This window comes from Dromiciops gliroides, chromosome 5 (genome assembly GCF_019393635.1).
Source record: "Dromiciops gliroides isolate mDroGli1 chromosome 5, mDroGli1.pri, whole genome shotgun sequence".
NCBI lineage: Eukaryota > Metazoa > Chordata > Mammalia > Microbiotheria > Microbiotheriidae > Dromiciops > Dromiciops gliroides.
The window spans coordinates 199477745-199611009 of NC_057865.1; the positions used below are offsets into that span (position 1 = coordinate 199477745).

Genomic DNA, 133265 nt, shown 5'->3' on the forward strand with positions numbered 1-133265 from the left:
TCTCTGAACCTCAGTTTCCTTTTCTATTACAATGGTGATAATAATTGCACTATCTATTTCATAGGGCAATGGTAAGGTTTAAATAACTGATAAGAAAGCAGATTATAAAGTTATATATAAATGTATGTAAGATATTATTCTTATTATTCACCAACAACTAGGTAGGTGCTAAATAGTCTGGGGAAGATGCAGCTGTTTAACTTCCAAGGAATAATAAAGCGACCCACAGGTTCTTTCAGGGCATCTAGCAAGTGGCAGAGGAGGAGGAGAGTAGTGGTGGTCCATGACTGGATATGGGGCAGTTATTTGTTGACAAATAATGACAGTAATCTGCTGTTTCCTTGAACATGGATACAGAGATGCTCTCAAGTGGGAGACAGACTCCCAAGACTTGTCAGACTGGTTGTTTACTAAACTACTTTGGGTGATTCAAGTGGACACAAATGAAACTAATGGATGGAAATTAGAAAGGGTCAAAATGGAAGAATCTTGGGCATGAAACTGAAGATGTTAGGGGCACATGTGTTAGTTTTACCCATTGAAGGAAAGGAACTCTGAAGAGAAAAGTAGATTTGGGAAGTGAAGGGTTGGTTTAGAAGATGCTGTATGAGAATGGAATCTGGATTTCTGGATCACCATTCAAAATACAAGACAAATACTTGCATAGGGATGGAGCGCCTATAATAAGACTTGGCAGCAATATATTTGTCTGGAGTCTTGCAAATCTAATCAAAAGGAATTTAAGCTAACATGAAGGGGATGTGTATATGTGTGTATGTATGTGTGTTAGAAAACTGCCTATATATTTTGTTTGGCAAACAAAATAATGAGACATTGGCTACAAAGTAGGAAGAATAGTGGTTGAAATACCCAGAAGTTAATAGGAAAAAATTAAGAAAGGAGCTAATAATAGAACTCATGACTTCAGGTATCTATATATAAATGTACAAGTATGTCTCGTAAGCAAGATCAACAAGACATACTAATGCAAGGAAACATTTGTCCATTTAAAGTTAGTTAAATGACACCTATGGCTGGAATATAGCTATGAAAGGGTATACCTTATGATTTTTTCACTTAATAGCATCTTATTTTTTCCTGATTACATGTAAAGATAGTTTTCAACATTCATTTTTGTAAGATTTTTAATTCCAAATTTTTCTCCCTCTCTCATCCCCAAGAAATCAAGCAATCTGATAGAGGTTATACAGTACAATCATGTTAAACATATTTCCACATTAGTCATGTTGTGACAGAAAAATAAGAACAAAAGGGAAAAACCATGAGAAAGAAAAAACAAAAAGCAAAGTGAAAATAATATACCTCAATCTGCATTTGAACACTATAGTTCTTTCTCTGGATGTGGATAGCATTTTCCATCATGAGTCATTTGGGATTGTTTTAGATCATTGTCTATCATAACTGATCATTGCACAATGTTGCTGTTACTGTGTACAATGTTCTCCTGCTTCTGTTCACTTTATTCAGCATCAATTCACATAAATCTTTCCAGGTTTTTCTGACATCTTCCTGCTATAGCACAGTAGTATTCTATTACATTCATGTACCACAACTTGTTCAGCCATTCCCCATTTGATGGGCATCCCCTCAATTTACAATTCTTTGCCAAAGGGTATACCTTACTAAAAAGGTTACAGTAACAGCAATATTGTTTTAAGAACAACTCTGAGTAAATAAATAATCTTGACTATTATAAATAACCAAATTAACTACAAAAGATATATGAAGGAAGACTCTATCCAGAGAAAGAACTGAGAAATAGAAGTATGTATAGAATGATTTTATATATATGTGTGTATATATATATACATATACATACATACATATATATATATATATATATATATATATATATATATATATATATGCATACCTAATGGTAGTCATCTCTAAGGTGGAGGTAGGGACAGAAGAAAAGAAGGGAAAAATTTTTACATGATAACTTTACTATATATTTAAAAGGAATAGCAAGTTGTATATAATAAGTATGCAGTTTCATGTGCATTCATCTTTTAAAAATTATACTATGAGGGGCAGCTAGGTGGCGCAGTGGATAAAGCACTAGCCTTGGATTTAGGAGGACCTGAGTTCAAATCCAGCCTCGGACACTTGACGCTTAACTAGCTGTGCGACCCTGAGCAAATCACTTAACCCTCATTGCCCTGCAAAAAAAAAAAAATTATACTATTGGGGCATCTAGGTGGTGCAGTGCATAGAGCACCGGCCCTGGAGTCAGGAGTACCTGAGTTCAAATCTGGCCTCAGACACTTAACACTTACTAGCTATGTGATTCTGGGCAAGTCACTTAACCCCAATTGCCTCACTAAAAAAAAAATTAAAAATTATACTATGTTATGGAGATTCTTGTTTTATTCCATAAATTAAAAATAAAATAACCCAAAATTTAAAAAATAGGACAGATAAAAGGGAACAAGCAGCATTGATTATCACTATAGAAACTTTCTAGAGTCAACATTTTTTTCTGTCTGCTCATTTTCCTAGCCTATTTCTTGACTTTTAACTCCTTCTTAAAGTGGGGCACTGCTTCTAGGATGCACTGTCCTAAGCTTCAGGGGGTCCAAGGTGATATGATTTAAGGAGAGTCATGTTTACCACTCCCCTGACCTGTGCTCTGATCTGCAAGCAACCACAGGCCTGCTTCTCTGCCCTCCAACCTGGAATGGAGTCCTGCTGCACTGTGGCTGCAAGCTCTGGTATACCTGCACCCCTTCCCAACCTAAGCTGCCACTCAAGACTGCAACCCAGACCTCAGCATGGGCAACACAACAGAGTTCTGTCTCAGTGCCAGCAGAGACCACTGCAATCTCCCCCTGGACAACCGCTCGACCCCCTCACCAGTCTGTGGGCTGAGTTCCAGAAGTAGCCACTGCCACATCTGATCCCTGGGCTCCTGAGGCTTGTTTCTCTGGGGCGGCCTGCCTGGGGCTGGATCTCTGCTGGCATGACCTGTACAGGTCTGGGCTCTACTCTCACCCCAGTACAACAGACCTTTCCTGCTGACCTTCTAAGCCATCTTTGGCTAGAAAATGATCTCACCCCATCCTTTTGTGGGTCCTGCTGCTCCAGGAATTGTCTTCTGGCATTATGTGAAGGTATTTGGAGGGGTCCTGGGGAGATCTCACAGAAGTCACTGCCTTTCCTCCACCATCTTGGCTCCACCCCAGCAGCATTGATTATTAAGAAAATAAGTTCACATGAGGGAAGCTAGGCCCCACAGGCCCAGGAAGAGCATTTGGATCAATGGAGGAGGAACTGGAAGCTTTATTGTCAACAGTGTATGTATATAAAACACCACCTAGACAGAAAGAGGAAATAGATTTATTTGGGAAATAGGGTCATAAGATTGGCATAGAAGCACATAAATGAGGTGGTTTTTTTTTTTTACTTTATTGAAAATATTCTTCACAGGGTGAGAGAATCAATGGAAAACTAGATTCTGGATCCAGTTTTCACCAACTGAGCACTGGTTTCTCAGTCAATCAAACAGTCAGTAAGCATTTATTAAGTTCTTTATGTGCCAGGCATTGTGGCAAAACTCTGGGAATACAAAGAAAGGCACAAGATAGTCCTCATTCTCAAGAGTCTAATGCGGGGGATGATAAAAAATAAATATGTACAAACAAGCTATATGAATGATAAATAGGAAATAATTAAGGGAAAGGCACTGGAATTCAAAGGAATTGGGGGGGGCAGCTAGGTGGCACAGTGGATAGAGCACCGGCCCTGGAGTCAGGAGGACCTGAGTTCAAATCCGGCCTCAGACACTTGACACTTACTAGCTGTGTGACCTTGGGCAAGTCACTTAACCCCAATTGCCTCACCAAAAACCAAAAAACAACAACCAAAAAAAACAAAACAAAGGAATTAGGAAAAGGCTTCCTGTACAATCTGGGACTTGAAGAAAGCCAAGAGACACAGAGGAGAGGGAAAGCATTCCAGGCATAGAGGACAGTCAGAGACAATCCCTGGACCCATGAGATGGAGTGCCTTGTTCAGGATCAAAGAGTAGGGGATGAGGAGGAGAGGTAAGGTTGAAGAATAAGACTAGAAAAGAAGGAGAGAACTAGATTATGAAGGACTTTGTGTTGTTTTTTTTTTTTTTTAGTGAGGCAATTGGGGTTAAGTGACTTGCCCAGGGTCACACAGCTAGTAAGTGTTAAGTGTCTGAGGCCGGATTTGAACTCAGGTACTCCTGACTCCAGGGCCGGTGCTCTATCCACTGCGCCTATGAAGGACTTTGAATGCCAAGTGGAAGATTTTGTATTTGATCCTAGAAATGATAGAGTTACCTGAGTTTATTGGTTGCTGGGATCAAAATGATGAAAACCTTTTGAGGATGTGACCACTCTATTTTAGAATTTGTGACAGATGAGAAGAAAGCAGGGTATAGGTTGATATTTTCCCTAGATTTTGAGAGAGCATATTTTCAAAGGTTCGGATGAATGACAGCCAGATCCTATGGACTAAAATTCTATGGAAAAAGCAAAGTCAGAAGACCTGGGAAACACTTATGAAATTCTAAAGACTAAAGAAAAATTCCATTAAGAAGGGAGAAAGGGAGTTATTTAAAGAAATGCACAACACACAGAGACACAGATACACAGTGTCTCCCAATTTTTAGTTCAGTTTTAAGTGATTTAAACTTAATATGGAAAAAAATGATAAGTAACGGAGGAGGAATACAAAAGCTCCTGGTTCAACATCCATCCATCTCCTGGTTCTTAACTGTGGGTATGATTTGAAGTGTAGACTTGGAACCATCTTGACTTTCTCTACACCCTTTCTCCTGGTGATCTTAGCTTCTGGGGATTCAATTATCATCTCTATGCAGATGATTCCCAAATATACATCATTATAAACACATATGTCCAGACCTAATTTCTCTGATATCTAATCCCAGAGTACCAACTGCCCGCTGGACATCTCTGCCTGGATGTCTCATAGGCATCCAAAATAGAACAACTTATTATCTCCTCCCTGAGCCTACTCCTCCAAACTTATTTCTGTTAAGAGGGCTACCATTCTTCCTTTTTGCAACTTCAGAGTCATTTTTGATCATACCTCTCCTTCTACCCTCATAGCTGATCTGTTGCCGAGTCTTGTTGGTTTGATTACACATCTGCCTCCTTTTTTCAACTCACACTATTTCAGTCCCTTATCTCTAATCACAGAAACAATTGTCATAGCCTCTTCATTGGTCTCTGCTTCCAGTGTCCCCTCCCCTCACAATCCTCCCTCTGCACTGCTGCCAAAATCATCTTCTTAAAGCATTGATGTCCCTCTCCTGCTCTAAAATCTCCAGGGGCTTCTGGTCACTTCTAGTATAAAATACAAATTCTTCAATTTGGTATTTTTACAATGTGGCTTCAGACTTTATTTTTCCAGACTTTAAAAAAAAATTATTCTCTTTTATGCATCCTAAGTACAAGCCAAATTGGCCTCCTGAACTTAGTCTTCCCTAAACTTATCATTTTCTCTTGCATAGACCATCCCCTTGACTAACATGTACTTTCTCTTTTGTACAACCACAGAAGCTTCTTAAAAACCCTTAGCTCCCTTCAAGGCTCAGTTCAGGTGCCATGTCTTTTTTTTTTTTTTTTTAGTGAGGCAATTGGGGTTAAGTGACTTGCCCAGGGTCACACAGCTAGTAAGTGTTAAGTGTCTGAGGCCGGATTTGAACTCAGGTACTCCTGACTCCAGGGCCAGTGCTCTATCCACTGCGCCACCTAGCTGCCCCCAGGTGCCATGTCTTGTTGGAACCCTTTCCCATTCTACCTCATTATGAGTGTTCTCTCCCTCTCCAAATTATTTTGTATTTACTTATCTATATACATAAGTGCATCTCATAGAATATGAGCCCTTGAAGACTGATTCATTGTAGTTTTGATCTTTATATCCTTATTGCCTTGAACTTTGCGAGGTGAGGGGGGTCGTGATTCTGATCTATGATTTCATTACTATATAGAGTTCCTTGTTGAAAAAAAAAAAACTCCTACCCTTATCTGTAAGATTTCTGGGGACCCTGAAAGATTACACAACATGCCCAGCGTCAAAAGCATGTGTCAAATGTAGAACTTGAACCCAGGTAGCCTTGATACCTGAGCCTCTACAACCTAATGTGGAAATGTTTTGCATGACCACTCATGTATAACTTATATTGAATTGCTTGAGTTCTTGGGTAGGAGGAGGAAGAGAATTTGGGAACACAAAGTTTTAAAAAAAATTTGATGTCAAAATTTGTATTTACATGTAATTTGGGAAAAAGATACCTGGGCCTGGCTCTTTATTCACTAAACTATCCACTCATCTGTCTTGAACATCCTGATCAACATCTTGCCACTAGACCCAGTTCTGGAGGAGAGAGTGAGGCTGGTGACTTTGCAGAGCTTTGCCTCACTTAAATCCAATTCACTGTAAGTCATGACATCACCCTGATGTCATGGTCCTCTTCAAGAACGAAGGACAAACAACCACAGTCCATTCACTTGCCTTAACCATAGTAAGTGCTTAATAAATTTGTGTAGCACCATTGTTGAATTAAAACTATACTATACTGTACTGTTATGGTGGAAGAGATATGGTGTGCAGCAGAGGCTATGAGTAAGGAATGTGATAATGATGGTGGAGAAGGGTTAATTGACTACTTGTGCCCATTTAGAAGATAAGGTAGAATTTCAGAGAGTATTGGAAAACTGTAGATCTTTTGAATTTTAAATTTTTTTTTTTTTAGTGAGGCAATTGGGGTTAAGTGACTTGCCCAGGGTCACACAGCTAGTAAGTGTTAAGTGTCTGAGGCCGGATTTGAACTCAGGTACTCCTGACTCCAGGGCCGGTGCTCTATCCACTGTGCCACCTAGCTGCCCCCTTTAAAAAAAATTTTTTTTAACTGTAGGTCTTTTGAAAAAAAAATCAATGATATTTTTTACATCAAAATAATTTCCCTATGTAGCCTCTATGTACCCATGCTTCCCCAAATCTCTTTTATAACAAAGAAAAACAGTAAAGCAAAATGCAATAATTCATCAATGGTACATCAGTCCACATTTCCCACACTGAGCACCCATATTCATCTGACCTCTGGATTAAATGTTTGTCATTTAATTTACTTTGTCATTTTTATTTATATTATTGTGGTCATTATGCATATTATTAATCTTCTTTTGCTTATTTCTTTCAAGTCTTCCCATATTTTTTCTGTACTCCTTATGTTCATTGTTTCTTAACATCACAAAAATATTCTATTACATTCATATACCACAATTTCAACCAATCTCCAATTGATGGGCATCCTATTGTTTTCAGATTTTTTTTTTACTATTGTATAAGAAAAAATACAAATACTGTACTCTGTTTTAGGTGCAAGTTTGCCAGAAATAATTTTATTTAATATTAATATCCAAACATTTCTAGCTTAGAAATGTCCAAGCTGGCATAGTTCCCCCTCTCTCCTTCCTACCACCATGTTCTCAGATATCTCTCTACACCAGGGCTTCTTAAACTTTTTTTTACTTGCGACCCCTTTTCACCTGAGAATTTTTTTTACACAACCCCGGGTATAGAGGTACATAAAATAGATATACAAATCAAACATTTACTACCAAATTTTTTGTGACCCCCCCCCCCACATTCAGTTATATGATCCCATATGTGGTCATGACCCACAGTTTAAAAAGTCAGGCTCTATACGAAAGCAATTTTTAGTAACATTTATAGGAATATTGAAGAAGAAAAATCATAATACATTAAAATAAAAGGTTAGCCCCACAAGTTTTAGGTTAACATTCTGTTGTTGGTTTTTTTTGAGGGGCAATGAGGGTTATGTGATCTGCCCAAGGTCACACAGCCCATAAGTGTCAAGTATCTGAGGCTGGATCTGAACTCAGGTCCTCTTGAATCCAGGGCCGGTGCTTTATCCATTGCGCCACCTAGCTGCCTCCTAGGTTAACATTCTAGAACAAAAGTCTCATAATAGTCACTAAACCTTCAACTAGAACTACTGGGTTCTTTCCTTGACTACAGCTCTTAAGGATTGAAAGTGTCTCCTCTCTATTATCAATATTATAATACTTTCTGAATAAAAAAGAAGGCACACTTTCTTGGAATGGAAAAGAGAGCACTTTCCTTGGGTAGGTTACAGGCTGCTTGCTTCATGAGCTGGGGAAGGCAATGATTTTAGACCTTAATGCATTTCCAAGACTTTAGCCTTTGTTCTTGGCCTTCTATATCCTTTCCTAAAGGGAAGAGTCTAGAAGCTTTTAGGTTGGAGAAAATATAATTTAATATTTTCAGTTGAACTAAAAAGGAGGTTTTTAATATGCTTTCACACTAACACAAAAATGCTGTTATGAATATTTTGGTATATATGCGACTTTTTTTTGTCTTCGACTTCATCTTGGTACATGGCTATAACACATGGTCCACATAAAGCCAATTTTCCCTATGTATGTTTATGAGGGCAGACAGTACCCAAAAAAGATGCAAGCAATCAAACTTTAGTGATTATCCATCAGCTTTTTTAGGAACAAAGCACCAACTTGATTTCTAAAGATCTTAGGTAAGCATGTCATATACTTATACTCACAACAAGGTTCCTTCTTTGCCTAGCTGGAAGTTATGTGTCTCCCTCCAAGATGATCTAATAAGTCTCTGTCGATCAGCACTATATAGACTTTGATTTTCTGAGTTGTGGCAATGTCCTAGTTGTGACAGAAGAGCAGGCTGAAAGCTGCTGAAAACCTCCAGTGGGTTTTTGTTGTTCTGGCTAAGGATGTTTAAAAGTTACACCTAAATTCTGATTGGTGATCCTTCATCATTTTTTTTGTTTGTTTTTTTCCTTCATCATTTTTTAAGCACAATAGTATTCCATTATATTCATATACCATAATTTGTTCAGCTTATACCTAGTTGATAGACACCCCTTTGGTTTCCAATTCTTTGCCACCACAAAAGGAGCTGCTACAAATATTTTTGTACATATGGGTCCTTTTCATCTTTCTTTGAGCTCTTTGGGATGTAGATGTAGTGGGGTACTGGGTCAAAGGGTATTCAGTTTAATGTGTTGTTTGTTTGTTTTGCAGGGCAATGAGGGTTAAGTGACTTGCCCAGGGTTACACAGCTAGTTAAGTGTCAAGTGTCTGAGGCTGGATTTGAACTCAGGTTCTCCTAAATCCAAGGCCAGTGCTTTATCCACTGTGCCACCTAGCTGCCCCCCAGTTTAATGGTTTTTAAAGATAGCTTCAGATTGCTTTCTAGAATTACAGGACCAATGAACAGTTCCACTAGCAGTGTATTAATGTACCTGTTATCCCACAGTGCATACAACATTTGTCATTTTCCTTTTTTGTCAACTTTGCCAATCTGATGGGTATGAAGTAGTACCTCAGAGTTGTTTTAATTTGTATTTAATTACTAATGATCAAAGCATTGTTTCACATAGCTATTGATGGGTTGGATTTATTCCTCTGAAGCTGTTTATTCATATTCCTTGACCATTTATCAATTGGGAAATGGCTCTTATCCTTATATATGATCAGTTACCTATATATCTTGGAAATGATAACTTTATCAGAGAAACACAGCAAAGATTTTTTTCTCCTGTTTACTTGCTTCTCTTCTAATTTTAACTGAATTGGTTTTGTTTGTGCAAAAATATTTAATTTTATGTAACCAAAATTGTCCATTTTTATTTTCTACGATTCCCCTTTAGCTCTTGTTTGGTCATGAACTCTTCACTTATCCATAGATCTGACAGATAATTTCTTCTATACTTTTGTAATTTGTTTACAATGTCACTCTTAATGTCTAAATCATGTACCTATTTGGAGCTTGTCTTGGTGTATGATGTGAAATGTTGGTCTATACCTTGTTTCTAATGGACTGCTTTCCCCAATATCTTTTTTTACATAGTGAATTCTTGCCCTAAATAAATGGGATCTTTGGGCTTATCAAACACTAGGCTACTGTGCTCATTTCCTTCTGTGTGTTGTGTGCCTAACTTATTCCATTGATCAACTTCTCTATTTCCTACCCAGGACACAATTGTTTTATCTTTGTAGGACAGTTGAGATCTGGTTTTGACCTCCTTCCTTCCCACAGGAGGGGACCCTGTTGGCAATGGGGAACCACTGAAGGTTTTTGGGCCCCAGGAATGATATAATTAATGTCATTATAGAAGTAAAGGATATAGAGTTGTTAGGGGCTTTAGAAATCATGTACCCTAACTCCCTCATCTTACAGATAGGGAAACTGAGACCCATAGTGACTTGCTCAAAGTTACATAGCTAGCATTTACATACACGAATCTATACATATATGTATACATACATACATATCTTATCTATTTAAATGCTAGTATTATTATATAGGTAGTAAGTAGCAGTTGGAATTTGAATCCAGATCTTCTGACTTTGATGAAGTACTCTATCAGTTTGACCTGGGTTATATGCATTTCTCCTTCAAGATATATGGATGGGAAAGGGGGCAGGGACAAGATAAGAAAGCCTCTGCAAGAATCTAATCTTTGAAGACCAAGTTTCTCAATATGGAATTTTGTTGCTGTCCTGTCTCCCTGGACAATGAAAGAAGGGAAGAAGCTGACTACTACCTTGATTCTGATCTTTCCTTTAGTGCCCCAGACCATGGAACTAAAGGACGAGGTGATGCAGACCATTATAAATTTAATTAAGGAGGACTCCAAAACAGTGAGTGTTGAAGTGATGAATGGGGTTAGGAAGGTAGCTACTTTCTTTAGAGTCTAAGAGAGTGTCAAGAGGGTGATTCAAGGCTAGGGTTGAGAGAGGAATCTATCAGGTTTGGTGTGACTGTTGGGGAGGGGTATGGGGCATACTAGTTAAGTCAACCTTAGCCTTAAAGTTCTGCTCTTGGTTTGGATTTGTACATTTCCCACCATCTAAAGCAGGTTCAAGAAGTTGTACTCCAAGGGGGGCAGGAAGATGATGACTGAAGAATCAGTATCTACTATACTCAAAGCATTGTGCCGGGTTCTTTATAGGATACAGGAGCTAACAGTCTAATTGGAACAATAAGACACGCACTCATGAAAAGATAGGAATATAAGAACAAGTCCACAGATACCACAGCAGTTTAGAGATCACTTTAGACTTGGATGATCAGGAAAGAAGCTTCCCCTTCGATATTTCCCTTTGTGTCTCCCATTAGTCTCTCACTATGTTCTGCATCATTTTCTGCCTACAAACATTCTCAGATCTCCCCATCATCAAAAAAACTTTTGTTTGACCCTGCTAACTCCTCAAACTCTCTCTCTCTCTCTCTCTCTCTCTCTCTCTCTCTCTCTCTCTCTCTCCTAAAATTATCCTATGTTTACTTATCTGTTTACATGTTGCATCATTGCTCAGGATAATGGGAGCCCCTTGAAGATATGGAGTTTTTTATGCTTCATCTTTATATGCCCAGAACTGAGAATTTAATGAAAAGAGGAGGATAGATTTGAAAGGCTTTGAAGGATAAAGTAGAATGTTGACAATAGGATTTGGAGGGGGGGCGTTGGGTTGGACAGCTAGTGGAAATTCTAGACAAAATGAATAGTAAAAACATGGTAGTACAGAAGCAGTGAATAGGCCATTTTGGCTAGAGTGGGGTGCACATAGGAAGACAGTGGGTAAGTAGGTTGTAATCAGAACTGAGGAGACCTTAGATTAGTTAGTATTAGGTTAAAGAGTCTGGCCATTGTTCCAAAGAATCAAGTCCTACTTGACTTTTTTTTTTTTTAAGTGAGGCAATTGAGGTTAAGTGACTTGCCCAGGGTCACACAGCTAGTAAGTGTTAAGTGTCTGAGGCCAGATTTGAACTCAGGTACTCCTGACTCCAGGGCCGGTGCTTTATCCACTGCGCCACCTAGCTTCCCTGCCTACTTGACTTTTAAGGGAGAAGCTGAGGTCCCAAGAACCTATTTTTAGCTCTCCATTAAAGTTGTGAATGGGTGTATTTTTTTTTTGATCCATCCTCCTCTCCCCATGTCCCCTCTCCCCCAATACTTAGAGTCATTGAGATTATGAGGAGAAGCCCTCTTTACAGGAGGAGGGTTTGTAGAAGGGCCAGGCTTAGGTATATGGCAGGTGCAAGAAGGGATGACCGAAGACCTCCAGACAGTGATCAGAAGCAGCCAGGACCATTGGCCAAGCAAGGCGAAAAATGTATTGGATGAGGATTTAGGAGATTGGGTTCTGATCCTAGCTTTGATGACCCGCAGTTTCCTCATCTTTAAAATCCTCAAAGGTACCTCGCCATTTGAATGTTCCATAAGTATGTGTCCTTACAGGTACGATTGCCTCTACTACAATTTATTGAAAAACTGGGCGCCTGTAACTACCTCAGCCTGCAACAAGGGGGTGTGATTATTAAACATCTCATCAAGCTCAGTGAGATTGGATCCACAGTGAGTAGGGGAAGTATGGAGACTAGGCTATAAGGGGGCCACCTAGCAGGGAAAGGGCAAGAGTAGGGCTTTCTCAAGGGAGATAAGAAGGGTAGACATGGGAATGTAAGGGATGAATGGGAGGAGAGGGAAGGCTCACATGAGTCTGGCTCAGATTATGGGGTGGAGCCTAAAATGTCATCTATAGCCCCTGGGCTCAGAAATATGAGCACTTAGCTCAGACCCAGACAGAGGGAGGGAAAAGTTGTTTTGGTAGAGCAATAAGGGTTAAGTGACTTGTCCAGGGTCACACAGCTAGTGTGTCAAGTGTCTGAGGCTGGATTTGAACTCAGATTCTCCTGAATCCAGGGCAGGTGCTATATCTACTATACCACCTAGATGCCCTTGGGAGGGAAAAGTATTGACCCAGGAGGCTTTGATAGGCTTGGGTTGACTTTTCCTTTTTCTCATTTATTTCAGAGTGATGAGGAAATCCGGGATTTGTCAGTCAATATCCTGCATCTGGTATAGATTCCTGGAGACAAAGATGACTGCCCCCTCTTTCTCCAAATTCCTTTCAACTTACCCCCTCAAGTTGCTTCTTCCCCATAGCATCTGGGCTAAGAGGCTTCCTTGAGAATTTCACTTACTTTTGGAATCTCTCCCCATCCCCACCCCCGCTGGCTTTTCTGCCAGTTAGACCTTGGAGTTGTGGCCCCTGGGGCAGATAAAAAAATAGCCTTTGGTTTTCATGTTTCATTACCCTGAGTGTTGGGGAGGTTTTTGTTTCCCCCCTCTCTGTGTATAATATCATTCCTGCTGAAGTTTCAGCAGGAAATTCCTCTGTGGCCTCTTGTCCTCAATCAGAGATGTCCAGATATAGTACGGGAGGAATCGATGCATGGGCTTGCCCTCATCTCCACTTCTCATCATTCCATAAGGGTGCAAGATGATGGTGCCGAGCATGATAATCTAGTCCCTTGTAGAGGTGGTGGTGGGAAGGATTGGATGGTGGGACGGGGCAATTGAAACTGTTGTTGGAACCTGCATTTCGTGTTACCTCCTAGGTGTCCCTGCCCAGGCTGATAAGCTTACTGTGTCAGCCTATGAACCCTATGGCATTTGTGCCCCTCTGCAAGACTGCCACTGACATTGCATTGAAGGCTCAGGCCTTGGGCCATGCCCCCTACCTTAGCAGCTACCATCTTAACCGTGAGCTGGAGGGGTTGGGTTTCCCTTAGAAAAGGGAAGGGGAGAGAGAGAAAGAGTGTGTGTGTGTGTGTGTGTGTGTGTGAGTGCACTTGGAAATGTGAGTGTGGGGCTGGAGAAAACATGAGGTGGGAACCTTGGTTGGCAGAACTTTATACTCTGGGAAGGAGGGCAGTGAGAACACAAGACCAGAGCCTGGGGGGCAGAGTTGGACAAAGCAAAGACATGGCCCAAACTAGAGAATAAGGGAAATAGGGCACTGAGTGGTAGATAGAGCCCAAGGATGTTAGGGGTGGAACAAAGAAGGAGGGAGACTAAGAAACCTTAAGGTAGGACCTTAGGATGATGCCTGCCCCAGATACGCCATCTCTCTAGGGTTCCTGGCCCTAATTCTCTTGTATCATAGACACCTCTTGTCTATCCTTTATTTACGGGCTTAGTCTTGATGGGTGGTGTGTGTGTGTGTGTGTGTGTGACTGTGTTAGGGACCACGCGATTTGACCTGGATGTCCCCACGTCTTTTCTTTCTCTCCTCTTTTCTGCAGCCACAGAATACCCCTCCCCACAGGTGCTCTTTATCAGCCTTCTAGTAAGTGATGCTATAAGTGACTAGGATGAGTAAGTACATTTGGGTCTGGGTGAGGAATTTAGAGGCATGGCCAAGGAGCATGGGACATGATTGGGGTCAGGGAATTTAAGGGAGGGGCCAAGCAGCCTGAAGGGCAGTGACCAAAATGTGGGAAAGGGTCTGGAATTTGGGAGCCTAAGGTTGGCCTCTCTTGCTACATCACCCCCTTACCTGTATCATCTCTTGCTGCTCCTCCCACCCATCTCTTCCTTCCCAGCTGTCTTCTCTGAGGCCATATAAAGCAAAGGAATTTGGTGCAGTCTCCCTTTGGCTGTTGTATGCTCTCCATCCTCTCAACTCGCTGCATCCTGTGATGCACTCCAAACTGGGCCAAGTGTGGACAAGGGAGATTCCTAAAATGATTCAGATTTTGGAGAGTGAGGACAGGGCCAGGGGAAGAAAAAGGGGTGGGAGAGGGGATTCTGGAGCAGGAGGAAGCCAGGGTGGGAGATAGGAACCCCTCCCCAGCCCACCCCCTCCACCCCCCTGAGTTGGAGGGACCTTGGGGGCATTCCCTTCTCCGGGAGACTCCTTTGTTCAGAGATAATGGTCCACGTGCAGTAGTCTACCCCTAGAGTAGGTCAAAGCAGAGCCCATTTTTCTATACCTTAGGCAAGGATTCAGTGTCAAACCTCTCCCTGCCAAATTCAAATATAAGGATAATTTTATCGCTTAATGGAGTAATTGTAACTTAGGGGTGTCATAGGAACAGCCCCAATACATGCATAGTAGCTTATGGATAAGGTACCATTACAAATTAAAAAGTGGTTCCCCAAGACACATTTTCTCCTCACCTAATGGCACCATCAGAATTAAGTGTACTATGTACCAATCCAATAATCACTGCACTCTGATGAAGTCTGCATTTCTATTTGTGTGAAAACACATTTTATATCACAAAGAAATTGAATTTGCAGAAACATTTGTCATTTCATTTTTATGGGGGGTAGATTGAATAGAGAATCTTCACTAAAGCTTGTTTTTGTTCATGGTCATATGGAGATAAGTGCCTTGGGAGGCATTGACTCCTGGCTTTGGTCTTTTGCTTTATGCTGAGAAAGCTGGTTCACAGACCCCTACTGTGGTAAGAGCGTTGTATTTAGCACCATAATACAAGCAAATGATATATCCTGAACACATTCCCGACATATAACAAACAGACTTTGCAGACGTGAAAAAGTGTTACATTGATTAAAAGTTAAATCTTAAAGTGCCCCCTGCATATTGTACCCTAGGCCACTGCCTACTAGATAGATGGGTGGGAGTCCAAGGTCTTTGAAAACTGACCTTAATGAGATAAACGCTCTTTTCTTTTCTTTAAATCTAGAACATACTGAAGAGGACTTTATTCAGAAGGAGTGGGAGAAAAGGCTGCTTCTAGTGAGAAATCCCCAAGGAGACACCAGTCCCCTGTTCACATGTCTCTATCCTTTCTGAAGGATGCTCCCAAGCCTATACCCTCATCTTGGCTTTTCTTTGAAGATGGCTTCCTGGTAGAATGAGGCTGGACTATACTGGCTGGTCCTTGTCCCCAAATCTTAATCAACTCACTATTTTATTATTACTGTTATTTTTGTCAATGGGATTAAGTGATTTGCCCAGGGTCACACAGCTAGTAAGTGTCTGAGGCTGGATTTGAACTCAGATCTTGCTGACTCCATGGCTGGTGCTCTAACCACTGTTCCACCTACCTGCCCCATGTTATTTTATTTAATGGTTTAGTCTCATCCCTATGTTTTCAAGTCCTATCTGATCTATCCTTCCAAGTTTTACCTTTAGGCTGTGCCTCAGTCTCCAGGTTCTATCTCCATACTTTTAGGTTCAGCCCTTAGACTTGTAACCATCTTTCTCTCCCCACTCTGTGAATGACCTCTCCCTGCCTGTGTTTTGTGCTCCACTTTCCATTCCCCAAGTTTTCAAGTAATACTTTGCTGGCCATCAATGATGACTTTTGGCTGAAGGATCTCATAAGAGTGATATTTGAGAAGATCCAAAGCTTCACGTGGTTGCAACAGGAGAAGGAGAAGGTGCACATACCTGTCTTATGGGGTTTGGAGGGGGGGCATAAAGACAGTAGAGGCATCCAGGAAGGAGTTAAGTGACTCTTCTTGAGTCCCAAAGATCTAAGAGAAAGAAGAAACAAGCAGCAGACCATTGACAGTAGTGGTGATAGCAGCAGCAGCAGTAGTAGTAGTAGCAGTAGCAGTAGTAGTAGCAGTAGCAGTAGTAAGTAGTAGTAGTAGTAGTAGCACCTTGCATAAGTTTAACACTATGCTTCTTAAAGTTCATTCATATCCACTATCTCAGTGGAGGCTTACAACACTGTGAGGCAGTCTGGACAAATGCTATGTCCATTTTATTTGTGAGAAAACTAAAGTCACTAACTTAAAGCCCCAAAACAAATTGGGAGTAGGATAGACCAGAACCAATTCTTTCTTTCTAGTAGGGACCCCAGACTTGGGGCCCTGGTAGGAAGAATTGCTCTTTTAAGCTTTTTCACTGGCTGTTCCCCCTGTGCCTGGAATTCACTCCATCCTCATCTTTGCTTCTTACTTTGCCTGGTTTCCTTCAAGTCTAAGCTAAAATCTCACCTTCTGTAAGAAACCTTTCCTGGTCCTCAATGCTGGTTTCTTCCCTCTGTTGATCATCTCCGTTTCATCCTGTTTAGAGCTGGTTTGTACATAGGTGCTTGTGTGTTGTCTCCCCTATTAGACAGAGAGCTCCTTGAGAATAAGACTTTTTTTTGCCTTTCTTTGTATCCCCAGAACTTAGCACAGGGTCTGGTGCATAGTAGGTACTTGTTGACTGACACATTCCTCAGCAGCTGAAGAGTAGGCTATAAAGCTCTTCTCTGCCACCCACTTTCTGTGCCAGACACTGTCACACAGATCTATTTTCCTGAAGTGTGGTAAATTGAAAAGAACACTAAATTTGGAGTTAGGAGGCCTGGGTCATTAATCCCTAAGTCAACCTCAACTCTCACATCTTTAAGATATTTGTACTATAATCATGTGTATGCTGCCTGCCTGATAGGGTTGTGAGGAAGGTGCTTTGTAAACTTTAAAAGGCCCCTATACTCATGTGAGTTATTATTACTTTTCTCTGGGCCTTTCAGAACCAGAGACATCTGGTGTGGTGATTGATAGAAGATGTGTGTGTGTGTGTGTGTGTGTGTGTGAGTGGAGTTTGATAGCCAGAGAGAGGAGGGATACATACATATAGCCTAGGACAAAGCTTCTTAAATGGTGGGTCATGACCCCATATGGGGTCACATATCTGAATGTGTGTGTGTGGGGGGGTCACAAAAATTTGGCAACAGTAAAATGTTATGTATACCTATTTTATATACCTATATACCCAGGGTTGTATAAAATTTTCTCAGGTGTAAAGGGGTCACCAATGGAAAAAGTTTAAGAAGCCCTCACCTAGAATACCATTTTTGCTAAGATCCTAACCATTCCTTCCTCTTCTCCTTCCAGTCATTTTTATATAGACTCATTGGCTATACCCTGAGGGTCTCTGATGACCACACCTTCGTGTACCTGATGTTGGTTGATGTCCTAAATAGCACTCAAGAGGAAGAGTTGGAGAGAAAGGTGAGGCCAGAGGCCCCAGGAAGGAGACACATGTAGAGAGTATTGGAGAGTATTAGAGGATAGAATTTTTGAGCTAGGTCTTCTGACTCTCCAGTCAGGAGTCTTAAGAAAAAAAAATGATTGGTATCTTTTATTTCTACATCACCTTCATTTCCAAGTATACTCTTCCCCCTCCTCTACCCTTCCCAGTGAACCATCCCTTGTAATAATGAATAAGTAAGAAACAAAAAGCAGTTCAGCAAAACCAACCAGGACATCAATTAAATCTGGCAAAGGTCCGCATCCATAGTCCCCCAACTCTGCAAAGAAGGGAGGAAGGTGACCCTTCTCTCTTCTTTGTGACTAAATTTAATCATTATACTTATACAATCTTCTGTTTCTTTTTGGTGGCGATGCTGTTCTTCCCATCTACATCGGCCATTGTAGATGTTGGCTTCCTAGTTCTGCTGACTTCCGTTTGCATCAGTTCACATGTGTCTCCCCATGCTTCTCTGAATCCTTAGTATTTATCATTTCTGTTGGCCCAGTAACATTCCATTATATTTACATATCACAGTTGGTCTAACCATTCCCCAATCGATGCAGCCAATGGTTTTCTACATCTCTGCTATGGGTGAAGTGTTTGACTTTTTTTGGGGGGGACTCTAATAACTCTCCTCTGATGCAATATTTTCCTTCTCCAGAGTTTCCCTCCCAGATAGCCAAGGCCCCATCATCAACAAACATGGTTTAAGCACCCACCAAGGCAGTGTGGAGTAATAGGAAAAGCATTCCGATCCTGACCCTGATACTTAGAGGGTGTATGAACATAAGCCAATCATTTAAACTTAATGAGCCTTGGGTAGCTAGGTGGCGCAGTGGATAAGCACTGGCCCTGGATTCAGGAGTACCAGAGTTCAAATCCGGCCTCAGACACTTACTAGCTGTGTGACCCTGGGCAAGTCACTTAACTCCAATTGCCTCACCCCCAAAAAATAAAATAAAAAAATAAACTTAATGAGCCTTGATTTTCTCACTTGTAAAATGGAAATAACATATGCGCTACTTAATCTCACGGAGGTGTTGTGAGGAAAACTATGTTGGACACTGTGCTAGGGTACAAAAGCAGTATAAGCCACTACCCTAGGGAAACTGAAAGTCTAGTTGGAGAGACAGGCCATAGATGTGACATGCACAATGTCTATAACACGGTTGCTTAGTAAATGCTAATTAGATTGAACAGAAAGATACCTCAATTTACAAGGCAGTGATAGGTGTCCACTGAAGCCACTGTGTACTATGAGGAAGGAGAAAACCTTTATAGAGTGAGAAATGTTGGGAAGGATGGATAAGACTTACATAAGCAGAGAAGAGGGAGGAGGGCCCTGAGTCCTGAAGAATAGTTCGAGCAAAAGTTCAGAGGTTGGAATGCCTGGGGTGTGTCAGGAAGTGTAATGAATGTATCGGTTTGACTAGGGTGCAAAATTCTTAGGAAAGCAGGAGGGAAATTAAGTTGAAGAAGTAAACTGGGACCAGGCTATTGCTGTTCAGTCATGTCTGACTCTCTGTAATGCTAGTTGGGGTTTTCTTAGTAAAGATACAAGAATGGTTTGTCATTTCCTTCTCTAGATTATTTTACAGACGAAGAAACTCAGGCAAACTGGGCTAAGTGACTTGCCCAGGGTCACACAGCTAGTAAGTGTCTGAGGCCAGATTTGAACTCAGAAAGATGAGTCTTCCTGATTGCAGGCTTGACGCCATATTCATTGTGCCATTTAGCTATTCAGGACTAGGACCAGATTGTGGGGAGCTTTTAAAATTACTCTAAAAACCATTAGGCTCTTCACTCTTCCTCCTCCTTTCCTTATAAAAACCCAGTTTGGCTTGTATCCCAATGCTCACCTTCATAGCCTGGGATTTCACTTGGTGTCAGGTGATATCTAGCTAATGTGATAACCTAATCTGTGTTAATACATCAATGCCTACTGATGGATATTGATCCAGTGAACCAATTGCTGAGGGTTATAAGGTAGGTGTGGGTTCTATAGCCCTGGACTTGGAGCCCAGAAGACCTGGGTTCAAGTCCTCCCACTGACATTTATTAGCTGTGTGACCATCTGATCTCTATAAGCCTTAGTTTCCTCATCTGTAAAATTGAGTAGAGGGCTCCTGAGGGCTTTTCCAGCTTTAGATCTATGAGCCTATCATTCTCTGAAAACAAGTAGATGGAGTCATTTTACCTTCTGGACAATAGGGCATTTGTAGGACTTTGAGACTATGTGATGCATATTTATCTTCCTCAGTTTAGGAGATCCCAGCCAGTCCTCCCTCTTCCCATAAATTCTAGGTACTCCAAATTCAGGGAAGCAGTGCAGTGTAGCAGGAAGAGCTCAGAACAAGGGGTCAAGAGAATTGGGTTCCACCTTTTCACCTCACCTTGCTAAGCTTAATTTCCCCATTAGAATAATGAGGTATTTGGATTAGAGGAGATCACTAAGGTCTAGTCCAGTTCTGAAAATCCCTTGCGTCTAGAGCCAGTCTTTACAATTGTATGGGCTCTTCTGAAGATAGAGTTATCCAAGCTCCCAACCTAGGAACTATCTTCTGCTCTTCCCCTTCCCACATATAAGTTCTTATACATAAGATTTGCTTCCTGACTTGAGCAAAACCCCAAATAAATACAAAAGGATTTATTTTTGGTTGGAGGGAACCATCACAACTAGGGGAATCAGGAAAGACCCACCAAACTAGATGGCGGCCATTGAACTGAACTGGAAGCTTCAAGAAGTCTGGAAGCGAAGAAGAACATTTCAGACATAGGGGAGAACGTGGGTAAAGGCATGAGATTGGGGGATGGAATGTTGTGTATAGGGAATGGAGCAGATCAAAAAACAAATGAACAGAGAATAACATTGCTTACAGGAAACACATTTAATACTTAAGATCATAGCTGGTTTGAATTAGCTATAAATAATTTCTCTCAAATGTTGATGTCAAAAATCATATGGCCAGGTGTTGTCTATTATACCTACACAACATCTCTCACATCTATCTCCTTCTCTCCATTCATATGTTCCTAGTTCAGGCTCTCAGCAGCTCCCTTCTGGATTATTGCCACATCTGCCCAATTGGTCTCCCTACATCTCATGTGTCTCCTCTCCAGTCCATCCACCAAAAAAGCTGTCAAATGCAGATTCCTTAAGGGCCGGTCTAACTGTGTCACCCCCCAGCTTAAAACTCCCTATTTCCTTTAGGATCAGATGTAAAATCTTCTAGTATCATTTAAAACCCTTGAGAATCCAGCTCTAGATGATCTTTCTAGGCTGATAATACATATTCTCAAATAAAATATATACATATATATGTATACACACACACACACACACACACACACACATATATATATGGAGAGAGAGAGACAGAGACAGAGGTAATTTCATTGCTAAAGGTAACTTCTGGGTGAGGAAATTCACTCTCACAATGTAGACTGACTCTACTGTTTAGAACATAAAAAGCTTGAATAACTTGCCTTGGATCACAGAGTCAATGTGGTTAGTGGCAGGACTTGTACCTAGGTCTTTTTGGTTGACCCCTTTATACACTATGCCACTATGACTCTCTAAAGACTAGACAAACTTTTTTTAAAAAGTAAATTAATATCCAACTTAAAAGGGCAGCTAGGTGGTACAGTGGATAGAGCACCGGCCCTGGAGTCAGGAAGACCTGAGTTCAAATCTGGCCTCAGACACTTGACACTTACTAGCTGTGTGACCCTGGGCAAGTCACTTAGTCCCAATTGCCTTACCTAATAATAATAATAATAATAAATTAAAAAATATCCAACTTAGAAATGCATGTAGTACTCCATGGAATATAAGAAAATTCTAATGGAAACATACTAAAGGAGGCTCTATATTAATGGGGCCAGCTAATTGGCTCAGTGGATTGAGTGGAGTCAGGAGGACTTGAGTTCAAATCTGGCCTTAGACACTAACTGTGTGACCCTGGGCAAGTCACAATCCTTTTTGCCTCAGTTTTCTTATCTATAAAATGGTAAACCACTCCAGTATCTTTTCCAAGAAAATCCCAAATGAGATCACAAAGAGTTGGACATGACTAATTGACTAAATAGCAAAAACAACAATCTTAATTAGAATCACTGAATATTTTTTTCTGAATTCAGTAAATTCTAACATATGCATATGTCCAAAAACTAGCAATTATCCTGGAGAACTATGTTAGTTCTTTTTTTAAAATTATATTAGTTCTAACACACACTTCGTGTATGCAGTTTTCCCTTATTATAAAAGTAACTTTCAAGACATTACAAGGAGTTGGCTCCATAATCATTGAGGCATAACACATGATAAACTTCAGGCACATTGGTCCATGTGAAGAAGGAGCAGAGCTCCCTAAAGGAGAGATAGGAGATGATTGTGTGTTACAGACAAATCTTGACCGCCTCCTCCCCTTAGACTCCCCAGGATAGTCCAGGCCACTGTCAGGAGGTGGTGGTGGTGACCGACTACCACCAGCAGACAGGTGAGCCCCAAGGCCCTGAGAATGATAATTCCCTCTCAGAGTCCAGCCCTCAACAGTTATCATTCCTAGAAACCACCTGATGGAACCTGTTAACTATGGGTACTATAACCACAGCTACTGAAGACCTAGAAAAGAAAATTCTCACTATTGGATCCTTGGCATGGTCATGCAGTTCATCAGAAACTCATGGTTTTATCAGTAGAGATGACCTAAGAAAAGAGACATTACCATCTACATTGCTACTATACCCCAAGGACCATGGGACTCTTCCATCTGATTTGAGGCTGAAACCTCCCATATATGTTGCCTTTCTCTTTATAAGAATGTGCCCTCCTTGAGAGCAGAGATTGTCTTACTATCCTATTTGTATTGGCTTGTATTTTGCATCTATTTATATTAAGTTGGGACTCAATAAATACGTTTTTCCCTGTATCCTGAATGGATGATACACACAGAAGGATATATTTTTTTCCATTGAATGACAAATATGTTGTATTTATTTGCAAAAAATTTGTATCCCCCAAGTCGAATGTAAATTCTTTGAGGGCATTGGCTAACTGACTTTTGCTTCTCCAATGCCCAGCACAGTACTTGGTACATTGTAGGCACTTAATAAATTCCTATTGATTGATTATACAATGTCTTATCCCAAAGGGAAACTAATGGTGGAATTTCAGACACTGAAGTGGGAGAGTTGAAGGATCCTTTGAGGCAGCAAATTACATATATATATATATATATACCTGAAATATATGTGTATATATATGTGTGTGTATATACACATATTGATATACATATATACTTTTATATATATATATATATATATATATATATATATATACACACACACAACACACACACATATATCAAGCTGGGAATACAAATACAAAAGAAATTTAAAAACCCAATCAAATTCTACCCTCAAGGAACTTATATTCTATTAAGACTGGAAAAGAATAAAGAGAATTTTTTTTCTATCTAGGAGCACTAATCTACACACCACACACACAAACTATCAAGGACAAAAGCCACAAATAATAAAAGGCAACTTATAATAATTTTATATTTTATAAAATATTTATTGATATCTTTTGTTTTAACATCACCTTCATGCCCAAATATGTCACTCCCAACAGCAGGGAGCCTGCATCCAGAGCAGCCTTGAATCCCTATGAGGATGCTGCTGCCAGTTGTTGCAGGGATCCTGCTAGGATGCTGATGAGAAGATGGAAAGTCTTCTGGAACTCTGAAATTCTCAAGGTCCTCCTGCAGCCAAGGCAAGGGGGAGGGAGAATGGCACAGGGAGGCAGAGGCCAAAGCCTGAGGCACTCACCGCTCCCCACAAAGAGTGATTCTTCCTTATAGTCAGATTCCATTAGATGCTTGCTAGACTCCGTATCTTCTTCAGGCCTCAGCTGACTTGATATTTTATAGATAACTTCTTCTTTTTTTTGGTGAGGCAATTGGGGTTAAGTGACTTTCCCAGAGTCACACAGCTAGTAAGTGTTAAGTGTTTGAGGCTGGATTTGAACTCAGGTCCTCCTGAATCCAGGGCCACTGCTTTATCCACTATGGCACCTAGCTGCCCCCCAACAATTCTTTTTTAAAAAAATTTATTCATTTTAAACTTAAATACAAAATGGGGAAAAAGAACGTTTCCTTTTTTTCTTTTCTTTTTTTGTAGGGCAATGAGTGTTAAGTGACTTGCCCAGGGTCACACAGCTAGTAAATGTCAAGTGTCTGAGGCTGGATTTGAACTCATGTCCTTCTGAATTCAGGGCCGCTGCTTTACCCACTGCGGCACCTAGCTGCCCCGCCAAAAGAACATTTCTATGTACACAGCAGAACATAAAGGATTCAATATAAAACAATAAATTTTCTTTTCAAGCTGTTTAATTTTTTTGAAGAACTATGTAATAAATACAATGTTTTCAGAGCTACCCTTTTTTCTGTGCTTCCTTCTAAGTTTTCTTTTGTTCTCTGCTATGCATTTTTCCCTCCCCAACCTGCCCTAGAGAAGATTACAATTAAACATGAATATATATGTATGTGTATATGTACCTACATGTAAGATCATACTATACATATTTTTGTGTAGTAAATATACAGCTACAGAGAAAAAAGGTCTCATTGTAGAAGTCATCTTTAATGTATCAAGGCAGCTGAGGCCTGATGAAGATATGTAATCTAGCAAGCATCTAATGGATGAGAGAAGAGACATCTGACTCTAAGGAGTCACTCTTTGAGGGGAGAGGTGAGTGCCTCAGGCTTTGGGCTCTGCCTCCTTGCACTACTCCCTTTATTTTTTGCAGTTTTTTCTCTGAAGGTAGACAGTATCTTTTTTCAGAGGTTCAAGTCTTTTCATGTTTTTTCTAAAATCAAGCAGCTCATCATTGCTAATATCACAGTAGTATTCCATCACAATCATATACCATAACTTATTTAGCCATTCTGCAATTGACGAGCATCTATCACTTTAGCCAATCTGATAGGAGTAAGATGATATCTCAAAGTTGTTTTAATTTGCATTTTCCTAATTAATAACAACTTAGAGCATTTTTTCATAAGATTATATATAGCAAAATTCTTGACCTCAACTTGTGTGCTTTTTATCTGGAGAAATGACATGTACATTTATAAGTATATAAAGAATATTTTGTTGTTCAGTTGTGTCCAACTCTTCATGACCCCATTTGGGGTTTTCTTGGCAAAGATACTAGAGTGGTTTGCCATTTCCTTCTCCAGCTCATTTTGCAGATGAGGAAACTAAGGCAAACTGGATTAAGTGACTTGTGAAGGAACCCACAGCTAGTAAGTGGCTGAGGTAAAATGTAAACTCAGGAAGATGAGTTTTCCTGACTCTAGATTTGATGCTCTATCTACTGGACCACATAAATACAGAATACTATCCAAGGGACAGTATGGTGGTGATGGTGGTGGCAGTATAGAAAACCTTCATAAAGAGAAGGTTATATTTTAGTAGAAATTCGAAGAAAGCTAAGGATTCTAAGAGACAAAGGTAAGGAAGGATCATGTTCCAAATGTGGACAAGTCAAAGGATATGAACAGGCAGCTTTCAGACAAACAAATTAAAGCTAGCTATACTCTTATGAAAAATGCTCTAAATCAATATTGATTAGAGAAATGCAAATTAAAACAACACTGAGGTTCCACCCTACATCTATCAGATTGGCTAATATGACAGAAAAGGAAAATGACAAATTTGGAGGGGATGTGGGAAAATTGACAATGCACTGTTGGTGGAGTTTTTAATTGATCCAACTAATCTGGAGAGCAATTTAAAACTATTCCTGAAGGCTATAAAACCCTTTGACCCAGAAATACTAATACTAGGTCTGTATCCCAAAGAGATAAAAAAGACAAAGAAGGAAATTACCTATATGCAAAAATATATTTATTGCAGCTCTTTTTCTGGCAAAGAATTGGAAATTGAGGGAATGCCCATCAATTGGAGAATGACTGAACAAGCTGTGATATCTGATTGTGATGGAATACTATTGTACTATAAGAAATGATGAGCAAGATGGTTTCAGAAAGCCTGAAAAGGCTTACACGAACTAATGCAGAGTGAAGTGAGCAGAACTAGAATAACATTATACACAGTAACAGCAATATTGTATAATGATCACCAATGAAAGACTTAGATATTCTCAGAAATACAATGATCCAAAAAAATTCTGAAGGACTTATGATGAAAATGCTATCCACCTCCAGAGAAAAAATGATAGAGTCTGAATGCGGATCAAAGCCCACTTTCTTAAACGTACTTTACTTTTCTTGTTTTTTTTTTTTCCCCACAACATGACTGATATGGAAATGTTTTGAATGGCTACACATGTATAACCTATATGAAATTTCTTGACTTCTCAATGAGGGAAGAATGGAGGGAAGGAAGGAGGGAAAGAATTTGGAACTCAAAAATTTTTTTTTTAATGAATGTAAAACTATTTTTCAAATGTAATTGGGGAGGGGCAGCTAGGTGGCGCAGTGGCTAAAGCACTGGCCCTGGATTCAGGAGTACCTGAGTTCAAATCCGGCCTCAGACACTTGACACTTACTAGCTGTGTGACCCTGGGCAAGTCACTTAACCCCCATTGCCCCGCAAAAAAAAAAAAAAAAAAAGAAACAACAAAAAAAGAAAAAATGTAATTGGGGGAAAAAGATAAAATGCCAAATGTGGACAAGTCCTTATAGTTTCTAGACCTTAGAGATCAACTAGTCAATACTTTATTTTATAGAAAATGAAGCCAGAAGGGAATTGACTTGTTCAAGCTCACACAAATAGGAAGCTACTGAATTACTTTTGAAGTAAGGTGCTTTTGACACTTAGCAAGGAAGTAAGGTACATATATCTCTTGGTAAGGGGCTAGTGCCCATGTCTAGCTTCATAGGAAATGCTGTAATTCAGCAAATTAATTAGTAGTTGTCCTTATCACACCTGCTGCATAAACAAATGTGGAAAAACTTGCACAAAACAATGTAAATCAAAGAAAGAAGACCCTAAACAGCCACAAATATGCTGACTACCAGTATATCAAGCAATGAGAGCTATGAAAAAGATAAGAAGATCAGGAGACTATGAAGAGATTAAATGTCATTATTATTCAATTATTTTTTTTAAAGTTTGAATAGTAGGCAGCTCAGCATAGTCCATTTTTGTTTTTGTTTTTTGTGAGGCAATTTGGGTTAAGTGACTTGCCCAAGGGTCACACAGCCAGTAAGCGGTAAGTGTCTGAGGTCAGATTTGAACTCAGGTCCTCCTGAATCCAGGGCCTGTGCTTTATCCACTGCGCCACCTAGCTGCCTCAGCACAGTCCACTTTCAAGATAGGAAAACCTACTGTCAAATGTTGTCTCTAATACATACTGGCTGTGTGATCCCAGGCAAATCACTTAACCTCTTAATCCTTCAGACCAAAGCTTTTTTCCCTTCCCTGGGACAGTGAGGGTTAAGTGACTTGCCCAGGGTCACACAGCTAGTAAGTGTCAAGTGTGTAAGGCTGTATTTGAACTCAGGTCCTCCTGAATCCAGGGCCAGTGCTTTATCTACTGCACCACCTAGCTGCCACCTAGACCAAAGCTTCATTTTTTTTTTTTTTGGGTGAGGCAATTGGGGTTAAGTGACTTGCCCAGAGTCACACAGCTAATAAGTGTTGTGTCTGAGGCCAGATTTGAACTCAGGTCCTCCTGAATCCAGTAGGCCAAAGCTTCTTAAACTATCTACTTCTCTTGTGTCTGCCCTCCCTCCTCCCTTGTACTTTTTTGCCATACTAGGCAGGGGTAAATATCTGATAGGGCCTTGTTGACTTGCCTGGACTTAGGGGGATATTGGGGGATGTTTTTGTTGTTACAGGGCATCGGCAATGCTGTTAGTATTGTGGCTACTGCACACCTTAAGACAGTGCTCAACGTGCTTCAAGATTACAGCAGCATACTCACCAATGAGGATACATCCCCTGTCCTCAATCTCAGCAAAGTAATCATCTCGAGGGTTTCCTCATCTATGTACCCTAGGCTTCCCAAGACTTCCCAATCTCCACCCCATGGCTCCATTACGACATCTTCCCTACTTTCTTGAGGCTCCAACACTCTGCTTTTGGGTCTTCCACCTTGGGGACTTCTGTCACTAACTTTGCTCCTCTTGCTGGCACCACCAACCCTATGAGGGGTGCCTCCATGGATACATTTTCAGCCTCCTTCATCCTCCAGAGATACATTTTCTCCTCCTCTGTCCTCTGAGTAGATTCTCTTCCTTCCCCGGACACCAGTTTTCCTATTAGGGAGTGGGAAAAAAGGGATTTGATGTTTGGATGGATGAAAGTACTAGGGGACACAGTAGTGATGGCAGGAGGAAGCTACAAAGAAGATGAGTGGAAAGTAATTTAGCCACATCTCTTTCTTCCACAGGAACTTCAGCAGAAGGAGTGGGTAAAAATCTGCAACACCATCTACATTACCTATAGTAGGATTTTTCAAGAGATCAAATCCGACATTGGTGCCCATGCAGACTTCATCTTGTCTTTAATCATATATCACTATGAAAATTGCATCATAGAAAAGGTGCAGTCCCATCTAACTCTAATTTTCCGGGAGGACCTAGGTGAAGGCTAGGTGGATAAGGGTAGTACTCTAGTGCCTAAAGTTACCCCACAATATGTGCTTAGAGTCTCCATTTTGGGTCTTAATGCCTAGGCAGGCCTTTGGAGTAAGTAGTAAATTTGTAGAATTTGGGGGCAGGAAGGACTGCCTTTCCTGGACTTTGGTTTGCTCATCAGACAGTGAGATGAAGTTCTACAAAGATGCTCTGTCCTCCCCTTCCCCTCCATTTTTTCCATTACGGCTTGGTGGCTGAAATTTTGTCCACGGTTCTTTCCTGTGAATGGGACTGGGTGGTATAGTGGGAAAAGTAGTAGTCAGGAAGACCTGAATTCAAACCTTGTCTCTGACACTTGACACTTACCAGCTGTGTGACTTTAGTTGAAGCACTTAAAACCTTTCTGAACCTCAGTTTCCTTATCTGTAAAGTGGGAATAATAATATTCATACTACCTACCTCAAGGAAGCTTTGAGGAAAGTGCTTTTTGGGGGTGGGGCGGGGCAATGAGGGTTAAGTGACTTGCCCAGGGTCACACAGCTAGTAAGTGTCAAGTGGCTGAGGCTGGATTTGAACTCAGGTCCTCCTGAATCCAGGGCCAGTGCTTTATCCATTGCACCACCTAGCTGCCCCTGGAAAGTGATTTTTAAACTCTTAAAGAATTAAACAAATGTGATCTGTTAATGTGATGACAAGAATTAAGCAGAGTTTGCAGGGAGTGGAACACCTTGACTTAGCTTCTAGGGCTGGGGCTTTGTAAGGGTTGATAAGGTCCCATATGTGATCAGTGGGTGGGTGACATTTGGGAAGGGGCTAGAGGTTCCCTGCCTTTCATTTCTCCCCACCCAAAGCTTGAGAGATATAGGCTACCCAGAGCCCTAGGACCATCACTTCCCAGGAGGCACTTGGGAGGAATCTGACTCTGATGGTTGGTTTAGGATAAGAACCTGAAGTTGAATTATCTGAATTCCGTGGTCAAATTAACCAGCAACTTGGCAAGTCTGAGTCAGCCAGACTTCTATTTCTCCTACAAAGTAAAGATGGTGTACTTCATGATGGTGAGTCAGTCCTAACATGTTGAGGGGCAGGGGCATCTTGGGGCAAAAAGGGGTCATCATGGAAAGGAACCACAGCTACTGGGCTAAGTCTAAGAAACTGATGTCTGAACCTCCTATCCCTTTCGGTTCTTGATTGCTGAGCCCTTAAGCCCTATGAAATAGGTCACAGCAGCCTTTGTTACTGCTACAGTTTTCCCTTTGCAAAATAACTGTGCTATCTGTCCCCCTCCCCTATCTCCTGCTGGTGAGGGGTGGTCTCTAGAGTCTAGTCCTGGGAATGCTGGGTAGAGTATGAGCCATTGGGTACCCTGGCTTTTCTTTCTTTGGGAATTGGAGGCTGAGCTGCAGAGAATTGGCAGGAGAAGGGGCAACTAGGTGGCGCAGTGGTTCGAGCACCGGCCCTGGACTCAGGAGGACCTGAGTTCAAATCCGACCTCAGACACTTAACACTTACTAGCTGTGTGACCCTGGGCAAGTAACTTAACCCCAAATGCCTCACACAAAAAAAATTGGCAGGAGAGAGAAGGGGAGTGGAAGGGTAATGATGCATGTTGTCTTTACTTTTACTCCCTGGGGGAGTCACAGGAACTGGTAAAACAGGAGCCAACAACCTCTATCTCCAGCCCTATTAGACAGAAGGCAATGATGATTATCACAAATTTCAGGTAGTTTCATGGGAGACAGTACCTATGCCCTCCAATGCTCCTTGTTTCCTTCTTCCTTTCTAGTATCTATTCTATCTTTCAATCTCCCTTGGATAAATAGATAACCAAGCCTTGACAGATAGTCTTCCAAGCTGGTACCTGTCAGCACAATCTTTGCTTCATTTGTTGAGATTCAAATAAGTGAGAGGGAGAGAAGCTGGAAGCAATTTCTTGTCCTCTATATCCATTACACATTCCTCTCTTAGACTCTGAAAAGCTGATGGATCTGGGATTTCATAAATGTAGGCTTTCCATCTCCTGGTGTAGATTCCAACCCGTTCATGCCCTTCCATTCTGTCAATAGATCTTTCCACAAATCTTCAGTAGAAGAACTATCCAGTGGGTTGAAGGACTTCCTCTCATTCTTATATTTTGAGATGCTATTCTACCACGTGGGCTGTCCATCAATGTACTGAACCTTGTTTCAACAGTTAATTGTGATGGAGCTTTTATGTCTGTTATAAAGGTGGGGCTTACTATGGAATATTGTTTGCCAAAGCCTATTACCCCATATATTTTCATCAAGGATGATATATATGTATATATACATGCATACAAATATGAATCTACATCTACATAAATACATATATACATATATATATATCCACAAAGATATGAATATTTACATTTCTATAAGTTATTTACATGAAGATCTTGTTAAGATAAGAAAATAGCATATGAGTCAGTAATTAATGATATCTTTTCAATTATCTCTTTTTGGTAGCAAAAAATACCTGTGATTTCTGTCCCCCTCTTCCCTGCTACCACACACACTCACACACACACATACACACACACACACACGTTAAATGACTTCTTTTTCAGATATAATGAGAGTTGGTGGCTCAATGACCTTGAAATTATGTTACCTCCAAAAAAGGGTTAACTGACTTGCCCAGGGTCACACAGCTAGTAAGTGTCAAATGTCTGAGGCTAGATTTGAACTCAGGTCCTCCTGAATCCAGGGCTGGTGCTTTATCCACTGCGCCACCTAACTGCCCCCCTGTCACCTACAAATCTGACAAACATACCATCTATACCTTTACATAAGGTCCTTGAGAAAACCCAAACAGCATAAGAACAAGCACACATCCTTGGGGCACTCCACTGGAGACCCCCTTCCCAGCTGACTGAGCTATTTACAACTACACTTTGAATCCTTTCATTCAAATGGTTCCAACTTCAGTTTTTCAATATAATTGTGTTGCCATCTAAATTTACATCTCTGTCACTAGGATAAAATATTAACACCTTAGCTTTATTATTTAAAGCCCTCCACAGTCTTATTCAACCTACCTTTCCCTTATTTCACATTAATCCCTTTCACACATTCTACATTGCTGCTAAACTGGATTACTAGCTGGTCCCTGAACTCCATATGTTCTCTGAATTGGACACGATGCTCCTTACTTCTGTTCATATGAGCAGGCTCTCTTCTTTGCCTAGAATACACTCTTTCCTGACCCCTATTTTCTAGCATCCTTATCTTCAAGGATGACCTCACATGCTGTTTACCTTTCCTTTATTCCTTCACAGCTGAATGTGATCTCTCTCTGTCCTCAAAATTTATTAAAGTACTTTGTCCAGATATTTCTTTTGCCCTTATCCTACCCTCCCTGTGTATAAGCTATTCCCCTGAAGGCTCCCGTTTCCCCACTGTGCCATGCGCCACCCACCCATCCCCAGGAAGTTCCTTGAGAGGGGCTTTGTTCTACTGTATTTGGAGGAGAGTGAAACACCTGCATTCCTTCAATAGTGTAGAGACAATTTCACATCTAGTTATTTTCTGGCTTCCGGTAGGGTGTGTTTGTGTGTCTGTCTATCTCTCTGTGTGATACTTGAGAAGTTGTGACTCGTCCAGGTCATACAGTTAGTATGTGTTAGGACCCAAGGCCAGTCCTCTATTATACTAAACTGCCTCTGGAGCACCTAGTTAGCAATATAATACATCAAAATACTAGGTGGTATACTTCCTCCCCTTGGTGAATTCCTCTCTGGCATGCTTTCCCTATCCCCAAAATGAATTTGTCTTGAAAAGTTGGTCTGAGGGTGGCTTTTGTGGTTCTTGCCCCGGGGGCCAAAATGATTAGTCATGGCTCTATTGATTGTGGTTTCTAGACAATCTAATCACTTTGCCATGTGCTCAGTAATCTCTGCTCCCTTTTGTGTCACTGTGGAAGTGGAAGGAAGAGAACAGACCTGAACCCCATTTTGTGTTTTTGCCTATTTCGTGGGTTACTATGGTTTTAAAAAATCATCATGTGGTGGCCAACCTGCTGGTGAAGAAAACTTCCTGAAGGAAACCTGCGAGGAAATCAGAGCTACTCCTCTGTTTCTCCCCTGACGGTGATCTCAAGGCAGCGGAAAAAGTAGCTTCTCACCATTGGTTAGGGACCCCCATTCTGTAGTATTTTTCTCCTTATAGCTTCCTAACCTCTATCTTTGCTCATCTCTTCTTTTCTTTTTCCCTCTTCATTCCTTCTCTCTTCCCTTCCCTTCCCTTCCCTTCCCTTCCCTTCCCTTCCCTTCCCTTCCCTTCCCTTCCCTTCCCTTCCCTTCCCTTCCCTTCCCTTCCCTTCCCTTCCCTTCCCTTCCCTTCCCTTCCCTTCCCTTCCCTTCCCTTCCCTTCCCTTCCCTTCCCTTCCCTTCCCTTCCCTTCCCTTCCTCCTCTCTTCATTCCTTTTTGTATAACCTTTGGCCCATTTATTACCTATTCCTTGTACCCTCTTGTCCCTGATCTTTTTCTGCTGTCTGTCTGTCTGTATCTCTTTAGAAAACTGAATCCTGCCTTGCAACCAGAAGAGAGGAAGGAACTTCTCAGAGCCTGCTTTAAAAACATTATCAGCCTACCTCCCTTAGAGGTCATGCAGACAGATTTGTCGCCCAAGGAGTCCCAGGCCATTGCGGTAATGGACTCTTTCTTGGATAACTTTCTTGTGTAGACACAGATTCCACTGTAGTTAATAATAATGCTTGGAGGCCTCTGTCAATGTCACCTTAGATATGATAAAGAGGGACAAATAGCTATGAGTGTGCCTTCTTCAGGCTTAGAATCTCAAGTTAAACAATAGTTGAACAGATTTGAGGGGGAATTATGAATTGAAGAGTACAAACTTTCTTCCTGTATTAAACCTGGAACAAGACTCTCAGATAGAATAGAGGGCAGAAGATTATATCTTTATGGTTGTCGTTGTTATTGATATTATGTTTATTGTTAATAATAGTAGTAATAGTAACCATTAGTGATAAAAACCAGCATTTACAATGGGACAGCTGGGTGGCGAAGTGGAGAGAATGCTAGGCCTGAAGTAAGAAAGACTAATCTGTGAATTCAGATTTGGTCTCAGACACCTTTGCAGTCATGAAGAGTTGGACACCACTGAAAATGATTGAACAGACACACACATTTACATAGCACTTTAAGATTTTCAAAGAGCTTTACAAACAGCATCATTATGATCCTTACAACAACCTAGGAGGTAGGTGCTATTATCATCCCCATTTTCCTGATGAAACTGAAGCAAACGGGTCAAGTGACTTGTCCAATATCCTACAATGATTAAGTGACCTGCCCAGGGTCATGCAGCTAGTATGTCAGAGGAGGGACTTGAATCCAGGTCTTTTTGATGCCAAGTTATCAACTATGCCACCCTGCCTTCTCAACAAAGAGGATATTCATGGACGATACTGTTGTTGTTTAGTTGGTTAGTTATGTCCATCTCTTTGTGCCCCCATTTGGGGTTTTCTTGGCAAAGATACTGGAGGGGTTTGCCATTTCCTTCTTCAGCTCATTTTACAGATGAGGAAACTGAGAGGAAACTGAGGCAAACAGGAGTAAGTGACTTGTCCAGGGCCACACACCTAGTAAGTATCTGTGGCTGGATTTGATCGCAGGTTTTCCTGACTTCAGGGCTGGCACTCTAATCCACTGAGCCATCTAGATGCCCATGGAATGTACACTGAGCACCAAAGTGAGGAGGAGATATAAATTATTGGCATAGACCTAGCTAGGTAGGGTTTCTCAAAGAAGGATTCCCAATGATTTTGAGGGGAGTGATTGACTCCTTTCTGAAAAACCTTTCTTCCTTCACATCTAGAATCTTTTCAGGGACACATTGCAGGCTCTGCGGAAGATGCTGGAGGGGTTGGTCATGGAAATGCCAGACTGGATTGAGAACTACTTGGAGGTCAGTGAGAAAATTCTGGTAGTTTACTACTAAATCTTTTTAGTGACTCTTTATTGCCTGTATGAACTCAGCCAGGCTTTTGGTCTTCCACAAACTGACTCCAATTTATCATTTATTTATATCTCCACATCTAGTTTTATTTAATTTATTTCTCTTCATACCCTCTATGTTCCAAGCAAAATGGGCTTCTAGGTATGTCCCGATTGCACCCTGTCTTCTACCTCTGGGCATCAATGCAATCTGTTCCCCATTCTTGGGATGTTTTTCCTCCTTCTGCCTGATGAAATCCTCCTCTCCAGGTTTCCCAGACAAGTGCTACATCTTTTATCAAACCATTTCTGAGCCACCTAGCTGAAGAAAAATCTCTCCAGATTTTTAAAGCATTTTTTCCTCTTCTCTTTGCCCCTTTCTCATTCTATATGCTCATTTATAACTAAGTTAGATGGAAAGCTCCCTGAGGGCTAGGACTGTGTTTTTTTTTTAAATTAATGTCTTTTCTTTCTTTCCTTCCTTCCTTCCTTCTTTCTTTCTTTCTTTCTTTCTTTCTTTCTTTCTTTCTTTCTTTCTTTCTCTCTCTCTCTCTCTCTCTCTCTCTCTCTCTCTCTCTCTCTCTCTCTCTTTTGCAGGGCAATGCAGGTTAAGTGACTTGCCCAGGGTCACACAGCTAGTGTCAAGTGTCTGAAGCCAAATTTGAACTCAGGTCCTCCTGAATCCAGGGCTAGTGCTTTATCAACTGCGCCACCTAGCTGCCCCCTATTTGTTTGTTTTTAATCTGTGTATCCTAGCATAGTGACTTATACTTAGTACACACTAATTAAATATTTGTTGAATTAACAGTAACTAGAAGTAGGGAACAGGACTAAAGAGTCAACGGAAAGAGTACAGTGAGGCTGAAGAATGGGGATATAGAACCCAAAAAATGGCATTTAGGATTAAAGGACATGGGTTTGATTCCTACTTCTGTAATTTACAACCTTTGTGACCTTGGGGAAATCTCTTCACCTCTGTGAACCTGTTTTCTCATCTATAAAATGGGGGTTAATCTAGATGATCTCTCAAGTCCCTTCCAGCTCTATAAATATAGTATACGTTAGCATGGGACTAAGTCAGGACACTGGTTTCCAAAAAAAAAAAAAATGGTTCCTTCTCCAAGACCCTTTTCCTCTCCTTCCTTCTCTGCCACCTCCATCTCCATTCCCAAACTTCTCCACTGTGTTTAAAAAGAAGGGCAATCGGGGCAGCTAGATGGCACAGTGGTTAAAGCACTGGCCCTGGATTCAGGAGTACCTGAGTTCAAAGCAGGCTTCAGACACTTGACACTTACTAGCTGTGTGACCCTGGGCAAGTCACTTAACCCCCATTGCCCCGCAAAAAAAAAAAAAAAAGAAGGGCAATCTCAATAGTTGACATGATGGGGTATAGGGACATGGTGGCTCCCACACAGAGCTGACCCTGAGTACAGCTCTGAAGCTGGCCACATTTGCTTTCTGCCTTTTGTGTTCTCCATCAATATTTTCAATGACACCTCCCCCCTCCATCCTCTGTTCTCTCTTTGTCCATTTCTGTCTATCTCTGTTTCTTTATATCTTTCTATTTCTCTCTTCCCCTTGTCACCACATTAAACTCTGCTCTCAAGAATGGATATGATTGATTAATTTATAATTCATTTTTGTGCCTGACAAGTATAATGGGGGCAAACAGGGGAATTACAGCTGGAAGATAAAGTGGGGGATACATCAAAACTTTGTCAGAGAAGATTGGCCACTGAGCCAGGAAGACTTACCCATGCAAGGATGCATTACTACTCCTAAGGGTACTTGAACCTCTCATTGTGGAATTTTAGAAACTTCTGTACCCAGTAAGACCCTTTAAGTCATACCACTTATCTTTGTGTAAAGTCAGTTCTACAACATAGGGAGATGTCCCTCCGTTTTTCAGAGGCCAAGGTTGGGGCTGAGGTATCCTTTTTCCTCCTTGGGAGTGTAGCTGAGTGGGGTCTTCCTTTCCTTTCTCTTTCTCATCAGTTTCTGGACAGCTGGCTTAATTCCCAGAAGGACCACGAGAGGGAACGTGCCTTGTGGTGTGGCGTTCGCATCCTCAGTTTCACAGCTAGAAAGCACAATTTTTATGTGAGTGTGACCGTTGTGACAGACAGTCCAGGGCAGGCTGGCCAGGGGTCTCTCCAAGATGCAAGCAAGAGACCCAGCTCGTCTCTTCCCTCCCCGCACATACCTAGCCCAGCCTCACAACAAACACATACCAAGAACATTTCTATAAGGTTTTAACGTTTGCAAACCCTATACAACTTTGTAAGGAAAGATGAAGAAAATGAATCTCAGAGAAATTATTCAAGGCCATACACAGAAATGTCAGAGCCGGTGTCCTAACCTAGGCTCCTGACTTCCAAAATGAAAGCACTTTCCCATGCGTTAGGATATTTCTCTAAAGTCTTTTCCACCCAGGCATTGGCTTTACCTTCTCAGCGTTCCTCCTGCCCCTGATTCTTCAGCACTTTGTTCTCCCCTCTACCTCCCCATTATGTCCTCTGCCCAGTCTCACCTTTGTTCTCACCAAGCGTTTCCCCAGTTACATCAGTACTGTCTCTTTGTCCTACCAGTTTATCTCAGCTTCCATTAACGTCACCAAATACTGTAACCCCTCTCCTCCCTTTGACTTTCTCCAGGGTGACCCATAGCCTTGAACTGCCCTTGCTTCCCTCACATTCACCTATGGGGTAACATGGTATAAGGGAATAGCAAGTATAACCTTTGCCCTCCTCCTCCTTTTCTCCCTTGAGACTGACATTGAATTCTCCCGGCTGGGGCAACTGGTGAGGCTTCTGGCCATCCTTTGCAAGGACCACGTGGACAACATCAGCTTCCTAGCCTCACAGGCTGTTTACAGCCTCTACTGCATCATGCTGCAGCAGAAGAGTACGGAAGGCCAAATGTTCTGTCCTTTTTCCTACCCCCTTCTCTCCAGCTCAGCTATTCTCCTTGTTCCCCACTAAAGAATCAGGTTTTCTACCCGTGTGGGACCCAGACCCATTCCCATGACCTCTGGGATGCAGCCACCTTTAGACTGCAGACCCCTTCTTTGGAGATGCATGGCTGCATCCACTCCTCTTCTTTTCTAGCCCCATCATTTTATGACCTCAGGGTGCCTAACTCTGATGCTTTCCCTGGGAGTTCTTGTGATCTCCCCCCCCCCCCCATGGCAACTTATCTAAATCTCTGCTCCCATGGTCCCCACCTGACTAGTCTCAGGATATAGCTCAGCAGGGGGAGTATGTTTAGGGGCTTGGGGGTGGGATATGTATGGAAAACTCCAGGAGTTGGAGGACTGTGAAGGTGGAACTTATATTCTAGAGTTGGATCAGGAAAAGAAAGGGATATGTGAAGGAATTCCCAAGAAAGAAGGTGTCTACAGTGCCTGTGTGTTCCATAATGATACCTCTGAGATTGCCAAGGTAAGCCAGCAGGTCCAGTTAATTCCTACTTTCCTCTCCTTTCCTCCACATAAACTCTGCTCTTGAGAGGGGAGGTGGGAAGAAACCTAAAGCATCATGCAAGGCTCAGACTATATCCCTAATCTGATCGAATCCTGTAGACTCCCTTGAATGGGCCTGCCCCCTTTCAGCACCTGTGGGTGTAAAATGGGGAGACAAGGCATTGTAATGGCTGGAGCACTGGACCTGAATTAGGGCCTTGCTCTTCTGTTTGCTAGCTGAGGGGTCCTGGGCAAGTTGCTTCACTTTTTGAACCTCTTTTCTATTTTTGAAAATGAAGGGGGGCAGCTAGGTGGTGCAGTGGATAGAGTACCAGTCCTGGATTCAGGAGAACCTGAGTTCAAATCTGGCCTCAGACACTTGACACTTACCAGCTGTGTGACCCTGGGCAAGTCACTTAACCCCAATTGCCTCACCAAAAAAAAGAAAAGAAAAGAAAAGAAAATGAAGGGGTTAGATAATTTCTAATGTCTCTTGTGGCTCCCAATCCAATGATGCTCCAATGAATTCCGGGCTTCCAAACCCAGTTCTAACCTTTAGGGATGCTGTAATTAATTACATGACCAAGGTCATAGACCCCAGTGCTCCTTCACTCAACTTTAATTAATTAAATTTATTTAGATTGGACCTATGATTCAGATAAGGGGAGCTCCTGTTATGGGAACTTCTTCTATCAATACATCTTAGAAAAACCCTCTATAATTTGTATTCTTAGAGACTGTGGGCACTAATACATTAACGACTTGTCCATGGTCATACAACTAGTAAGTATTAAAGGGAGGCCTTCCTGATTCTAAGGCCAGCCCTATAACCACTCTGCCATGTTGCCCCTCTGGCTCCATTTCATAGCTTCCCATTTCCTCCTCCTGACTCCCCAGACATCATCAATAAGCATCTGATCATGGATAGGGTCAGTTGCACCCAGAGGGCTGTATACACACCTTCCCTTTCTTTATGGAGCCTGCAACCTATCACTAGCAACTCCAACTTAGCTCTCCCAGTCCTCTGCTCTAGTGTTAGCCCTATGCCCACTGGGTCAAAGATTTTAGAGTTGGAGGGGACTTTAGAGATAGTCCACTCCCACTCTGCTCATTTTACATCTGAGGAAATTGATGCCCAGATAGGTAAAGAGACCTGTCCAAAGACATGTAGGTCTTCTGATGATAAATCTGGGATCCTTCTTATTTCTCCCATTCAGCCCCATAATTTTAGTTTAAACATGGTAACCATGTTTAACAGCAACAACAAAATTTAAAGAAACAAACAAAATTAAGAAATTATCCCCCCACTTACCTTCATCAGCTCTGTCACATTTCTCCTTCCTTCTCCTTAGCCCCCATTACCTAGTTGCTGTTTCCTGGGACCTGTTTTCTCTCTTCCCAAAGCCCTTGTTCCCGATTCTGGAAGGATTCCATCCTGAGTTGTGGGTGGACAGCTCTGCTTTGGGACCTAGGGAAAGTTTAGATGGGCATATCAGAGACCTATTGAGTCCTGATGGGAACCCCTTCCCCAACCTCCCTGAGTGCCCTTGGGTGGTCTGAGCACTTCCAGTCTTTGTCCATTACAGGCTTTTGCAGAATACTTCACCCCAAAGCAGCTCACCAGTCTGGTACTGACTGCCATGGAGGGCTTAATTGACAGCAGGGCCAAGATCTCTCTGGCTTCAGGGCAGCTCATGAGCTCTATCATGGAGGAGCGAGGGAAAGATGTGTTGAAGGTAGTGTTGAGAACTGGTAGTATTGAGTTTGAGTCACCAAATACTCACTGTAGGACTTGACTAGGCACTTAATTTCTTCCCTGTTTCCCCCTTATCCCCAAACCCCTCCCAAAGTCCCTTCTTTCTGGGCTTTAGTTTATTCGTTTCCCAAATGAAGGAGTTGGTATGAATTTCTAAGATTCCATTCTTCTTTAGTATTCTGTGATTCTAAAGTGGCCTCCAGATGCCAATTGTTTAGTCAAAAAGAGCAGAAGTTATGTTGGAGACAACTATGGGGATGCTTGGCATCTGCCTTACTAGTAGGCAATAGGTTAACCTGGGAAGCTGGAAGGGCATGGGGTTATTCTAGGCTCTGGATATCACACTGGACCCTATAGATTTAAGGGGTCACTTGATGACTATGGAATAGCTGGGTTCCAGCATGGTCTTGGGAGTTTAGAATCACTTTGGGAGAGCTCCTAAAAGCAACTAGATTGAAATGGGGAAGAGGAAGATAGAAGAGAGGTCCTAGATTGGGAGGGAAGGGATAATCAGGTTTCTCTGCCTCCCCTTTTTCACTTTCCAGGTTGATCAAATTGTTGATGGCATCTATGATAGACTCAGAACTGAGCTGGAACCATCCACGAGGAAGGAGATGCTGAGGGCCTTGTGTTCACTAGCAGGCAACAACACCCACAATGTAATGACTCTGCTGCTGAAGCGGCCACTTCCTTGGGAAGGGTAACTATTCCTCAATATTCCCACCCTAATTACAATAGATAGCATGGGACCTCAGAGGTGATTTAATCTAACCACCTTATTTTATTTTATTTTTTTGGTGAGGCAATTGGGGTTAAGTGACTTGCCCAGGGTCACACAGCTATTAAGTGTCAAGGGTCTGAGGCTGGATTTGAACTTAGGTCTTCCTGAATCCAGGCCCAGTGCTCTATCTACTGCGCTACCTAGCTGTCCCCTAACCACCTCATTTTAAGGATGAAGCTCAGAGAGTTTAAGTGCCTTGTCGAAGGCCAAATATACCCATCGATTCAATGAACTTTTATCATGTGTCTATTTCATATGAGGCACTGTGGCAGGTGAAGACAAAAACCAATAGTCTTTGCCCAAAAGGAGCATAAAGACTTTCATTCCTTTTGCCCCAAAGCAGATACAGTGCTCCTCCTAACCTCTTATCCACCAGACTCTTGGGCCCCTTTCTTTGAAAACAACAACAATAATTTGCATTTATGTTGTATTTAAGGTTTACCCATTGACTGCTTTTGAGGTGGATTGTACTAGTGTTATCCCTTCTTACAGATGAGGCATCTGAGGTTAAGTGATTTGCCATGGTCACACAGTGAGTGGAAGAGATAGAATGTAAACCTAGATTTCTTGATTCAAGATTTAGTACACTTTTAACTACGCTATACTATGTGATTTTTATACTATAAGTGGGGAAGGGGTGGTGCTGGCCAGAATACAATGTAAGAGTGAAGAGCAGGCTAACAGCACATAACCAAGCCATTGTACCATTAACCAATAAAAGCCAGTTTGACTACCCTAGATGAAGACTGAATCTATTCTTTTGATTACCTTTGTCTGAAGCTAATTCAAAGTCTGTAGTCCCAGACCACAACATTTCATTGTTCCTCTCTAATGCTGCCTTGGGTTTGTCTCCCCTTTTTCTCCAGTCCTTTGACCACTTTCTCCAAAAACCAGGGCCCCGCCCCCTCATCAGGGCTCCTTCTCATTGGTCTGGAGCCAGATCAGGGAGCATAAGGAACCAGGTTGCAAAAACTTGTGTATCCCTGGATCCTGCAGAATCAATATGGAGCTATGGAGAGTGCTTGGGACCCAGAGGAAGACTACAGTCAATGTCCTGCAGGTGCTCATCTCTATCTTGGAAGAGCGACACCCTAAGCAGGGCTACAAGGAGATGTCGTTCCGTCCTGTGGCGGTGAGTTGAAGGGATGCAGGCTGAGGCGTGAGTAGATGTGAGGGTGGGAGATCATCATTTTGGGAAACTGGTCTACATTTGCCAGGAGAAGGGAGCAGAACTAGGAACAGCAGCCAGCAGTCAGGAAAAAGGGAAACCCCAGAGAAAGTGAGAGTGAGTCTTAGAATCTTATAAGCTAGAACCTGAAGAGAGAATAGTCATCTTAGGAACATTGACCTACGTCCAGTGCTTTTAACCTTTTATAAGAGTCCTCCTTGTCTCCTCAAAAAGTCCCCATAAAGTTTAATCATTCCCATTTTGCAGATGGGGGCACCAAGGACCAGAGAAGATAGATCATAGGTCCAAAGTCACAAAGCAAGTTAGTGACAAGAGCAGGTTACTAATATCTATGTTTCCTGACCCTGTGACTGAGATATAGCCAGGGTTTGGGAAACAGGGGAAAGAGATGATGGTGACTAGGAGATGGAATTGAGGAGGCCTTGCTAAAAGCCATTCCCCCACCCACTTTGGGCAAATCACAGTTTTAGGCCAGGTGGTAGAAAAGAAAGCAGGACAAATATGTTTCATTCTCTTTTCCTTGACAGGAAATAGGTGATGGGCCAGTCAGTCTAGTTATTCATCTCTAGGCTGAGTTAGGATGAGGGCTATACTTTGTGCATGGGTGAAATAGTGGGAAGAAATGAGGAATCTCTACTTACAAATGGAAGAGAATCATGAAGAGATTCTAGCTGAACACAAGCTTGGCTGACTCCCTCTCTCCCCTCTCTGAGTATCCCCTTCTACCCACCCCCATCCATCCCAACTATAATTGTCTCACCCCAGGTGACCTGTGCCCTGTGTGAGATGCTGTCAGGGACAGTGTGCAAGCTGGCTTTGCTGGAGCTCTACCCCCGGCTGCTGTTGGCTGTCCTAAATCATATATATTGGGTAATTGAGCAAAATGTCCCCCAGAACATGGTGGTGTACCGTAAGGAAGGCATCCCAGGCACCAAGAGCAAGGTCTTCGACCCTGTCAGGTAGGCCTGCCTCTGAGGTAGGGGAAAAGAAATCAGACCCAGAGGAAGAAAATAGGGACTTCTCAGTGGGGTCACAGTCTATAGGGAAATAGGACATTTGGGCCTGTAGACTGATATTCTCTACCACAGTGCTATTCAGCCATTTGAACATTCATGTGAGCTGTTGAGGCAGCTAGGTGGCATGGTAGAATGTTGGAATCAAGATCTGAGTTCAAATCCAGTCTCAGATATTTACTAGCTGTGTGATACTGCCACAGGCTACTTAACACATATCTGTGTTCTCTCAACTATAAAATGATAATAACAACACCTACTCCCCAGGATTGGTGTGAGGAACAAATGAGACCATATTTGTAAAGCTCTTACTTAGCATAGAGCATGGCACCTAGTAGCAGTCTAAGAAGTGCTTGTTCCCTTTTCCCTTCCTTCACATACTACATTAAAAAGACATTTTCAGATTCTCATGAAGAATCACCTCTCTTTTTCCCATGGTCTCATGCATAGGCATATTCTACCTATGCCAAGACCATTTATATGACCACATCTGATAGCTCTTCACACACACACACACAGTCATAAGAACTCTCTTGCATCCTGTCACAGACTCACAAATTCATGCTCATCATCTGCCCTGTATCCTCCTCCCCAGCCACCACATACAAACACTGACATGCTTAGATTATAATAACTGTGTTGACATATTTCTCTTCCCCCACCCCTGGGCCTAGTATTTAGAGTCAGCACTGGTTCATTTCCAAAGTTCTGCTGTTAACACTGGGCAAGTTATAACCTCTCTGCGTTTCAATGTCTTCTTCTGTAAAACAAGGAGATTGGACTAGCTGATCTCTATCCACAGTCCTCTGGAGGTGGAATATTCTATGGTTCTAATATTTAGTAGATGGCATCTCAAGCACAGGGCTGCAAAGGACTTGGCTGGAAGTGGAGGCTAGGAAGAGATCAGAAGGAGCCATAGAGGGGTAGCTAGGTGATGCAGTGGATAAAGCACCAGCTCTAGATTCAAGAGGACCTGAGGTCATCCAGCCTCAGACACTTGACACTAGCTATGTGACCCCGGGCAAGTCACTTAACCCTCCTTGCCCCACAAAAATCAAATTAAATTAAATTAAAAAGAAGAAACCATAGAGATCTGAAGGACCTCTTGGGAGAGTTATTTAGCCACTTCGGGGCTCAATTTCCTCCTCTGTAAAATGAGGCAGTTAGACTAGATAACCTTTAAAGTGGGGAGAACTACAGCTGGAAGGAGTTATGGTCCTCCAAGTCTGCCTCCAGGGATGGTGTATTAGCTCCTAAAATAGCTTCTCAGTTTTCCCCTTTTGTATGAGAAAAGTCCCAGCCATGAAATGTGCTTAGGATGCTCCCTTGTTTGGGGAGCATTTCAGATGGTGGAGGAACAAGATGAAGTCTATTGACTCTGCTTGCAGATCTATGCATTGAGTTCTCTGAGCATTTTAACAGGTTGAAGGGTATGAAAGGGAGAAGTTGTGCTATCAAAGGGGGATGTGTTCTGGATAGAGACCTGGTGTCAGAACCGGGAAGATCTGAGTTCAATTCTAACTGACACATGCCAGCTGTGCTGACCCTAGGCAAGTTCCTTCACCTGTCAGTACTCCAGCCAAGTTGCAGAGAAAGAGCCAACTGACATTGGCAAAGGAGGTACCTCAGTAGAAGCTCTCTAAACTAATGAAATCACAAGTCTAATCCTTGTTCCTATCCCTATGATTCCAGGTTCTATGAGATCATTTGGGCCCAGGGGAACAACCATCTTAAAGTCATAGCTAGGGAGATTAGAAGAACCTTTTGAGGCTTTTAGGGGTGAAAACAAAAGGAGAAGCAGAAAGTCTGTCAGATCCAACCTCAGACAGTCACTAGCTGTGTGACCTTGGGCAAGTCACTTAACTTCTGTCTCAGTTTCCTCAACTATAAAATGGGGATAATAATAGTATCTACTGCCCAGGGTTGCTGTGACGACAAAATGAGATGATATTTATAAAGCTCTTAGGATAGTAATTGGCACATAGGAAGGTGCTATATAAATGCTAGCTATTATTTATATGAATTAAAACTGCATTAACAAACTGGACAGGAACCAATCAGTATGGGCATGAATATTCCCAAAGAGATGGATTCTAGCCATTGTTATGGGCATGGTGGCCTCCCATTGTTTTCCCAAATGAGTTTTTCCTTTGGGATTCCACATAGGAATGCCAATTCAGTTTCTATAGGGAATGGGGAGAATAAAAGTCCTATATTCAACCAAAGCTATAGCAACATAGAGAAAAGTCCTCAGTTATTAACATAACTATATCCAGATGTGTGAATGCATGTATATATATTCTCCAGCAAGCAATAGTGATTCATTTATATTCCCAGAGGAAGAATGCTATTTTTAGTTATAACAATTCTAAAGAGTAAACATATTCTTATACAGGTAATAAAAAGGTTCCCAGCAACAAAACAGACAATAGAGGGTGTACAAAGGGAGACTGAAGAAGAGAGATAGGATGATCAAAGGAGGTAACGCCTAGAGAAGATGGGATCAAGGTTACAAATAGAGGTTGGCTATGACAAGTAGGGGTGCTTCCTCTGTGAGTGGCAAGAGCAAAGGAAAGAGTGGGTGCTGATGTGGAGTACAGGGAAAGAAGGCACTCTCAGAAGACACTCACTTACCTGGGGATTCTGAAGTTTACTCTTGACATCCCTTCTTCCTTTATTCTTCACTGATCCATCCTGGGCTTACAGTTGTGCACTGGAAGCTGTCAAGACCATGTTGATAGCTGCGGAGTATTTTGGGGTTGTGTCCTATGCAGATGAGTACCGTGGCTGGGATCTGCTCTCCAGCCCCAAGTATTACTACATGGGAGTCATTGAGTTAACAAGGTGAAAATTGGTCCTCAGTACCTTTAGCACCAACCTGGCCAACTCCCTCACTCCTGCTTCCTCTCTACCATCTGAACCCCATCCATTCTTGATTCTCCTCTCCCCAGATTCCCAGGGTCCCAATCTCTTATTGCACCCCCTCCCATTTCCCAGCCTCCCTCCCCTCCCCCTGCCTCCCTGCCCTCCCCATCCCCAGCAATCCCTGGACTCCTGTGTCCCATCCCAGTGGCTTAGTGAGGAACTGCGACTCCACTATTCTGCATCGCATCATGAGCGAGATCAAGCCACTGCTGTACAGTTTGGATGACAGGCAGAAAGTCATGACTAGGGCTTTGTTTGTTCAGGTAAAAGGCAGAGGGGATGGGTTGGGGTGAGGGAGAGGAAGGAGAAACATTATGGTCTTTTTTGGGGGAAACTTTGGTCCCAGAATCTGGGAAGGTCTTCATGACCATCTAGCTCTTTAGTGCCCTTTTCCAATCCATACTCAGGCTCTACCCTTACCTTGCTCCCTGACCTGTTCCTAAGCTGGGACACTATATGTTTTCATCTAATCACTTTGGTTACATTCCCTCACGTGTCCTTTATTTCATTTCTCCACACTGACCCTTAGTCCCAGGCCTAGATCTCCTAAGTTTCTTGGTTGCAGTGGGGAGAGAAAAGGGGGTCCTTCCCCTGAATTCAGGACAATGGATTTGAACAACCCCAGTCTGAATACTGAGCCAGACACTTGATTGTGCTTTATTCTTCTTCTCCTCCTCCTCCTCCTCCTCCTCCTCCTCCTCCTCCTCCTCCTCCTCCTCCTCCTCCTCCTCCTCCTCCTCCTCCTTCTCCTTCTCCTTCTCCTTCTCCTCCTTCTCCTTCTCCTCCTTCTCCTCCTCCTCCTTCTCCTCCTTCTTCTTCCTCCTCCTATCCCCAACTGTTTTTCATTCATAGCTCCTCTGGCACCGATCGGTGGCCCAGACGTTGGGGGAAAACTTCCTGAGTCATCTAATTAAGTGGATCCGTGAACCCAATCTCATCATGAAGGAAATTGGACTCCGGGGAATCAGTAACCTGGCACTGCACCCAGGGCAGGTGAGAAGAGAGGATGGGATGGGGTGGGAGTGGAAGCATAGGGGATGCATTTTAAGAAGACTTCCAGCTGCAGAAGTTTCCAGGCATGGAGTGGGAGCAGAGCTACAACTGGGAAGAGGCAGTGGTGTATATGGATATGATTCCCAAAGACTTGGGGAGTTCCCAAAGAGTTTGGGATAGGGTTTAGGGAAACTTTGATGTTTAACCACTAGATAAAGAATAAATCAGTCTCTAGAAGTTGGAATCTAGTGGAAAAGGCAATTAATAGGAAGCTTGAGTTATGACTCCAGTTCTTCCATTAACTAGCTATGTGAATGGTAAACAGCAAGATATTGTAGGAAAAAACACTATATTTGGAGTCAAGAGACTTGGATCCAAATCCTGGCTCTGACACTACCCAAATGACCTTGATTAAGTCATTTCTACTCCTTGGACCTCAGTTTCTTTATCTGTAAATGAGAGAATAAGACTAGATGAATTCTAAGGTCATTTCTTATGATCTCAGGATCATCTCAGTTGCATCATCCATAAAATAAGGGAATTGGAGATGAGAGGCTCTAAGATCCCTTCCAGGACTAACATGATATGATTCTATGACCATAAATTAATTCCTAGTCTTTTAAAGACCCATTTCTCTACTTCTATGACTCTCAACCTCTCAGGCTCCGAATGCCCAGGTTCATTGTACTACATCTTCCATTCTTCATCTTATACAGTTAATCCTCAACTTTTTCAGGGTAATATTCTTAGAAAATGGTGCAAAAGAAGAAAACATGAAAGTTGATAACATTGAACCTATGGAAAAAGGAGGTTTTGTTCCCATGACCAACGAAAAACCTATAATCTTTTGTTATACAACTACAGAATAACCCATAAAATGCAGTACACAAAATAAAATTGGTTAACATGCAAAACATTTTTGCTTGTTAGTGATTCCCTAGAATTCTGTGGCATTTTGTGCTAACATCTCAAAAGAAAAAACCCAAAACATTGATTTCAACATGAAATCTATAGTACCATAAATGTTGTGTCATTTCAGTTGTGGCCGAGTCAATTCCATTTTTTTTTTGACAAAGATATTGGAATGGTCTGCCATTTCATTCTCCATCTCATTTTACACATGAGAAACTGAGACAAACAGGTTGTGACTTGACCATCAGGATCACATGGCTAGTGAGTGTCTGAGGTTGGATTTGAACTCTGGTCCTCTCGACTCCAGGCCCAGTGCTCTATTCACTGCATCACCTAGCTGTCCTTAGTATAATAAATACCATACAGCAAATAAAATTCTTAAAACTAAAACATTTTTTAGCCTGAATCTTACCTTTCACTGTATCAGATGGCAATATGAGGACATTGTACTATATACTATACTTCTGTAAATGTCTCTACCTTGTCTATCCTTTAAAAACCAAGGAAAGGAGGCAACTAGGTGGCACAGTGGATAAAGCACCAGCCCTGGATTCAGGAGGAGCTGAGTTCAAATCTGGCCTCAGACATTTGACAGTTACTAGTTGTGAGACCCTGGGCAAGTCACTTAACCCTCATTGCCCCACCAAAAAAAAAAAAAAAAAGCTGAGGAAACTGAGCTTAGTAAGCTCAACTGACTTCAGTCAGGTCCTCTTCACTCCAAAACAAAAATGATTAGAATAATAATAATAATAATAATTAATAATAATTATTGGGGAATAATAATTATTGGGGAAATCATACAGATTACTTTGGACAACAGAACACAGAAGAGTTGGGGGCTAGAAGAGAGATGAAATCTCCACTCAATGGGGAAGAAAATGGTTTCACCCAATAATACTCTTTTTTAAAACGTTTGTATATATTTTTGAACATTTTTGGAGAAGTTGCTGGGACTGCAGTCAGAAGATGCTGAGACTGGCAAGGTCTCAATACCCCCTTAAGAGTCCAAAGGACTCACAATATACCTTGGGGGACATAACTGCAACACAAAACTTGAGTTTTAAAGACAAAGAGTACAAATATACAGTAAATGCATAGGAGCTCTTTACTCTTTACTAATGGTAGGATGAACAAGACCAGTGAAGTACCTAGTAAAATACCAGCCACTCCACAAACTTGCATGCATCACACCTCCCTCTTTTTTCTCTACTGCATATAGGGCTAATGGTTGGCAACAGGAAAGTAAAAATGAGGTTGCTAATAAAATTGTGTGAATGCCTGAAATCATGAAAGTTAGGTGCGGGAATGTTGAAGATTGACTGTATTAACGACTTGCTAAATTGTTGAACTTTTGTAGCCTGTCAATCTCTCCAGTATCTAGTTGTTTTTGAGCTTCTACTGGTTCACTCAAAATCTTCTCCCTTGTAATCCCTCCTGCTGCTCTTAGTGGAACCCCTTCTCTTAGCAAGTAACAACCTCTGCACTCTTCCTTCCAGGAAGGGACACTGGCATCTCTACTTCCAGTCATTAGGAGCTTCCTGAAAGAGGAGGAGTTGGTGGCAGTGCAAGCAATGAAGGGCATACGCAACATCATTTGTTATACAGAAGGAATTGTAACCCAGAAGGCCTTTTGCAGTATCTCCAACCAATTAAGACCCCTTATCAATGATGTACGTATCACAGTTGTAGACTTTGTAACAAAGGACAAGGTGGCTCATGTGTAACAGGAAATTATAGATAGATCTGGAATGCCCCACTCCATAGCCAGGGGAGACTGGAGTTCCATCTTTGTGGGTATTAAGAGGATAGCTGTGGCAGGGCAATCACTCCTTCACTCTCTTACCTTCAAGAGAAATATAGGGCTTGGAATTATATCCCTGTTTCATATATAAGATGTTTACAATCTAGAGGTATGATTCTTTTTTGGGGGTTCGGGCTAAAAGCCACTTTGGTCTCTAAGGGCAAGGGAAGTAGTTCTATCCCAGACTTAAAGGGTAATTTTGTCTCAAGTGACTTAACTTCTCTTCCCACCATATGCTCATTACAGAAGAGATAATTACAAAGAAAGAGAAAAATATTTATCAAAGGAAGCAGAATAATAATTATTGGGGAAATCATACAGATTACTTTGGACAACAGAACACAGAAGAGTTGGGGGCTAGAAGAGAGATGAAATCTCCACTCAATGGGGAAGAAAATGGTTTCACCCAATAATACTCTTTTTTTAAAACGTTTGTATATATTTTTGAACATTTTTGTAATTCTCCCCAATATATCTCTCTTTTCTTCTCCTACAGAGACATTCCATTATTGGCTTTTTTTTTTTTTTGCGGGGCAATTGGGGTGAAGTGACTTGCCCAGGGTCACACAGCTAGTAAGTGTCACGTGTCTGAGGCCGGATTTGAACTCAGGTACTCCTGACTCCAGGGCCGGTGCTTTATCCACTGTGCCATCTAGCTGCCCCGAGACATTCCATTATAATAAATAGTATTTTTAAAGGTCAAAAATAAGGAAAAAAAGTCAGCATAATTAGTACTATAGCAAAAAAGTCTGAAAATATGTGTAATGTGCAATACTTGTGAACCTCCCTCCTCTGCAAAGCAGTGGGGTAGGAGTGTCTTTTGATGGTTGTTTTTTTAATTGTGCTCATTCTTTATAATTTTGCAATATTCACATTTGATTTTTTGACTGATTATTCTAAACACTTTCAGTGTTGTCATAATTGTGTATATTGCTTTCTTGGCTCTGCTTACTTCACTTTGCATTGATTCATATAGATCTTTCTATTCCTCTCTGTATTCATCACAGTTGCCATTTATTACATCATAAAAATATTCATTAAATTTATGGACCACATTTTCTTTACCCATTCCCCAATCAATGGGCATCTACTTTATTTCTAATTCTTTGTAATCACAAAAAATGCTGCTGTAAAGATTTTATTTTCATAATTCCAAATTGCTTTCCAACATAGTTGTACTGATTCACTAGTGTATTAGTGTGCCTATCTTCCCCAAATCCATCCAGCATTGATTATTGCCTTTTTGGTCATCTTTGACAATTTTCTGGATATAAGGTCTATCTTTTTTCATTAATGATGAGGTTCAGATTTGAAGGATAGAAAACCTTGAGTTGCATTTTGAGTTCTTTTGCCCTTTGGGACACAATACTCAATTCCCTCCTGTGATTTCTAGTGGATGCATAATAGTCTTGTGTTATTTGAAAGTTCTTTATGTTTGAAGGTATTTGTTTTGGTCACTTGCAGAATTTATTGTTTGTCAGTGGAATTGTTAAATCTAATCACCATGTGTCTTGGAATTTGCAGTTGTTGTTTTTTTTTTCCTGGAGGTAATTTGTGAATTTTTAAAAAATTAGCACTTTGTTTTTTGGGTTCAGAAGTTCTGGGCAGTTTTAAAAATTATTATTCATTGCACTTCAGTATTCAGGTTTTTTGATTCATTGAGTTCTTTTGGGAGACCTTAAATTATCTCTAAGTGTACTATCTTCATATTAATTTTTTGGGTTTATATGGAGGTCATATTTTCTGTCAATGTTATTGCCTTTTGCTTTTCTTCTTCTAGGCTGACTTTTACTTCAGTGTATTTGCATTTCCAATCAGTTATTTTCTCTTTTGTTTCTCTTATTAGACTTGCCACCCAATTATTTTTGCTGTTCAAACCATAAATACTATAAGCATTTAACAATATTCATTTCTCTTTTAAACCATTCAGAAACATCCTGTTGTAGTGCTAGGCTATCTTGGGAATCCACAGGGTCCTCAGTCTCATCATATGTTGATTTACTGTCCTTTGTCTTGAAATTTATTCATTGTTGTCTAGCCTCTTTCAGCGTATCTGGAGACCATATTTCCTTATATTATTAATGTATTCTATATTAATTTATCTGCTTTCACTCATCTTTAATTGAGTTTATTTTTCCTCCTGACATTATTGGTAATTTTAATATAAAATTTTTTCCCCATTGCTCACTTTCTGACTTCTCCTTTGATAGTGGTTTCCCTGATGGTTGGACCTCAAAACCACTTCAGCTGTTTATCATGCTGAAGTTTATCATTGTCCTCAAGTTTTTTTCCCATAAGTGATTTCTGGGGGGAATAAAACTGGCCCCAACCAGTGCCCAAGTGTTCTGGGCTTTTCCCCTCAAGTTTAGTGGGGCGACACACAGTCATATACATGTCATGTCCCAGTTTCTTTTGTTCCTCAGTTCTGTGGCTGAGCTCTGTTGTAGCAAAGAACACTGGTATTCTGTTGTCACAGTCTGAGCAAGCTTCTCTATCTTTTGACTCTCCACAGCTATGGTTGGCTGGGTTGGGTGGTTGGTGGTGGTAGTGGTAGAACTGCATTCTGTTGCAAGCCCATGGATATACATGTGCAGCTCTGAGGCTAGAGCATGGTAGGAAGTAGAGGAGGGGATACTGAGAGATCTAGTTATGGACTAGAAAATTGCCTTTGCTGTTAGTTCATTGAATAGTTATCTTGGTTGGGTTTTTGGTGTCCTTGATTGTGGAGATATCTGAAATTGCTTTAGCTCTTGTGTATCATTCCTATTTTGGAGAGACTTGAGAGATTATGAGAATCAGAACAAATGTCTAGTTCTCTATTACTGTTGGCCACATAACCTGAAAGTTTACCTAAGTCATCTACTCTTAATCTTTGGGGATACAGGCACTAGGATTAATTTTACAGAGGAGGAAATTTAGGCAGGCTTTGTTGTAGTAATTGTTAGAAATTGATTTAGAAATAAAGTAGATGCCCATTGATTGGGGAATGGGTAGAGAAAATGTGGTACATGAATTTAATGTATATTTTTATTACAACAATTAAAAATTCAGGTCCTCTGACTCCAAAGCATGTGTTTTTCCCCCCAATGTATTCTGTATGTGAGTATTGGGGGTTGAGGGGAAGAGGAGGAGGTGATTAAAGAGGAGGCTATTTCCTGACCTATTATCCCAGGGGCTAATCATGTTTGGGAATAGAATTCCTGATTCTAGGAAAACATCTCCTGCAAGGACAACTTGGAGTAACCTGGCTCTGCCCTTCAGCTCTATAGTCCTTTATGGAGCAAGAGCAGGGAGTTATGATAAAGGTATAGCCAAAGTACAAAGAAGAGGGGAGGTATCCATACAGAAGAAAGAATACTTACAAGAAACAAGAGACCTTGGCTGGATCATGTCACTCTTTTTGGCCTTGTTCTTTTTCACCTGTAAATTAAGAGGGTGGAACTAGATGATACCCTAGGTTTTTCCTAGCTCTGGGAATTTGAGGGGTTCTAGGGTAGGGAAAAAGGCACTTAGGAGGCACGGTAAATAGATTGCCAGGTGTGGAGTCAGAAAGACTTGAGCTAAAATCAGGCTTCAGACGCTTACTAGCTGTGTGACTCTGGTGGCCAAGTCACTTAACCCCATTTGCTTCAATATCTTCAACTGTAAAATGAGCCAGAGAAGGAAATGGCAAACTATTCTAGTATCTTTGCCAAGAAAACCCCAAAAAGGTGCCACAAAGAGTCAGACACAATGGAACAACAAAAAAGGGTGGAAGGGTGAGGAAGAGTCCCCACATCCCCAATTCAAAATTTTCTAGGCCACAGCTATGTGCCCCATGTTTATTCCCCTTCCTTAACTGTCATATTCTTATCATTTTGTTCCTGAAGTGTTTTTTTTAAGTTAAAGAGGCAGCTAGGTGGTACAGTGGATAAGAATGCAGGACTTCATCTGAGTTCAAAATCTGCTTCAGGTGCTTTGTGACCCTGGGCAAGTCATTTAACCTCTTCCAGTCTCAATTTCCTCATCTGTAAAATGGGGTTAAAAATAGAATCTCTCACAGGGTTCTTGTGTGGATCAAACAAGATAACACACAGTGCTTTGTGAACCTGTGCTATATAAATACTGTGCTATATAAAGTGCTATATAAATACTGTTTATTATCATTACTATTATTATTAAGTTTTTAGAGTGTTCTTTATTGAGTCACATAGAATAATACTACATCATTTATAAACTTTGCTATCCAGGAACTCACAGGTGTTCTCCCCTTACTCCAAACCTTTTTGGCAACTTTCAACCTCCCAAGTTATATTATTAAACCTTCATTCCTTTGTTCAGAAGAAAATGTAACAGAATTAAATGTTTATTCAGTTAAGATTTTGGTTTTTGTTTTGTTTTGTGGGGCAATAGGGATTAAGTGACTTGCCCAGGGTCACACAGCTAGTAAGTGGCAAGTGTCTGAGGCCAGATTTGAACTCAGGTCCTCCTGAATCCAGGGCCGGTGCTTTATCCACTGTGCCACCTAGCTGCCCACTGTTCAGTTAAGATTTAAACAATAGTGGCACAACTAGATTAGTGTTAAAAACTTAAAAGAAACATGCAATTTGAGATTGAGAACACTGGGCTCACCAATAAGGAGTCTGATGGAGCAGTTGCTGGCGTTCAAGGAACCAATTCTTGGTTCAGTCACCTACTAGCTGTGTGAACTCCGGAAGGGCCCTTTTCATTTCCTCCTCTGTAAAAGGAATAATAATCCATGTATTTATGAACCCTAAAGCTTATGTCTGATATACATTTAAGCTAATGTTCATGATCATAAACATCTTCAGTATGCTCAGCATACTTGATCACAGGCACTTGATCACAGCATAGACAGCTAGGGGAGGCCTTAGAAGCTGTGTAATAATTCCCTTTACTTGGTCTAATAGCCCCTACAAGGATTGAGCCCATGTGCCCTGCCCTCTAATTAGCTGGACAATTAGCCACAGAAACACTTATGGGTAGTATTCAATATTTGGACCTATGGGTAATATTAAATATTTGTATTATATACACATGACAGGGACCAGTGTATTTTTGAGGGGTAGAGAATAATGTGAAAGAGCTGTGGGAGTTTTGCACCTGTGCAGGGCAGAGCCATGAGGAACCATCACCCAGACATTTCTGTTCTGGCAGGAGAGGGACCAGGTACGGATTTCAGCCACCTCTGCCCTTAGCCACATGATGCATCAAATCTACAAGTTCCGGCCAGGCCCTAAAACCCGAAAGAAGCTCTACAGTTTCCTGGTTCCACTGCTGATCAGCATTCAGGATAATAATTTGGAGGTGGTCAAGGTGAGATTGAGCTTTCCCCTTTTAGACTACAGACCATTTGAGTCTTCTTTTCCTGTCCCTGCCAGTGGAAAGCCAAAGGCACTTGGCTTGGCCATGTATCTCATTCCTATATCTGTGACAATATACTCTAGACCTATACCCATCACATCCAGTTTTACCTCAGTGCCCATGACATCATATATAGTTCTTCCTACTCGGTCCCCTGCTGTTTCTGCTCCATCATTCCCTTTTGTTCCAAGTTCTCTGACCCTCTCTGACCCTACTGCCTTGACTATAAAGGACTATAGGATGTGGACTGGAGTTAGAGTAATTCCTTTGGAAAGTCCCCCGGGGTTCTCCTCTTTCTATCTCACAGGTCTGTGCAAAGGCTTTGACTGAATGGGCTGTTGGGATTGGCTGGACATCCCTCAAGCAAACATTCCAAAACACAGTCATAACTGATCATGTTAAGATACTGGAAGAGACATGCAGATGCCTGGTGAGTGAAAAAGTCTTTGAGAGGTCACAGCTACTGTACTGGCTGAGGGAACTCTGAGACATGCTAGGGTAGAAGAGGTGGGGAAAGAGAAGGCATACAGGGAATAAAAAAACCAAAAAACTCTATTTTGCTTAGTCCTCTACTCTTCAAAGTCCCATTCTTTCATTCCTCCATGTCTTAACTCCCCAACCTCCATTATCCATAAACTTTGGGTTCATAGAAGTTCATGGTCCAGAATGCAGCTGGTTCCTCAGTGTTAGTTCCTGAGTTTCTCCAGTTTGTAGGCTCAGATTACAGAGGCCAGACAGTGTTATATTTATTAAGTTTATAGGTAACAGTATGGCAGAGGTCACCAGGGAATGGTTTCCAGAGAATCAGGCACTAACTAGCAGTCACTAAATTGGGGATTAGGGATTTATATTTAGCAGAAGTCAAGAGCTTACAAGAGAACAGGAATTCAGGTATTACATAATGTTGGGAACAATAGGCAATTATTAGCAATCTAGGAAAATGAAGTCTGGAAGTCACATGGTCAGGCAAAATATAGGGAATATTTAGATCTCAGAGGTTATGAATACAGGGGTTGGAGTACCAGTAATCAAAACATGAGGATGTGAACTTCGTATTTAGATGAAATATGACAGAGCCAAGAGCTTCTAAGCTACTAAGGTAGCCTCAGTATCAAGATATGATCGACTGTGGGCTTAAAGGTATGAATAGTAGGTGAGGAATGAAAAAAACATGTTGGTTGGAGAAAAGGAGAGGACTGTGGTCACAGACAAGTTCTGAAAGGCAACTTCCCTCATGCATGGCCTGCATAATCCCTTGCTGCTTCTACAGGTTGGCACAAATGAAAATCATTTGGTGGGGAAGTTACTGTTCCAGAGTTTTGGCTTCCTGCAGAGCTCACGACCCTACATTAGGGCTGCAGCAATCACATTCATAGGTAAAGTCAGCTTACTTTCTTGGACTCTGCTTTCCAGAACTCCTTCCCCCGTTTACTTTATCTAATTTATCCTATTTCCTTCTGCAAGACGAATAATACAGAACAATGTTATGGTTTGGTGGACCTTGTCTTTTCCTGGGTTTGTCCCAATTTACAAAAATGGTCCTATTTCCAGGAAGACTTTACCCTTCCCACTAACCTTCTGTGAATGAGTCCCGATAAATCTAAATGTCTTAGGTCCCCAGTTCTGGGGAGGAGAGGCCTTTTAGTTAGAGCCCTGAATATCTCTTGGGCACCTTCCTTGCTGATGTCCTACCATGTTTGTTTGTTTTCTTTCTAATTTTTCATCAGGATGTAAGGGAAGGTACAGATGGTTAGACAAGTACAGGATTTATTTTGGTTTGTTTTTGCTTTATTTTTAGGACAAACTGTCATGAAGCTAAATGTGAATGAAATACATGAAGAAGATGTGCAAATATTGCTGAATGGTGAGACATGCCCAAGCGATTTAGAATTATTAACCTGAGGGCTAAGTAGAACAGAGATTGTCTGCGATGTGTTAGAGTAACCGCTCATATTTCTACATTATCTTACAGTTTAGCAAGTGTTTTCCTTACCATACCTCTTGGGAGAAACAAAGCGCAAGCTGTATTACCCTTATGTTACCTGATGAGGAAATTGACACTAGGATGGGTGACATGACTGGTCCAATGTCACACGAGTGTCATTGCCAGGATGTGAAGCTAGGTCTTTGGTCTCCAGTTCAACATTCTTTTCATACTTTCTTCTAGGATAGAAAGGGAGATAGAAAAATAACTCCAGGGAATGTTTTAAATCTCTTTCCACAACAGTATTTAAAAGACCTGGCAAAGCATGACTGCTTCATAAATACTGTTGACTAATTGATAGGAATTAGATGCAAATTGTTATTTCAGGTGTTGTTATCTCAGGAAATTTGAATTTTATTCCTAAGTCTCTCTACATAGAAATCAAATCATTCTGGAGCTGGAGAGGGATTCTAGGAACTCTCTAGTCTAGTCCTAGTCTCATCGTGCCATTTTATAGGTGAAAGAACTGATATTCAAAGAGTTCTAGCAGCTAATAAGCAGAAGAGTTGGAACTAAAGTCCAAGTCTTATGACATGGCTATTTTCATTGCATCTCACTATAGAGAATCAATTAATATGCATTTATTAAATGCCTACTATGTGCCAGGTACTATGCTAAGCACAGGGGATACAAAAAAAAGGCTAAAAACAGTATCTGCTCACAAGGAGCTCCCAGTTTAATGAAGGAGATAACATGCAGAGAAGAGATATACAGGATAAATTGGAGACAATGTCAAAGTGAAGGAACTAAGATTAAGAAGGCCCTAAGACTAAGGCTTCTTATCGAAGGTATATTTTAGTTGAGACTCGAAGGAAGCCAATGAAATTAGGAGACAGAGATGAGGAGAGACAGAGTTCAAGGCATGGAGGATAGTCAGTGAAGATACCCAGAGTCAGGAGATGAAATGTCATGTTCCAGGAACAACAGAGAGGCCTGTGTTACTGGATCCCAGAGTAAAGGAATGGAGTATAGGAAGACTAGAAAGGTAGGAGAGGGCCAGGTGATAAAGGCCTTTAAAAGTCAAACAAAGGATTTGAGATATTCCATCCTCCAGGTAGGAGGAAGTCTGGAGTCTATTGAATAGGGAGGAGACATGGTCAGACTTGGTCAGTTGTCATTTGACAACTGAGACCAGCATGGTAGTTGTGATAGAGGAGAGAAGAGGTGTATACAAGAGATGGTATAAAGCTGAGGTGTCGAACACACCAACCAGGGCTGCATTGAGTCCACAAGTTCCAAGTGGAACTGCCAAGTTCCAAGACTCAAATGTCATTGGGAAATATTTAATAAAATAAATATACAATAAAACAGAAAATACTCCCAAGTGCTAAGATTAAGACATAATTGGGAAATATTTAAGAAAATAAATATACAATACATAGAAACTATTTTAAAATTAAGGCAGTATGTGGCTTACAGGGATCGTTATGTGCAATTTAGCAGCCCCAGTTTCTATTTGAGTTTGACAACACAGCTTAAGCCCTCTAGTCCCACACTGTATTCCTATGGAGAGATGACAACTACCAGCTGCTAGAGTAGAGACATTCCTCTGGCAGCCTCAGTGATGGAGTTCATTGATGCTTGATGTCCAAAGCCCTAGCCCTCTCCTACCTTTCTAGTCTTCCTATACCTCATTCCACAATGGGTATTCTTCCATCCATTGACACTGGCCTTCTGGCTCTTCCACGAACAAGATACTCCATCTCTTGGCTCCAGGCATTTTTTTTTCTGGATGTCCCCCATCCAACTGTTGACCTCCCTGGCTTTCTATAAGCCCCAACTAAAATCCTACCTTCTACAGCAAGTCTTCCCTAACCCCTCTTAATTCCAGTGCTTTTCCTCTCTCTTATTATTTATTCCATATATAGCTTGCTTTGCATATATTTATTTGCATGTTATCTCCCCTGTTAGATTGTAAACTCCTTGGGGGCAAGGACTTTTTCCTTTTTGTACCCCCAGTGCTTAGTACAGTCCCTGGCACATAATAGGCGTTTAATAAATGTCTATTGTTTGATTAACTAATGGAGGGAGAGTGGAGAAGGAGGGAGAGCTGAGGTGGCTCTTGAGTTTTCTCTGTTTCTTCTAGGGGCAAACCTCATGCATGTGTTGTAAAGTTAGAAAGGACAGAACTCGTACTCCAAACACTATGTAGTCTGGCCAAACTATTCCTGAACTCAGCATGATGTTTTCCACCCCTGTCTAGCTGCACAGGCTGTATCCTATGCCTGAAATAGATCCCCCCCGTGCCCCCCCCCCCCGCCCCATCTCTGCCTTTCAGAATCCTTATCTTCCTACAAGGCTCCCATCAGGTGCTGCCTCCTCTGGAAAGCCTATTTAGATCCCATTTGTCTCTCTAGGGAACCCTGTAGAACTTACTGCACGTGCTACACATTTTGGTACTTCATAATACATTGCCTTAACTTTAGTTTTCAACTGTTTCATCTATATTTATCTCATCTTCCTCTGAAAACCATAAACAACTCCAGGACAAGGACCAAATCATGAAAGTAGGGTGTGGGAAAGGGTGCTAAAATTGGAGTGAGGAGACTTTTGCATATTCTTACCACCTCTTCTTCCTTTGATATCTCTAATTTTCTTGAAGAGATCATTCTTATTCTATTTGCCTTTCCCATTCTATTGTTTCTTCTATTTCTTTGTGTTGCTCATTTAAGAAAACTTGCTATTCTCTGGAATTCTACAGTTAGACATATCTTTCCCTTTCTCCTTTCCTCTTCCCTTTCCCTTTCCCTCTTTCCTCATTATTTGTAAAGCCTCATTAGACAGCCCCTTTGCTTTTTTGCTCTTTTCTTTGGAATATTTTTTGCTGCTGCCTCCTGTATAATATTTTTTGGGGGCAGGGCAATGAAGGTAAAGTGACTTGCCCAGGGTCACACAGCTAGTAAGTGTCAAGTGTCTGAGGCTGGATTTGAACTCAGGTCCTCCTGAATCCAGGGCCAGTGCTTTATCCACTGAACCACCTAGCTGCCTCCGCCTCCTGTATAATATTGCAAACCTCTGTCCACAGTTCTTCAGGTACTCTAGCATACATGATCTCTTTTAAAACTATTCATCACCTCCAATTCATATTCACAAGAGATGATATTTAGTTCATACCTATTTCATCTGATGATTTCCCCTGCTTTCTTCAACTGAAGTTTGAATTTTGCAATAACAAGTTCATGATCTGAGCCACAATCAGCTCCAGGTCTTGTTTTAACTGACTGTATAGAGTTCTCAATCTTTGGATGCAAAGTATATAATCCATCTGATTTCTACATTGACCATCTGGTGATGTCCATGTGTAGAGTCACCTTATGGGTTGTTGAAAAAGAGTGTTTGCTATGACTGTCAGTGATCTTGACAAAACTCCATTAGTCTCTACCTTGTTTCATTTTGTACCCCGAGGCCAAACTCACCTCCTATTCTAGTTATCTTTTGCTTTTCTACTGTGGGATTCCAATCTCCTATGATAAATGTGACATCTCTTTTTGGTGTTATTTCTAGAAGACATTGTGGGTCTTCATAGAACTGATCCCTTTTGGTCTCTTCAGCATCAGTGGTTAGAGCACAGACTTGCATTACTGTGATACCAAATGGTTTGCCTTGGATTTGAACAGATATCCTTCAGTCCTTTTTGAGATTGCATTCCAGTACTGCTTTTCTCACTTTTATTGACTATGTGGGCTACTGCATTTCTTCTAAGGGATTCACGTATTCCTGTCCATTTAAATTCACTGTCATTCAAGATGTTGATGTTTAATCTTTTTAAAAAAAATTTTTGCAGGGCAATGAGGTTTAAATGACTTGCCCAGGGTCACACAGCTAGTAAGTGTCAAATGTCTGAGGCCAGATTTGAACTCAGGTCTTCCTGAATGGAGGGCTGAGGCTTTATCCACTGCACCACCTAGCTGCCTCCTGTTTAATCTTATATTCAAGGTTCCTATGCAATATTGATCTTTATAGCATCAGACTTTCCTTTTGTAACCAGATGTATCCACAGCTGAGCTTCCTTTTGGCTTTGGCCCAGCTGCTTTATTAGTACTGGAACTCCTCCTTGTTGTCCTCCACCCTTCCCCAGTAGCATATTGGACACCTTCTAACCTGAAGGTCTTATTTTCTGATGCCATCTCTTTTATCATTTTGGTGCTGTCCATGGGGTTTTCTTGGCAAAGATACTGGAGTGGTTTGCTATTTCCTTCTCTAGTGGATCACCTTTTGTCAGAAGTCTCCACTATGACCTGTCTATCTTGGGTAACCTTGCACAACATAGTTCATAGTTTCATTGAGCTCTGAAAGACCCTCCACCATAACAAGACAGTGATCTAGGTGGACAGACATGGGGGATAACCAGTGTAAAATTACAAAGATGAGAGTTTGGTATTGTTGTGTGGAACACCAAGTAGGCCTTGCAATTGGATTATAGAGTGTATGAAAGGCCATAAAATGTAAGAAACCTGGAAAGGTAAGAAGAAGCCAAGTTATGAAGAACTTTAAATGGCAAACAGAGGACTTTATATTTGGAGCCACTGGAGTTTGAGTTAGGAGAGTATGCCATGTTCACACATAGACTTTAGAAACATCACTTTGGCAGTTAAATGGAAGGTGGATTGGTGGGGAAATATTTAAGGCAGAGTTAGAAAGCTATTGCATTAGTCCAGACGGGAGGTGCTGAGAGCCTGAAGTTGGTGGCTGTGTGAGTAGAGAAATAGACAAGAAGCAGAGATTTTGTGAAAGTAGAAATGACATTTGGCAATGGATTGGATATGTGGGATGAATGAGGAGTTGAAGATGATAACAAAGTTGGAAGTCTGGGTGATTAGGAGGGTTATGGTACCCTTGACGCTTAATAGGAAATTTGGAAAAGAAGAGGATTTTGCAGGGAGACAAATTCTGTTAAGGCTGTTTTTCCTTTGGGTTCATATGCAGATGAGAAACATGGCTATATAGACTTTGACAGAGGTTGAAGACCACCTAAGTCCTCATGAGGTTCTTTTCATCTTGTGCCTCAGAGGCTTTATGTTTAAATGATATGGAATAATGATTTAAGAGCAGTAGAAGAAGAATTGGCAGGATTCAGGAATGTAGTCCTTAGGAGAACAAAGGGCTGAGGCATCCTCTTCTCCCCAACCCCTACGTTCTTCTGATTTCAGCCCTTCAAGATCTAAAGGATGACCCTGTGGAATCTATACAGGGTTTGGTCTCCATCACGATCAAGAAAATGGAAACAGCTTCTTATGTGAAGACCTCAACTAGTTCTAGGCTACATCTGAAGCAGAAATTTAGAGTCCCTGGTTTTGTTATCAAGAAGAGGCTCTTTAAGAACATAAAATCCAAAAATGCAGACAAAAGGGACATATCAAACTGGTTTAAGTTTTGCCACCGGCAAATGTTGTCCATTTGGCAGAATTCTGAAGATAACACAAGGCAAGGGGATACCCCAAGAAGTTTTCAAATGTTTCCCAGGAGAATACTTCCCGAAAAATATCTCTTGAACACACAAGATTTTGAACAGTCTATGCACCAGGTCCAGAAAGAGCCCCAAATCTCCTGACCCTTGATCCCCTTTTGGAGATTGTGACTGACCTTTTTTCCAGCTGTTTGCTCTGCACCTGGGGGTTTATTACACAGATGTCTCTTCCTGGTTTTGTAGAAATGAATGGGTTACCCATACCCAGCACCCTCTTCTTTTCATTTTCCTCCTTATCTCCCCCACATCTCCAGGGTTAGGAAGAGACCCAAAAGGATAAGGTTTTGGCCTCCAGGAAATACGGGGTAATTTCAGAGCTTCTGGTTTCCTGCATAACTTTTGTCAATAAAACCTCTTTCCTTATTTTAAGACAAGGTGGCATTCATCTCATGGTTTTTATTGGGGATAGAGGTGTATGTGGGGGTGGGGAGAGGAAAAGTTGCATGCAACTCCCAACAGTTCAAAGTTTTACATCTCAAGTAAAGGAAGACTTTGCCCCCTCAGTTGTCTTCTCTCTCATTTTTTTTCAAACATGGACACTTTTATGTCTTATTTTCCTTTCATTGCTGTACTTCTCCAATGAATAGCTTAGATTTATGACCTCCTTCTCTTACTACCCATTCTCTCCTTAATTCTATAAGAGTTCTGCAACCCTTAATTGCCAAATTCCCAGAAACCTTCAGTGGCTAAGCAAAGAAACAAATAAAAATGAATGAGTGAATGAATGAATGACTGATGGCCTGGATGAAAAACTTAAAAAAAAAAAGCCCCAATCTTCTTATCCTGAGGAACAAGCAAACATCTCCTGTCTTGTCTTTTATGATTTTTCTATATAAACTAAGAGGTAGTATGTGAGACTACATTGAATCTCATGCACCTGCTAACATGGAATGTGATTGTGGGATCAGAAATGTGTGTGAAAGTGGTTGTAGGATCAGAAACATGTGTGAAAGTGATTGTGAGATCAGATGCACACATGTATTTTGATTGTGGGATCACAAGCATGTATATGTGATTGTGGGGTCAGAAGCATGAGTGTGTGATTGTGAGATCAGAAGTGTGTGTGTGTGTGAATGTAATGGAATACTATTGTGGTATAAGAAATAAGTAGGAAAAAAAGAAATGATAAGTAGGTGAATTTCAGAAAAAACCTGGAAAGACTGATGTAAAGTGGTGAGCAGAACCAGGAGAACATTGTACATAGTAAAAGCAACATTGTGTGATGATCAGCTGTGATAAACTTAGGTCTTCCCAGAAATACAATGATCCAAGGCAATTTCAAAGGACTCATGATGGAAAATGCCATCCACATGCAGAGGAAGAACTATGGACTCTGAATAAAGCATGAATCGTGTCATTTTCACTGAATCTCTCTCTCCCCCCGTTTGTCTGTTTCTTCTTTCACATGATTAATATGTAAATATGGTTTGCAAGATTGCACATATATAACCTATAGCTAATTGCTTACCATCCTAGGGAGGGGCGAGATGAGGGACGGAGGAACATTTGGAACTCAAAACTTTTGTCAAATGAACTTTAAAATTTGTCTTTACATGTAATTGGGAAAACCAAAATACTATAAAAAAAGGAAGCCTGAATATGATTGTGGGATTAGGGGTGTGTGCGTGTGCGTGTGCGCGTGTGTCTGTGTTATCAGAAGCGTGTGTGTAAGGGCTGCTTGGGTGAAAACAGCTGCTGAGCAGCAGCAGTAGCATGCGCACGCGCAAAGCTCTTCACACACGAGGGTGGGGGTGGTGAACCCTCTCTTTAGCCGGCTCTCTGTTCGCGGACCGGAAAAACTGAGCTGTGAAGACGTACGTGCGTGGAGACGTGATTACGTGCCGCTTGAGGCCGATGCTATCCGCGGGAAGCCCGGTTTCAAAACGAGGTAGGTTTCACTAATGTCAGGTGCCGGCTTTGGCTTAAAGGAGGTCAGGCCAGAGTTGGACAAAGAGGGAACGGTTCGGGTCCGAAAAAGGGCGTGGTGTGGAACGCGACTAAGTAGAAAGCGGGGCCCTTCACCAACGCTGGCGGAAGGAGGCGGGGACAAGAAGGCGGGGCGGAAGACTCTGATGGTGGGGCCGGAAGAGCTTGCCTGTGTGGAGGGGGTGTGGCTCCCGAGCTCCGGAATAACGCAGTCCTCTAGTATTAACTCTTAACTGGATTTACAGATCTGAGGTTAAGGGGAGGCTGAAATTGACTTGCCTGAGGTCATAAGTGCTGTAGTGGATAGTGAGTCAAGAGAGACCCCAGTCACTTTACCAGCTGAGTGACCTCGGGCGAGTCACTCTGTACTTAAGTTTCCTTATCTGGAAAATGGGTAGGACTTTTGTTAGAAGACCTTAACAAGCACTAAATAAGTGCCAAGTTTTGGGGCCCCCTCCTTTTTTTGAGGCGAGCGTGGAATGGAGGACATGGGAGCCGGGGCGGGGTGGTAGTGGAGATATGCACGCATTCTAATTTAGCCTCATATAAGCAATAGCTGTGCAACTGACCCTCAGCTTCAGGTTCCATTTCTTAATGTGTTTAAAAACGGAGATCCCTTCCCTGGTAGGGTTCTTCCAAGTCTGAAATGAGAATACCCATGTGGAATTTTGCAAACCTCCAAACAGTGCGTTTGTGGTAGTTATTCATCCTTGTCTCCCTTGTCCAGTCCGTCCTTACGCTGCCAAGATGACGTTCATTCGGCATAGGTGTTCACCGTGCCATGTACCCTGCTCCAGGAACTTAAGCGATTTCTTATTGACTCTAGGTTAAGAAGCAAATTTTCTTTGGTGTTTAAAGCCCTTCACAGTCTGGCTCTTTCTAGGCCAAATGAATGTCTATTACAATTCCCAACACTGCCTAGAAGGTTTATGTTCCAGCTGTCACATCTGCCATTGCAGACTTTCTGTGCTCCCTAGGAAACACCTAGTTTCCTTCAAGGCTTAAACTTCTTCAGGAAGCCTTTCCTAATTCCCCCAGTGTTAGTCTTCAGTTGCCCCCAATACTCTTATTTTATTTGGTACACAGTTTTAAATAGCTTATTTATGGACATATTGTAGCCTCCTGGTAGGATGTAAGCTCCTTGAGAACAATTTTGTCTTTGCAAAGGGCCTGACACATAACAGGTGCTCAATCAATGCTTGTTGAATTTGATTATTATCCTTTTTATAGGAACTATCTCCTTCCTTATGTCTCCCATCTTTTTTTTTTGAGGTGATTTTTAAAATCCAAGGGTAGAACTTTACATTTATCTTTATTAAATTTCATCTTACTAGATTTGACACAAAACTCTAGGCTTCTACAGAACCCCAAAACATTGCCCCTTCACCTTGTTTAGCAATGCTTCTGAGTTTTGTGTCATCTTGAGATTTGACAAGTATGCCATTTATGGTGCCATCTGAGTCATTGATTAAAAATATTAAATGGCACAGGGCAAAGAACAAGCCCCTTGAATTCCACCTAAATGTACTCCTGTTTATCTTGTTTAGGATATCTCCATCCTGACCACAAGTTTGACATGAGAGGGTCAAGTGCTTTTGCTTAATTCTAGCTCTATGACATTTCCCTGATCCACAGCTCTACTTACCCTGTAAAAAAAGTCATCGAGGTGATTCTGGAATTCCTCTCTCCACTGCTCTTTTTTTCTTCCGCCCCTCTCTATTGTCCTTTTAAAAGCTTTATTGATGTGTTTTGCTTTTACATTACAAATATTTACAGTTGTTTTCCTTTACATTATTGTGGTCATCTTATAAATTGTTTTTCTAGTTCTGAGCATTTTACTCTGCATCAATTCATACAGGTCTACCACGGATTTCTCTGAATTTTCCATTTCTTACGGCAAAATAATATTCTACCACATTTATGTAGCACAGCCTTTTCCCAGTTAATGGATATTTAATTTGTTTTTCATAAAAAAGAAAATGTTTTAACAAATATTTTTGTACATATGGTCCCTTTCCTTCCATTTCTTGGGGTATATGCATAGTAGTAGTTTTGCTTTACCAATGGAGAGTTAACGAAAAATTATTTACTAAGTATTTACAAGTTTGCTCTACACCGTGACAAGGATACAGATAGTCAAAACAGTTCCTGCTGTCAAGGTAGTTCACATTCTAATGGGAAAAACATCACAAAAAGGAGAGTTCAGCTGTATGGCAGTCAACAAGCATGTATTAAGTACTTAGTATGTAGTAGGGCACTGTAAAGATGAAAAGGCCCAATAGACCTTAGGTACACCAGCAAGACAAATGGTTATGCATTTTCTTTAGTGTCATGTCCCACTGATAAAACCATATATGTTTCTGAAGTTGAAAACTTTCTTTTTTATATCTTATTTCCTGTGGTTACTGAGGTAGCTACTGCAGCACCTGCAGAGGTAGTTGTTAAATGGGACATAGAGGATGTACCCCTGGACTATAGCTGTACTAGGTGGAGTTGGCTGGAGGAAGGGTTGATGGTCTGGGAGAATCTTCTATTTCTGGGGTCCTTAGGCCAAGGACTGCCTAGTATATGCTGCCTTCCTGTTTCTCCTTTAGGACACATTTCTGCTTTGGCTAGGTAATGATTTCTTCAATCAACAAACATTTTAAAAGCATATCTTATATGTGACAGCCACTGCTAAGGGATAAAAAGAAAAGTTGAAAATGGTTCTTGCTTACAATCTAATGGGGGAAATTACATGTATATAAATAGGATTATTCAGGATACATGTAGAGGAAATATGAACAAGGTTATCATAGAAAGGGAAGCAAAGAGGACCAAGAAAGACTGTCTATAGAAAGTGGATTTTAAACTGTCAGGGGGTTTTGGGTTTTTTTTTTTGGTAGGCAATCAGGGTTAAGTGACTTGCTCAGCATCACACAGCTAGTAAGTGAGGCCAGTTTCTGCTGAGTAACAGAGAATACTGAATTCTGTATTTACTGTTAATGTATCTCCTTGGACAGGTAACCTATTGGATTTTTATTTTTGGTTTGTAAAACCCTAAAAGTATGTGGTTTATAGAGAATTTTTTTTTATATTTTATATTTTACATTTCACTGTTTTTTATGAGTGTCAAGTTGATGCTTTAAATTTTTCATTGACCAATATTATGTGCTTTAACAAGGAGCTCTATGTCTAATCGTCCTGGACCACGAGTATTTATCTTCTCTTTTCCCAGTGCATGAACAGATATTGTATGGGGGTAAAGTAGTTTAAGTTGTTTTGTGAAGGAAATATGTAGTATTTATTTCCTCTTTGTCTTTTCATTTTCCAAAAAATCATGATTTAAAAGTTTGTTGACAACTAAAATAATTCTATATGTGAAAAGCTTAGATCTAACTTGAGACTTTATAAAAAATTATTTAAACATACTCAAACACAGTTATTAAAACATATCCTAGGGGCAGCTAGGTGGCGCAGTGGATAGAGCACTGGCCCTGGAGTCAGGAGTACCTGAGTTCAAATCCGGCCTTAGACACTTAACACTTACTGGGTGTGTGACCCTGGGCAAAGTTACTTAACCCCAAGTGCCTCACTAAAAAAACCAAAACCAAAAAACCAAAAACAACCCCCCCCCCAAAACCATATCCTAAGCCTGTGTTTTTGGGCATCTGTATGGCTAGACATTTGTGAATATTTAAATGCACCTGAAAGAAATTCTACTCTAGTACTTAGTAGTTCCCTATTGCCTCTAGGATAAAACTGAAAATGCGTAATTTAGAACTATCATCTTTACTTCGCCTTTTGTCACTGTTTTTAATTTTTTTTCACTGTTTTTAATTTTAAAAACAAACAACATTTAGAAGCCAGTTGCATATATTCGAGTTCTGAAGGGGAAAAAGACTAATCTTGTTGTTTCTTCAACGTAAAGTTTACTACTTTATTAAAAAATGAAAACTTTTACATCTTATCTTTTATCATATTCCCTGCTTTGAGGATATGTATTATCCTCAGATAATCCAGAAAGAAATTAGATACTTTAAAGGCCTAATCTTTTACATTTAGATAGATAGATATAGATCTCTCTACATAAACATATATATACATATACATATATGTATGTATATATGTTTATTACTAAGAGGATGACAAGCCTAAGAACTTAGTTGCTTAGGTTAGGAGGTTGAAACAAATAGGGGCCGCAGATTTAGAGTAAAAGTAAAAGCAATAATGTCCTTTATACTTACATCACATTATATTAACTCAGATGTTTGGGTCTTGTAACAACAAGATTCATTATTTTATTTATTTATTTTTTTGGCTGGGCAATGGGGGTTAAGTGACTTGCCCAGGGTCACACAGCTAGTAAGTCAAGTGTCTGAGGCCGGATTTGAACTCAGGTACTCCAAGGCCGGTTCTTTATCCACTGTGCCACCTAGCTGCCCCCATTATTTTTTAAAAAATCTTTACAGTTTACCCTCAGTAGTTTTCAAAATTTGCAATGAAAGGAAGGAGAAACATAGTTGTAACAACATTAAGACTGTTTCTTCAGGCCTAAGCCAAAGAGCACAGACTGATGTATCATAGGTTTAACAGGAGAAAACTCCCTTAGCTCTAATTTCAACCAACAACAGAGTTCCCCATTATTCACAGGGTATCAAAGCCAGGCTCAGGGTTAACCAGAAGGGAAACCTACCTGTTCAGAAACAGAAAAGCACAGTGGGGAAACTGAGTGAAGAGGATCCTGCCATTACTTTTATAAGGTAATCCTCTTAACTTTCTCAGTCATTTAAATTCGACAGTAGTGTTTCTCAGATAACACTCCTTTTGTTCAATTGATGGCATTTCCCTTAAATAGTAGAATGTTGTTATTGTTGTTTGTCCTTCATTCTCGAAGAGGACCATGACATTGGGGTGATGTCTTGACTTGCAGTGAATTGTATTTAATGAGGGAGGACTGTGCAAGGTCACCAACCTCACTCTCCTGCAGAGTCATCTGGGTCCAGTGGCAAAATATATATCAGGATGACTGGAGATAGCCCCAGATGTTTTAAGACACTTAGGGTTAAGTGACTTGCCCAGAGTCACATAGGTGTAGTAAGTGTCTGAGGTGAGATTTGAGCTCAGGTCCTCCCAACTTCAGGACCAGTGCTCTATGCATTGCACCACCTGGCTGCCCTGAATAGTAGAGTACTGGATTAACAATAATCAAATAGTTATACCTTAATTCAACTAGATCAAATAAAATTACAGTCCCAAGAGATCTTACCTCACACAGCATATTTCACTAATCATAGTTTAGGGCAGGATATAGTTCTTTTTCTTGTTGTTTCAATATCAATTAGTTAACAATAAATAAAACATTTATCTTCAATTCTTACTAAGTACCTACAAGGATTTTCCAAAAGCCTTCATTCAAACATCTTTCTTTTCTAATTTAAACACATCTTAGTATAAAAATCTAACATTAGAAGTTAAGAATCATCATATTCTGGAGCTTCACACAATTGGTATGATCTATGATAGTTCACTCAAAACCTAGAACAGTACTGGCCACTGTAAACCTCAGATTACTATATTCATATCTTAAGTTATTACACATTAACTCCTAAGACAAAAAAAAATCTTTAAAACTGGAGTTTGTCAATAGTAAATTGACTCAACAATGTAACAAAGATAAGAAAAAATGTCTAGTCCACCATCTTGTTGTTCATGTGATCTGAAAGCCCTTTATACCACCTAAAATGATTCTTCTAATTACCCTTCAAGGAAGGTATTATTCAGGTAGCATTGAGATCATCAAGGAGCCTTCTCTTTGGGGTCTGCCTTTGGCTGCATGTCATCACAATGGTTACTGCCAGAAGCTTTTTCCACAAGATTTCTTCCATCTGCTTGTTTGTCTCCAGTTACTCAGTCTTCACCCTTGTTCAAAATTTTACTCTCATGAGGGTTTTACCTAGTATGGCCTGAGACTTCAAAAATTTTATATTTTAAGGAGAGTTACATAGTCTATAAGGAAGCTACTCTTAGGAGCTGCTCTATTGATCATTGCATTTTTTTTTTGTTTCTCATGGAACTAATTCCATGTAATGACTCATCTTTTTAAGGAATATGGCAGATCAAATCCAGGAAGGAGGCATACATTTCCCTTTCCCCTATACTCCTTACTCTATCCAGAAGGACTTTATGGCAGAGCTGTACCGTGTTTTGGAGGCTGGAAAGATTGGAATATTTGAGAGTCCAACTGGTACTGTAAGTATGAACTTAAAAGGACTAAGAAGGAATCTGGGAGGGAATGTGGCTAATGAAGCTTGGAGACAGAATTGCTTGATTCTTTTATTTGCTCTTTCATTTTGACTACCAAAATAAAAAAACAAAGGGCTGCAATATGAAATATCAATTAGTATGTGTTTTCTGTGACAAAATACCATCCTGTTTTGGTAACTGTGCTTTTCACTGGTTTTCATAGTCTGAATTTAAGCAAAGTTGTTTGCCTTTGTGTTTTTTTTTGTTTTTGTTTTTGTTTTTTTACTCTCACAGCTGTGAACATGGGCACAGACCCATCAGGTAAAAAATTTAGTCTTTGGGCAAGCATGAACTTGAATGAAATTCAGATTGATGAATTGCAGCACCAAGAATCTTTGTCTAGACTTCTCATGCTTTTATTAGCATTTTTAGTGATACTGGGATGCATAAAAGAAAGATTGGTCTTCTTTACAGGCTATTAAAAATGTTTTGTAACAAGGTAGATTTAAAAACAAAAATACCTTCAAGTAGGCCTTTAGGGCTTCCTTAAAGAAAGGCTGAAAGGGGGTTCTGCAGTCTCTTCTTAAATTTTTTTTTCTTTAGGGTAAGTCCTTAAGTCTCATTTGTGGGGCTCTTTCTTGGCTCCGTGACTTTGAGCAGAAGAAGCAACAAGAAGAAGCCCGTCTTCTTGAAAAGCACTTGGAGGAACCTCCACCTCACATGTCTACTAGCCAGGGGGCCCCAGATGCCCCAAAGCCTACTGGGGACCCTGATTGGATTGCCCAGTTTGTGCAGAAGAAAGAAGAAAAGGACATGATAGACAGACTAAAGGTAAAAAATGTGGGGATAGTAAGAAAGGTGAATATTAAGAGAAGGTATCATTAGCATAGAATGACTACAGGCTGAAAAGGACTTAATTTCAGTCTTTCTCTTTTCACTACAAGTCAGTTTTTTATATTAGCTCCAATACCTATCTTTCAGTTGGTCCTTCTTTGAATTCATAGTACTTCTTAGCTCTTCCATCCTCTGCCATTAATTAACTATAATTCTTCATTGCTGTGATTTGTAGGCTGGTTGTCATTAAGTAGTGGCACATGGTCTTTTTCCAGGCAAGATTTTAACAGTGCCCTGTGTGGGAAATGACCTATTCATTTTCCTTGGCAGCATGACTCATCAGCCATAACCTTAATTAAGAAATAAATCAATTAAGTGAACATGGCTGGGGAGAGAAAATATTGGTGCTTCCTATCATGGGTAGCAGAGCTGGCTAGCCTAGCAATTGCAGATGTATGTATCAAAAGAGATGTCGGAGGAGAGAGTTCCTCTTGTGAAGGTGACAATGACATGTTCACAGAGAAAGGCCAAATGTCAGACTCTGCGGGAGCTTCTGTTAGACTTCTCTTATCCTTCAGGATGAACAAATCAAGAGGAAGAAGCGAGAGGAACGTCTCCAACAGATACGCCACAATGCACATTTAAAATATGCACCCAAAAGAATGGTGAGTTTAGTATCTTGAAATAGCATAAGTCTAAGTTTTTTACCTCAAGACTTGTGGAAACCATATATTTTGTTAAGTGGCAGGGGCCAGGACTTGAACTGTTTTCCCATTGTCTTAAATTGCTGGACAATTTAGAATGAAGTATTCATCAAAGAGACTGCCTTCTCTAGACAAGTCTTAAAAGTTAGCTCTTTCTGGTCACTCAATAGAAATCTACTGGCATTTGACAACCAGTGGCTAAAACTTGCCCTTGCTAGAAAGTTGTTTTTCCCTCTGTATGTCACACAGGTAGATTGATATATTCCCAGTAGAGACCATATAGAGTCATCACAGAGGGGGAACATGGCCTGTTTCAGGGGACACATAGATTATGTTGATTTTGGTACCCAGCCATAATAGAGGCAGAATATAATTTAAAGAGCTAAAAAACAAAACCAGAGCCAAAAAATGAAACCAAACCCCAAATGCCAGGACTGATCGAGTTAGTGGGAGGATGAACTCTGTCTTACTACTGAAGGTTCCTTCCCTTAATACTTATGATGCAGAGACAAGAAGAAGAAGAGATGGCACGCCTATTGCACCTCAGCAAGGAGATGCTAGCAGCTGCAGGGAGTGGACCGCCAGAGGAAGAACTGGGCAAGGAAGAAGAACTGGTTCTTGCTGAATATGAGAGTGATGAAGAGAAAAAACCAGTCAGTGGGTAAGATACTGTTCCCTCACCTTAAGTTTACCTGTTACTCATATGGAACTAGGCACTCACAGGACCCCAGCTCTTTTAATTCTTGTCTAACCTTTGTCTTTTGACTCCATCTTCAGCTCTTATGGATATCAAGACAAGTGTCTACCAATACTATCTCAAAGAAAAAAAAATAAATTGTATTTCCTTCTGGTTTATTTTCTTATATGTCTTTCTTTGCTTCCTGCCCCATACCTTATAAAGAAGAAGGAAAGTGGTGAAAAAGGAATGTGATCAAAGCTAATAATCTGTAATTGGAGCTCTTTCCATGCCATTTTCCTTCCTCTCTTCACTCAGACCCCAGTCACTAATTTTATAGTATTTTTTTCCCTTTTATGATTTACCCTGTGAGGCTGAAATTTGCATTGTATCTCTCTAGCTCAACCATCCTTCTTACACAACCTCTTTTCCCCTCTCTGTTCCTTCATATTTTCCTGTTGTTTTCTGTATTTCTACACTAAACTCTGTGTATGTTCCACTTTTCCTTTGTCCAGTTCAGATTAAAGTGAGTTTTGTATGATTCCTGTCTCTCCCCTTTCCTTCTTTTATACTCTCGTATGGTCTCTCTTTGTTTTTGTTTATTCCTATTCTGTAAAATAGTAGGTTCTACCCCTTCTTCCTGCTTTTCTCCCTAGTCTTTAACTCCCTCTCTGGTCCTTGAAAACAATGGATTTATGAAGAGACATTTGTCTCTTCTCCCCCAGTTGTAAATGAAAAAGCATTATTAATGGCTTATTATGTGCAAAACACTGCACTTCATAAATCCACTGTTTTCAAGGACCAGAGAGGGAGTTAAAGACTTCTGTGGGCCTAAGGAGTTTGTTTTTTTTTTCTTGGTTTTGTTGGTTTTAAGAGAAGAAATGGGAGGGGAGAAAGAATACACTAGGGGGATCACTGTACTGAGCACTTGGGATATACATAAAAAAGCAAGACAGTCTCTTATTTCAAATGACTCACATTAGGATACAGGCAATTCATCAACATTTAGCACCTTCCAGTTACAGATGTATTTACTTTTTTATGTTTCTCTTGACTTTTTTGTGTGCACTTCATTGTTTGCTTAGATTTGGTCTCATCAGGAATTCTTGAAAGACCACTCATCTCTTTTTCTCTGTAGGATTATATTGTCTCATAGGTTGTTCTTTTTCTTTTGTAATACTATATGCCTCTTCTTTATTCTCTCAGTACTCTCTCACCTGGTGATCTTATCAGGTTCCATTGGTTCAGTTACCATCTCTGTGTAGATGTTTCCCAGATCTATCTGTCCAGCTGCAGCCTCTTCTCCTATATCACTAACTACTATGATGCAAAATTTAATAATCTAGATACTAATGAGGTGGCTAATGAATATATAAACCACCTGGACTTGATGAAGCTGCCTTATTATCCAAAATAATCTTATGAAACCTTGGATTAATGAGTTCAAAATGCCTTCCAACTGAATCTAGACAACATGTAAGTGTGTGCCAAGCAAACCCCCGAGTTATTTGGGGTGTGTTGTATACCATTCGACTCTCCAAATGTCTAGGAGTTTATAGCTAGCAGATAAGCTCCCATCTACTGTGACTTCTTTCCCCAGGATAATTGGCAGATTTTATGTCTCTCTAATGAATGCCTTTGGCTGCTGGTGCCATCCTGTTTTCCTCCCCAGCACTTGTAAAAACATCTGGGTATTCTTATCTCTGACAGCCCCGTTAGAATTATATACTTTTTTCATATTGTTTGTTTTTAAGTTTGAACTGCCAAACTGATTTTAACATGCCAATGGAACTGATAACATCCTGTACTAACAAGATTAACCAAAAGTTAATCAGTTTGGATCTGATTGATTTACCAATTAAGACCTAAAACTTTGGATGAACAAGATCATCAGCATCATCAACAACAACTTGTGAGCCAAAAAGGTTTAAATACTTTCACTCGCAAAGGAATTTTGAGCTTTTTCTTTGGAAGGAGTATCCCGCTTGCTATTGGGATAATAAACTGGTGCTGTGTTTTCCTAACTGCTCTCTGATCTGTCCTGTGAATTTCTTGCTCTGTTTTTCATAGGAGACAGTTTTGAAAATATTTTTTTAAACACTACTTATTAAACTTGTTGAATTTCATGTACCATAGACTTCTGAAACTTAACATGTCCAAAACAGAACTCACTATCGCTATTTTTTATATATTCTTTTTTTTTTTTAAGTGAGGCAATTGGAGTTAAGTGACTTGCCCAGGGTCACACAGCTAGTAAGTGTTAAGTGTCTGAGGCCGGATTTGAACTCAGGTCTTCCTGACTCCAGGGCTGGTGCTTTATCCACTGTGCCACCTAGCCGCCCCCACTATCACTATTAAAGGGACTTTCCTCATCTCCCTTCCTTCCATTTCCAATTATTTGTCAAATTTTGTATTTTCTCTAAAATATCTTTCCTCTGCATCCTCTCCTTTTTATTCACATATCCACCGACCATGTTCAAGTCCTTATCACCACCAGCTTTGTATTACTTCAGTAGCCTTCCTCCAGTCTCCTCACTCCTGTCTGTCCTTCACATGGCCTTCCTGTGAGGTCCTGGAGAACAGGGGCTAGTTTTGCGCACAGTGGTTAGTCCTTAATAAATGCTCATAGGCACTGCTGTGTGGTTTGAATCCCAGACTATTTGTTATTGTCTATGACATCAATTTTACAAATAGATACTTTTTCACTAGCTCTGAATAATTGTATCATTGCTCTGAAGTTAATAAAACTAATTTATTTCATTCTGTTCTTTAACTTCTTGTTTTTTTTTTTTGGCGGGGCAATGGGGGTTAAGTGACTTGCCCAGGGTCACACAGCTAGTAAGTGTCAAGTGTCTGAGGCTGGATTTGAACTCAGGTCCTTCTGAATCCAGGGCTGGTGCTTTATCCACTGTGCCACCTAGCCACCCCACTGTTCCTTAACTTCTATCTAAAGTGATTATAAAAGGATTTTTTTTTTTTTAGTGAGGCAATTGGGGTTAAGTGACTTGCCCAGGGTCACACAGCTAGTAATTGTTAAGTGTCTGAGGCCGGATTTGAACCCAGGTACTCCTGACTCCAGGGCTGGTGCTCTATCCACTGCGCCACCTAGCTGCCCCGGGAATTTTTACCTAATAGCTCATACATGTAGTGTTTTATAGTTTATACAAAGTACTTTCCTTACACAGCTCTGTGAGGTTAGTGATGGAAATATTTTTAGAGATTTTTCTATTTATTATATCTTATTAAATTTTTATATTTTTCCATTTTAGAGATGAAGAAACTGAGGCTAAGAGAAGTTAAGTGACTTGCCCATAGTCATATGACTAGTGATTGTCAGAGACAGGATTTGACTCCCGAGTCCAGTGTTAATGTTATACAGTGTAGCCACTACTCGTGGCAAAGAATTTTCTGTAATGACCAAGAATGCAGTATTTGCTCTGAGTAAACGCTGAGTGTTTTCACTTCTGCATTGATTTGGGAAACTAAAGAACTGAGTAGGAATGTTGTTTGTTCTCGAGGTCCAAAGAATTGAACCCAGGCATTCCAACTTTCAGTTTAGGGTTTGGACCATGAGTATGTCCTGCAACTTTGTTCAAAGTGTCAGAATATTTTCTCATTTTCATTTTTTCCCCCCAATGCCCAGGTATGAAGGTCAAGCTAAGTAGTAAAAAAATTGAAGTCTGTATACCTGGGAGTGCTTCTTAAACACAGCAAAGTTGTTCTTCTGTATTATAAAGTGTATTTTGACCTCTTTTCACCCAATACTTAGCCAACTGACTTTGATTGTCTTCTGCAGCAGAGTTGCATCTACATGCTCCCTCCTTAGGCCCTTCTTCTTTTTTTTTTTTTTTTGGCAGGGCAATGGGGCTTAAGTGACTTGCCCAAGGTCACACAGCTAGTAAGTGTCAAGTGTCTGAGGCCAGATTTGAACTCAGGAACTCCTGAATCCAGGGCCAGTGCTTTATCCACTGCACCACCTAGCCGCCCCCTCCTTAGGCCCTTCTAATGTCTTTCCTGGGAAATTTGGATTTTATTGAGGACAGAACATTTTACTCTTTAAAAAAAAATAATAAACATTTTTTTTTATAGTTTTGAGTTCCAATTTTTATCCCTCCTTCCCTTCGTTACCTCCTTATTCCCTGGGACAGTAAGCAGATATGGGTTATATGTAAAACATTGCCATATTAGTAATTTTGTACAAGAAAATTTGAATAAAAAAGAAAAAATAAAAGTGAAATATAGCTGGCTTCACTCTGTGTTCTATCAATATCAGTTCTTTCTTTGGAGGTGGATAGTATGTTTTATCAATAGTCCTTTGGGGTTGTCTTGGATCATTGTATTGTTGAGAATAGTTGTTATTCACAGCTCTTCATCAAACAATATTGCTGTCTCTGTGCACAATGTTCTCTTGATTTTGCTCACTTCAATATACATCATACAGGTCTTTCCAGACCTTTCTGAAATCATCCTGCTTGTCATTTTTTATAGCACAATAATATTTCATTACAATCATATACCACAGCTTGTTTAGCCATTCCCCAATTGATGGGCATTCCTTTGATTTCCAATTCTTAGCCACCACAAAAAGAGCTGCTAGAAATATTTTTGTACAAATAGGTCTTTTTCTCTTTTGGGGGATGTTGCTGGATCAAAGGGTATGCTCAGTTCTATAGTCCTTTGGGCATAGTTCCAAGTTGCTCTCTAGAATGGTTGGATCTTTTCACAACTCCACCAACAGTGGATTAGCATCCCCAGCTTTCCCACATCCAGTATTTTCCTTTTTTTGTCGTATCTGCCACTCTGATTGATAGGTGTGAGGTGATACCTCAGAGTTGTTTTAATTTGCATTTCTCTGATCAATAGTGATCTAGAGCATTTTTTCATATGATTACAGATAGCTTTGATTTCTTTGTCTGAAAACTGCCTGTTCATATCCTTTGACCATTTATCAATTGGGGAATGACTTGTATGTTTATAAATTTGATTTAGTTCTCTATATAATTGAGATTTAAGGCCTTTATCAGAGATATTTGTTTCAAAAAGTCTTTCCCAGTTTTCTCCTTCCCTTATAATCTTGTTTACATTAGTTTTGTTTGTGCAAAAACGGTTTAATTTTATATAATCAAAATTATCTATTTTACATTTTGTTTTACTCCTTTTCACTCTATTTTGTGTATTCCCTCTTTTATTCAGAGCTTATGAAGAGGATGATGAAGACCTGGAAGAGGAACATGTAACCAAGGTGAGACATCTTGACATCTTGGGGATTTTTTATAAGTAGTATTGATTTCCAGTACCCAGCTATTTTGGGGTAAGAAAGAGAATCTTGTCAGCTTCCTTCTTGTCTTGTAAACATTTTATTGCTCTCTTTTGTTTTTAATATCACTTTCATTTCCTGTTATATCCCTTCCCTCCTCAGAGAGCCAACCCTTGTAACAGAAAAAAATATGAGAGGTAAAACAATTTGTTAAACAGAACAGACCAACATATCAGCTGAGACAGTATATGCAAGGTTCTGTACTTAGTCTTCCCCATTTTTGCAAAAAAGGGAGGGAGGTATATTTTTATTTCAATTAGCAAGCATTTATTTTCTCTTGTTTCCAGTCCTTCCTGCCCTCCCTCAACCCCTTATAAAAAACAAAAACAAAAACCCCCTCTTACAACAAATATGCATAGTCAAGCAAAACAAATTTTTCTCTTTGGCTGTGTCTAAAAATGTATGTATCATTCTGAATCTTGAGTCCTCTCATACATCTCTGTCAGGAATTTGGTAGCATTCTACATCTTCAGTCATTTCTTAGTCCCTTGTATATCTTATTACATTTATATACCACAGTTTATTTAGTTGTTTCCTAATCAATGGACATCTACTTTCTTTCTTGTTCTTTACTGCTGCAGAAAGTGCTGCTAAAAATATTTTTGTTTATATAGGGACATTCTTTCTGTTTTGTTTTGTTTTTTCCACTTTGGCCCACCTAACAGTAGGCTCTCTGGGTAAAAAGATATTGTCAGTTTATTCACTTTTTTTCCATAATTCTGTGGTTGAACCAGTTCAAAGCTCCATCAGTAGTGTGTTGGAATGCCTGTCTTTCCACAGCCTCTCCAACACCGATTTTGTCATCTTTGCCAATTTCCTGGATATGAGTCGAAACCTCAGAGTTATTTTGATTTACATTTCCCTTATTAATAATGATTTGGTGTGGTCTTTAATATGATCGTTAATAATTGTAGTTCTTTTCAGAACTTTTTGTTCCTATCCTTTGATTTACTTACCTCTTTAAGGAATGTCTCTTGGGTTTTTATATTTGTGTTAATGCCCCATGTATCTTGGATATCGGACCGTTAGCAGAGATGATGATGGTGGTGATGATGGTAATTTATTTAGCACTTTAAGGCTGCAAATCTCTCTACATATTTTTCACAACAATACCATGAGGTAGGAACTGTAATGATTGGAATGACGCCACCTGCTGGAGACTTACTGTAGAAGAGTTCTGCCCATGAAACGAAGGTCTTTGAGGGCAAGACCAAGAGTCTTTTCTTTGGCGTCAGGAAGTGACGCGGACTAGTGGGAGGAGGAAGGAAGAGCCTGGTGCTCAGTCTGACTCTCTTTCCTGAGGACGCTGGTGGAGAGTGGAGCTAGAAATGTGCTCTCCCTTTAATAGATAGGAATCTAGGCCTTTCTCTCTCTTTACCAAAATTCTTATTCTCCTTAATAAATACTTAAAAGTCTAACTCTTGCTAAAGCTTATAATTTATTGGCGACCACTCATTGGATATTTTAAACAGACTAGCTAGAATTTTAGCCCTTAACAGTACTCTTCTTACCCCTACATTACAGATGAGTATAATAAGTCTGAGAGAGGTGAAGTAACTTGCTCTGACTGAGGCAAGATTCAAACTCAGGTCTTCCTGATTTCAAGTCTGATTCTCTACCCGCTGCTTAACTTAGATATTTGATCTGAATATTTTTTCCCATTAGATAATTTTCCTTATCATTGTCGTATATTGCAGTTCTTATAGTTCCCCTTTTATCATAGTTTGTTCACACAAAAGAACTTCAGTTTCATGTAATTGAAATTATGTGTTTTATTTGTTGTGATTGCTTCTTTTGTTTGGTAAGCATTCTTTCCCTAGTTATAGTTGTGAAAAGTAGCTGATTTGATTTCCTTCTTACTTTTTTATGGCACGACCCATAATATTCAGATAGCATATTATAGCATATGTTGGTCTAAACATAATTTCTTCCAGACCGTTTTTCAGTTTTTTATAAATTTTTGTAATATAGGAAGTTCTTCCTCCAAGATTTTTTGTAATTCAATTCATTGAACTTTGGGCTAAGTTAGAAAGGGCCATGTGTGTCAAACAGAGGATTGTATATTTGATCCCAAAGGGAATAAGGAGCCGCTGGAATTTATTGAATAAAGGGAGCAACATTGTCATACCTGTGCTTTAGGAAAATCACTTTGACATCTGATTCTATCTAGAGTGGTAAGAAGTGGAGAAAGATATGAGACAAGAAGACCGGGGGCTATTGCAGTAGTCCTGGCATGAAGTGATGAGAGCCTTTGTCATTATGGGAGTTATATGAATAGAGATAAAGGGACATAGATTAAAGGTTTTTGTGAAGATAGAAATGACAAGACTTGACAACAGATTGCATATGGGTGAGTTTGAGTAAGGAGTGAAGGATGAAACTGAAGTTGTGAGCTTTAAGGACTGAGAGAATAGTGATACTTTCAACACTGATGGGAAAGTTGGAAAGAGAGGAAGATGGGCTGTAAGGAGAGGAAGACATTAGTTTTGTTTTGGTCATGTTGAATTTGAGATGTCTAAGAAGTAAGTGGTCATGTGTAACTAGCTCAGGAAAGACACTAGAGCTGGGTAAAAAAAAAAATCTGGCAATTATTTGCATAGAGATGATAATCATACCCAATGGAGCTGATGACATTACCAAGTGAGATAGTGTAGAATGCCCAAGATAGAGACTTGGAGGACACTCTCTGTTAATGAATAAGAACAAAGGAGACATGGTGAGAGTAGTAAAAGATTGATACATGATGGGATCAAGAGATTTGATGTAGAAAGTAGTGTAGAGTTGAATTAATTTACCAAGGGAAAGAAACCAATTCAGGGGTGATGACCTGGGAAAGACTTGAAAGGTGAAGGGGATTGGAGGTTGTGGTGAGAATGAAGGACAAGATTAGGGGTTATAGGCATTAACTTTTTGTATTTTTAATCATTGTTCTTTCTGTTTGCATAACTGTAATCACTGTGTATGTTATTTTCAGTTTTTGTTTACTTTGCAGGACTTTTAAGTCCCCATATTTGTTCCTGTAATATCCATCATCCTTTTGGAGCAGTAATACTTGATCACGCTCATGTATCACAGTTTAGCCATTCTGTAGTTAATTGGTATCTAGTTTGTTTTAATTTTTTCTTACACAAAACATGCTACTATAAACATTTTCACATATATCTGGTTTTTTTTAAATGGTATAACATTTATAATCAGGTTATATGTTCATTTTGAGCTTATTGTGGTATGTTGTGTAAGATGTTGTTGTAAACCCAGTTTCTGCTTTCCAGATTGCTTTTCAGTTTTCCCAGATGTTCTTGTCAAATAAGTTGTTGCTCTCCAAGAATTTTATGTTTTGGCTTTATTGAACACTGATTTTTCCTTATCTTGTCCACTGATCTATTTTTCTATAACCAGTACCAACTAACTTTGGTGATTATGGAATTTGAGTTTTGAAAGTACTGATCTCTTTCATTCTTTTCTCTTTTCATTATTTTCTTTTAGATTCTAAATCTTTCAGTCTTCCAAATGAATTTTGTTATTATTTTGTCTCTCTCAAGAAAGTATTCTTTTGGTAATTTGAAGGGCATAGTCCAAAATCTGTTCATTTAGATAGTATTATGTGGCTTGAGGTATTTTTAATATGATTGGTTGCATTATTTTCTTAATGTTAAATATCCTTACATCATAAGTTGATCATAGTAAATAATTTTTTGATATATTGCTGTAGTCTTTTTGATATGATTTGATTTAAATTTCTGAATTAATATTCTTTAGTATTATTGGTCTATGGATTAAAAAAACTTTAACCTTTTTTGGTTTAGGAATTGGTACTATATTTGGAAATTTCATAGAGTTCACCTGTAAAGTCATCTAGATCAGGGTTTTTTCCCTGCCTTTGGTAGTTCCTTTGGTGGCTTTAGTTCCTTCAGTAGCCTAGTTTTAGTGCGTGGCATATAGTAGGCACTTAAGAAATGAGATTGTTTGAGATTTTTATTTCATGTGCTTCTAATTTGGGTGTGTTATGTATTTTAAATTCTCAGTTTTGCTAGCATATGGTTATGTGTCATAGATTCTAATAATATTTTTATTTCTTCTGCCTTATTTTGTTAATTTTAAAATGTTGATAATTTGATTTTCTTCCTTCATCTTCTTTTAGTTAGGTCAGCCAAAAGATTATTGTTTGGGGTGTTTTTGTCAGTCTTCTCAAAAAAATATGTTTTAAGTTTTATTTATTAATGCCATAGTCCTTTTGGTTCAGTTTATATCTTTACCTTTTAGTTTAATTTTAATTTAAATTAAATTTTTTTTGTGGGGCAGTGAAGGTTAAATGACTTGCCCAGGGTCACAGAGCTAATAAGTGGCAAGTATCTGAGGCTGGATTTGAACTCAGGTTTTTCTGAATCCAGGGTTGATGCTTTATCCACTGTGCCACCTAGCTGCCCCTATCTTTCAGTTTTAAAGATTTCCTCTTTTGTTGTGTCTATTTTGGGTTTGTCCATATGTTGATTTTTCTAATTTTTTAAACTGAATATTTAGTTCATTAAACCTTTCTTTTTTGATTAGATAATGTATGTTCCCAGATATATTTCTTCTGAGCACTTGTTTAATATCTTATACTGAGATTTTCTAAAATCTTAGAGTTTTTGTTTTCTAATGTCATTATTATCTTTCACATAGTTATTGTTTCTATGATTTTTTTCTTTGATCCATTCATATCAATATTCATTTAGGTCTGTATCTTTTGCTTATGTTCCCTAGTATCAATTATTATTTTTATTATGTCTTTAAAGGATATTTTTAGTACTTTTGCTTTTTAAAATTCATCTTAAATTTATTATTGAGTTGAAGGTTGAATTTAGGGAAATTTGGTTTCTTTTCATTAAAAATGGTTGAGGGGGCAGCTAGGTGCCACAGTGGATAAAGCACCAGCCCTGAATTCAGGAGGACCTGAGTTCAGTTCCAGCCTCAGACACTTGACACTTACTAGCTGTGTGACCCTGGACAAATCACTTAACCCCAATTGCCTCACCAAAAAAAAAAAAAAATTAAAAATGGTTGAGAATGACTTTTTGCCAAAGGTTTGTATGAAATTATAGGATCATAGATTTAGCATTAGAAGGGCCTTTGGTGTTATTCAGTTGTTTCAGTCTTGTCCAAATCTTCATGACTCCAGTTGGGGTTTTCTTGGCAAAGATATTGGAGTCGTTTGCCATTTTATAGATGAGGAAACTGAAGCAAACAAGGTTAAGCGACTTGCCCAGTGTCTGAAGTCCAATTTGAACTCAGGAAGATGAGTCTTCCTGATTTCACGCCTTTTCCTCTATCTACTGAACCACCGAGCTGCCAAGAAGGACCTTTGAAAGTTATATAATAGAATCCCCTCACTTTACAGTTGAAGAAACTGAGGCCCCGAGAGGTCGTTCACTCGGGAGTAAGTGTCAAATCAGAGATTCAAGTCCAGGTTTTCCAGTCCTACAACCATTGCTCTTCCTGTGGCATCCTGTGCCTTCTTTGTGAGCAGGTTTTTTATTTCTTTATATCTCCAGGCTTTCTGGTCTGTTTTAATTATTAGAAAATCTGCTTTAGGCATCATAGTCAATTCTTTGAAATTCATCTTTCTCTTCAATCAGATTTATTACTGCAGTCGAACACACTCTCAGCTGACGCAGTTTGTGCATGAAGTACAGAAGAGTCCCTTTGGTAAAGAGACGAGACTTATCTCCCTTGGCTCCCGGCAGGTGGGTGAGAGATGGGACATCAGGGTTCCCCACTTTACCCATGCATTGCTTCTTGACGTCTGACAAATAATCTCTCATAGAATCTTACCTGCCACATGATTCACTGCAGGATTGTAGAATCCTAGGGCCAAAACTTTAGGAGGAAGTTACAGGAAATAGGAAAATTGGCTTCTGGTATTTTCAGAACTGTTCCCAGTTCCCAGTGAGGCTCTCTGGTTTGAGAGTCTTCCGTTCAGTCCTTTCTGCCAAAGAATATATTCTGCCATTTCCCTTTCCTTCTGTTTTGTAGAACCTTTGTGTGAATGAAGAAGTGAAACGCCTGGGTCAGTTCACCTCATCAATGACCGCTGTCTGGAGATGCAGAGAAAACAAGCATGGTATTCTTCCTGTGACCTTTGGGATATGACATGATATGGAGAAAATACTTTTAGTGCTATGATTGAAACTAGAAAAGAAAAGGTAGAGATGAGCAGAGGATTAAGGGAGAGAAGAAAAAGAAATTGTGGCAAGGTAGGAACAACGAAAAAAGAGCCTAATAAAAGTATGAAGGAGGGCAGCTAGGTGGTACAGCACCAGTCCAGGAGCCAGGAGGATCTGAGTTCAAATCCAGCCTCAGACACTTACTAGGTATGTGACCCTGGGCAAACCACTTAACCCTGATCTCCCCCCCCCCCCCCCCCCCCCCCGGGAAAAAAAAAAAAAAGACATATGGCTAGATAACAGCCCTTCTCCTGTAGAGGTCATCCTTGGATACCTTTGAAAGTTCTCTCTAGGAAAATGTGTCTTACGTTTTGGGTGGGTCCAAGTCAGTCATTCAGTCAACAAACATTAGATGCTTACTGTATGCCAAGCACTATGCTAAGTGTTGGGGATTCAAAGAAATTTTTAAAAGAACAAACATCAGGGGGCAGCTAGGTGGCGCAGTGGATAAGCCACTGGCTCTGGATTCAGGAGGACTTGAGTTCAAATCTAGCTTCAGACACTTGACACTTACTAGCTGTTTGACCCTGGGCAAATCACTTAACCCTCATTCCTCCACCAACCCCCCCCCCCCAAAACCATCAGTATTTATCTCAAGGGATTAATATTCTAATAGAGGGAGATGGTATACAAATAAGTAGGCATTTACAACGTAAATACAAAGTAGCTCCAAATTGATCTTGCTAGAAAGAAGACCTTTGCTCTGCTCTGCCCACCTGCCCACATATCTGGTCCCTGTATCTGTCTGCATTCCGGTGTCACGTGACTGTCCCTGGACCCTGCATGTCATCTGTCCCCTCCGTCTGTGTCCATGTCAAGTCCCCATGTGTCTGCCCCCATGTGTTCATCCTCTAGGTTCCAGCCAGGCTGGTCCCACCCCCTGCATGTTCCTTTTCCTGCTCTTGCATCTCACCTGTACTTGAATTGTAAGCTAGTCCCCTTCCTCCACAGGTGCACAGCCCCCTTCCTGTCTCCATTCCTCCCTCTCTCCCCTTCTCACTTTTGTGGGCAAAGTCACATTATATAAAAATTACTTTACATAGAAGTCTGTGAAACAGTCCACTTACTGCTTTATGGAGAGGTCTGTGGAACAGTCCATTTATGTAAAGTGAGAACTATCTGGATGCATCTTTATTAAAAGGGCTCTTTTTTTTTTTTCCTTTTCTAGTGGGGTTGGAGAGGAGGGATTAAGAAGGGGTAGAGTTGCAGAAAAAAGAAAAAGAAGAGAGAGTCATTGAGGCATCTTTAAAAAAATAGGGAGAAAGGAATAGAAGCAATGTCAGAAAGAAGCACAAACAGAACAGCTTTGGAAACTACAGATTGGATTTATCATATACTTAAAGCAAGCAGTGCAGAATGGAGATCTGCAGTTTCTTGAACAGGCCTTTTTTTTTTTTCTGTTTTACCTCATATTTGAAAATGTTTATTTTGTTTGGTGTTTAAGCTCAATAAAAATAGATTGAGGGGGCAGCTAGGTGGCACAGTGGATAGAGCACTGGCCCTGGAGTCAGGAGGACCTGAGTTCAAATCTGGCCTCAGACACAACACTTACTAGCTGTGTGTCCCTGGGCAAGTCACTTAACCCCAATTGCCTCACCAAAAAAAAAAAAAAAAGATTGAAAACAAACAAAGCAGCCTTAAGTCCAGCCTTGCATTGGGTTGCTATACCATTTGAATGATCTTGAAATCGTGACTCTTGTGCATTGGATTTTCCCTGGGTCTAGGCCCAAATGTGTGAAACTGTATCAAGCAAAGGCTCAGGAAGTGCTTCTAAATCTTCCATAGAAGAGTCCTGCCTTGGTCTTTTTTATGCTCGGTTGTCCACTTCTCTTTCTGCCTTTGTTACCTTCTTGTCTTTCCCCTGTTCAGAGAAGAAAAATAAAGAGGAAGAAAAGCCAAAGAAAAGGAAAACGGAGAACCGTGCTTCTTGCCCCTTCTACAACTACGAGCAGATGCAGTTTCTTCGTGATGAGGTTCTCATGGACGTGAAAGACATTGAGCAGCTGGTGGCCCTAGGGAAGGAGACTCAAGCCTGCCCCTACTATGGCAGTCGATTTGCCATTCCTTCAGCCCAGGTGATGCTCCTTGAGGAGGACGAGGCTCAGACTGCTCCTCTTCTCCCTTTAGGTCAGGCCACAAGGGAGCCCTGCGTCTACGGGCTTGCCTTTCCCATCTAGTTTCCACCAACCTGTTGGTTTTCAGCTACTTTTTGGTCACATACCCTTTGGGTTAGGCGTTTTCATGGTGGAAAAAATTCACGACAAATAGACTGATATAGATCATGCCAGCATGGATCGGACTCAGACAACTACCTGTGTGCCTGTGGACTACACTCCTCTCTGAGTCCATGAAACTTTCCTATGAAATGGGCAACAGCCCTTACAGAAATCTGCAGCCTTTGACTATCTTCATTGTCATAGGAATCCAAGTATTTCTCGTGTTGAAGCCAGTGTTTCTAAAAGAAGAATGTTAATTCAGTAATAATTATTTAAAATGCTGTCTTGCACACCTATACATATTTTTTGAGGCATCAGTATTGCCTGCCTCATTGTGTCTTCCTAATACTAGGAGAGATAGGTAGGAGAGGTTATTGTTTTCCAGAATTCTGCATGTAGGGAAACTGAAGCACAGAAAGTTTGTTGTTTCTTGAATGTCTTATAGCACATTAGTAGTAGAACCAGGATTAAAAGAGCCCTTTTGATTCTTTGCTCATTCACATTCTATTCTTATCCCACTTAGAGCTTTTACCACTACCAGGCTCAGAAGATATACACATGGATACATTCCAAACAGAAAAATAAGTGGTTCATTCACCTGCTAGCCTAGGGGCCTAGGGATTTAGAGTTTGATGCATTTAAGTGAATTCCACTGACTGAACATATTCTGTACCTCTCTAACCTATAGCTGGTGGTTCTCCCTTACCAAATGCTGCTGCATGCTGCAACCCGTCATGCTGCTGGCATTAAACTTCAGGGACAGGTGGTAATCATTGATGAAGCCCACAATCTGATTGATTCGATCACAAGCATCCACAGTGCTGAGGTTAGCGGTTCCCAGGTGAGTTGGCAAATGGCAGTGCTTGAAGGATGTGTGCCTTTCTCAGAAGTTTGAGGAAGTCATTTGGCAAACAGAGGTATTATATATGCCCACATAGTGTTGTATGTATTTTGAATAAAAGAATATCTTTATCCTCACACCAGGTTTAGGTTCCTTGGCTTTTTCAAAGCCATACAGTGATTCAGAGAAATATTGGAGTTGCTTGGTTCATGGTCATAACACAGATGAAACGTCTTTTTTCCTTGCCTCTTCTGTACTGCACATGATCAGTTTGATCCAGTCTAACTTAAGGAGCTCTTAAATTCTTCCTTACCACATAGGAAATGTAACATGATTGCGAGCAGAAATGTCTTGTTTGACCTGTATTGTGGGAAGAATATAGAGGGCATCTTTACTGAGAACTGCTTTCTGTATCTCATATCATACTGACAGAAGAGCAGGATGTCTTCAGGCTAGGGTATGGATCTTCTAGGGGACAACTATACTTTTTCCTGAACAAGAATAAATTACTAGGAAGTACTGCTGTCCTCTTGGGTCCTAGGTTCTTGGTTTGAAAGCTAATTTAATTTAACAAGCATTATTTACACTCCCACTATGTAGAAAGCATCGTCCTGGGTGCTGGGGGTATGAAAACTAAATAAAACAAAAAATCTGCCCTCAAGAAGCTTATGTTTTATTGGGGAGATACAACATGTAAATTGATGAAGTAGGTTCATGAGAATTAAACAAGAAGAGAATACTAAAAACTAAGCATGTTTGTTGGATCTCAGGTGGCCATTTCTTTCAATAGAAAATCTTTAACTTAGGACTTAGCAAGGAAGGGAGGAAACAAGGGAACATGCATTTATTGAACATCTATTATGTGTCAAGCACCTTAAACATATTCTCTCATTTTATCCTCATGACCCTGGGGGGTAGGTGCTATTATTATCCTTATTTTATGGTTGAGGAAACTGAGGCAAGTTAAGTCACACAGATAATAAATGTCTAAGGTCAGATTTGAACTTGGTTCTTTTTGATTCCAGGCTCTGTACTCTATCCACTGTGCCCTCCAGCTCCACAGGGGACTCTTTTTGATGCCATTTCTATAATCCCTTACTTGGTGATCTTATCATCTCCCAGGGTTTAATTATCATCTCCCTGCAAATGAGTCCTGATCCAGTCCCTTTGTCTCTTTCTTGAACTCCATTCCTATATCACCAACTACCTATTAGACATTTTGAACTTGATGTCTGTAGACATCTCTAACTCAATATGTCCAAAATATTACTTGTTATCTTTTCCCAAAAACCTATACCTCTTCCATACTTCCCTCTTACTCTTTAGGAAGCCACTCTCCCTCCAGTCACTCAGGTTCATAACTTTGGTGGAATCATCAGTTCCTCACTGTCCATTTAAATAATCAGTTGCTAAATGTTGTAGCTTCTTTCCCTCTAACATCTTTCCAATATTTTCCCTTATCTCAACTTACAGACACTACTTTAGTTCATGTCCTCATCACCTCTGGCCTGGACCACTGAAATAACCTAATTGGGTTATCTGCCTCAGGTTGCTCTGTATTCCAATCCATTCTCTACTCAGTTACCGAAAGTGCAAATCTGACCACGTTAGTTCAGTAAACTCCCTATTACTTCTAGAATCAAATAATAAAGTCGTTTGTTTAGCATTTAAAGCTCTTCACAATCTGACACCTTTCTGTTTTTCTAGTCTATTACATACATTCCATGGTCCAGCTGCCCTGCTAGTGCTCACAAATGAAGCCCCAGTCCCCTTCTTCAAGTCTTTGCACTTGGCATCCCCATGCCTGGAATGTTCTCCCTCTTCACTTCTGCGTCTTAGAATCCTCAGTGTCCTTCACGAGTCAGCCCAAATGCCACCTTTTCCAGGAGGCCTTTCCCGGTTCCCAGTTCTTATTGCCTTCCCTTCCAAGGCTTCTTTTATCTACTCTGTCCATATTTTATATGTACCTATTTGTGTACATGTTGTCTCCCCCACTAAAATGTAAGCTCCTTGAAGGCAGGGGCTGTTCTGGTTTTTTTTCATTAGCACTTAGCACAGTGTCTGGCACATTAGCAGACAGTAAGTGCTTAATAATTGCTGCATCTATAGCTGGTGCTTCTCTTTACTTTTCTTTACTTGCATGAATCTCTGAGTGCCATACTTAAGCCTGGTTGGAAAGTTTACTTTTCTATGAATGCTGCCTCAGCCCTGGAGAACTCATCCTAGGATCTGGTTGTTTCACAGACATTTTCTCTGTTTACTCCTAGCTCTGCCACGCTCACTCCCAGCTGTCCCAATACATGGAGCGATACAGGTGAGTTTCCTCCAGAGGCATAAATGGAATTGATACAAAGACCCAGGCTTCTCTTAGTTTTAGCTACCACAAGTTGAAATACTTTTAAGTATATTTTTCTCTCATGCAATCTTGGAATAGAACTTTTACTAAGTTGGTAGCGGCATGTGTCGCATCACAGGCCTGTGGTTAATTGGTGCCTATGGTTCACCCCATTACTAAGCTATTGATCAATTAAGTTCTTAGACAGTGGGGGTCAGCTTTTTCCTTGGGGGTTCTCTCTGGTGGGTTGCCCACTTGTAAAAGTTTCAGACAAAAAGAATTTGCTCAGGAGCCAAAGAACCAGGGCTGAGAGTGTGGGTGTATTATTTTAAGGGTACTTGATGTACATTGGCTTTTTTTATAGGAAACTTTTGAAGGCCAAGAACCTGATGTACATCAAACAAATTTTGTATTTGCTGGAGAAATTTGTGACTGTTTTGGGTGGTAAGAGAAGTTCTAGCCTCTATCTAATCTATTAAACTTCTAAACCAGCTGATTCCTTTTTTCTTCTTTATTTACCATGGGATGTGCCCCATCATATTCTTGAGACAGGCATTCTAGATTCCTGAGTTCTGTTGACTTAATTTATAATTGACTAATTATGTTGTCCTCGGGTTTGTTCTTTGGTTCTCCTTGTTCCTCTGTAAAATAAGATTGTGCCACTTCTCTCCCTGCCTCAAAGGAATGTTGTAAAAAAAAGATGAAATCTAATAGTCTATAAGTTCCTTTAGGGAACATATCTTATTGGGTAGTGTGTGCCTGTGTGTGTGCTTACACGAATGCACATGCATGTTGGCTCCCTTTACTGTTACTGAACATTTGGGTGAGTCGGAGCAGTCTAGAGTAACAATCTCATCATGCATGGCTTGATTTTTTTACCCTTAGGAAATGTGAAACAGAATCCCAACACTCAGAGCCTCATTCAAACAGGTAAGAAGAACTGGGCCTGAGGAGGATCTTGAAGCCTGGAAGCTGAGATCTGCAGAGCTCAGAAATACTGGGAATCTTCATTTTCTTTACTCTTAGGGACTGAGCTGAAGACCATCAATGACTTCCTGTTTCAGAGCCAGATTGACAATATCAATCTATTCAAGGTAGAGTTTCTGTGTGTGTTAGGTGTGGCCGTCTGTAGAATTTCTGTGATCTTATGAAGCTTTACTGCTCAATCATTCAGAAAACGTTGATCAGTCCTCACTTATGCACAAATAGATCACTGTCTTAAATCCCGTGGAAGAGATTCTGTACTGAAATAGTTTGAGGTCTAGTTGGGAAGAAATAACAAATATGCTTAAAATGGATTAATAACACTTAAAAACAACACATCAGCAAATACAAAATATATGAACCAAGAAAGCTGAAGGTATATAAAAATGTGATCATAGCTGGAATAAACCAGGGAAGGTCTCTTCTGTATTTGAAGGTCCCATTGGAATGAAGAGGAAACCCCAGGTTTTCACTGCTTCAGTTGCTTCATCTGTCTCATAGCACTCTCTTTTAGTTAGGTCTTGGGCCTTATGGCATAGCAGCAAATTAGCTGTTAATTAAGAACCAAGTCCTAGCCTATCGCTGATAAAGGATCATCTGGAGGCCTTGTATACTATTCCTTTTCCTATCTTCACCCCAGTGAACCCACTTCCCTTCTGCTTTCCATATTGCCTCAGATTTCTTCCTATTCAGGTCTCTTATTTGTAGTTTTCTATTGGACATTTCTACCTAGATAGCTCACGGGCACCTCAAGTGCAATATATCTAAAACCAAATTTATATTCCCTCCCAATTCACTGCTTCTTCTTTATTTCCCTCTTTCTGCTAATGGTACTACCTTTTCCCTATTCATCCAGACTGGAAACCTCAGAGTCTTCTTTGTCTTCTCCATTTCCTAATGTCCAATCAGCTATTGAGACCTGTCCATTGTAGATGGAGTTCCTATAGATTGGACTAGATGATTTTTGAAGTCTTTTCTAATGCTGAGATTTCATGATTCCGTACTTCCTGGGCAATGTCTTGAAATTTTTCCTTGGAAAAGGAATCCTATACCAATCTTTAACATCCCAGTTCAGACTTTTGTTAATTACAAACACCATACTTATTTTACTGTGACCTTAATATTTAAAATAAACAATATTTAATTAAAAATTAAAGTAAAGGGTAATTTTATTTTTTTGTGGGGCAATGAGGGTTAAATGACTTGCCCAGGGTCACACAGCTAGTAAGTGTCAAGTGTCTGAGGCTGGATTTGAACTCAGGTCCTCCTGAATCCAGGGCCAGTGCTTTATCCACTGCGCCACCTAGCTGCCCCCAAAGGGTAATTTTCTAAAGAGTAATTTCTAAGGGTAATTTTTCTAACTCTTCCTTTTTGAACCATTTACATCTTAAATTATATATATGGAGAAAAAAAGTAAAAACAAAAATATACGTCTTTACTGTTGTCTCCTTCTGAATGGGGCCTTGAAGCCCCATTATTTCTGTTTCCTTTGACTTCAGAAAATATGGTTGCGTTCACTGTGCAGCACATGGTATGATTACTGTTTTTCCTACCTGAACTTTGTAGGTTTCTAGCCTTGATTTGGGGTCAGAATGACACAACTGGAGGTTCCAGGTGTCCCTGGCTCATCTTTGTTCATGTACTGGAAGGCTTCCATGTGCTGTGCCCCTGGGCCCACATGCTTTTCCCTACTGCTTATAGGCTTCCAACTAGACCTGGAAAAAGAGACCTTTCTGTTTCTTGAAAGCAATAGCCTCTGAAGGATTGGGGGTGATTATACTACAACATTGATTTTAGCGAAGAACAAGAATCAAAGGTGTCTGAATGCTCTATTGATATCCTTAAGGTATTGGGAGAAAGTGAGCAAGTCCTCTACTAGATTGGGTAAAGTCTGTGATGAATTGGAGAGGACATATACAAGAGTCATACAGGGTGGGTAGGCCAGAGATTGGTTGTAAGAAACATCCAGTTCCATGAGATCATAGAGCTGAATATTTGAGTTTATATTTTGGCCATACTATCTACAATTTTGTCTTGACTAGAAATTTTTAGCCTGTATTCCAGTTCTTCTTAGATACTTGTATAAGGTTTATCTTCCTAAAGTATATTTCTTTTGATCAAAAGCCTTGAATAAGCTCCCATTATCTACCAACAGAGTTCAAATTCCATAGCTTGGTGTGCAGGATCTATCATAATTTGACTTCAAGTCACTTCCCAGCCTTATCCTATGCTAACTTCATTCTGTGTGTCTTATGTCATGATTAGGCTTAGAAAACACCCTGTGTTTTCTACACTTTTCAGAAGTAGTTCCTTCTGTTTGTATTGTCCTGGCTGTGTCATTAGTATTTATCATAATGTTCCAACACATCCTTCAAGACCCAGGTCAAAACCTTTTTCTTCTAACTACCCTTTCCTGGACCCTCTGGGTGGAAGTGGCTTCTTAATTCCTTGGAGCCCCTTATAACACTTTGAACTATTTGTGGCACTTAACAGTGTCCTGCCTTGTGTGAGTTATTGGTGTACTTGTGTCTCTTACTTTATGCCCAAGATACTCTGCAGTGATAAGTACATAATATTTATTGAATTAGATTAAGACAGTCAATAGGAAGAAAATCGGGGGTGGGGAAGATCGGGGTTAGTTTCCAAATAGCAGAGACAGGAGTGTTCTGCATGTGTAAAATCCAACTAACAGGCATATGAAGTCTTCGAATTGTGTTGAAGTTAACACCTTTCATTTAAGCTTGGTGTGTGTGGAACCATTGGTACCTACCCTTTTATAGAGATATTTCTGAGGAGAAAAGGCATGCGTATTTTCTGGGGGGGAGGGGGTTGGTGTGAGAAGGTGAATCGACTGTAATAAGTTTGATGATTGATTACCCAGGTGTTTTCTTTTTATTTTTTCAGCCATTTGGCTGTTTCACTACTAGGTTCCACTTTGACTAGAGTGAGCAAAAGGAAATCTGTTTTATCATTTGTCAGTAACCCAGGGAACATTTTGACACAAAAGGTTGAACTTGTTGGCTAAAATAAGACTTTTGGATTCTTGGGGATGTCAGCAGTCTGTTCTCTGGCTGCCTTTCACAAGTATTAATAGTTGGACCTTGGTACAAGTTACTTGTTTCTACAGGTGCAACGGTATTTTGAGAAGAGCATGGTCAGCAGAAAGGTAAATACTCTCTTCTTAGGGACATCTTCCAACTTGATGGGTGTTGTTGGCCAGGTTTGGGGCACAAGAAAACGCTGTTCACTTCCCCGACTAGTTAATATCTTGTGATTCCTTGGGAAATGAAATTTGAAAATGTTACTTTCCATTCAGAAGACTTTACTAAGTAGCCCCCCATCTTCTTCCTACTCCCCTTCTTTCTTCTTTAAGCAACCACTTTTAGTATTGTTATACTTGGAGTCATAAGGCTCTGGTTCTGCCACTTCCTAGCTGTATAGTCTTACGTAGTGCATTTAATCTTCCCTAAGCACCAGTTCCTTGACCTGTAAAATGCAATTTGTCACAATGCAGTTGTTTGGGTTCACGAAGGAATACGGTGGTGTCTCTGTCCTTCCACCTTCTAAAGAGCAATCCAAGTTGGCTGGTTTCCAACACTTCTTGCAGAGCCTTCAGCCTGGGACTGGAGGTGAGTCCGGGAAGGTTGGGAAGAAGCCAGGTTCCAAATCCTGCGGCAGGAGGAATGGTTATTGGCTTCAGGAAAGTTTTTTCTTCCTCTGCTTTAGACACACTCCTTTCTGTTCTGCAGCAGCTCCATCCTCACCTTCCACAGACGATGAGAGCAGACCCGCATGGCTTGGCTCTCCACTGATGCAAATTGAAAGCTTCCTTGCAGCTCTTACCACTGCCAACCAAGATGGCAGGATAATTGTGAACAGACAAGGTAATCCTGCCTCCAGGCCTCAGCCTCTTGTAGCTAGGTTCACTCTCTGAGAACCCATGGGGATACAGGAGTAGAATTCCCATTTTTCTTCCCTTTAGTCATTAGGAGTCAGGAAAGAGGTAAAGTCACTCTCATGTAGTCCCCAGGGAATGGAAATTAAGGCTTCATGTTCCAGAAGAGAGGGACTGGTGTTAGAAGTGACAGAGTGGACTTTTTTAGGGCATTGTCATTGTTTTCAGTTTGGAAAATATAAGTGAACATGGGAAGGAAAGTTGCTAAAAACCATGGGGTCCCAGAAGAGGGCAGCAGTTCATAGGATCACAGCTCTCAAGGTGGAAGGGGCCTTGAGGTTCATACAGCTAGTTCAGCTCCCTTATTTTACGGCCAAGGGAATTGAGGCCAAGGGGAGAAAGGTATTAAATGGGAGAGGTAGGATCAGAGCCCAGAGTATGCTGATGTGGAACGTCCTCGGACCCTATGGGGGGAAGGTATCTGTTATGCTCTTTGTGCAGCAGGTGTCACTTCCTATTCTCTTCTCCTTCCTTTAGGCAGCCTCAGTCAGAGCAGTCTCCGGTTTTTACTCCTGAATCCCTCAGTGCACTTTGCCCAGGTGGTAAAGGAGTGTCGGGCAATGATCATTGCTGGGGGCACCATGCAGCCGGTGAGGACCATCCACTCTTCTGGCACATGTGGTGGGTGGTAATCCCGTGCCTAGTAAAGTGGCCAGAGCCTGAGCGAGACTCTGTCCACAAGGTGGCAGTGTTCCCCTGCTCTTCATCACGCCTCTTACGGCTGCTTCCTCTGTGTGCCTCAGCACCCTATGGACACTGACTGTCTCCCTGAGAATTCATCTGTTTCTCCGCTCCCTGACTCTGCTCCTTTAGCCACAACACTGCTCTTCCATACCCACTAGAGAGTATCCAACCTGTTTTTCCCAGTAAAGTCAGAGGAGTTAGGGTCAAGTTTTGGCTCTTCTTTTTACCAGCACAGTGACTGGGGAAGTTGCTCTCCAGATCTCATTCTTCATCAGTAAAATGCCAGGGTTGGACTAGATGATCTTCCCACTCTCCCCAGGGTCCCATCTCCAACTTCCACATGCACATTTCTACTCTCCTCCCATTGCCATTGCATAGGACTCAGCCTCACAGTTCTGTCTTTCTCCTGTTCCCATGTTGCCCATTGGTTACCGGCTTTTTGTATCTTTGCTTTCATTTAGGTGGCTGATTTTCGGCAACAGTTGCTAGAATGTGCTGGGGTTGGAACAGAGCGTGTGGTTGAGTTTTCCTGTGGTGAGTATTCATGTTCAAGATAGGGTATACTGAGGAAATTTACATTTCCTGACTTTACATTTGGGACTGTGCAGTTTGAGGGCTCTGTGACTTAGGGTCCTTAATTGCTTCCCTTTTGACCTTGATTGTGTCCTGCTACTCAAACCTGGCTCTGATAGGAATTAGGATGGATTTTTTTTTTTTTTTAGTGAGGCAGTTGGGGTTAAGTGACTTGCCCAGGGTCACACAGCTAGTAAGTGTTAAAGTGTCTGAGGCCAGATTTGAACTCAGGTACTCCTGACTCCAGGGCCAGTGCTCTATCCACTGCACCACCTAGCTGCCCCCATCTGATAGGAATTAAAAACTCTGACCTCACCCAGCTCTGCTGGACACAGGTGGTTCATCCTTGGCTGTAGGGCTGACTCTCTCCCACTTATGCACTCCAGGGCCCATGTAATTCTATTCCTGTATTCTTTTCCCACCCATGTTTTCCTAGTTTATAGATTTGAATAGTCTCCTAGAAGAGAATAATCTATGCTTCCCTGTTGTGATCCTAGACACCCTTTGGAAGGACAGGGATAATTTTGCCTAAGTTCTGCCTCTAGCTATAGCTTTGGTCTTCATCACAGTCTTTATTTTTGGTTTTCATCAGGCCATGTAATCCCACCAGACAATATTCTACCCATTATCCTTTGCAGTGGGCCCTCGAATCAGCAATTGGAATTCACCTATCAGAAGAGAGAGCTGCCTCAGATGGTCAGTACCTGTCTACGTGTTGTAGGAGAAAGATTATTGTAGAGTGGAAAGAATGGAAACCATTTTGACCCAAGGGGGAGAGGGGGAGGGAGGAGCATCTATTATACACCAGGCACTGCAAAGTACTTTTTACAAATATTATTTTATTTGATCCTCAAAACAACCTGGCATTCTACAGTTGAGGAAATGGAGGCAAATAGAAGTTAAGTGGCTTGCCCAGGGTCACAAAGCTAGTGTCTGAGACCACATTTGAATTTGGAATTTCTTGACACTAAGCCTAGCTTTGCATCCACTGTGTCACATAGCTGCTTCAATAAGAGGGATGAGTTTAGAATTTTATCTATCTTTTAAATTCAGGCATTAAGTCCCTCCAGTAGATTGATGATGCATACCAAGTGGGGAAGGGATTAGAGGGGACCTTCCCCCTCCCCTCCCTTTCCTTTTTTTTTTTTTTTTTTTGCAGGGCATTGAGGGTTAAGTGACTTGCCCAGGGTCACACAGCTAGTTAAGTGTCAAGTGTCTGAGGCTGGATTTGAACTCAGGTCCTCCTGAATCCAAGGCCAGTGCTTTATCCACTGCGCCACCTAGCTGCCCCCCTCCCTTTCCTTTAAAGAAACTTTAAACTCAAAACCCAAATCTCTTTTGGATGAGGCAAGTGATAAAGCCATCTTTGAACCCTACCCTTTCTGGCTCCTTTGCTATCTACTTAAAACTAACCCTGCCTTGGAGAAAGTAAAGTTGACAGGGTATCTAATGCTATATCTAATCGTCTGCTTTAATTATTACCAGAAGGTCCAAAGCAAGTAAAGGTGGAGTGGGAGAAGACTTGCCAACCCACTCCAAGCATTTTAAAGTTGCTGACACTTTACCATTTAGGTTCAGAACCTGTGCTTCCTTGCCCCAGAATGGTTATCTTCTCCACACTTTCTCTTGCTGAACACCCAGATTTCTCTAGATAGAGTGTTTGTTTTGTTTTGTTTTTGTTTTTGTTTGTGGGATTTTTTTGGTGAGGCAATCGGGATTAAGTGACTTGCTTAGGGTCATATGGCTAGTAAGTGTCAAGTGTCTGAGGCTGGATTTGATCTCGGGTCCTCCTGACTCCAGGGCTGGTGCTTTATCCACTGCGCCATCTAGCTGCTCCAGATAGAGTGGTTTTGATCTCTTTGTTGGAAATCCTGTCTTTGGACAGTGTCTCATCCAGCCATGAGCTGTCACAGGGAATTTCTTGTTTTTCTCCCTTTTTAGATGGATGAAATTGGCCGCATCCTCTGCAACATATGCAATGTGATTCCTGGAGGTGTGGTCTGCTTTTTCCCCTCCTATGAGTACTTGCACAAGGTACAGGCACACTGGGAGCAGAGTGGTCTACTGACTCGTCTGGCAGTAAAGAAGAAGGTGAGTCTATCTCTATTCTGGCCCCACAGGTAAAACAAAAACATCTACCTAATACATGGCATTCTCCTGAGATGCTTTGCAAATACCAGAACTCTGCTTCAGGTCTTGGTGTATGCATTAGTGTTTCACCCCAGGGCAACTTTTCTTTTAGCTCCTCAGCCAGTCTACTCACTCTCCTGTTATTCTTGTCCTTAATTTCCTTAGTAGCATATACATGGTCCAAAGGATCATTGACCGATAAGAGTAAATGACACCCAAAAAGTGTGATTCAGAACATAGGGCTAGGGAACAGGACTAGGAATCCTGTGATCCTTTAGCCCGCTTTTTGGTGGCTTATATGTTTGTCTCAGATATTTCAGGAGCCTAACAGAGCAAACCAGGTGGAACAGGTGCTGGCTGAATACTCCAAGTGCATTAAGGTAAGAGGTTTGTTTAGTTGTGAAATTGTACGGCAAAGTTACATTGATATGTGTAAGTGTGGGTAACATGTGAGCTCCTTCAGGGCAGGGACTCTGTGCCTGTATCCCACAATACCTGGCACATAGTAAACAATACATTCTTTTTGACTGAGATATTGAAATAATGTCTAATTAAGCAGTTTCTTGATCTGGGATTTTTTTTTTTTTCAGAGATGCAGCCAAGTAAAAGATATGATGACTGGGGCCCTTCTCCTTTCAGTGGTTGGAGGGAAGATGAGTGAAGGGATCAACTTCTCTGATGACTTAGGGCGGTAAGAGTAAGCTCTGAGCCTTTCTCCCCCTGCCCACGAGCAGCTGAGAACACAGGCCCATGGTCTGATGCTGGCAACAGAATCTTTAAGTCCACTGCCATCAAATCCCTTTTGTCTGAAATCATGTGGTGGAAGGACCTGAGATAGTGAGATTGGAAGAGGCTGTGTGGAAGGGTGAAAGCTGGACTGGGTGTGTCCATGTCTGGATTCAGTCCAGGTAAGGCTAGGGTAGGTGGCTAAATATAATTTAGCAGGAGGGAGGGTAGATGTTGGCCAGATCCTTCCTCATTTTAGGTTTTGAGAACCAGGCTGGAACCTTCCTTCACATGGTAAAGCAAGTGGGACAGGTGGACCTTGATTTAGGAGGCACTTGGACTTAGATTCTTCTCTGACACTCACTTGCTTTGTGGTCACCTGAAAGTCACCTAACCTCACCAAGTCTGTTTCCCCATCTGTAAATGGGGATTATGCATGTGGTATAGCGCTTAGCAAACCTTAAAATGCTAGGTCTAATCCTTCTGAAGGTGTGTGGTTATGGTGGGCATGCCCTACCCCAACATCAAATCCCTGGAGCTGCAGGAGAAGATGGCGTACCTGGATCAGACCCTTGTGAGTGGCTCTTCTTGTTATTGTTATTAATCTTTTCCCCAAGCTCACCTCCTTCCCAAATTCACCTTGATTTGGGCTGGATGGGGTTATAAGGTTATGCTGGCTGTGAAGAATTGGCTTGTTCATACCTGCCAGGATGCAGTGTAGTTTCCTAGACCTGAGCAAGATTATCTTGACCTCGGTGGTATCACCTTGAAGCTCTGAATAGGAATAAACACGAATAGCCTTCTTGGTCTCTCTATGTCATAGGGTCACATGTACGGGCATAGCATATGTGGATCTTGAACAGTTTTGCAGTCTTAGTGATGGGAGTATAATTTCTCTTAGGCATATGGAAGCAAGGTGGGATTCTTGTTTAAAAACAGTACTGATAGCTGCTCTCCTTCGTTTCCCCAGCCCAATAGCCCAGGGAAAGCCTTGATTGAAAACCTGTGTATGAAAGCTGTCAACCAGTCTATAGGTGAGCCTGGCATGCATCCTGGATACCAGGAGTTGGCATGGGTGGCAGGTTATAGGGGAAGTAAGGGTGGGAGGGATTTAGCTTTGCTCATTTACCCTCCCTTACATTAGGGTGGTTGTTCAGAGTGATTCATTAGAAATAGCTGGGCCTATGAAGGTCAAATGAGGCTGCAGAGCTTGCTGAGTCTTCCCTCTTCTGAGCCCTAGTCTTTGCCTAACTCAGGACGGGCCATTCGGCATCAGCAGGATTTTGCCAGCATCCTACTCCTTGACCAACGTTATTCCCGTTCATTTGTTCTGGCCAAACTACCTGGCTGGATCCGAGCCCAGGTGAAAATCAATGCCACATTTGGCTCGGCCTTTGCTGCTTTGAGGAAGGTAAGTCCTGGTTCTTCCCATCCTTCAGTCCTCTCCCTTTCTCCCCCCCCCATTGTTCACTAGAACAAAAGATTCTCGGTGAATTTGGTATGTTTTTCTAGTTTCACCGGGAGAAATCGGATCCTTCCTGACAGATGAGCATCACTCCCTACTACCTGCCTGAGCCTGCTGCATGTGCTAGTATACCTCCAGTTTTGGCTGCAAAGAAGACAAAACACAGATCTAGCTCCAGCTTTTTCTGCCCTGTTTCCTTGTGTGAGGACTGGAGGAACGTTTTATGTTGGTGCAAAACACTTGGACAGCAAGACTTCCACAACCTGTCTTGAGAAGTTAGAAGAGAATCTGGGCTTTGGAGTAGAAGACTGAGTTGATGGTGGCGGGTTAGGGTATTGTAGATTTTGTATTGCAGCTTTAGACTGGATCTGTTCTCAGATGAGATGGACAGAGAAGTTATGGTAGGAGAAAGATGTGGGTTGAATTTCACTTTAGTTAAAGAAGAAAGAAAAGTTTGGTGTTATTCGGAGGAAGCATTGGAGAATGGATTTTTTGCACTTGGTTTTTACTGGTTGTTCTTGCCTCTCCTTCCTGCTACTTTGTTGTGAAACACTGTCCAGACCCAGCATGAAGCTGCCACTAGGTAGCTTCTCCCTGAAGCATGTCTGTGTGGCATGTCGATCTCCTTTGAGGATTTATGAAGAAATTTAACCTCAGTCTTTTGTCATCTGTCCACCACCTACCTCCCTTTTTGAGCTCGTTTAGCCCTCTTTTTCTCACAAAGAAAATAAATATTAGTCCATGCTTTTTCTATTTTTGCCCCCAGGACATCTTGCCTCCCTGCCTCCTGAAAAGGGGCTGGGGTTTAAAGGAGCACAATTCCATATAGGTGGCTTGTTCCAGTTCCCCTTTCAAAGCCAATGCAATCACACAGTTACCTGTCATCGAAATGTTAGGGGCTATGGGCTCCCAGGATGATTATTTTTAGCCATTATGTGTCTATTTCTGTGTCTCTGCTGTGTGGCTATCTCTACCCTAGGATATCTGAATCTCCCCTTTGCTACTTACCCATGCCCCAAAGAAAAGGACCCCTTCCACTCTCATAATGGTGAAAAGGAGGGCTTACTCTTACTGTCATGTATTAACATGCCTTGATTAAAGTGCACGTTTGGTTCATGCAGCTGTGATTCATGTTAATTTTAGCTTAATGGAAGAGTGAAACATGCTGGTAGAGGGGAGAGAGCCTTGGAGCCGAGGTGAATTATAAATAAACAATATGTGTTCCATCCCCCATCTCCAGGATGAGCTGAGGAACCTTTAATAAGAACTAAATCAGGGTTACACTATGAGGGTGTCCATGTTTCATCTGACTTGGGGCAACAGCTCAGGTGTGACTTCCAGGGAAAGCAGGGGCCTTCCTATGACTCCCATTCATCCTCATCTTCTTCTCCAGGTGGTTGTTGTAGCATTGGTAGGGGTGGAATTGAGTCTGACATTCGGGCAAAGGCTCCCCCAGGTCCTTCCCCAGTGCTTGCTCCAGGTCCTTTCCCTGAGATGCCTGAAAGGAAAAAATTGCCAAAGTGAGAAAAGGCTGGGCTGCCTCAGCTCCAAATAATTAGAAGCAAGAGGCACAGTTTGGATGGATGAATCATGAATACGGTCCTGGAAGGAGGTATCAGGGCCCCACTACAACTACTTACCTTTGCGTCTCATGACTAGTTTGTTGAAGAGATCTGACATCAGGTCACCACCTTGGCTTGTGGCTCTCACTGTAACAAAAAAGTCATGGTTTGATTGTGGGGGGAAGGATAGGAAATGTCACAGGGTTATACTTTCATGATTATCACCCCTCTTTTTTTATCTTCCAAAGGATTATTAGAGCATCAGTCTGGCAGTGGAGAGCTAGCACCAACAAGCAATAAATATGGCATTGTAATAAGTGAAGAGTGGCAAAAAATACTTGGGGTTCACATAAGAAAAATTATTCTAATTTTTTTTTCTATTTTTTTTCTTCTGGTGAGGCAATTGGGGTTAAGTGACTTGCCCAGGGTCACACAGTTGGCAAGTGTTAAGTGTCTGAGGCTGGATTTGGACTGGGGTCCTCCTGACTCCAGGGCTGGTACTCTAACCACTGTGCCACCTAGCTGCCCCTAACATTTCAAAACAGAATGGGCTGCCTTAGGGGAGGGTATTCCTTAGTAATTGTCTTCAAGCTGTTTGACTATTAGGGGTGTAACGATTGGAATGACGCCACCTGCTGGAGACTTAACTGTAGAAGAGTTCTGCCCATGAAGCGAAGGTCTTTGAGGGCAAGACCAGGAGTCAGGAAGTGACGCGGGCTAGTGGGAGGAGGAAGGAAGAGACTGGCGCTCGCTCTGGGGCTCTTTCATCTGGACTCTGGTGGAGAGCGGAGCTAGAAATGTGCTCTCCCTTTAATAGATAGGAATCTAGGCCTTTCTCTCTCTTTACCAAATTCTTATTCTCCTTAATAAATGCTTAAAAGTCTAACTCTTGCTAAAGCTTATAATTTATTGGCGACCACTCATTAAATATTTTAGACAGACTAGCTAGAATTTTAACCCTTAACAGATGGCTGACCACGAAGAGGAAAGCTGAACCTCACTTCTGATCTTCCGGTTGGGTAAGAAATTTCCCCTACCCTTTTAACTGCTAAGTACTGGTGTACTGGCTGTGTTTTCCTTTAAATTTTTTCGAATGGACCTTTTAAACTCCCTAATTATCCTATTTTTGATTTTAGTCTGTTTAACCGGACAAATGGGAGATAAGATCATGTTAATGCTTTGTTTTTGTGGATTTTCTATTTTTCTTTTTATTTTTGTTAAAAGAGCCAGCAACTTACTCACACAAGGAAATATCTCTCCCTCTCCCAACCATGCTTTTTCAGAGAAACCTGAAGAGATTCCTGCAGCTTTTCCCAATTCTAACACTAATTGTTGCTCTAATTTTGCATGCCTGGAGGCAATGACCCACCCTCTAGAAGCTTTTAATCCCCTAGCACCTGGAGGCCAAGTGGGGGAAGAGGAATCCAGGCCTGAGTTCAAAATTAAGTCTGATTCTAATTGCTCTGGTCCCTCCCCTCCTCTCCAAACCCCACCCTCTACTCCTCCCATGGCCAAGCCCATTGCTTCCCTGGCCCGGGAAGTCCAAAGATCTAATGCGCATGCTCAACTTTCTCTAACTGCATTTGCAGCTTCAGGCTCAGCCCTTCCCCAGGCTGGCTGTGCTTCTGAGACAATCTTAGAAAACTCTTTAAATTCCAGATATGCTTGTTTTGTTCATAATTTTGCTAACCTGCTTTTGTCTTTAATTAGTAATCTTATAAAGCATTTGTATGGTGAAAAGACTGACAGACAATATAGAGGGGTTAAAGAAGAAAAACTTAAGCTGAATAAGAATGACAATCATCACCATAGTTCAAGACTCTGCTTCTTTTGCCATGGAAGGGTACATATTTTACAGAAATGTAGAAGTAAGCAGCAAGGTATTGATATGAGTATTGGGGATTTTAGATATCGGAATCAAAAGTGTTCTGAATTCACTCAGAGTAATAATGTCAGTTCAGAGGTTACATAGGATTTCTATGCTATTATATATACATTTTGAAATTAATGGTATGGGTTTATTTTCATAGAGATTTTCATGCTTTTGAGATTGTGTTTTATATTTAGTTTTTAAAACAAGGAGAATATTTGTAAAAGCTTTTTATAGTCATGTGATCAAGTTTATATTTTATAATACTCTTATTAATATTAAGTTCACATTCATTTAGACTTCCTTAGTTTGAATTTCATTGTCTTTTATTGTTCCATGTGTATTTTCTTCTATTCATTTGTCTATCTAATTTTGAAACATTGCAAGATGGTTTTGATTTTATTATACAATGTTAATTCTAGGAGTATTGTGCTCCCATATTCTGAGTTGTTTGTTTTTGTTATTTTTTCTCAACTGATTATTTGATCAAACTCTTTAAAGCATTTCCCTGGCAAATTGGTTGCCATGGCAAGTGTAAATTGATTCTAGAAGTATTATTTTTGATAAGCATATTCCCCCCCCCCAAAAAAAGAGGGGAACATTTGTAAAAGTTTTCTATTTTCAAAAAAAAAAAAAAGTTCTTTGAGATTCTGTTGTGCTTTAACTTGTATTTAAGTATGTTCTGATTTTTCACAAAAGTAATTGTATACTAAGTAAAAAAAAGGGTATTATTTGAAATTGTTGCATAATTATATATTATATTTTGAGTCAAGATGTATTCACATTTTTTGCAATCATTTATTATCCTCAATTTTAAATCCATATGAGACTTGGATTATGGGAACTTATCATTTAAGACATTAATTGCCTTTATTCTGAGTTATCAGATGCCAGTTGGCCAAGATGCCATCCAATCACAAGAGGAATACATGCAAGAGCAGACACTGAACTGTCACATGAGGGGAGACATGCATGAAGTCAAGGTATGGCCGAGGGAACAGCTTTTGACAAATGTTGAGGTTGGATTCTCTTGGTTTAATATTTTATTCTCTTTTTCCCCACAATATTGTACAGATGGCTGGAAGTATTCATCCCACCCATCTCACTTCTACACCTGGCTTCTATGCTCCCTCCTATATGCCTGATGCCATGGACATCTCAATCCCATGCATCTGATTAAGTCTGACTCAGTTTCTTCCAATATGTTCGGTGGCATGGACATATATTCCATCCACCTATTTTAAGCCTGGCATACTGTATGGGCAGTACATATTGCTCAAGTGTGGGCATGCTCATATCCCATCATTTCTCTGTTCTTTTATGGTAACCCCCATAATTATCTCAGGTGTCATGATAAATACAGTGTTGAATTTGGCCTTGACACCTGTTACCAATTATATTAGATTTTTTAATTTCTCATAATGGCATGAGGATAATTAGGCAGATGATGCAAAAAGTGATGAAACAAAGATAAAAAATTATTTTTAATAATTAATATTGCAGCAATTGTCTTCTCAATTACCCTCCATAAGGGGGGGACTATAGTAATATTATAATTTTAAAGAATGTTTCAATTTTTGTTTTATTATATGTTTCATGTGTAACAACTAAGATTCTGAATTCCCTTAGACATGTTTTTGAGAACTTTCATTGTTTGATTTGATTATTGACAAAGCTATTTTAAAGTTGTGTTAAGCTCAATTTTGTAGGAAATTTTCCTGACTGATTACCAGCATCTACACATCAACCCCTGAAAAGACTTCCATTCTACGACTACACCTAGAGGACATCTGAGAAAAGACTTTCAGAGACTTTAAATGAACAGTTTTGATTTGTTGTTTTTTTTTCTCTTTCTGTTATAATATACACCATCTGTAACATGTATTCTCTGCAGAGGCCCTCCCTTTGCAAGACTAATGTCAAAGCGTCGGTTCATGAGGACAAAAAAAAATCGCCCCTCTGGACAAAACTTTCCTCTCTTCCTTTTCTATATTGTTGTTCACATATTATTAGTTAGCAATAGTTATTATATTGTTTTTACTGTTCCGTCAAGGAAACATTTTGTTTCTTGAGGAACAACAGGGGGGACTGTAACGATTGGAATGACGCCACCTGCTGGAGACTTAACTGTAGAAGAGTTCTGCCCATGAAGCGAAGGTCTTTGAGGGCAAGACCAGGAGTCAGGAAGTGACGCGGGCTAGTGGGAGGAGGAAGGAAGAGACTGGCGCTCGCTCTGGGGCTCTTTCATCTGGACTCTGGTGGAGAGCGGAGCTAGAAATGTGCTCTCCCTTTAATAGATAGGAATCTAGGCCTTTCTCTCTCTTTACCAAATTCTTATTCTCCTTAATAAATGCTTAAAAGTCTAACTCTTGCTAAAGCTTATAATTTATTGGCGACCACTCATTAAATATTTTAGACAGACTAGCTAGAATTTTAACCCTTAACAGGGGCTATAGTGTAGAAAGGGATTACTGTGCAGACTCAACTTGATGGCCTCTGAGGCCCCTTCTAACTGAATCTGATAAACGAACATAGATTTTTACAGCATTTAAAATTTCTTATTTCTACAAACTTTTGAAATGAGTGAAGAGCAAACTGAGGCCAGATCACCCCAAGATTCATCCAGGAACATTGTCCTTGACTTGGGAGAGGGGCTACAATATACTGGGCTTTGTTTTTCATCTATTACTCTAACAATTTCCTACCACCTGTTTCTCTCCTTATCACCAGCCTCATAAAAGAAAGTTATCCGAAGTCTCAACCTTACTGTACCTGAGTCCTGATCTGACCCTCTTCACCATGCTCCCTGAGATATTTGTTCCATATTGAACAAACTTCCCTCTTTCTTTACACTCCTATCTTCAGTTCTGAGAGAGAGCTGGCTTCTCACTAATAACTTTCTTCTCAGCCTTCCTCTCAATCAAGCCCCTGAAAAAATGATGGAGTTGGAAGACTCCTTGCTCCCACTGCCACTTCCAGACTCAATTTTTAGCACCATCACTGAACAACCTCTCCTCTTCTCATATTCAAAGTATCAGCATTTTTTTATCCAGTCTGGATAATCGTGGTTGTTATATACTGGTCCCTAGAGCATCTCTTTCTTTCCTCAAGAAGTTCAGTACCTACCTGTCATCTTCTCTTCCTAAACTCTTCCCCTTCTGAGGAGACTTCACCATCCACGCTAATGTACCCTCAAACTCCTTTACTCCACCTCAGAGATACAGGATCTCACCATGCCAAGAAGTGTTCTGTTTCCAACATTTCTGCCCTACCCTCCTTTCATTCTCTCTCTCCTTATGCCTCAATCCTTCTAAACTAGGAGGAAGCAAGTTTGGAGGATGAGAGTCCGGTAAGAGGTGTTTTTGATACAGTGAGTCCCGGCCAACAGCAATGCTACATAAAGCATGGATGGGCAAAGGCATCTTTCAACAGCTCTAGGGTAAGGGATGTCCCAGCATTCTTTACTGGGCCCTGTCACGCTAAGCAGAAAGAAGCAATGGCCTTCAGGGTTCTGGAACCTTTTGTCGCAGGAGTGAGGGCAGTCCTTACCTTGTTCCTGTTCCTTCTGCTTCTTTTTCTCCAGTTTTCGCTCTTTCACACTCCGTAACTTGGCCTTGCCAATACCTCCAGCTTGGCGGATTGACTCTAGCAGGGTTGCCCTTCCACTGGAAGGATCGACTACTTCCTTAGGGGGTACGTGAACTGTGACTGAAGGAGAGGGAGAGAAGGCAAACGCCAGAATGGGTCAGCCAAACTGAGCAAGGACTTTAGCTTCCAAATACTTGCTTACAGCTTAACCTGTAAGGGAGGGAAGGGACTGTTCCCCCTTTTTTTTTTAAGTGAGGCAACTGGGGTTAAGCAACTTGCCCAGGGTCACACAGCTAGTAAGTGTTAAGTGTCTGAGGCCGGATTTGAACTCAGGTACTCCTGACTCCAAGGCTGGTGCTCTATCCACTGTGCCACCTAGCTGCCCCCAAGGACTGCTCCCTTTTTGCTACCTAGTAAATGAAGTTGAAAGCCCTGCTTACAAATATGGATTTCTAGTTCATCAAAAAAGCATTTACTTAAAACTACTTATTCAATAACAGTGTGCTCAGATACATAAATGAGATTAAGATCTATATTCCCTTCTCCCCCCAATTATAGTATGTAGCTCCTTGTCCCTTTGTTTAGAAGAGCTAATATTTTTTAAAAGAACCAGCAGTGAATGTGTGCAGTTTGAGGCTACTGGATTAGATCCAGAGACTACCCTTCAGATAAAATGTCCAAGGTTCCCATGAGTTTGACCTTGGCAGACCTCTAACTCCCCGTTTCCATCCCAATTGCCAGTGTAAGAGACGCTTACTGTACCTGAAGGAGCCATGCTGCTGTTGTCCTCACTGGCTGGCTGGGCTGAGGTGAGCTGGGGCAGAGGTGGGGGTGGAGGTGCACTGACCAATCCTGCAGGGGCTGGTGGAGGAGGAGGAGGGGGTGGTGGAGGTGGTGGTGGTGCTACTGGTGTGTCAGCATCTGTTTCTGCAAATAAAGTATCATGTTATACCTCAGCTGGGGCCAGAGAAATAATGTATGAATAACAATCTCTCCTCCTACTCAGAATACCTGGCTTAAATGGCTCAGCAAGCTCAGTATTGAAGGTGGGTAGCTCAGGAATGGTGCCAGGGGCAGAAGGTGCTATGCCAGGACCTAGATCAGCACTGTACATGAGGTCATCAGCAATGCCAGGAAGGTCTGGCAGATAGGATGGCACATCAATCTCAGGCACCTGGCCCAGATCTGGTACATAGAAGTAATTCTCTGCTACCTAAAAGAGCAAGCAAGAGGTGGAGAAATTGGTTGGGGGTCGGAGGATGGGGTGGGATATACCTAGGCCAGATTATACCTGGCTGGGATCAAAAAACATAACGGGCTAGGTGGGTCCCCCTTCCTCCCACTAAAAGAAAGCTTAACAATAGCTTAAATTAATTCATAGTACTTAATAGTTTACAAAGCACTTGCTTCAGAGACATGCTCAGATAGTTCCTAGGCTCTGAAGCCTCACTCCCAGTACTTTACCCACCTCTGACACACATTACCTGCTGCTCCAGCTGCTCCCTCTTGCTGATGGATAAGGGGGCATCAAACAACTTTTCAGTTTCTGTCCCTAGTGTCACATGAGTCTTTGTCACAGCCCCGGCCAGAGGGTCCAGAAAGACATACTTCTTGTACCTGAGGGATGGAGAGTAGGCATAGTTAGCAATCACCTGAGTGGAGGGTAGGGTTATCTTCTTTGCTTCCTCTAGGGTCAGGTTTACAGCTAGGAAAGGGGGGTTATATGGAGAAGTGAAGCTCTGTTGGCTCCACAAGCTTTCTTATCACTCCCACATCCCTCCAGATATCAATCCTGCCCCCCTTTGCTCTCAAGCCAGTCATACAGGTTCTCAGTGGTGTTGAAGAGCAGCAAGGAGCTGAGGGAGTTGATGTTGCTGGGAAGGCCCCCAAGTCCCTCCTCGGCCTCATCTTCAGGCTGGGGTCTAGTGCTCACACACACAGGGAAGTACTTCAGTTTTTCCTGAGGATGAAGGGGGGGGGCGGGGTGAGAGAAGTGAGCAAACCACAAGTCAACCTGCTTTTTTACTACCAGGACAGTGGACAGTGACATACAGCACCAGGGTTAGGCATGAACTCATTTTGTAACAGCATGTTTATATGGCATTTTAAATTTTACAAAACCTTTCTGGCAGTTATCCTACATAAATCAATATTTTTTTCTGTTTCATAGATGAGAAAATGAAGGCCCAGTGAACTTAAGTGGACCACCTTTAGAGTTGTTTAGTTACCCAGCACTTTTCCCACCAAGCTTGACCAGCCCATCATCTCCCTACTCTCATCCCTCCTGGGAGTTCAGACCTGCAGGGCCCTTTCATCTAGGGGTCGGTGCTTGCTCTGGATCTTGTGTCGGATGCGCCTCTGAGCCCCAGGATCCTGGGCTCCTGAGAAGATGGAGTTGTACTCTTGCAGTCTATCTGGGGCTGGATACTTGGCACTAGAGAACACCTGCAGGGAGGCAGAGGAGGCTTTTAGAGAGGGAAAGATCTCTCCCTTTGGTGGAACACCCCATTGTGATGAGGAATAGCTTGGGAGGAAAAGCTATGGTGGTTATGAAGTACTAACCCCCAGGTAAGAGCAGCAACATGAAATAGGCTGGGAGGCCCAGGGCTCACCCCAAATAAGTCAGGATTTGTAGACTGATGCTTGGAGCAAGGGGAGGAGAGAGATTGTGATGCCCATTACCTTGATTGCCTTCTTGCTGCCCTTGATCTTCTCGATCTTGGCCTGAGCCAAAGAGACCCTCTCTCCAATGACCTGCAGCTGGCTCCGGCTCATTTCTACACGTTGGGAAATCCTGCCACAAAGAGCAACACCTATGAATGAGGTGCCACTCCAAAAATTCTTTGTCCCAAACCCTTTTTTGCCCCAGTGTCCACCGGATAAGTCTGTGAGACAAGGTGCTGGGGATAAAGGATTGTATTCTTTCTTTCTTTTTTTTTTAGCGAGGCAATTGGGGGTTAAGTGACTTGCCCAGGGTCACACAGCTAGTAAGTGTTAAGTGTTTGAGGCTGGATTTGAACTCAGGTACTCCTGACTCCAGGGCCGGTGCTCTATCCACTGTGCCACCTAGCTGCCCCAAGGACTGTATTCTTAGAAGAGTAGTGTATCTCCTTGGGCTGTCCTGGTGCTGCAGATGACTTCTGAAGGGTCTGTCTAGACTTAAGGGCTCCCATCTGCTAGGGGTTGTACAAAACGACTTAAACAAACTTACAGACCTAACTAACTCTTGCCCTACCAAAGATATACTATAAGTGGGCAGAAACACCAGAACCTTCCCTATACCTAAAAGAGGTCTCATTTGAACAGACTTAAGTACTAAAAATGCTAACAAATTCTGGTATCACAAGATTTTCACACTATTCAACAAAAGGCAGCCCTTTTTACACACAAACCTTAATAGGTTTCAGCACCTCCTTATACCAATTTAACAGAAGTTCAAACATACCTGTTAAGTCTACTAGGTACAAGGTCCTTCCTCTGGCTTATCAAGTATCCCTTGATATGTATGTGCATTATTGTCATGAATATTTAGTACAGAAAGTAAAGGAGGCATACGGATTAAGGTTAGTTACTGATACTTTTTTGGTTGTCATTGGGGGTGAGGGTTAAAAAGTCTAGGATTTTTTTCTGAGTATGATACATTCCCCATTTACTGTTATTTTGAGAATCCTGCCCAAGACCTCAAAATTCTGTCACCAAAGTATCAGTATTTAAAGGACTATCATGTAAACTTTCTGTCTGGCCACAAAATACAGTAACAGGAACAAACAGGGGAAGCTGCCTTTGACAAAGTCTGCTCTCTGTAATACCACAATGTGGCAGCAGAATAAGACTTTTTGGAGATTTGGTGACTATACAATTTGAAATACTATTTTTATGAAATGTTATTAAAATGCAGATTATTTTGCTTTTGTGTATTCTCCAGTAGGCCATAGACTTATTAAGGATAGGGGCTGTTTAATTTTTGTTCTTATATCACCAGTGCCTTGTACATAATAGGCTTTTACTTAACATTTGTAGAATTAAATTGAATACCTTTTAATTAACTAGTCAATGTGTTGTTTATGCAGCTGTAACTTTAATTTTCCTTATGCTCAAATTTTATGGATGAAGAAACTGAGGCTCAAACAGATTAAGTGACTCAGCTGTACTTACACAGATAATAAGGACTGGACTCAGCACTTGAGTCCAAATCTCCTGACTAGCTTTCTTTCCACCACATTCCCCTTTGTTAAAAAGAATTTCAATAATGAACAGGGTGCTCTCAGAAAAACCTGGACAGACTTATACGAACTGATACAAAGTGAAATGTACTTTGTACAAAGTAACAGCAATATTGTGATCAGCTGTAAATGACATAGCTATTCTGAGCAATACAATAATCCAAGACAACTCTGAAGGATTTATGATGCTATCCTTCCCCAGAGAAACAATTTATTGAAGCATAAAATTTTTTTACTTTATTTTTCTTGAGGTATTTTGTCTATTTTTTTTTCCACAACATGACTAATATGGAAATGTTTTGCATGACTACACATGCATAACCTGTATTGAACTGCATGCCTTCTCAATAGGGTTGGGGAGAGGAAGGGAGAGAATTTGGAACTCAAAGTTTTAAAAACAAATGTTAAAACTTTTTTTTTACATGTAATTGGGGAAAATAAAATGCTAAATAAATTAAAATACAATCTCAGGGAAAAAATCAATTCACTAAAAATAAAAACAATAAAAAGGATTTTATGAATTAGGTGGAAAGGTTGAGCTAAATTATTTCTAAGATACCTTCTAATATCCTATTCCAAGCTATACTGTGTTTAAAAAAATTCTCTCATTATTGTTGCTGGTCCTTGTTCTTGAAGAGGATCATGTCCTTGAGGTGATGTCATGACTTGTAGTGAATTGGATTTAAGTTAGGGAGGGCTGTGCAAGGTCACCAACCTCACTTTCTCCCTCCAGAGCCATCTGGTCTAGTGGCAAGATATACATCAGGACAACTGAAGATGGCCCCAGATGTTTAAGGCAACTGGGGTTAAGTGACTTGCCCATGGTCACACAGCTAGTAAGTGTCTGAGGTAGGATTTGAAGTTGGGTCCTCCCAACTTCAGGACCAGTGGTATCTACTCTGCCACCTAGCTGCCCCAATCTTTTCTCATTATAGTCAAATCTCATATGTCAAGGCAGGAGTCAGGGTCAAAACCCAGGTTTTGACTCCAAACAGAAAAAACCCTGGCCAGCCCCACTAGCTCCAAAGAAGGTTTTCCATCCCCCAAACCCATGCATTGTATCCTTCTGGGCCTGATCTCTATAGAAGCTGCCCTCTACATTAAAGATGTACCAGAATGAACTATGCCAAATCCTCAGCATGTAAGTCAGCAAAGCCAATTCCTGTTCTGGTGCTCCCCCAAAGGCCCTTGACTTTTAATCACTGGCTTCTCTTCTTTCCTCCCTTCCCATTCTGTTCTCTCCTATCCCCAGGCAAAAAAATAAAAATAAAAAAAATAAAATTGAACCTAAGCTCTCTTCACCTTCCCCTCCTCAGCTCTTGGGATAATTAAGAACAATCTGCTAATTATGCAAGCAGCTGATTGAGTGTTCTGTAACCTGGTGCACTCCCAGGTGCCAATCACTGGAGAGAGGCAGAAAAAGAGAGAGGGTAAAAGAAGGGGGGAAGGGGAGAGGAAGAAAATGTAAAGAAGGAAATCTGTGTAGTAATACTAACTCTACCTCCTTGAATATTCCCCACTTTCCCAAGAGAAAGCTGCTCCCCCTCAGGTAAAGCTATCAGGTAGAGGTAAGAAAAGGAGTAAGTATACAGGTCAGTTGTATCCAAGCTGTAAACCAAAAAAATTGTTCCCTAACCCCTAACATACATCTCCTATCAAACAAGTCCTACAAGGCAGATGGAGATCCAGGAACCATAGATCTGGGTGTAGTTTCTCTCAGGTGAAGCTGGCAGAGGTGGTAGCTGAGAAATAGGGAGCTAGAGGAGGAGAGGGAGATAATATGGGCAGAACAGACAAGAAAAGGTTGGAAGGAGCAGAAATCTGGTGGGAGGTACTTGTAATTCTTTCTGTCTCTCTGAAAATCTCTGCTGTCACATTTTCTAGGCTCTAATTCACCTGGTTGGAATGGGACCAGAGCAGACAGTTCCTACTTAAACCAGAGAAAGGGAAATCTGGTATCAAAGGTGGAAGAGAGATGTTAAGATGGAATGAGAGAATTCATTTGGCTCAAAAATTCTCTTCCTTCCACCTGTCTTTGTCCTCAAAACTAGAGTCCTAGGAGCCTGGGGCTAGAAATTGGGAACAGCTTGTATATTAAGATAATAAGGGCACGTGGGGAGGGCACTAGCAAATCAGGGGGAAAATCTCCACCTCAGAAAGGGTTTATGAACATCCAGATCCTTGTTATCTTCTCTGAAAATAGATGTGATGATATTTTACCCACTCCCTGGTAAATCATGGAATTAGAGATTTAAAGCTAAAAGGAACCTTAGAGATCATCAATTGCCAATCCCTTCATTTTATAGATGAGGAAAAAGAAAGGTTAAAGTGACTTGTAGAGCAGGGAATAAAGGTCTTCTGGATACTGGTCTATATTTGTCTGTCTTGACTTTATAACTAGATTGGAAGAGAAGGTATCTTATACTTTTCTTTTATATTCCTGGCCATACCTACCAAAGTGCTGGTCACATAGCAAGCACTCAATAAACATTTGTTGAATTGACTTGACTTTGCAGAACATCTCAGTTCTTGACAGAGATGGGTCTGGGTTTTGGCTTTGCTCTTTGAGAGAAGGAGTTGTTTCATTTTTGTCTTTATTCAGTGCCCAGCACAATGACTGGTACAAAGCAGGTACTTAATAAATGATTGCTGATTGACTGGACTGGGTACAGAGTCAAAAAAAAAAAGCAACCCAAACACCTGGATTAAAAACAACAACAGGGGGGAGCTAGGCAGTGTAGTGGATAAAGCACTGGCCTTGGATTCAGGAGGACCTAAGTTCAGATCCAGCCTTAGACACTTGATACTTACTAGCTGTGTGACTCTGGGCAAGTCACTTAATCCTCATTGCCCTGCAAAAACAAACAAAACAAAAACAACAACAAAACCCAAAGACCACCAAAAATCCATATCTCCTTTACAGCATGACAAACATCCAGTCACTCAGCCATACTTGACGGGTTTGGGTTTTTTTTCTAACATTCATTTGATGTCTATGTCCATTCCTGGAATTGACAACTCCACGATAATCTCTTCATAGGATCTAGAAGAGAGAAAGTGGAGGCACCAAAGCTGGATGGCTTTTTCAAGGAGTTTTGTTGAGAAGGGCAGGAAAGATGAAAAACAATGGCTAGCAAGGAGTGATAGGATCTCTTCAGGATTTTTAAGGATGGGGGAGACAGATGTGTTTATAGGTAACAGGGAAGGAACCAGAAGATATGAAGAGATTGAAAATTAAAGAGAATGTGGGGATGATAGTGAGGGAAATCTGCAGGACTACAGTTTAAATATGACAAGCTCCTGGCCAAGGGTAGAGTATACCCTTCAAAGGATGGTCAAATTTTTTTTTGCCTGATGACTTGAAAATCTAACTGAATTTTTATATATACCAACCTAGATAGCATAAAGAATAGTTGCAATAAATGAAGAACAGCAGTTTCAGAAAGTTCCAGGAAACAAAAATCCAAGAAAGGAGAGTTCTTAATGCAAAGTGGCAAATTTGACCTTAACATTGAGACCTGATGGGATAAAAATAGAATGGTTCTGGATGAGTGTGCCTTTCAAGGGATGAATGAGAGATGAAATAGCAATGCATGTAAGAACATATTCTCGGATAGAGCACTGGCCCTGGAGTCAGGAGTACCTGAGTTCAAATCTGGCCTCAGACACGTAACACTTACTAGCTGTGTGACCCTGGGCAAGTCACTTAACCCCAATTGCCTCACTAAAAAAAAAAGAAAAAGAAAAAAAAAAGAATATATTCTCAGGGGCAGCTAGGTGGAGCAGTGGATAAAGCACCAGACCTGGATTCAGGAGGACTTGAGTTCAAATCCAGCCTTAGACACTTGGAACTTAATAGCTCCATGACCCTCGGCAAGTCACTTAACCCTCATTGCCCTGGGGGGGGGAAAAAAGAACATATTCTCATGTGAAGAAATCCAGGAGTTGGGGGAAGGAAGCATGGCAGAAATTACTGGGTGAAAAACAGTGGGGGGAGAATCTGAAGCAGTCTTTTGATAAGAGTGTAACAGAGACCATCTGTACAGCAAGTGGAAATGAATGATGCAATAGAGAAATGAATCACAAACCTAGCACAGTGAAATAATATGTGTGTCAGCTAGCTGGTGCAGTGGATAGAGCAAATAGCTGAATAAGAGAGACCTGGGTTCAAATTCAGCCTCAGACACTTACTAGTTGTGTGACCCTGGGCAAATCACTTAATCCCTATTTTCCTCAGGTCCTTATCTGTAAAATGGGGACACACTGGAGAAAGAAATGGTAAACCACTCCAGTAGTTTTGCCAAGCACTGGACACAACTGAACAACCAAACAACAACAACAGAGGGAACTTCAGTCATCCAGACATCCACTCTCTCTGCCAAAAGCAGAGTAATTAATAAGTTCCTGATTTGTCTTGATCAAAGTAAGAATGACAATTTCATCCTTCCAGTGGTAAAGAGACCAATCAGGGTAAATTCTAATCTAAATCTGGTCTTACTAACACTACTATGCCATTAGCTACCACAATTCCTGGCACATAGGAGGTGCCTGTTGATTAACTGAAGGGCAGAGAGTAGAAAATAAATATAAAAAAGTGGCATGGTACTGTAAGAACAGCATCATCAGGATGACAACTCAGAATGAGCTAAAGCTGTCAAGGAAGGGAAAGGAAAACAGGAAAATTTTTAAAAAAGTTATGTTAGGGGAAAGAAGAGGATCAAAGAAGGGATAGGGCTGTTGTTTAGGGTGACTAGGATGACAATCAGTGACAAGAAACAACGCAGAACTGCTCCATTTATTTCTGATTTTTTTCTGTCAAGGAGTGGCCTTTGGAGGGGAAAAGGGACAACAAAAAAGGGTATGAGGGAGATGATATCCAAGATTATTAAGGAGATGGTAGGAGATTACCTAGCTGAATGAATTCAAGTCTGGCCAGGCTGTACTAAATTCTTGGGTATTAAAAGAACTGGTGGATATGATTCATCAGTCTCTATCAGTTATATGAAAGATCATAGAGAAGAAGAAAGGTTCTGTAGGTTTGAAATACAGGTCTGACCATGTTACTTTCCTCCTCAATAAACTCCAGTGGTTCCAATCTACCTTTTCAGCCTTATTACACTTTCCTCTGCTTCACAAATGCTGTAGTGCACCCACACTTGCCTTCTTGCCATTCCTCACATTTAACACTATTTCCCATCTCTATGCCTTTGCTTTTCTGTTCTCTTCTGCAATGCACTCCTTCGTCTCTGCCTCTCATAATCTCCAGTTTTCTTCAAAGAGCGGTGTAAGCACCAACTTCTCCATAAGGCCTTTCCTGAACTCCATAGCCTCAAAATTACCTTGTATTTCTTTATTTTGTATATATTTATGGTACAGTAGAAAGAGCACTGGATCTAGAGTTAGAGGACTAAGGTTCAAATCTTCTTTCTTGTGCTTATTACCTGGGTGACCTTGGACAAGTAACAGGCTACTGGGGCCTCAGCTTCCTCACTTGTAAATTGAGAGGGTTTGGAGTAGATAGACTCTAAGGTCCCTTCTACTTTTACATTTGTGATCACAGTCTCTCCCCTGACAATGTTCGTGGTTGACTTTAGTTTTTGCATCCCTAGTGCCTCGAAGAGAGAAGGTGCTTAATAAATGCTTGTTGTTGACTGACTAGAGAAGGACAAATATCCTAATTTTCAAGAAAGGCAATAGAGTCTGAAAACTGCAGGAGTGTGGACTTGACTCCAATTTCTGGAAAAATTCTAGAATTGATTATCAAAGAGACAGTGAACAGACCACCTTATTTCTCTTCCTACGCTAATGGTTCAGGGAATATTGTAGATATAATTTGCCCAGATTTTAGCAAAGCATTTGATAAAATATCTCATGTAATTCTTGTGGAAAAGATGAGAGATATGGGCTGAATGATATTACAATTACAGAGACTCAGAACTGGTTGAATGGCAATGGTTCAATGTCAGCTTGGTACCTTATCTCCAGTGATGTGCCCCAGGGATCTATGCTTGTCCCTGTACTGTTGGACATTTTTATCAATGACAAAGAAAGGCACAGATGGCACGCTTATCAAATTTTCATATGACACAAGCCTGGAAGAGATAGCTAATGTGCTGAACGGCAGAGTTCGGATTTAAAAGGATCTTGACAAGTTGGAATATTGAACTTAATCTAATAATATGAAATTTAACAAGGATAAACAGAAAGCCTTACTCTGGGGTTTAAAAAAAGCAACAACTTCCTAAGTATGAGATGATGGAAACATGGTCAGATGGTAGTTTTTCTGAAAAAGATTTGCGAGTTTTGGTAGACCTCAAGCTCATCATTCAATCAGTTGTCAAATCTTGTCTGTTTTTACTTCAGAACACCTTGTATCCATCCTCTTCTCTTCCAGCGCACAGGTACCATCCTAGTTTAGATCCTCATCCCTTTTACCTAGACAAATACAATAGCTTCCCATTGGTCTTCCTGACTTCCATCCAATCCATCCTCCATACAACTGCCAAAGTGAGATTCCTTAGGCACTAGTATGACCCTCTCTTGCCTCCAGGACCAAATCTAAACTCCTCTCTGGCACTGATAGCGTTTACACTGACTCCAGCCTCCCTTCTCAGGCTTACTGTACACTGCTTTTATTCATGTACACTATGGTCCTGCTGAACTGGCCTACTGATTGCCCTCCACATGTACTATTCCATCTCCTGTCTCAGTGACTTTACAGGAGGCCTGGAATACATCCTCACCTTACCTTTATCTTATAGAATCCCTCCCTTTCTTCAGGGCCACCCTCTACCAGAGGCCTATTCTAATCCCCCCAGGTTCTGGTGTCCTCCCCTCCTTCTTGGGGAAATCAATTTACTTTGTATATAGTTGGTGTCTTTGCCCGTGTTCATTTCACCCTGAGCCATGCCTACCTGCTGAAGATGTCACCAGAGACCTTCTGGAGGTACTGTAAGGCATCTGCTACCTGCTGGATAGCCTCTTCTCTCCGAAGATCCGGCTGGATCAAGGGCACAGAGTAGGCCTGGCCCTCCAGGTAATGTGACTGTGTCATGGTCGTCATGGTGCCTATGGGAGAGGGGCAAAGTCAGATCGGCTCCATCTCCTCGATCCTGGCACTATTCGCACAAGTACACAAGTGGGAGTGAGGCAAGCTCAGCAGATCTAGTGCCTTCTTTGCTGTCAGTACCCCAACAACTAGGGAGTCCAGGGGTACAGTAGGCAAGAGGATAGGTCAGACCTTGTAGATGCTGCTAAGAGGGAGAGAGACTGAGGGGTAGATAGAGGGGTGACCGCTGAAGGGGACCCTGGGGGAAGAAGAGACTACGGTCTGAGGTGGGTGGGCCCCAGAGAATGAATGGGAGGGAGAAGATAGTGGTGATGGGATGTGTTCCAAAGAAAGCTGAGGGATCCCCACCTGTGCTAAACGCTGCTCAGGGCAGCTCCACGGGCACAGAACATCGAGTTTGGTCTCGGGCTGGGAGACTCAAAGCCTGGTCCTTGGGCAGACTAACCAGGGGCAGACTGGAGGATCAGGCCCAAGACCGCAGAGTGGGCTGAGTGTAAGCCTGGAGGAGAGATGGGGGAGGGGGAGGGAAGAGGCGGAAGGGGAGCAGCACTTCAGCAAATTGCAGACAAGGGCAGAGTCTATTTATACTTGGTTTAATTAACTCGGCTCCCCGGTGCCACTAAAGCACAATCACACCGCAGACGGCACTGATTTGATTGGCAAGAGAGGTGCCAAGCGGAATATTAAGGCGAGAGCCCCTATAAATAGGACTAATCACGATCCCGGCACTAAGCTCAGCCCTGGCCTCCCAGCCCCTGGGGGAGGGGGGGACATCTCAATGAATGGTGGCCTTAATGAGGCCGCACTGCTCAGAGGATTCGTCCTGCCTCCAAGTGCTGGGTGCCCATGGGCGACCGCTCTCCCTCTCTGAGCGTCCGCGGCTGCCCATTTTCCCCACATGAATGAGGCCAGGTGTCGGGGATCTCTCCTCCTTTCACCACAGCCCCACTGGGAAATGGGAAGAGGCTACCCGGGTTCGTAGCCCCCTCGCTCCTCCACCGAGCGGGGCCTGCGGACCCGGAATCCCCGGCTTCCCTTCCGCCCTGCCCGCCGCCGCTCTCGGAGAAGGGCCAGCGCTTCCCCCCGGCTCCCCAAGCTTCCTTCTGCCTCCTGCCCCGCCCCCCACTCTCCTCCCCCACTGGGGGTCCAAGCTTGAGCCCAAGCTGGGGGCAGGGTGGGAGGGGGAGGATGCTCTGCCCGACAAGGCGGGGGAGGGGGTCCTCCACAACCCACTACGTCACTAGAGCCGGACCCATAGGGGCACTCCCACCCAGCGAGTTCTCAGGTAGGGTGGGGTTGGCCGTCCAAGGACACCGTAGTTGCAGGCCTAGCAGGACCACTGTGAACGTGCCCCGACGGGGTGGGGGAGGAGTCTGCGGAGCCACGTGAAAACCGGGACGGCGCACGGCGCGGGCTTCCGGGAGCGAGGGCGGTGGGGGATCCCTGATGGGGCGGGTCCTTTCTTCCCCAGGACTCCGTCGGCCAGGCCCAGCTCAGGGAGGACGGAGTCACTGCGTCCTCTGCTTCTCGCGTGCCCCTCTTCCCGCCCCCGGCCTTCTGACCCACTCACCCCCTAAGTTGGCCTAGGCGCCGCGGCCTCTCCTCTGGACCCGATTCCCCGGGCCTGGCCCTGCCGCCGGCCGAGAGTCTGACGTCCGCCGTTTCCGCTTCCCTCCCCCTCCCCCAGCTGCCGGGTCCTAACGCCCTCCACTCGCTCCCCCGTGAGCCGGACTCCCGAGCAGCCCCTGGGCCCCTCTCTCTGCGGATGCCTCCCGTGGCCTCACAAATATCATCCGCCCTTTGCTCGCTCCCTGACGTCTATCCTTTCCCTCCTTTCCCTGATCCCTGACCTGAATCGGGCCCGCAGGCGGTGACTTCCCCGACTCCCACTACTCCCCCCCCACGCCCACCAACCCCCCCCCCCCGGGCATCTCTTCCTAGGGAGCCCACCGGAGCAGGAGCGTCTGAAGGAAAACAGAACGACCCCCAAACCTCTTTAAATCACAGAGTTTGAGAGCTGGAAGCCCGGGGGTCCAGCTTTTACGCGACAGGAAGCCCCCCACTATAATAATATGCCGGTCAAGCGGTCATCCAGCTTCTGCTCGGAGACCTCCAAGGAAGGGAAACCTACTCCGACATCTCAGTTTCCTTTAACCATAATTTTGTTTTAAAGTGAGAATGGTTGATATGGGGAATCCCTGATGGATATGATAAGTTCCCTGACCAACCGCTAGAGATCAATTAACAGGCATTTATTAAGGGTCGACTACACGAATTCTTTTTTTTTAGTGAGGCAGGTGGGGTTAAGTGACTTGCCCGGGGTCACACAGCTAGTAAGTGTTAAGTGTCTGAGGCCGGATTTGAACTCAGGTCCTCTTGAATCCAGGGCCAGTGCTCTATCCACTGGGCCATCTAGCTGCCCCGACTACACGAATTCTTAACCCTTTGGGTGTTATTGATCCTCTTGGCACTTTGGTGAAGCTGATAGACTCTTCCTCTGAATGTTTTAAAATAATAATAGCTGCCACCAGGGGCTTTACAAATACCTCATTTCGTTCTAACAATACCATGAGTCGGGCACTATTATTCTTCTCAACTGGAGTTGACAGGTTGAGTGTCCAACGTCACATATCTAATCGGTCTCGAGTTCCGAATTGAACTGGGTCTTCCTGACTCCAGCCCGGTGCTCTATCCGATACATCATCTTTTTGGATGCATGAAATAAACCAGGTTTATAAAGGAAACCGATTATATGGAAATTATAAAATCCTAGACTAAGAACCCCATGTCTACTATATGCCAGGCACTAGATATGAAAAAGCAAGAATCAAAGTCCCTACCCTTAAGGAGCTTAACCTTAGAAGTCTATTCAAAGTAAACCCCATAATTTGGTGGAGAGGTGTTAGCTGCTAAGAGGGGAGGATCGGGAAAGGCTTAGAGTCCTAGGGTCTCCGGAAAGCTGAGGTAAAGAGGAAATGCATTCCAGGCCAAATGTGGTTGAAGATGGAGTGTTATGTGTGAGCAACAACAAAAAGTCAACAAACATTGTCTAAACTTCTCTGCCAGGCATGCTAAACACTAGGGATTCAAAAATAGGCAAAAACCAGTCCCTGCTCTCAAGGAGCTCAAAGTCTAATATGCAAATAATTATGTACAAATTATATACAGGATAAAATGGAGATAATCTAATAGAGAAGAGACTAAAATTAAGGAGGGCAGGGGAAGGAGGCATTTAGGTTTGACAAAAGCCAGGAAATCCAAGAGGCAGAGAAGAGGAGGAAAAAGAGTTCTTGATATCAGGGACAGCCAGTGAAAATGCACGGAGCTGGCAAATGTTTGATGAATAGTAAGGGTGCTAGTGTCACTGGGTGGGAGGTTGGGGTGGGGTGGAGAGTAGTAGGGAAGCAAGATTTAAGAAGAGCGAAAAGGGGGCAGCTAGGTGGCAGTGGATAGAGCATTGGCCCTGGATTCAGGAGGACCTGAGTTCAAATCCTGCCTCAGACACTTGACACTAGCTGTGTGTGACCCTGGGCAAGTCAGTTAACCTCAATTGCCTCTCTCTCTCTCTCTCTCTCTCTCTCTCTCTCTCTCTCTCTCTCTCTCTCTCTCTCTCTCTCTCTCACACACACACACACACACACACACACACACACACACACACACACAGGAAGAGTGAAAAGGAAGGGACCAGGTTATGAAAGGCTTTAAAAGCCAAACAGGATTTCGTATTTGACCCCGGAGGGGATTTGAAGTAAGAGGATCTAAGTTTGAATCCTGCTTCTACTACTTATTATCTCTATGACCTTGGGCAAATCACTTAACCTCTGTAGGTCTCATTTTCATCATAAGATTTTATAACACACCTCATTATAAAGTAAGGTGACTAGACTAGATCTTGAAGGTCCCGTTTAGGTTTAAATCCTATGATCTTACAAAGAAAGCACTAGATTTCTAAGCCCTTCAAGAACTTCCCTCTCAGTCTCAAGCCTTTGGACTCATGTCCCCTAAAGTCTCTCTTCCTAATGCCCTCCGGCATGGGGATGCACTCAACTATTCTCTTTATCAGCCCAGGTTGGTGGCTTGTATTAGACTGACCAATTTAAAAATCAATACCTTCGAGGGCAGCTAGATGGCGCAGTGGTCAAGCCCCGGCCCTGGATTCAGGAGTACCTGAGTTCAAATCCGGCCTCAGACACTTAACACTTACTAGCTGTGTGACCCTGGGCAAGTCACTTAACCCCAATTGCCTCACTAAAAAAAAACAAAAAAAACAAACAAACAAAAAATCAATACGTTCCCATTCTTTCCAGTACTGAGTAAAAACCTAAATAGCTGGGAAAGAGATCTTCATCCTTGCCACCTCCCAGTTGAGCCACACTTACTCCACACAACCCATTTTTGGGGCTGTGGGTTCCTTTCCTAGCTGCTAATTCCTACATCATTATCAAACCCCACTTTCCAAAGCGTTCATCTGCAGGTAGGTAAAAACCTTCATCCTTAAACTTTACATAGAATTGTTTTTGCACCTCTCTAATAAATGCCAGTCATTGTTATTGGTGATAGTGGTGGTATGAAATTATGGACCATTATCATTTGTGTGAAGATTAATTGCACTGACCTACAGTACCCTCTTTCCTACTTTTCCCTACAGTACTCTCTTCTCCCAGAATGGCATCTAGGGCACCTAAATCCCATTCGTATGGAAGCCAGGAAAGCAGGGCAGTGGGATTAATCTCTGGGATGGATTAACTCAGGCTCGGTTTGCTTCGAAGCAACAATGCCCTGGAAAACTATAGCATCAGACAGCATCAGAGTGGTAGACAAGGACAGGCCAGCTGCTGAACACAGGGAAAAGGCTGGAGCTTAGTGTAAAGGAAAGGTAGGGTGAGGAGGCTATGGAGACCCTAGGGATTATAGGGGGCAGGTTTTGCTCACGGAAGAGTAATAGTTCAAATTTCCGTAGTACTTTACAATTCTTTACAACAACCCAGTAAGAGTGGTAATGCAAGTGTTTTTATCCCCATCTTACCCACGAGGAAACAAGTTCAGAGAGAATGTGACAATGTTACAAGAATTTACTAAATGCAATTCTACTCCCACCACTTTACCCTATGGAGGTGAAAGTTCCATTTCTCTGTCCTTTTGATGCTGAAATGAGGACACAATGCCTTCTTTAGATTTTTTCATTAGATATTTGTTTCTAATCACTAGAGAGACACATAGAAGGGCATATTATAAAGTCACAGAAGTCTTAAAAACTGGTCTTCTATATAGTGAAATAGGCTTTCATTTTTCTTAGTAAATGCTCAATTTAACACCTAAAGTCCATCTGTAATCCTCTAAGTGTGGATATCCCTTATATCTCTATCCCAGTCATTCTTTTCTTTCTGTGCTGTCTTCCTCAATTTTGGCTCTTGTGTTTAATTATCATCTCTATGCACATGACCAAGCAGATGATTCTCATATTTATTTATCCACCCTTATTTCCTCAAACTCTGGTCTCTCATTATCATCATCTCTAGTTGGATGTCCCATGGGCATTTCAAGGTAATGTCCAAAACAGAATTCATCTTCTTTCCCCCTAAATCTTCCCTTCCTTCACGCTTCTTTTATTTCTGTTAAGTTTCTTAGCCTTCCAGTTTCTTAACCTTGAAGTGATCTTTGACTCTTTTCTCTCCCTTACCACACACACATAACCAGTTGCCAAGTATTGTGGATCTACCTCCATAATAAAGCTTGTGTCCAGCACTTTCTCTTCACTCATTTGGCTACCACCAGGACTTCATCACTTCTCACCTGAACTATTATAAAATCCTCCTAATTGGTCTCCATACTTCTGGTGATAATCCATCTTTTACTTCTGTGCTTTTATATGACTTATCCCTTATATCCGTAATGTTCTCCCCCCTTACCTCCACCTCTCAGATCATTATCTCCTTTCAAAGATCAGCTCAGGCATTACCTTCTCCATGAAACTTTCCTTAATTCCTCAATTGTTAATAGTCTTCTTTTTCTGAGAGGCATTATGGGATGGTGGATAATATGTTTGACTTGGAGTCCTGGATTCAAATTTCCCTACCAATATTTACTAGCTTATGTGGTCCTGGGCAAATCTCATAACTTCTTCAAAACTCTATTTCCTCATCTGTAAGATGGAGGTAGAACTACTATACTTCTTCATAAGATTATTGTGAAGCTTAGATGAGATAAAGTTTGTAAAGTACTTTGGAAACTTTAAAGCCATTCAAGCTATTATTATGATTCTCACATGACTTTATATTCACCTCTGTATATGTTATATCCCCTCCCCCAGGGGAAGTTCATTGAGGGCAGGTGCTATTTATATTTTTTAAGCCCCAGAGCCAAGAAAAGTGTCATTAAACAATAAGTGTTTATTGAATCACAAAAGAGTTGAATGGCAATATATACAAATTTCAGTGCCTCTCAAAGTTCTAGGAGATATGATGTTTAGAAGGACCCCCAACTCACAAAGATACCTCAGGTTTAAGGTACTCTGTGGGTCCAAAATCCACTAATAGTTCACAACCCCTACTTTTGAGTTTACCTTTAATAGTAAATGGTTGCAATTATTTCAAAGCAAAGATATTTAATACAATGGCATAATATAGTAGTAAAGCATTCCCCCCTATGAATCATTAAACATTCTTCCACAAATGCTCATACCGTTGGTGAAAAAAATGAACACATACAGGAAACACATGTGGCTGGAGAACACATGGAATAACATACTCATAGGGAATATATATGACCAGAGAATATGTGTGGAGGGACAGCTTATGCCTCTGATGCTGCAAGGCTACTGAGAAGTTCTAGAAGTGCCATCTCACTGATTCCACTGATCTCACTGGGTTTGCTCTCTGATGGATCACACCAGACTTGTAGTCAACACTGGATACTTCTCTGGAAACACAGACTACATCAGATGCTTCCTAGTTGGACTTGCTATGCTGGTTATGTAGTCTTTGCCAAATACAACCAGGCAAAACTCCATTGGGCAAATGACTATGAAACTTTTTTTCTGATTCTAGCTTTTGCCTTCATTTGAAGTCTCCCATACCAATTTCTTAAAGCTAGGGTAAAAGAGGGAGAGCTGAGAGAAGTGCAGCTAAAAGATGGCAGAAAGAGAGTGACCAATTTGTTCTCACCAGTTTTAAAGATGCAGACAATCAAGGAGGCTTCCTGCAATCAAGTGATAGAGGATGTAGGTAATTCCATGTTAGGCAAACTGAGCATACTCGTGTGTGTGTGTGTGTGTGTGTGTGTGTGTGTGTGTGTGTGTGTGTGTGTGTGTGTGTATAGACATATGGTAGGTCCTCATCACTTACAGGTTCCATATTTGTGAATTCTCCTACTCACTAAAAACCAAAATCAATATTCAAGTTCCCAGACATATAACAAAGCAGCAAAAAATTTGAGTCACTTAACATAGACAGTCTCAGCTGAAGTCAAACAAGGTGACTCTGCCTTTTTGCCTCAGATCTCATACTGTAAACAAGTATCCCTTTTGTCCACATTTGTGCTTTTTGGTGGTGATTTCACTGTTTAAAATGGCCCCAAGCATGGTGCCAAAGTACAGCCTAATGTTCCTAAGTACAAGAAGATTGTGACGTACCTTATGGAGAATATAAGTGTGTTAGATAAGCTTTGTTCAGGCATGAGTTATAGTGCTGTTGGCTGTGAGTTTGATGTTAATGAATCATCAGTATAGTACATCCAAAAAAAGGAAGAGGAAATTCACTGATCTGTATGTGAGGCCACTCTGGAAAGTGGTAAAGTAAATTTTGTGACCAGAAGCTTATAGTAAACTAACCATATCTTTTCCCCAGGAGCAATAGTTCAGTATTAGCTAATTCAGTATTCACAGTAACTTTATAGACCATAACTATAGCAAATTATGAGAATTGACTATATATATATCCATACATATATCATATATAATAGCATTCTTAAAATTTCTTGGAAAAGTCATGGGCTCTAGTAAGAAAGTGGACACTCTGACCCTGGTTCTGGGAATGTCTAATTCCAGCCAATCTTTTAAAAATTCTGTATTGTGACCAAATCCACCCTATTCAGAGAATTAGTGGAATGTCGCAATCAATGAGCAGTAACTGATCATCTTGATCATCTATATGTCTTGTGAGGAAGTTTACAAGAAGAAAAGAGTATTAGAGGAAAGGACAAAGTGTCACAGCTTTATGGACCTCATAATGGGGTCAGGGTGGAGCAGGAAAAGTTCTACTTTGGAACTTTCTGGTGGAAAAAGCTCATCATGAGGGTTGCAGTGCTTTTGCTACACAAGTGGAATATAGGATATGTACACCAATCTACTTCCACAACTGCCAACATTCTTAGAGTTGTTTAAAAAGAAAACTGTTTAGAGAAGAAGGACCTCAAGACTTGAAAGATCTGTTAATCAGTGGGATTATCAGAGTTCTTCAGGTGTTATATTTTACCTACATAATGATACAAAGATTGCATATTCATGGTTTTAGGAAAGTTTTGAAAGTTTCCATATAGACTCCTAAAGAGAGTAACTTGACTACAGGCTGCACTTAAAGCTGCCATTCACTAAATGCTCATTCTGCTGTGTCTTTATCAAGTTCATAGTAAAACCTCAGCCACATGCTCTTATTCAACCAAACCTTCCTGGACACTATCAGGTGTGTGTGTGTGTGTGTGTGTGTGTGTGTGCGTGTATGTATTTTGTCTCAAAGACGTTCTGCCACCATGTGGATACAACTCAAACTCTTAAGGTTCTAGGGGTAAGCCTATAGTGGTGGGATTTTTCCCCCACAACTCTCACTACTATGAATCCTGAGCCCCTACAGGTGTGTTTCCCATTTATACAAATGGGAACAAAAACCAGTCACTATGACACTATTAGGTCTTAAACATAAAACATTTACTTATTGATTAGACAAAAGTAATAATATTATAGTTACTTATTATGCACTAAAGTAGTTAATGAATGCTTTATAGTCCATACTTTCCCACCATTAGATAGTGTCCATTGAGAGAATGGGCATACACAGGAAAAAGTGAGTAAAATCTATGTCCTTGGGGTAACTCAGAACTCTGGACTACAGGATTTGATGTTTTTGATCTCTTCAGGAATAATCTGCTCCAAATAAAGCCACTACTTTTCTAATTGTTCCCCTTCTGTTCCTCACCACTCTCTTGCTAGCCAAACCTATTCATCTTTTACTTTAAAAATTATGGAACAATGACAAGCTCTTTTAAGTCAAAATCACCCTTAAAAGGGGGCTGAGATAGTGTTATGCTATTTTAATGACAAGCTGTTCTCTTAAGTCAGAGAAATGCAAAGCTTAATAAACAGATTCTAGGAGCAGTGCAGACAAGTCTAGCCAGCTCTTTACCCAACAGGATTCTGCATCATCCAATCATCTCTCAACAATTTGTTATAGCAAATTTTAGCTTACAACAATATAGAGCCTACAACACACCTCTCTTCCCCATCTGCTTTTCCCTTTCAAACCAGAGGGAGCAGAAAAGAGCTCTGAAGCACTTGAGGAAGTTTCTTCTTACTCATACTGTAGATGGCGCTAAAGGGCAATATCTGAGACTTCAGCAGAGTTCAGCTCTTCCAATTATCAGCCTCCCATTCTTTTCTTCAGCCAACCCACAAATTCCAGTCATTGGGCTGCCAAGTGCAATTGCTACAGTTTATCTATCGGCTTATCTATATCTGATCTTATTTAATCTTCCATGGTCTCCAAAATATTATTCACCTTATCACGTTGTGAATTTTAACCTGTCAGGCCCTAAAAACAATGTGATGCAAATCAGCCAAAGGATCAAAATGCTCTGCATCCCTAGTCATTTCTCTTTCCTCAAATAGGTCCTCTCAGTTCTCTATATGGTCCTCCTCACAAACTGTGTCTAGGAAGATTTTGTTTCTTTACACATGTATTTTATGAATTTTTCTTGCACAAAAGCTTTTTTTTCTTCTCTTCTTTCTAGTCACCAAACTGTTTACATATGAAAGGGGTAATACTTTCCATCTTTCACAATTTGAGAATGTTACTTTTCTTCCCATCACCAAAATTCATCACTTCCGTGTCTTCCTGAAGACATTCTTCCTAACCTCATATATGCAATCAGTTAACATGCTTTTTCTTTTCTTTCTTTCTTTTTTTTTTTTTTTTGCGGGGCGATGGGGCCCAGGGTCACACAGCTAGCAAGTGTCAAGTGTCTGAGGCCAGATTTGAACTCAGGTACTCCTGAATCCAGGGCTTTATCCACTGCACCATCTAGCTGCCCCCAACATGCTTTTTCTATTTTATTTCCACAACTTCTCTTGCATCCATCTTCTTTTCACTCACACAGCAACCACTTTAGTGGTCATCACTTCTTACCTAAACTATTTCAATAGCTTCCTAATTATTCTCCATTCCTCAAGTTTCTTTCCACTCCAATCTATCTTTCACAGAGCTGCTAAATTTATATTCCTTAAGTGTAAGACTTCCTATGCTATTTCCCTACTCAGTGAACTCCAGTGGATTTGTATTGACTCTAGGATCAAATATAATTTCTTTTTTATCTTATTCATTTCTATCTTTAATGAAAGCTTTATAATATGCATAATTATTAGTACAGTAGTATACTTATATGATTTATAAATAAGCATATATCTATCTCTTGGGCATATATGCTTAAAATGTTTTATAAACAAGGGTTAATGATCATAAATGGCAGCTAGGTGGTGCAGTGGATAGAGTTCCTGGCCTGAAGTCAGGAAGACCTGAATTAAAATTTGACTTCAGACCTTAGTTGTGTGATGCTGGGCAAGTCACTTAACCCTGTTGGTCTCAGTTTCTTCATCTGTAAAATGAGCTGGAGAAGGAAATGGCAAACCACTCCTGGATCTTTGCTAAGAAAACCCCAAATGGAGTCATGAAGAGTTGGACACACAACTGGAGTTGGAAGCAACTGAACAACAATAATATGACCACAAAAGTTCATATACCCCTGGGCTAGTGGATTTGGACTGAATTTAAGAAGAAATTCAGTAGAGTTAAATGTAAAGCCTTACATTTTGTGGTTTTTTAAAGCTTTACACTTGGGTTTTAAAAAAAATCAACTTCACAAGTACAAGATGGGGTAGACATAGAGAGCAGTTTGTCTGAAAAAAAAAACTGGAGGTTTTATTGGACTGCAAATTCAATGAGTCATGAGGATGATATGGTAGCCAAAAAAGCTAATGCAATCTGGGACTGCATCAAGAGAGACACAGCTTCCAGAAAGAAGGAGATGATAGTCCCTTTATATTCTTCCTTGATCATACTGTATCTAACCTACTCTATCTATTTGACATATTCTATTCAATTGTGAGTGCCAGGAAGGTGAAAGGACTTGAATTCAGGTCATATGAGGATGGACTGAAGGAACTAGGGGTGTTTAGCTCAGAGGAAAGATTCAAGGGGGACATGATGGGGGGTCCAAATATCTGAAGGGCTATCATGTGGAAGAGGGATTTAATTTATGCTCTTTGACCCCAGAAGGAAGATCAAGGAGCAAAATATGGACATTGCAAAGAGAATAATTTAAGTTATAATTTAAGCAAAAAAAAAATCTGAGTAACAATTAGAGCTGTCTAATAGAATGGACTGCACTACCTAAGGAAGTGTTAAGGGCTAAAATTCTAGCTAGTCTGTCTAAAATATCTAATGAGTGGTCACCAATAAATTATAAGCTTTAGCAAGAGTTAGACTTTTAAGCATTTATTAAGGAAAAGAAGAATTTGGTAAAGAGAGAGAGAAAGGCCTAGATTCCTATCTATTAAAGGGAGAGCACATTTCTAGCTCCGCTCTCCACCAGAGTCCAAAGGCAAGAGCGCGAGACTGAGCGCCAGTCTCTTCCTTCCTCCTCCCACTAGCCCGTGTCACTTCCTGACTCCTGGTCTTGCCCTCAAAGACCTTCCCTTCATGGGCAGAACTCTTCTACAGTAAGTATCCAGCAGGTGGCGTCATTCCAATCGTTACAGTCCCCCCTGTTGTTCCTCAAGAAACAAAATGTTTCCTTGACGGAACAGTAAAAACAATATAATAACTATTGCTAACTAATAATATGTGAACAACAATATAGAAAAGGAAGAGAGGAAAGTTTTGTCCAGAGGGGCGATTTTTTGTCCTCATGAACCGACGCTTTGACATTAGTCTTGCAAAGGGAGGGCCTCTGCAGAGAATACATGTTACAGATGGTGTATATTATAACAGAAAGAGAAAAAAAACCAACAAAAACAAATCAAAACTGTTCATTTAAAGTCTCTGAAAGTCTTTTCTCAGATGTCCTCTAGGTGTAGTCATGGAATGGAAGTCTTTTCAGGGGTTGATGTGTGGATGCTGGTAATCAGCCAGGAAAATTTCCTACAAAATTGAGCTTAACACAACTTTAAAATAGCTTTGTCAATAATCAAATCAAACAATGAAAGTTCTCAAAAACATGTCTAAGGGAATTCAGAATCTTAGTTGTTACACATGAAACATATAATAAAACAAAAATTGAACCATTCTTTAAAATTATAATATTACTATAGTCCCCCCCTTATGGAGGGTATTTGAGAAGACAATTGCTGCGATATTAATTTTTAAAAATAATTTTTTATCTTTGTTTCATCACTTTTTGCATCATCTGCCTAATTATCCTCATGCCATTATGAGAAATTCAAAAATCTAATATAATTGGTAACAGGTGTCAAGGCCAAATTCAACACTGTATTTATCATGACACCTGAGATAATTATGGGGGTTACCATAAAAGAACAGAGAAATGATGGGATGTGAGCATTCCCACACTTGAGCAATATGTACTGCCCATACAGTATGCCAGACTTAAAATAGGTGGATGGAATATATGTCCATGGCACCGAACATATTGGAGGAAACTGAGTCAGACTTAATCAGATGCATGGGATTGAGATGTCCATGGCATCAGGCATATAGGAGGGAGCATAGAAGCCAGGTGTAGAAGTGAGATGGGTGGGATGAATACTTCCAGCCATCTGTACAATATTGTGGGGAAAAAGAGAATAAAATATTAAACCAAGAGAATCCAACCTCAACATTAGTCAAAAGCCGTTCCCTCGGCCATACCTTGACTTCATGCATGTCTCCCCTCATGTGACAGTTCAGTGTCTGCTCTTGCATGTATTCCTCTTGTGATTGGATGGCATCTTGGCCAACTGGCATCTGATAACTCAGAATAAAGGCAATTAGTGTCTTAAATGATAAGTTCCCATAATCCAAGTCTCATATGGATTTAAAAATTGAGGATAATAAATGATTGCAAAAAATGTGAATACATCTTGACTCAGAATATAATATATAATTATGCAACAATTTCAAATAATACCTTTTTTTACTTAGTATACAATTACTTTTGTGAAAAATCTGAACATATTTAAATATAAGTTAAAGCACAACAGAATCTCAAAGAAAACTTTTTTTTTGAAAAAAAGAAAACTTTTACAAATGTTCCCCTCTTTTTTTTTTTTTTGGGAATATGCTTATCAAAAATAATACTTCTAGAATCAATTTACACTTGCCATGGCAACCAATTTGCCACGGAAATGCTTTAAAGAGTTTGATCAAATAATCAGTTGAGAAAAAATAACAAAAACAAACAACTCAGAATATGGGAGCACAATACTCCTAGAATTAACATTGTATAATAAAATCAAAACCATCTTGCAATGTTTCAAAATTAGATAGACAAATGAATAGAAGAAAATACACATGGAACAATAAAAGACAATGAAATTCAAACTAGGGAAATCTAAATGAATATGAACTTAATATCAATAAGAGTATTATAAAATATAAACTGGACCACATGACTATAAAAAGCTTTTACAAATATTCTCTTTGTTTTAGAAACTAAGTATAAAACACAATCTCAAATGCATGAAAATCTCTACGAAAATAAACCCATACCATTAATTTAAAAATGTATATATAATAGCATAGAAATCCTATGTAACCTCTGAACTGATACTATTACTCTGAGTGAATTCAGAACACCTTTGATTCCGATATCTAAAATCCCCAATACTCATATCAGTACCTTGCTGCTTACTTCTACATTTCTGTAAAATATATACCCTTCCATGGTAAAAGAGGCAGAGTCTTGAACTATGTTGATTGTCATTCTTATTCAGCTTAAGTTTTTCTTCTTTAACCCCTCTATATTGTCTGTCAGTCTTTCCACCATACAAATGCTTTATAAGATTACTAATTAAAGACAAAAGCAGGTTAGCAAAATTATGAACAAATCGAGCATATCTGGAATTTAAAGGGTTTTCTAAGGTTGTCTCAGAAGCACAGCCAGGCTGGGGAAGGGCTGAGCCTAAAGCTGCAAATGCAGGTAGAAAAAGTTGAGCATGCGCATCAGATCTCTGGACTTCCCAGGCAGGGGAAGCTATGGGCTTGGCCATAGGAGGAGTAGAGGGTGGGGTCTGGAGAGGAGGGGAGGGACCAGCACAATTTGAATCACACTTGATTTTGAACTCAGGCCTGGATTCCTCTTCCCCCACCTTGCCTCCAGGTGCTAGGGGATTAAAAGCTTCTAGAGGGTGGGTCATTGCCTCCAGGCATGCAAAATTAAAGCAACAATTAGTGTTAGAACTGGGAAAAGCTGCAGGAATCTCTTCAGGTTTCTCTGAAAAAGCATGGTTGGGAGAGGGAGAGATATTTCCTTGTGTGAGTAAGTTGCTGGCTCTTTTAACAAAAATAAAAAGAAAAATAGAAAATCCACAAAAACAAAGCATTAACATGATCTTATCTCCCATTTGTCTGGTTAAACAGACCAAAATCAAAAATAGGATAATTAGGGAGTTTAAAAGGTCCATTCGAAAAAATTCAAAGGAAAACACAGCCAGTACACCAGTACTTAGCAGTTAAAGGGAGAGGGAGGGGAAATTTCTTACCCAACCAGAAGATCAGAAGAAGACTGAGGGTTAGCTTTCCTCTTCGTGGTCAGCCATCTGTTAAGGG

The 133265-nt window shown here is 41.1% G+C and overlaps 2 protein-coding genes across 6 annotated transcripts; one reads left to right on the forward strand and one right to left on the reverse strand.

The window, feature by feature from the left end:
• Positions 1-63887: 63887 nt before the first annotated feature.
• DDX11 (DEAD/H-box helicase 11) lies at positions 63888-101037 on the forward strand. Its single transcript, XM_043967022.1, is given in 29 exon segments — positions 63888-64015; positions 70140-70284; positions 70882-71109; positions 71691-71777; positions 72323-72477; positions 77686-77734; positions 83425-83532; positions 83822-83849; positions 83852-83898; positions 83900-83909; positions 85882-86087; positions 86917-87069; positions 89337-89383; positions 89769-89848; positions 90290-90334; positions 90431-90498; positions 93516-93554; positions 93903-94017; positions 94138-94272; positions 94821-94933; positions 95489-95561; positions 96193-96296; positions 97542-97691; positions 98042-98110; positions 98321-98421; positions 98946-99030; positions 99427-99490; positions 99713-99867; positions 99969-101037. Coding segments are annotated over 28 exon segments (2685 nt in total). The 5' UTR covers positions 63888-64015; positions 70140-70143; the 3' UTR covers positions 99999-101037.
• A 101-nt stretch (positions 101038-101138) lies between these two features.
• Positions 101139-119917, reverse strand: WASHC1 (WASH complex subunit 1). 5 transcript variants are annotated; one of them, XM_043967027.1, is made up of 12 exons: positions 119804-119899; positions 118582-118732; positions 118079-118232; positions 109624-109735; positions 109240-109386; positions 108765-108901; positions 108426-108558; positions 107953-108154; positions 107704-107868; positions 106903-107061; positions 101562-101630; positions 101139-101419 (listed from the first exon to the last, which is right to left on the reverse strand). In XM_043967027.1, exons 3-12 carry the CDS (start codon positions 118225-118227, stop codon positions 101280-101282), a joined length of 1413 nt encoding a protein of 470 aa, XP_043822962.1. In that variant the 5' UTR covers positions 118228-118232; positions 118582-118732; positions 119804-119899; the 3' UTR covers positions 101139-101279. The 5 variants fall into 5 exon arrangements, with proteins under 5 accessions (XP_043822962.1, XP_043822960.1, XP_043822959.1 ...); XM_043967025.1 differs by lacking the exon at positions 119804-119899 and adding an exon at positions 119504-119608; XM_043967024.1 differs by lacking the exon at positions 119804-119899 and adding an exon at positions 119204-119349.
• Positions 119918-133265: the final 13348 nt, after the last annotated feature.

Coding starts and splice junctions, on each gene's coding strand:
- WASHC1 (XM_043967026.1), bottom strand. CDS start 118,227: ATGACGACCATGACACAGTCACATTACCTGGAGGGCCAGGCCTACTCT. Junction 108,559..108,764: donor TTCAACACCACTGAGAACCT/GTATGACTGGCT, acceptor TCCATCCCTCAG/GTACAAGAAGTATGTCTTTC. Junction 108,155..108,425: donor GGGAGCAGCTGGAGCAGCAG/GTAATGTGTGTC, acceptor TTGCTCTTTTAG/GTAGCAGAGAATTACTTCTA.